The sequence below is a fragment of the Polyodon spathula genome, chromosome 23 (genome assembly GCF_017654505.1).
Source record: "Polyodon spathula isolate WHYD16114869_AA chromosome 23, ASM1765450v1, whole genome shotgun sequence".
NCBI lineage: Eukaryota > Metazoa > Chordata > Actinopteri > Acipenseriformes > Polyodontidae > Polyodon > Polyodon spathula.
Genome location: NC_054556.1, coordinates 9371654 through 9515832, shown reverse-complemented (window position 1 = coordinate 9515832; position 144179 = coordinate 9371654). Strand labels below are relative to the sequence as shown.

General features: G+C 37.5%; 5 protein-coding genes across 5 annotated transcripts; all 5 read left to right on the top strand.

Moving 5' to 3' along the window:
- Nucleotides 1-31364: 31364 nt before the first annotated feature.
- Nucleotides 31365-32597, top strand: LOC121298402 (actin-3-like). Its single transcript, XM_041225510.1, has one exon. The coding sequence runs from the start codon at nt 31365-31367 to the stop codon at nt 32595-32597; it is 1233 nt and encodes a 410-aa protein (XP_041081444.1).
- A 1147-nt stretch (nt 32598-33744) lies between these two features.
- Nucleotides 33745-74482, top strand: LOC121297803 (caM kinase-like vesicle-associated protein). Its single transcript, XM_041224309.1, has 11 exons — nt 33745-34117; nt 68689-68797; nt 69530-69661; nt 70035-70109; nt 70300-70447; nt 70821-70941; nt 71230-71305; nt 71473-71609; nt 71943-72021; nt 72328-72415; nt 72872-74482. The coding sequence occupies exons 2-11, from the start codon at nt 68703-68705 to the stop codon at nt 73274-73276; spliced, it is 1356 nt and encodes a 451-aa protein (XP_041080243.1). The 5' UTR covers nt 33745-34117; nt 68689-68702; the 3' UTR covers nt 73277-74482.
- Nucleotides 74483-78853: 4371 nt separating this feature from the next.
- On the top strand, nt 78854-86995 carry LOC121297765 (E3 ubiquitin-protein ligase TRAIP-like). Its single transcript, XM_041224260.1, has 16 exons — nt 78854-79074; nt 79770-79877; nt 80195-80252; nt 80907-80993; nt 81151-81190; nt 81566-81693; nt 81926-82020; nt 82267-82380; nt 82654-82741; nt 82988-83077; nt 83342-83430; nt 83684-83842; nt 84137-84179; nt 84359-84481; nt 85397-85447; nt 86271-86995. The coding sequence occupies exons 2-16, from the start codon at nt 79780-79782 to the stop codon at nt 86388-86390; spliced, it is 1383 nt and encodes a 460-aa protein (XP_041080194.1). The 5' UTR covers nt 78854-79074; nt 79770-79779; the 3' UTR covers nt 86391-86995.
- A 4864-nt stretch (nt 86996-91859) lies between these two features.
- LOC121298401 (ubiquitin-activating enzyme E1 Y-like) lies at nt 91860-99237 on the top strand. The gene is made up of 5 exons (XM_041225509.1): nt 91860-91935; nt 92149-92331; nt 92579-92607; nt 93854-93918; nt 99138-99237. The coding sequence occupies exons 1-5, from the start codon at nt 91860-91862 to the stop codon at nt 99235-99237; spliced, it is 453 nt and encodes a 150-aa protein (XP_041081443.1).
- Nucleotides 92162-143288, top strand: LOC121298400 (ubiquitin-like modifier-activating enzyme 1). Its single transcript, XM_041225508.1, has 6 exons — nt 92162-92331; nt 93854-93918; nt 102236-102425; nt 102541-102614; nt 141265-141366; nt 143160-143288. Exons 3-6 carry the CDS (start codon nt 102245-102247, stop codon nt 143286-143288), a joined length of 486 nt encoding a protein of 161 aa, XP_041081442.1. The 5' UTR covers nt 92162-92331; nt 93854-93918; nt 102236-102244.
- Nucleotides 143289-144179: the final 891 nt, after the last annotated feature.

The following is a 144179-nucleotide window of genomic DNA, read 5'->3' as shown; positions in this document are numbered from 1 at the left end:
GTTTCACTCTCCCTCGCTGTAAATGAAGACTCCTGCTCATCGGTGCTTAAGCACTTTAAGTTAACCCATGGTGCATACGTTGATTTATGCACAAGACCTCACTCCCAATGCTATAGTGGGTGAGTACTAATAAGGTATATCAAACCTGTGCACTTTTATGGTGCTACTGGTAGTGTATTTGTTGTCCATTTTTTTATGTTTTATGTTGTGTGTATGTATTGGCGCACGGAGTGTGGGCTATATAGCACAGGTGATTTAAAATGTATATTTGTATTTAGGCATGGGGATTGCATAACCACTTCACGCGTAGATTAAAGTGGGCATTTGTTTGAGGGCACAGGCAGTGCACAATTAGTGCACTTGACTGTGCCAAGATTCAAGTGAATTGATTAGAATTGATTAGTGAGTGCTTCACGCACACGGGGTTGGTGTGTTCAGGGAGAAAGAATGGGAGTGAGAAGGAGAAAAGTAATTAAATATAACAATCACTTCTCATCCGCACGTTTGTCTGTCTATTTATTTTGGCCAATGTACCGTTTTCTTTTGTGTGCAGTGTTGTGTTCTGTTTTGTTCAACTGTTTTATTTTTTATTTATTAAAGCAGCACATTCATTTCACTGGCAGTGTTTCTTCTGGGTCTGATGTCACTGCACAAGCCAGCTTGCCACAAACCCACAGTAACTTCATTTACCATTACCTGCACTCACTCCCTACCTCTGTATCCAGCTCTACACATTTGTATGTACCTCTGTATCTCTTTCTTTCACCTCCATATATACCACACTCCCTAGTAATGGACAGGACAGGGATTAAATTTCATGGTCCACAATTTTTTGAGCATGTCGGTTTAATCACTGCTCTGTATCTAACAGTCCTCTCTCTTGCTATGCATAATCTCCTCTTGCACTGAAGAGAATTGAATTATGCTGTTTATTTTTGTGATGCAGCAATCTTTTCCTCCTTTTTTTACAAGTCATCTGGTTCCCTTTAATGTACCACATAACTATATTTAATCTCATAATACAGAACATAGCTTCTTTCGTTTTTATTGTATGACTTCATCACAGAAACTGAAAATCTCAAAATCCCTTCCCATCTCAAGGAGAGCTTTATATAAATCAGTCTAAAGCTAGGTTGATATTTAATACCAAGAGTGGATTTTAATCTTGGGGAAAGAATCATACTCTGGTATTAAAAGGCTGCCTTTTGTTCAAATTCACATTCTTGCTTATTGTTTATGTTCCATTTCTATTTCAGATAACTCAAACAGGGGCAAGCTTTAAGAGTCTCTCTCTCTCTCTCTCTCTCTCTCTCTCTCTCTCTCTCTCTCTCTCTCTCTCTCTCTCTCTCTCTCGCTCTCATCGTACAGATGTCTAGGGGATTTGCATTTTTGTATTTGTCCTGCCTTTTATGTTAGAAATCAACTGACATTTGTTGTAAGAGCAGACTTCAGTGACAGTTCACCGAGGACACTGGAAACCAAAGCCCTCTACCTGACCTTATGGCTCTGTACAAAGGGCAGGTACATCGGTCGCTAGCTGCAGTCATGAATTTGGAACATTTGTGTTTGAAGTTTGTCTATAAAAGCTGTAAGACCAGCCAGAAACTGAGCAAAACAAGCAGATGCAAAGCAAGTGTAATCATTACAGTTTAATCCTGCTGGTTCCAGAGGGGATGATAAAAACACAAAGTAATGGGATTTATTTTTTAAATCTACAAATTAAATTACAACAGAAATTGTATTTGCAGTGCCAAGGACCAAAATAGCAATTTCGATAAATGAGTAAACTATTTGTGTCATTAATACAATTGGATTGGAGCAACTTCTGGGTGATCAATGTGAAACAAATTGTGTGTAATTAGGTTGGTTCTAAAGAATGCTGGCTAAATTCTGGGTAATTGCTCTAACTACAGGGTTGGGTCTCAAGGCAACAAAAACATTCTTCCTCCACACCTTGCTCTAGTTGAGTTTTCAATCCAAATGAATCTCAGAGCTGTAGTACATTTAAATGCACATCTACACTGTCTGGAATTAGCATTTAACGGTAGTAAAAGAAATTGAGAAAGCTATGAGAATAAATTATTTAGAATGAAGGACTCAGTTTAAGTTAGAGAACACAGTGTGGCTTTTACTGTGTATGCTTTTATTAAGCATGAGAGGGCATGGGTTGTGCTGGATAACGTTACTTTTTGGTGTGTTGTTCAGTCACAAGTTCCTGCAAATAACCAAGAAGTGATACTATCCAACATAACCCACACCTTCAAGTGCCTTATTGCTTTTATAAAACAGATTTATAAACGTTTTATAAAAAAAAATAGGACAAATCTATATAGTGTCTAAAGACTTATTAACATTTTGAAGTGTATATGATTTTTTCTTGTTTCATTAAATGCATTTTTTTTAAGTCTTTTAATTAACTATAAAAACCTTGCTTAGATGTGTTTCAGTTCATTTTTATGACTTTGAATAACTATAAAACAAACTTTGTTTAATTGTGTTTCAGTTCATTTGTCTTTCTGGACATTCATTTGAATGTTGCCACTAACTGCACAAATATTAAAGTAACTGTCAGTTGCTGCAGAAGGAGGCATTAAAATGCAGGAAGAGGTTGAATGACATAATTTCACTCGCTTGCGATCCAGCGTTGGAGAGTATATGTATTAAGGTATTGCAAGTGCTATATAATGCATATCTGTGAGGTGTCTGCCTTCCTGCTTATTCTAGTTAAAGTTGTTGCTAGGTAATTCACTCCCTTTGGCTCTAGTGTATACCAAACAGCACAGGAGTTTAAGGTGCTTTGTTTTGCTTTGTTGGGATGATTTTCTGAAAGTTTTAATAAGTACGTCTCCAGTGAAGCTATTGAGCACAAACGGTTTCTGGGCTCTTCAAATATGAATCTGCACCATAATATTATAATATTTTTGTCATATTTCTTTTTATCATAAATGTCTGCTTTGATATTGTTATTCGCAAAAATTCCCTTCAATCATTTTGTATTTTTATGGTAGCACTAGGGCAGCTAGGTCACAGTGGTAGCAGTTTCATATTTTCACATACCAATGGAATCACAAAGATATGAACAGTCACCGAAATGGTAATGTATTGCAGTATCATGTTACTATATCACTTAACCCATGTACCATGTGTTCTGCATCCAATGCATTAACATTGCAGCTGCTTCTGTGGTCTTAATTGTACTGTGGTCTTAATTGATCCGCTGTCAGTTTTGTGAGGGAACTTGTGAGTGAATTTACCTGTGAATGACACACATTAAAAATGATTTCTGAGTTCCTCAGCCTAGTCCATCAATTGTTTAAAAAGTCTTAGTTAAATCTGAAAATAAAATAAATAAATAAACACTCTGATTTAGATGAAATAAATAACAACAGCTTTTCTTTGCCAGGGGCCTAGTGTTGATAATAGCTTTCACAAACAGCTTAACCGTGGAGAAATCAGTGCTAAAGAAATCATGTTTACAGTGTTTTTACTGCAGCAGTTTATGATAATAGGATTTCAGATGGGCCCAATTCCTTCAGGCATTGCAAATATGGGTCATTAACAATAGGGAGTCTTCTAGGTAGGTGGAATTGAAAGGATGGGCATTGCTTTACAGTTGTGCTATTCTAAATTAAAAGAGTGGGTTTTTTTTAACAAAAAAGTGATTTAGTTTTCAGTGTTGTCAGTCACCCCAGACAAGCAGACAGACAGACATAGACAGACAAAGGGCTTCAGTCTCATGTGCTAGCATCATGGTGTATAGTGCTTTTCCACGTGCAAGCAAAGCTAATCAAAAGAAGAGAATTCACTCAGATGCTATTGTGTCACTGCCAACAATCAAGGTCTAAGGCAGCAATTCAGCCTCAACTCAACAGTACCATCCTGCTCAAGGTTACTAACAGAATTCATGTTTATTTCATCCAGCTTTAAAACACTAAACTGATACTGCCCATCTGTTCCTAGTTTTAAAATCCCAGCCTTTAATCCAAACTTCTTTCAGGGCAGTCTGCAGTTGGATAGTTATCATAGTAAATTGTTGTGTTTGGGCAAGGGAAATGTATTATAGCTGTAACATGTTGGAGTACATGAATAAATAACAGATGAATCATATATTACTTTATTACAACTGAAGCTCTTTTAGACTGCTATTTAGATCTGGATACACTACTGGCCGATGAACAGAAATGGGGTTAAGAACCAAACATATTCTTAATGCCATTGCCATAGAGCAAGCGGGACCTGTGAACTGCAGGTAGGCTTAATCTGCTCCAGGGCCCTTGTGTACAGTGCCTGCAAGTAGTTCAAGCGTAAAGTTGACTTGACAATTGTATATTTTGCTTGACTGTGATTTTCCACTCCTGAAGATTAATGGATCTGAAATCCTCTGTGGCTCCACTGGACAGGCGGAGGGCAGTTGAACATCTAAGGCTGCCAAGAGCATAACATCAGCACCTTAGTCACCAAAGGGGCTCTAGAAACACAGTATACTTTTCAAAAAGGCAAAGTAAGAATCGGTTTTAAATGGTTTTGCAACCTGAACTATGTCAATATAAAAATGGCTCCCTAAAATGGCAATGGAATAAGGTAAGGTAAGGTGGGTCTTAGCCAAGGACGGTTTACATGGCGCCATGACCAGGTGCTGCGATGTTTGGCCTTAGCATTGGTAGACAAGCGTAACCTGACCAATAAGTTGCCACCAGTTACCAAGCATTACACACAATGTCAAGGAGAGCAACCACCAAGAAAAGGTGTTAAAACAAAGCCTCGCCCAAGATTGGAAGCTGCTACAGACTGGAAGATGCTGGCAGATGTTGGTCAATGGCTTATTTTTCCACCTGAGATTGCCACCACCAGCCTTCGACCAGACAGTATCTTGTGGTCTGGATCAGCACGCCTTGTTCATCTGGTAGAGTTAACAATGCCATGGGAAGATGCTGTGGATGAGGCGTATGAGAGGAAGAAACTTTGGTATGCTCAACTAGCTGCTGAAGCGGAACAGCGAGGATGGAGAGTCCAAGATTACCCAGTGGAGGTGGGTTGTCGAGGATTTGTTGCACACTCTACAACCTGGTTTCTCAGAGACGTCGGGTTCAGTGGTCAAGAGTTGCGTTGCACAGTGAAGAACTTATCTGAAGCAGTAGTAAGCAGCAGCAACTGGCTGTCATTGAGACGGAAAGATTCTGGATGGGGATCTCAAGCACAATAGAAATAAAGCAACACTGATATACAGGTAAGTAAGCTGGGCTGAGCTGAGTGGGGGATGGAGGGGGGTGATGCTGGGACACCAGAATCATTGTTGAGCCCTCTTGAGGTGTCGTAGGCTAGTCAACGAAACACAGAGGATGGAAGGTGCACACTTGAAGACCCCAGAGATGTACCCTACTTAGCTCAACGGTTGTCATGCTGATGCGCTGGGGAGACCGCACTGGGTTGATCCCTGGAGCCAGCATCGCAGCCGTTGTGTGTGCTGATGCGCTGGGGAGGCAAAATGAGCTGATCCCTGGAGCCAGCATTACACTTCAGCAATCAACACCAGACAGAAGGATATCTACATCATCAGATGGAAAACAACACAAATAGATGGATCACATTAGTTAACTGCAAAACTACTTCTTAGTTGGTGCTTATCTTGGCGAGAGCCAAGTTCAAATCCGCATGAAGTTCAACATCTACTCTCATGTAATGGAAATCAAATAAATGTATAAAAATGCAATAAAGTTAGCAGAGAGACCAGCTTAATATCACCTTCCACTTCTTACCTTCAAAATTAAATCAAAATAGAATGGAAACAAGCACCTGATAATATCACTATCAAGAATAAGTTTTGTATGTTAAGTTTTCATCACATAATAAAAGAAACATATATTTTGTTTTATTATTGGCAGCAAGGTTATTGATAAACTCTTTTTATACAAACCCCTTTACACCTACACAGGGGTTTGTTGATGTGTAACATGATCGTAGGACAAACCTGGGTGGAGCAATCTACAGTATCTATGATAACATTTTAAGAACTGAAAGGGTTGTTTTCATCAACCTATACCCGCATGGATAAACCACAGCTCAATTTTACTAGAGTATTTAGAATACCTCATAATCTTATCGAGAAAGCTAATTTCCATGGCGATTCCACAAGACAGCATTAGCTGAGAGTGCGGTGAATCCTAACTGCTTTCCAATTTTCACTGTTTCATTGTGGAATTTATTACACTGAAACTCTTAGAAAATGCAATACATTTGGAGGAGTATTGCTTAGCAGACATCATTAAGAGATCCATAACTTAGTGTAATGGGACAAGCCCAATAACAGGCTGACTCCCATTTTTCACAAATGGTCCATTATGTAATCTTGATTCGATCATGGAAGTGTTTTCTCATTTCTGCATGCTGTGTGTCGGCTTCTTACCTGGCAGAGGCAGAACATTGTCTCTGTAGGGTAGAAAACACTTCACTTGGCATAACATCTTCTGAATGTCTGTTTCAGATTATGATTATGATTTGATTTAATTTTAGTGTATGGAGGCTGGCTATTGAGGACTCAGTGATGGGCAATGTTGTAATAATTCAGAGCTGTTTTGTAATCAGTGGGGTCAGCAGTTGTAGATGGATTCAGTATTCTTTAGCTTCAACCACATTTACACTAAGTTGATTTTATTGCAGTTCATCCATCCGTTACTATAAAACACACAAATATAAAATATGTATCAATACAATTCCCCAATTTTTTTAAATGTTTTTTTGCAAGATAATTATCCATTCAAATTCTAAAATGAATTTAGAAATAACTCATGAACACCTATTTTTTTTTTATTTTTTATTGACTGGTATCATTTACTGACACATTAACGTCTAGTAAAATACCATAGTCTGTGTGTAACTTAATAGAAATATCTAAACAACTATGTAGTTATAACTATGTAATATAGCTTTTGTAGCAATATAATATAGTGTTATACTGCAATGAAAACACAGACAGAGGTAGGCATGTCTTTTAGCCACCTCTCATTCTGTCACGTCTACATAATAATAAAAATATGCCTGTTCATATATGTCTGTTCATCTGTAATAAGTGTTGTACCCGTTGAACTAATACTGCATGTTTGATGTAGTACTGCATCTTTGCAGCTTTACCAGGACAGGACAATAATACTGTAATGTTTTTGTAAGATAGTCATTCAAACACAGTGCCTGCGTTTGCACTTCTCCATCCTCTGCATGTAGGGATAGAAAATTAGCACGCCCGTGCAAAGGGGTGACACATAATGTATGTCTTGTCAGTAACGGCAAGGCAAACCAAAAAAAAATGTACATTTAAAAGAATTGATCTATTCCATTTAAACCTCTCAATGACAGTTGGGTTTCCATGACAACCTCTATTCATTCGAAGCACCAGATGCAACTGCATAGATTCCTTATTATATTTTTTTTACACAAAAAATTTGAATATATGTCAGTCATTTTGTTAGTCGGTGAGATTTAGCTAAAGTGGTTCAATGCCTACTTCCCATTATTTTTATAAACAAAGCTCTTTCTGCCTTAACTGCAGGAATTATGCAGAAGATATTGCCTAACACAGTGTAATGTTGTTGAAACAGGCGAAATCAGAGCTGCAACAAACATATACAGATACAAATTCAGACAGCCTTGAACATGGACTTCATGCCAAAATAATCATAAGCTTGCATTACACATTTAAGACTGAAATGCAGTAAACTAGAAAGCTTGAAAGAGTTTATCTACATGATGTAGCACTAGTGAAAACCTGGGACTGGCCACTGGCCCGAATTCGAGAGAGGGCTGAACTAGATGAAGCAGGTTGGTGTTAAAATAGATTAAAATAAAATGGCACACTGAAAAGCAATGAATCCTCTAAATTATAATAAATTATACTAAACAACAAGTGGACAGTTGTTGGTAAACAGTTAAAACAATCATGCAGGTTTAAGAACTGAAATATAAACCTCTTCACTGTGTTTTCTGCAGTCTTTCTGGTTGTAAAAAGCTCAAGGCTACAAAATGTAGATAATGACTAAAGACAAGCAAGGATTTGACTAATTTTATTTGCAAATGCAAATTTGCAAATAAAATGATGTACACTTAAAAAGCTCAATAGTATTGATAACATTAACTGCAAAGGAGTAGACTCAATTCACACAGTATAAATATAACTTTGAGTCTGCAGGCTATCCTAAACTAAAATTGGTATTGGCTTCCTGGCATCCTGGCAAGAATATTTGAACAAATGCAAACATAATAGTGTGTTCATGAAAGAAAATTAGCTGCAAGGCAATTGAAATAATAATAAAAACATGTACATAATAAATAATAAAATAGTAATGCAAAAAGATATTAAAAAAAAAAACTATCTTTAAAAAATAAATTAGAATAAAGCCTTTATAAGATGATAAGGGCTATGTGTTTTTATTTATGATTATGCTCAGAAATATTGTGGCATTTTCAACAGCCCAAGGTAATTCTTTGAAAATGCCTCTTTTCAGGATCTTTATGTGCATCAATATTCAGCAGAATTGCTGTTTTCAAGAGATATGGGCCTGCATTATATTATGCATATTTGAAGGATGTACAGTGTGCCTTTTGGTCTATAGAATTTACAACAATACTTTTTAAATACTCAAAAATCCACTGAAAAGATTTACAGGACCATTTCAAAAGCTAATCGTACAATATTATGTACAAAATACAGTTAATCAAATATATATAAATCATTTAAATATTGAAATATTATATAAATCCACATTATTAGGACCTGTCTAACCAATTGAATTTTCCCTGAATTAGATATGCAAATTAGGTTTAGCATGTGATGAGATATGTGAGTCCTGCATTATTATCTCCAGTGAAGAGGTTATAGTGGAGGTGGTCAAGGCTGTAATAAGATCAAACAGTGGTCCAATCTAATATTAGGTCCATGTCCTAATAAAGTGGACAGACAGTATATATATATACACACACACACACACACACACACATCATTAATTTTAATATGCATTACACATGTTAATTGGTCTTGCATATATACTTCTCCAGGTTAAGGATGATGATTTGGTAAAATATTATTATTATGAAGTTGATGGTGATGATGATGGGTCTGTAGCTATGGCCAAATCTTTTGCATCACCCTATACAATTAACTAATTTTGCTTCATAAAGTCTAATGAAACCTGATGAATAACGCTATGTTAGCATACTGAATTGTGTACTGGTTTGTAGTTTTCCACATACTTAACAAAAAGCCGACAAAATCTGACATTTTTAAATCTAACATGAAATATTGTACTATTATGGCTTCCAATAGACCTTTATGAAATCATTGTTTAGTTTCTTTGATGACATTATGTTAAATAAATAGATCTAAATGATGTTCATATGTTTTACCATTTTATTATTATTATTATTATTATTATTATTATTATTTATTATTATTATTATTATTATTATTATTATTATTATTATTATGTCTCAATCCTAAAATTCTAGGTGATGCTAAACTTTTGGCCATAGCTGTAGAGCACTAAACGAATCTATCCATGGGTGCTGATATTCCATCAACATATTTCTAATAATGTTCAGAATTCATGTTCCAAAAAGCTGATTTTGAGACACTGTCTGTGCTGCCTCTCAAATTCAGTCTGACTGCTGACCTCTCATTGCAAGGAGGAAAATGAGCTGGAGGTTTCAGGCACAGACCTCAAAGAGAGGTAGGGTTGAGAGTCCTTAGGCCTCAATATTAGTTGCCATTGATTGAAGGTTGACATGAAAGGGGGAATTAACTGTAGCTCATTCTCTTCTTTATAAGCTCCACACTTCATATGGTCTTATTTGCAATTTCCTGAAACTCTACTGGTTTGCCACTGTGGGTCAAGTTTCCTTTGGTTATGCTGGCAATACACTGCTTTATACAAGATGGGGCTGGCATTTCTATAAAGACACTCTAACCTACGAAACGTATATCTATGGAAGACAACTAGAACTAAAGTACCACCTATTGAAATCTTTCAAAGTAAAAACATTAATGTGAAGCTACTTACCAAATGTTCTGTGGTTGTTACGAACACACCTGAAAGATCTGGAATTTTAAGATGAAATTATTAAGTAGAGCAAAGGAGGGTTAAAAAGCCATTCCTTGAATATGTAAGTGAGAACCCTGCCTTTTTAACTGAAGGATTGCTTTACAAGTTAATCTGACAGGTGTTTCTCATGACATTGCTAAACAATAATAGTGAATATTTTATTTAAGTAAAATGACTAAAATATGTTAAAGTTAGGAAAGATCAGAGAAACACAATCTTGATCAGAAAATATTAGGGGCTGGGGTTGTTCTCAACAAAAGAAAGAAAAAATGGTCTGTTTACTGTATTGTATTGATTTATAAATAAATAAATAAATAAATGAATTGAAGTAATAGAAACCAGTGGTAATGGGATTAAAGTAAACTAAAATAAATATTTATCCTGGCATTATTTTTTTTTATTATTATTTCATATGTTCTTATGCCTACACAATTTACACTATGCAGTCTTTAAATGTAATAATGTTGAAATGTGTAGCTCTATAGCATAGATCTATATGATTTGTTTGGTCGTAGAGAAAATAAACAGAAGCAAGACACATCATGATTAAAAATAAATGCACAAACTCCGTCTTTTCATGGAAAATACTTAAAACAACAAGAAACATTTCAAGATAAGAAAGAAATAGATGAAATCTTGCTTTGAAATCAGTCAGCACACGGTACTTGAAAAGAGTCAACGACACTTAGATCTTTTATTCTTATATCACATCTTTATTCATGTCCTCTTCAAACAATATTTCCGCTTTTTTTTTTCAGTCTGCGATCTTACTGTCAAAAAAACATTCAGTATATATTTTTGGTCTGCTAGTTTTGTGGCTTTTATAGTTTTACAAACCTTGAACTTCCAATGACCAGAGGCAGTGGATCATTGACATTGCTATTAAATTCTCCTGGCCCTTATACCTCCACTAAATCAATGTAGATCAATAATTTCACTTAATTGTAATATTCTGCCAATCACCCATGGCCTACCACAGTGTGAAATCCCTTTACAATGAATATTCTGCAACAGCAAAAGTCCAAGAATAGGGCTGAATTAGATTCTCAACAATTGCATGGCCCTCTTGCTTAAATTGGCATCTTAATAGCCACACAGCGTTAATCAATAACTCTAGCCTCCAATGTAATTGAAAGTGTTTCTCTGCATTGCACACCCCTCAGAAGATTCTGCTAATAAAATATAGAACACACCTTCTGTTTTGAAGAACTATTTTCTTATCTTACATTACATCTGCTAATTATTACTGTTTCCACCCTTCTAAGATATGTATATTTTTTAATAACACTTCATTATCCAACACAGCAGCATGTCTTATTACATCACTATGCACATTGACAGTAAGCCCAAGCCAAAGGCAAGACCACTTAATTATATAAAAGGTAATATCACTGCTATCAATGCTATTATTAAAACTGCTTGAAATCTCCTAGAGGGTACCTTCCATATGATAATGACTGCACAACTTAGAGCCTGATTGTCTATAATGTTTATTAAGCAATAACTAAAGGGTGTGTCCAGTGTACGAGGAGATAATAGTCCTCAGAGTCAAGGATTTTATACAAGCTTTGGAGACTGTTGTTTCCAAGTAAACTGGACTTGTCAGTAAATTTACCTACAGTGCTCTCCTTTTATAATGCAATCTTTGGGAGCCCTTGGTAAGAAACTGTACTATTTTTGTTCCGCCTAATAACGAGAATACAAGTGCTAATGGAATGGAATTATGGTGCAAATGAAAGCCACTGGTTCTGCAGAATAAAGGGCAGCTATATATTGCGGGTGCACTATATTGGTGTTTTGGTCTCTTGTTTTTGAATTCCTGGATTTTATTTTTAAAAAGTGATGTGGTGTGTCATGACCGACTTCAACTGCCTCAGGATACATTAATAGACAGTCTAAACTCTAATTAAAGACTCCATATCTATGAATACGTATATGGATGGTTTATGTAACACTGCAATTTGCCTAGTTGAGTAATCCTGTTGAAGGGCTGTTGAGGTGACGGAACGGAATGACAGAGTACACTTGACACCCCTAGCTACACTGCACAAGCAGATCAACCCTTCACTGCTGCCTACTCCCCACCCCCGTGCTCGAGCACAATGGCTGCCTAATGGAGATCGAGGCCTATGGTTCACCAGCGATCCTGCTGACCTCCACACGTCAGCAGTTTCCATGGCAAACCCATTCTTAGCGGCCTTCACTCCATTCGATGGCAGACCCAACTCACTGCCATTACAGAATGAGGGCTGCCACCACCAGACACTAATGCTTCACAAGTGCCCATTGTGGCTCTTGCTGAGCGATGTTTTTGATTAAACCTGGAGCCAGATTAGGGCTCTCGTTGGCTGCTGGATAACCTCAATGCCTTCCCTCTTTTGTGTGTTCCTCTCACAGAAACAAGGGCTGTTGAGCAGTCAATGCAGGTACACAGGGAGACAGGTACAGTACCATAGCTTCATACTATCTGCTCACCACACAAACTTATTTCATCCACCTAGGTTGCCCCTGGCTGAAGCAGGAATGCTTTGCGATAATACTGCCTTCTTTTGTGACTGTACCAATGAGAGAAAATGTTTAATCTTGGACTACAAATTTACATTTTGAATTGTATTAAAGTTAGCTGACAGCCTTCAATTGTGCATTGGTAAAAAAAAAATAAAATAAAATAACATTTTAACAACAATTTTAACTTCTCTTAGTTGTACCATGTATAAGTGGGACTAGTAAAATATGTTAAACCTTTCTGAACCTAAAAAACTTTGACCTACATACCAAACAGCAAACTGTCCAATGCAACACAACAGATTATTATTATTTTTTTTATTATTATTGTGTTTTTTTTTCACAGTGGTACCATCTCTATGGCAACTCAGCACAATAACAGTAACCTGCCCCCTTTTTTTTTAAAGATACAAAATCTTTCTGACAGCTGTCATTTACAAGGGATAAATTGGACTGACTGAAGGCATCCCACCTGACTCTTTACCTCCTTCTCTTTTTTCTTTTTTACAAATTTAAATTAACTTTTTCTTCAGTAAATTTACACAAATGAAAACACATTTGGCATAGCCCAAAAATGTGTGTCTTGGATGCTTTAACTACAATATAAAACCTATGCATCTTGGCTGACCACAAGGCTTTCATGTGGTCTTTGGTCTTAGGAAACACACAGATATAACAATGAAGGTTATTTTACTGCTTCCAGTTTTCCCTCTAAAGATAGGTCTTCTGATGGTGGGGTGCCTAGCCTGAGCAAATGTTACCATGCTTGGTTAGTTTGCTGACATCTGTTAGATAATCTGCAGTTATTTTATTCTATGAGACATCTTTTCCCTAATTACTGGCGGACTCTTGGCATCTGCTGCTTGCTCCCTTGTTTCTGATTGCAGTCAACTGAGAGGAAAGGTAGCCAGCCTCCAGTGATGATAGCTGCAGCGCCATAAAATTTGCTGGCACCTGTACTGCTGTCAGAAATCTTTTGGCAGACCTGACATGCCCAACAAAGTTTACGAGAGAGTGCAAGCATATTTTCTTCTCAATAATCATTTTCCTGTCAATGCTGGATCTAGTACTAGTTGTACTTTATTGGTCTGCGATTTCAGAACCCTGTCTGAAAAAAGTACATACTGTCATAAATGTTAAATTCCCCCTGTACAGCCAAAGTCACCATTCTCCAAGCACTGTACATTGAATTAAACATGAAATAAGTTTAACACACAATTAGAAGATATCCAGTGGTACTAATTTTTAAATATCCTTGTCTTATTATCTTTTAGTACAACTGAACTGCATACGTACTGTAAGAATAAATATGCTTCAGACTTTTACCTTGTTGGCTGCTGTACAGTTTTTCCACAAGCTCTCAAATGTGTATTCTCTATGAGTATAGCTGGTACACCAGAGTGTAACCTTTAACCTTGCAGCACTCCAAGTAGATAGAAGAAAAAAATCAGTAAGGTATAGCACTTAGAACATGTTTGAATAGTATGAATTAATCGAGTGTTATAAAGTTAGTTAAGAAGAAGAAGAAGGAGTAACCTGGTATTCTGGAACCAGTCATTAGCAGTAAAGGTAATAAGCATGTGATTTTTTTATAAAAAGCAGAAAAAATGGCTAAATGAGTAATAAAATTGGTGTAATAAATGGCATCTAATACAGGAGGACTTTCTTCACAGCCTGACCATTTTAAAACAATACTGAACACTGTTCATTACATTTACTAATCGTTGCTATCTTCTGCACTGTTAGCATTCCAGTATAATGTTATTTTTAATTTAATTGAAATTGGTTTTATATTTGTATTCACTGGGTCTGGGGCATTAATCTAATGCAAATTCTGACAAATGCATTCCATACAGTCTATCAACAAGAGTTCAGAATTACAGGGATATGTTTGTTAGCTGATTGTCTCACCAGCAGTGTATCCAAATAAAAGCTCCACCACAAAACACAGTGTGCTTATTTTAGTGATCTCAGTCTTGAATACCCCAGACAGTTCTCAGCCTAATAACTGCAGGTCATTTTAAAAATGTTAGTGAGCAACTGAAAACTGTTTCAAGTATGTCTTTAGAATAGTTTTTATTTCTGATATGTTTACAGAGCCACTAAGCCTGTTTCTGTGTCTTACATTGAATCCATTCTCGTTTACATGCCTGTTGTCTAAACGAAGAATGAAATAAATCGATAGAGCATCAAAACACATATGGTTACAGAATATCAAACCTAAACAACAGTAGATTTATTACACTGATAACACCTTTTGTTGAACTCAACCATTTTAAAAACCTTTCAGTTCAAAAGGGTTAACAATAATACTGTAGGCAGCTAAAAAGCGTGGCTTTCTTTACATAGATCAGTGCATTTCCCTTCTTGGAAAATGCTCTTGTAAAATTGTATAAAGAATCAAATTTGTCAGTAAATGTGCTATGGAAATTTAATCCACTGCAATGAAAACGCAAAGGTTATGTAATAAGGGACATTGATGGCACATAGGTACTTAGAACAGCATGAAAATCTAGCAGACAGGAATCATTTTCTCATCACATCAGGACAAATCCAATCCAGGATGCAATTTAACTCATCCAAGGGGCCATATGTGGCTGAATAGAAAATATGTAAAGACAAATAACTGTTCCTTTAAAAAGAAAAAATAATGTTGTGAAAGAGAAGAGGCTGTTAGTCCACCAGGATTTCTTCATTGCTGGCATATCTTTAGCCACAGGGTATCATCTCATTGCTTTAATTTGGGTGAAAACCAAAAAATGCTTCCTATCAAGTTTTAAGCTTGTTTTTCCTCGACCCTGACAGCACTTTAAAGCTACAAGGAGCTTTAAGACACATAGCCTTCCCTTATACCCTGGAAGCCTTCTTCCATTCTAGAAACTAAAGTATAGAGTATGTCATAACACCCAACTGTAGCTGAGGGAAGAAAAACAAAAATTATAATACTAAGACCTATCAGGGATACTTTAACCATAGGACAGATTAGTCATGATTGCTTTTATGTTAAAAATCATTTAAAAACTAGATAAATTAGAAAAATACCATTGATTTTTAATTGTGTTGAGAAGCAATTAAAAAATAGACATTAATGCCCTACAAGCTGTCATTGATAATATATGAATAACTAACATTTCTACAAAACGTTTTACTTGGTTTAATTGTGTAAAGCAATATCCCTGCTCACTAAACCTGGAATCTTGTTTCAGCTGTGCATGCACAGCATCAGAGATAGAAAGTAAAGAAACACTCCTGACAGTGATGTTAGAATTGATCTATTATACAGTTAGAGGTCCTACAACAAGTTAGATCCACAGTGACACAACACCTCAATCAATACCAGGACTGTATTGTAGATATTCCTGGAGGTTCAGGAAGTTTTCCAATAAACCCTTTAAGTCTAAAAGTGGTTTAAAGGAATGCAAATAAAATGTGTTGCTGTTGTAAAAACATTCAGTACCTAGAGCAGTGGCAAAGTGAGAGCTTACTCTTAATCAATAACTAGATGCTAGACAAGTGATCACACTTACAGGCATACCTTTTTGGAAGGACTCTGTTTCACACAATTTGACTGCTATTCCTTAGTTGCAGTTTTCGTATTACCCCCCCCCCCCCACAAACTGCACTTGGACTGATTTGAGATCTAACTGAAAACTGTTTGGTTTCATCACTTGCAAATCAGAATACAAACCAATCTAAGTAGGTTTGCCCCAATGCCAAACACTACCTGTCAAACCTTCAGATAGACATGAAAGCTTGATTTTCAAAAAATCATTTGTTTAATATCCAGTTGTAGATTGGAATGAAAACTGTAGAAGAGAACAGCAACAGATCCAGCGGAAGTAGATGAAATACAAGATTTCAGCTCAGTTTCATGGGGAAGATGAAAACAGACATGTAGCTGTGTTTTCTGTGTAGGAGTGATGCCTTTTATTGTAGCCATTACTGATTGACTGTCTCTCATGTTACCATGTGCTGTGCCATTCTAAATAAGTAAATATATTAAATGTTATTCGAAGCTGTAATTTCTTATACGTTGTGTAAGGAAAATGTAAATGCTGTGCAATGTAATCCATTGATAGTAGATCGCTAGTTAGATAAATCTAAATGCACCAGAAGCCAAAACATTGTGGATTTATACTCTAGTGGATTAATCTGTCCATTGAGTACTAAATGGACTTGTTGCAGTGGCAAAATAAATAGGGAGTTTTGGCCATTTTTGTCGATGTATTTGAACACTAGCTTTCCCTGCTGTGCTGATGAAGATGCACACAGTAGACAAGTCAGTGGATAAGAGGAGTCCGTGTTGCAGGACTGATCCTCCTGTGCTTCACACCCCATAGAGAAAGTGTACGCCTCTTGCGTCGCTTCCTCCATGCTCCAGTGGTTTGTTGTGTTTATGGCTTGGCTTAATAAAAGTGCCCTGTAGTGGCATACACTGAGCTGGTCAGTACAACTACAGCCTTTATATATTGATAACCCATTCACCTCCACTTGAATGAGCAGGACATCATAAAAAGAAAAGAGGGAGCCCTATTTAACCTGACAATGGACTGCCAATGTGTTACAATATTGTACATGATTGAGATATATATATATATATATATATATATATATATAGATATATATATAGAGATAGATAGATAGATAGATAGATAGATAGATAGATAGATAGATAGATATAGATATATATATATATATATATATATATATATATATATAGATAGATAGATAGATAGATAGATAGATAGATAGATAGATAGATAGATAGATAGATAGATAGATAGATAGATAGATAGATAGATAGATAGATGAATCAGTGATTGGAAATCCTGGCCTGTGATTGGTTAAAAACTCATCATAGGAGGAAAAATAAATTACACTATTGCCCTAACATCCTTACACCACTGGTCAATAGTCTCCATCTGTCATGTGATTGATTCACATATACTGCACATATACTGCCTTTCTCCGCTGCACTCGTCACAAGAAAAAATGGCTCTGTAAGTTAACAGAAAATGAATTAAGTAAGCCACTGCAAAAGAAAGATGCCCCAAACACTAAAACGGTGATTAAAACGTCACAGCCCATTGATCAGCACTATTATTGAAACGTAAGTGTCGTTAATATCCATTGCTTGCTTCCTCTGGAGAAATATAATTCCAGAATTATATTTCTACTAAACCACTTAATATATTCTTTTTCTACCTGGGTTTCAGCTGTGGTTTGTCGCTTTCTTTTTAGAATTTTGTGATTAGAGACCTACAGTATTATTGTTTGTTACCTTGCATTTTGTACCCTTTATGCTGATATATCAAGAAAAAACATTGATCTATCTGCCTTGGGCTAGACACCATCCTTATCTTACATGGTAATGCAGTAGCAGCACTACAAATAAAATGTAATGGTTCTCTACAGAACCATATAATGGTGTTGCAGAGTAGTTCTGCAGTGGTACCATTTTCATATTTTGATGTACCAGTGGCATTGACCAATTAAAACTGGTAATACATTGCAGTACCACAGTACCATATGTGTATTACTTAAAACAAGTTATTCCTTTATTGTTGTTGGAGGATACATAGGGTTCTCCTGAATGAAACAAAGCGGTTGACAGCAAAACATAATGCGAGCTGGTGGGATTGTTGTTATGCTAATGAGAAGTAAGAAAGTCTTTTTTAAAGTCCTGGGTCTTAAAAAATATCAAAGACGGTGGTTGTTACAGGTGTACTTGCTAACATTTTAAAAGTGATTTTCTATCTTTCATTAGCTTTTGTAACTTTTTTAATTTCCGTCTTGACATTTGTATTTTAATAAATGTCAATGTGTTTCAATAACTGTATGGGTTGTGTGTGTGTGTGTGTGTGTGTGTGTGTGTGTGTGTGTGTGTGTGTGTGTGTGTGTGTGTGTGTGTGTGTGTGTGTGTGCGTGCGTGTGTGTATGTGCGTGTGTGTGTGTGCGCAACAGGTATAGGAGCCTCCAAGGTATTTTTAATGATCTAACTTGATTACATTTTGCTGCCCTTTATCTCTATATTATTCTTAATTATGTTTTCCTCAAGGCAATTTACTGTATTGACTCCTTATTAACACCACTAAACAGGATACAAATGCAGTGGAAAGAAGTTCATGTTAAAGCAACGAGGCTCACATACTCGCTCACTGACTGCAGTGGCATTTATATGAGTAATAAAAAAAAACTCCATAGTGGTGGGGGGAGAAGGAGATTAATGAATGAAGGGTTGGAAATTGGCTTTTAAAAAGATAGCTTCGGGTTGAGCCTGAACAGGAATTTAATTTGTTTTCAAAATAAATATTACAAATAATTTCTGTTCTTTCTATTAACACTACTTAATTGGGAATCCATCTTAGCTTCACCAGTGTAGGACCCAAAGGGCCCAAGATTCTGAGAGAGAGACGATTATCTATTCAGGGATACAAAAAATGAGAGCACACATTTACTGTTTTTTTTTCTGGTTAGTTATCAGTCTGGTTTATAAAAATAAGCACCTTTTTAAATTAAAGTGTACTTTAATAATAAACGTCACAGTGGAAAATAAGTTGACTGACATTTAACAATGAAAGAAAGGGACGTTAAATATATAGATTTTCCTTGAACCTTGTTAGCTCTTGAGCCAAATTCACCATCTTGTGAGCTAGTACATCTGGAAAAAAAAGGAATATTGGCAGAAGTGGTCGCTTTTAGTGGTTCTTTTGTTGTGAATATCAATCTTCTTTTCTCTCTCCCCCATTCTCTCCCCTATCCTCTCACTCTCCTCTCCTCTTCCTCCTCCATCTCTCTCTTTCTCTGACTTTTTTCTCCCATGATTTCTGTCTCTCCCTCCTCACTCACACATCATTTATCATCCTCCTTTCTTTCCCCTCTCTACCTCATCCATACCCCCTCCTCTCTATCTCTCAATCTCATCTCCTCTCTCTGTTCCTGATGCTTATTTACAGCAGCTGAGCAGTGTTAAGTTCACAGTGTACAGTGTATGGGTTTACACATCTGCTTGTGCGTGTCTCCCCTGCTGCAGGGAGATATGCCAATGCAGCCAAGTGGCTAACTATGCTATAAGCTTCAGTAGGCTTGTATTGCTAACAGCGCCAGTCTTACTAATGCTTGTTATTATTTGGCACTAAGGGCCCAATTAAATTAGCATTTTAGCAGTGCAAAAAAACATTTGGGGACATTATGAGCTAATGCCATTTTTACTGTTGTAGACAAGGTGCTGGTCAGTTATCCCATGGTCCCCAAGCAAGAGACTTACAAAAAGATCTGTATGAGCTAGCAGCTGTGGAGCGAATTTCTAGATATCTTGTCATGTTCTCTCTCCAGTAGTATTTGTAACAGAAACGTCATCACCAGTTTCTTAATTATCATTAGCAACATCTTGCATGGTCCTATTAATGTTGCGTTAAATAACTTTTTGTTCTTGGCTGGTTTTTCAAATGTCATAGATTCATTGCTTGGTACCTTATCATTTTCCAGTACTGTAGGTTAGCATTGCTTCCATGGTCCCAGCATCACTTAGTTATTAGAGTTATTTAGGCCAGTATGGGAATGAGGATTATCTACTCCACAGAAAGCATCTAAATGTATTTGAAAAATAGTCAGCAAAGGATACAAATATTGTCAGAAAAATTATGTGGGGACCACTGATAATGTTTCTAATACTGCAAGACAAACAGATTTGAAATCTTTGCTTTTCACTGTCATACAAAAATGATGACACATCATTAATCTATATTGAAAGACTGGTACCATGTGCGAATTGCACACCAAACCGTATATAGAAAGGCTAAAGAGTCATCCATAGCCAAAATTAAACTTCTTAATATAGAGAGATAAATATATAATTCATATGTGTGGTTGTTAACTCACTGAGAAACATTGGCAAGCAGGTTATGTGAGGGAAAGAGGGAGTATGACACAGAAGCCACCTTTGGAGAATGTAAACAAATCAAATGAAATTATTTGAGTGATATTTTTAATTAAGTGCTAGTTTATCCTTTGGCTATAGCCTTAGAAGGAACATAATGTACAGTTCTTGATAAAACAAAGGATAATTGTTTGAAACTGAATTAATTAAAAGCAGCTGAAAGAAGCAGCAATGGGCGGAGGGTGTTGCAAAGCGTGACTTAATTTATTAATATAAGATCGGTGCCCTCTGTAATGTCTTCCCTGCTTTGTTATCCATGACAGTCCTATACATCAGCTCTGCATTTAAGTGTGAAATTACAGGTTGCTGTCTCTGTGGTGTAGCAGAGGCTGGTGAGATGTTAAAAGCCCCCTTGGTGCTCTATGCGTGGCTTCTGTTAGAGATGCATGGTCTTTCCAAGGCAGAGGCGAATTCATGGGCTAGAATAGTAAAGTGTTTTTCTACTTTTCCTGAAGCTCTGACAGTATAGTCTCTCAAACCTTCTTAAAGAGCTGAAAGAGTATGAATACCAGTTTCAAGTGCAAATTGGATGCAGTGTCTTTGCCTTTGAAAAAACAAATAATTCCCTCCATAATGCAACTTCATTAAAAAAGGGAAAGGATAAGGCATTGACAAACAGAAAATGGTTATTTTGTACCGTGAAAGGTCAGCCGCTTTTCCTTTGCACCTAATGCCAGTCCCTCAGTGGCTGCAGAAGGGGGAAGTTATTTGAGTGAAGCCACAAGGGACAGCAGTCTCTAATTACACAGTGAACACTGGCATGTGACACACCATTCTTACCCTTTCATTATTTCTTAAATAACAGAGCAAGACTGTTTAAGGAAAAGAACCCTCTAGTTTAATGCTAGAAGGTGACAGTTTAATCTGCATGTAAGGCTTAATTATCAACTTTAAAAAAAGAATGATATTCAGGTCACTGGCAAGACAGGAGCATTGCTGGAAAAATAATTAAAGGAATTTACTGTGGTGTCTTCCTACAGCATCTATCTACTACCACGTGCAGATTTGTTAAAGAAGATGTATAAATAATATACAGATAGTTAGAAAACCATTGCTTTGCTCATATTGTATGTAAAAATGTGCAGACATACTGCACTTAGATGACTCAGTTTAATATGGAATGTGACCTCTTGGAAGTGTTAGTCTTTCAAAACTGCACATTTCAGACTTATTTACCAAACGGAAGTGCAAAACAGATCTCCCTTACCAAAAGATTTTAAGCAGCAATTACAATGCAATGGTTTTGTACAAAGGGGAAATGGTAGCACATGTGTAGTTATCTAAGTAGAATTGTGCCATAGTGGTACCATTTCCATATTTTGACAATGTATCACAAGCATGAATCAATACACACTAGTAATCCACTGCAGAAGCATTGTGGTTCCCAAGGGAGCATTTAACATATGGTCGTTGCATTTTCCTCCACATATTCCAGCATCTAATGACATGCTCCATAATTAGCTACACCGGAATTTGTGTAACTGTGTAACTACATGTGTAAACACAATTGCCAGGTCATGGAATGATTAGGGAAATTAATATATATCCATCTGTCTGCCTATTTTAGTGAAAGTCTCTTCTTCTGTGGGTGCAGCCAGTTCGGTCTGTTATAGAGGTTACAGTGATGTGTGAAATATGTCATGCTAAGAACATAGTGGCTGCCGTGTTATATGTACCCAGGGCACAGTTGCTGCCAGTTTTTCAATGGGTTGACCTGCTCAGTCAGCCCACATTTGCATTTAGTGCCGTGTTTAGGCTTTTAATTATTTACCAACCTTAATTTGATTTGAATGCCTGTCAGCTTGACCCTTGACCTGACATAGAGAGAGACAGCTAAAACAAAGCTTGTTTAGCTTGCTGTTAATGGACATGCTGTGAATTATGGACTCCTTCTTTACTTGTAATTAAGGTGTAATTAGCTAGTGGTTGTTAGCAAGGGAAAGGTCGCTTTTTTTCAGTGTGGTCATAGGTGCTTGTTAAAAGTGCCTGGTTGATTGTAGGACTTATTTCTTTTCATGAACCAACCAGCAGCTCCTCCAGTTGACTGAAGTGCTTTCATTCAGTAACATGCTTTGACCCAGCAGACATAGCTGAGGTGAAATGACCCAGGAAGAAATAAAGCATTATTGCCCACTGCCTGTGGCTTTTTCAACCCTCTGGGCATTAGCTTTCCCCTATAAGAATCAACTGCAGTATACTGTACTATAGGAAACATTAGTATTTTTGGATGGTGAAGGAAAAAATAACCTTAAGAAATATAGCTAATATGAATTGAACTGCAAATGTATTTTATTATATCTTAGATACAGTAAGCATGTGATGTATGGCTCTCCTAAAACCTTCCCAAGACATGCTACAGGTGATTGTGACAGGTGAATACGTGCTAAATATTTGAGTAGCTTATCATCAATACAATTGGTAGGGTATTTGTAATACAATAACATGTGGAATGACTTTTGATACTTGGAATACATTACTTTAAAGATCCAAACGAATAAATAATTTAGTGATTTTAATAAAACTAATCATGCTATTTGTCCTTACACTTTTATGTGTTAAATGCTTTATTAGCATTTTAAATGGTGCACTGCTCAACATGACAGTGAACCCAGCAGTGCTAGATAATATCTCAAAACATAAATCTAAGACCAAACCCAAAGGAGGTCTGGTGAAAACTATGACAGCAAACTGGTGTTTTTAGCGTCAATTCAAGAGCAAGTGGTTCTGAGTTCCAATATTGAATCATTATCATTTTTCTCTAAATCTATCTTTACATGGCTTTCAACATACTTTGAACTTGTCTGGACAATTCTATCTCCCTAGCAGATTTCAGACTTCCATTCCATTCAAACCATGGGTCAATATGACCTTTCAAACCTATTGCCCTTGCATAGTATACATATAAGGAGAGGTCTGAGTTGGTATGACCAGGCAAGTTGAAAGGTCACATTGTTACTTGATTTGAAATGAATGAGGAAGTCTGTTCAATGTTAGGCAGGTCGAATATTCCAGATACGCTCGCCGACAGATAAAGGCAGATATAGAAAAAATGCTAATAACTCAATATTGGATCAACAGAACTCAGAACCACTCAGCATAATTGCAAAGATCTTGAAAGGGTAAAAAAGGTGAAAAAATAAGTAAATGACATTTGAAGGCACTTGCTCTTTAATAAAAATGAATATGGAGTCGCCAGCACCTCCTGTTCCAACCAAGTGGAAAAGATTGCAGATACTGTTCCAGAAACCAGATACACCATAAATCACCTGGAAAATATGTACATTTAGTGTACCTCATTGGATATTAATTCAAGCAGGATCTGGGATAATGTCTACAACACCTAAACAGGGTTTCATAGGATCTATGAATGAGTTTGCTTTAGTTGATTTCAATGTAGATTGGGCTTACATTTCAGTACGGTATTGCAGTGCAGTTATTTGGGGCATTGTGTTGGAGGAGTAGTTGCACAGAGCAATACCCCAGCACAGTGTAAGAGGTCTCTGCAATCAGAGGTGTGGTCTTCAGGGTGACTCGGGTTTATAGTGTTTTAAAATGTCTCCCGTCTAAACTACAACCATTATCATGTGGTTAAAATGTTCCCTTGCTATTGCAAATTCAGTGTTAAACACCTTCAACTTTCCACCCCACCCCCCCACCCCCTTTACACTGAGGACAAGATGAGATGGTGGATGGCAGTGGATCGATATCGCCTAATGAACATCTTCAAATCAATAAATTAATTAGTTCCATTTGGGAATTGACCAGAAAGGAGGAAAAAGAAGGAAAATCAACACATTTTACACAAGGAGTAAATCACTTCAAATAATTGCATGTGTAATGAACCTTCTTAGATAGTTCTGCTCCTTATATGGAACTGGGCTCATTTAACCCACAGATCACAGCATGCTCATCTCTGAACCTGGATATCAGGGTTCCATCCTCAATCACTTTTGCCTGTGTTGTGTACAGGATGCTAACTTACTCTCCCAGCAGTTTTCTACACAGTGGTGGTGAAATGAAAATCAAAGAGAGGGATTACGCAGTAAGACTTTTAATTTTACAGTACATAAACGTAATAAATCATGATTTTCCTTTTACACTTTTTTTACAAAAAGTATTTACAAACCTACATTTTTAGTTATGTAATTAAAGCCAGCAGGCTAGGTTCCATAATTATAATTTTGAATAATAGGGATCTTTAAAACAGGTCTGATAAAACCATGCCTCAACTGACTGCCAAGTCTTTAATTTTATCATTCTAAAATTTCATGAGATACACTCACCTTTTAACTCACTGCACTGGTGGTGTTCCAGAAGTAAAGTGGTTTGGGTAATTTCGCTGCAATTTTATCTGTATAAAGTCAAAATCCTTTTCAAGATGTGAAGGAAGGTAAACTCACTTTAATAATTACGTCTTTAACAAACAGCAAGCTAGACTTACTTCTGTCCTGAACTGTGGTCTTTTCTTTTTTTTTATTTGTGTCTCAGACTATTAGATGTGCAACCTCAGGGAAAGTGTTATTTTAAAGCCACATGCTGAGAAATGACAAGCGACGTCTCTCTCTCTCTCTCTCTCTCTCTCTCTCTCTCTCTCTCTCTCTCTCGCTTTTACTCTGAACTGGAATCAAAATCAGCGGTCCGCATTTTTTTTTATTCAAACGGCCAATAAGATGCTTTTCATATTTGTATTCTTTTGACGTTGAAAATGTATTCAAAGGAAAATACATTTGAAAATGAGCCACACTTACAAGAATCAGGAAGATTTTTGTTTGTTTGTTTATGGTTATCATATAATGCCCTGCTGAAGCTCTATGTATTATACAGTATATGCTAGAATAGGTTGCTACATGTATGTATTTATGCAACAAGCAAGATATTTTAGATTGAAAGCTGTAAGAAATGTACTATTTACTCTGCCTCTCTCACACTCACTTTTTATCTTTCTCTTTCACTCTTTTCTGCTTCTCTCGCTGAACTGGAATTAACAGTAAAGTATGCATGAAGGTACATTAAATGACAGTGAAACATGCCTGCAGGCTGAGCTCTTAATGACTGTGGTGTCCCTTGTTTCCTGACAAACCTGAATAGAATTATCCAGAAATATTGTTTAATGTGTAACCTTAAAACAACAGACTGAAATAATGTCTTTTAAAAAACATGACCTTCAAAATATTTAGAAGAGAAACGGAGGAACGTTAAAAATCAGTCTCTCTCACTGGTAAATCCATCTCAGTTACATATGTGAGCAGGAGGATGAAGGGAAATGTAGTTCTGAGAGGTCCATGCGGGTACATGTGAAGCCATCTTGAGGCAGGGAATGCAATTTAATTTAAAAAGTGGTCAAAATGTAAAAATACAATACACACACCTTACATAAACAGTTGTAGCAACACATGGGAAAACAATAAAATAGAAAGGTCCCTATGTACCCTTTAAACAGCACAAAGTAAACGTTTGTAGGCTTCAATTAACACAATTAATTAAAGTTCACTGGCTTTCAGAGAATGCAATCAGAGAATACAATTGTGCTCTAGTATCGAGCTACTTATAAATGACAATGTTCCCTGAAGGCCTTGAGCAGACATTTTTCTCTTCTCATGTATTCACATTTTATTGTTTCTTTAGCAGCTGACAAAATAGAATACTTCACAGTGCAGTCTCCATTAAAACACAACCTACTTGATGAAGCCATCTGTTTATTTACTACACAGTGTTTCAAGTACCAACCTGCCAACTGTCATGTTTACCTTATGGGCCCAGTTTTCGAAACTGCTTAGCCTTTTAGCCCCAAGTGAGTCAAGGTTTTTCATGTTTGTCCAGGAACCACAGTACAGTATGTCTCCAAGCATTCCTTTAAAGTTTTTCAGACTTTGTGAAGACAATTTATCCTGGCACCCAATACATTTACTTCCTGTACATCATAGCTTTACATGTACAGTCTTGTCAGTTCCTAATTACACCAAGAAGAATTTGCCCACTTTTTTGGCACTTGACTATAGTTTTACCTTAGACTTTACATCAACTACCAATTTATTTTCTTTTAAAAGATATCACAAAAACACTTTTTTGTACAATATCAGGTAATATATATATAATATATTTAATTTCTGCAAGTGCCTTTCGGTCGAGACTAACGTGTTTTTACATGTATTTCTAACGAATATCATCCCACTAAACTTGGGGTCCAGGGGAGTGTCCTCCATTTTTTTCCCACTCTTAAGTAGACAAGTACTACAGTATATGTTTAGTAATTTATCAACAAAGCCCAGCACAATCCTTAATTGACACGAAAGACCAGTGAACTGCCCCACTACACCATCTAGCCAGCCACAACTATTTTGGATGTTATTGATGAATCCACATATCACATAATTGAAGTGCTACAGAACTATGGGGAAAATACAGTCAATTAGATCAGTCATTGATCTGTTAAAATCTGCCTATATTTTTTTTTCCTGAAGTCCAAATTATGCAGCTCTCTTTGACGTCCTCATTTACATGCCTCTAAACATGCTTGAGGTCATTGAATTTGTTGGAAATGTATACTTCCATTCATTGCCAATGAGTTAGTGTGCCATCTGTTAGTTTTCTCCCATAATATATGTGTAAACGGGCTGTCCTATATACAACTGATTAACATATTATGCAAATGACAGCTGTGACCTTCCATTATATACAGTAAAAAGCAGGCAGTTTCAGCTGAGAATGAGAAAGACAGCAGATCAGACAGACTTTGATAGAGGGCTGATAGGAAGTGATCAGTTGGCATGTGCTTCTATATCGCAAACTGGCCGAATTGTTTCTGTTGAAGAACTAATTGTGCCGATCGTGATGACTCTATGGATTGTTCTGACGATGACAGATTCACAATGACAGATTTCAAAGAGGGATAATAGTTGGTGCTTGGAACAAATGTGATTACTAGGCCAAAGACAGCAGCAGATTTCCATCCCCAACTTCCCTGAAGGAATGTAGGAATGGTTATGTGATTCTCCAGAATTGACCAAAGTATTGATTATGTTAAATTGATTCTACATTAAGCAATAACATCGAAGCCTCTTTAACTTAACATCCAGTATTACACATTTTTCATGTCAAGGTTAAAGACTGTATGGGTTTTAAATATCACTGATAGCTTCTTGTTGTTTAGATTTACTTTGTATACTGTTTTTTAATTCCATCACACCTGGTGACTTTTCAATGGTTTGATGGACCCCTGTGGGGGTTATGGCTAGCTATCCACATGCTTCATATTCACAGGAATTTACTGCCGTTCTTGTCATTTGAGATATTTGTTGTGGAAATGAATATGTATTATAACCGAAAAGGATTGTATAAGGAGAACCACACACAAGATTGCAAATGAAAAGTCATGGTGCACTGTGTCATAAATCTTCAAGGAATGCCACAGTCCCAAAAGACAACTGACTGGTAATCTATAGGCAAAGTAAAGGCTTTAGAGGACTGTGACATCTGAAAGGTTCAAATCAATACATTCAATAACCCAAACGCCTAATGCACCAAGTGAGCTGCTCATGAAGGTGTGACCACAGCCAATGGTGAAAAACTGAGACATGCATTGAGTGGGAAATAACTCATTTCCAGTAAATTGTGGACTCATTTTACAAAGTCCTGATTTGAGACATGTAGCTTACTGTAACTGTAAACTTACAGGTACTGTAACGTTAAGTCAATATTGCTCTCTCTTTAAAATATAACATTTTATAATTGGCTACATATAAATAAATATTTCAATTATTACCTGCTTGTCTTTTCTAGTTGTATAACATACTCCAACAATGGCAATTTAAATATTCTCTATGCACTTTGTAACCACAAGTCAAATTATGCTAAATGTTGTTTTTTTAATAGCCTTTCATTAATCTAAATTGGTTTTAGATGAGGATCATTAAAAGTTAGCCTTTTACTGTCAGAATAAGCCTCCAGCTCACAGCAAGCCTCTTTGCCACAGCTATTGAACACAGAGAACCTGTAGTCTGCTTCCCTTTGAAAAAAAATGAAGTTATATATTGTAAAATATTGGGATCTTTGTATGCCTCTACATATGCCATCCCTGATATTTGTTCTGCAATATATAAATGTAGCATTGGCCAGTGCTTCTCTATCCAAAAGTGATAGCTTTATGGCCCATTGTAGAATTGGTAGAACAGACTGCAAATTTCTAGCCCTGAATTCCATGGAGGCTTTAAAATAACAGTCTTTAAATTGAGTTTAAGTTTGATTTTAAAATTTGAAATATGACCTACATTCTCGTTGAGTTACCTATGTCATTCCATATAAGCAATGTGTATTTGTATTATTAATTTGCACACAAACCTGAATATTTCTTTTAAAAACAGTGTTGTTAAAAACAAAACAAGATAGAAATGATAATACCACTAAATGTATTTTCCATTGGTAGCAAGAAATGGGAATAAGATATGCTGCTTCAGTGTTGCCTTTTCTCATTGTGAAAATTGCAATAATATATGTTTTAGTTGTTATTACTTCACAGAAAAAACACACAGAGACATTAACCAATCAAAATCTATAAAGCTGAAATTAATAAAACTGAAATAGAAATCAGAGCTGAAAAAAAAGTGCCTGAACCCCTCTGGTGTTCACCACAGCTGGAATTGTACTCGCTAGTAAATCCACCAGGATTGTAGCAACCACTTATTTTTAGGGGTAATCCCAGGTTAACCAGGTATTGATGCAATCTAGGGTGATGTTTCAGTGTTGTAAAATGCTTTGAACAAAACCAGTTTTGGATTATCCAGCTGTTGTATAGCTGGATCAAATCAACCAATTATGCAGAAATGGTTGTAACTGTTATTAAAGTAGATCCTATATTCTCAGACTTGAACTTTCAACTGGAATGAAAAAATAAAAAATATGTACTTCACGACCACACTTCCCATTCCAGTCTCTCCTTCTTGCAACAGGTGGTGCATCCAGGTAGGTAGGTAAGTTGTCAGCTTGGAGTAGTGTTGATGACTGTACGTGAATGGAGATTTCTGTTTCTCAGAATGGAAGTTTTGGAATGATATTTTCTTAAGTAAAACATTGGACAATCTGCTGTAACAGTTCCCATTTTAATGAATTTACATTGGTAAGTCTGTTATTTCAATTCACTTTGCTATGTTTGCCAGTGTGAAATAGGTCATGATCTTCCCCAGATTTTGCCACACTTTTGTCCTCATCACCCTCATTAAATGTCACCTACCATTAAATATACTAACCGAATATAGTGTATTATGTATTCCTCTTCTTAAATTATGTATGTCTGTGCTCAAATTGTCAAACTGCATCTGTCAAATTTGCCTTTTAATGGACTAAAATTACATAAATAAATAAATAAATAAATAAATAAACGAATCTTGAAATGCAGTGCTGTTTGTAATGCAAAAGAGAAGGTATGGTGCTGAGTGCTGGTCAATAGGGGGACAGAAACTCTTCACAAAGAGCAGATGAGGGTGACGCTCCATTGCTATAACTCCAGTACCAGAAAAAGTAAATCATGTGTTAAGGAAAATAAGGGTCAGTTTTAAACATAACACCAATTTGTGTTGCTGCCTCACGGTGAAGAAAATTATTGGGCCATGGACGATAAGTTGATTTGAGTAGATTGAGTCATTTGAATGCATGGCCATTATTTTAACGCTTTGTGAAAGATAGAGAAAAAGAGACAAAAAAAACAGGAAAATGCTGGAAAGCAACAGATATAAATAGAATGAGAATCTAACTAAATTGATAAAGAAAAACTTGGGGTGATACTGTTTTCAAAACTAATACTAAAATATTACAGTTTTAGAGAGGGGCTGTAAATTTAAAATAGGTAAAGAAATCTGAAGAAACTTTACTCTAGGAGAAAAATGTTACAAATGCTGAAAAAAAGACTTTGTACAACCTTTTGTAAAATCTTATTTAATTTCATTCAGATTATATGATTGAGCATTTGCGGTGGTAGAACCTAAAATACTGTATTGACAGTAACAGATTGCACAAGACCGCTAACACATCAGTGTAAGAGGAGGAATGGAGTCGGTCAATAAATAATGTGGCTTGAAGTCATTCAAGTAATTTGTTGGAATCCAGAGGGGTCAGAGAGATAGAGTGTACACTTTCTCAATTTGGGGGAGGTAGTTAGGGTCAAAAGCAATTAGAGCACTGAAACAAGTAAATCAATGAAAACGAGAAGGTACAGACACAGATTGTGACAAATGAGTTATAATTGTCTTAGTTATAGATATAGCTATACACCACAAAAAAATACTTTGAGAAACAAAAACGAAGATGATAAACAAGAAATATTTTTAATAGTAGATTGTAGATTGACTAGTGTTTAAAATACAATAAAGAAGTTCAATATCATTTAAACGCTGTATAAGATTAAAGATTATTCAGTCGAAAATACATGTAGGTTACAATAGGCCTGGCGACAAATTATTGTAAACAGTGCTATCATGCTTGTTTTCATTCTTGACCAACATATATTTTTATGTTTTCATTTTCTAAATATGTTCATATATATATATATATATATATATATATATATATATATATATATATATATAGATATATATATAATATATATTATTATATATATCAGTGTATGTATTAGAAAACACTTTTGTGAAATCATCTGTTGTCACAGTTGTTCCTCATCTTAATCTACTCTATTCATGACAACTGCTTCATGGCTACATTATGATAACACAGGTTGTCATGGCAACTAATATAAATCCAGTGTATTTGCAACAAGTACAGATCAGTTGTGTTTGAAGAGAGAAAAGAAAGAAAACAGAAGGTTAGCATATTTAGAACTAATTATGGATAAGCAACATTTGCCAAAGTCGAGGAACCCAGCAGGTAGATCTTCTACCCCAGTTCCACCTAGGACAGTATCTAGTGGTCCAGCAATATATCCCAAAAATGCTCCTAAAGAGACTTTTAAACAGACCGTCGCTATTATAGTGGACTCAGGTTCTGGAATCACCAAAGCTGGGTTCTCTGGAGATGAGCAGCCCCGCGTAGTACTTAAAAGTTCTGTGGGGATCATCCCTCAGAAAAGCCGGTCCACAAAAGAAGGGCCAGAGTACTTCATCGGATACAACATTCCAAAAGAGAGGGTGGACGTGGTCAAAAAGAAGCCAATCACCCACGGCATTGTGACGGACTGGGATGCCCTAGAGAAGCTATGGCACCACATGTTTTACCAGGAGCTGCGCATCTGCCCAGAAGAGCATGGCATTTTGGTGACAGATGCCCCACTTTCACCAACTACAAACCGGGAGAAAATGACTGAACTTCTCTTTGAAGAGTTTTGTGTGCCAGCAATGTATGTGGCTCACCAGTCCCTGCTGTCTCTCTACTCCTATGGACGGACCACCGGCTTGGTAGTGGAATCCGGCTCGGGAGCTACCTATGTCTCCCCCATCCACAACGGATACTCCATGCCCCACGCCACTTTCCGCCTAGATCTGGCTGGCCGTGCTTTAACTGAATACCTCGGCAAGCTGATGGCAGACGCGGGCAACCGTTTCAGCTCCCAGGAGAAACCTCTGGTGCGTGAGATCAAGAAACAATGCTGCTATATCTCTCAGGACTACGAAGTTGAGCTGAGGTCTGAAGAGAGGGGCTACCTCATGGATTATGTGCTTCCGGATGGGCATGCTATCACACTGGGTAGTGAGAGATTCCGCTGCCCTGAAATCCTATTTTGCCCTTCCACTCTGGGGGTGTCGGAGGCTGGGATCCATGTCATGACCATGAATAGCCTCCAAAAGTGTCCGACAGAGCAACATGAGCAGATGATGGACGGTATACTGGTATGTGGTGGCTCGTCTCTGCTGCGTGGCTTCCCTGAGCGCCTCAAGAAGGAGATGATCAAACTGGCCCCCCGAGGAGCCAAGGTAAATGTCATTGCCGGACCCCACCGTGAGTTCTCTGCCTGGGTTGGAGGCTCGATCATGGCTTGTCTCAACAGCTTCCAGCCCATGTGGGTCTCAAGTCAGGATTACAATGAAAGAGGGCCTTTCATGGTTCACCACAAGTGCTATTAAAGACAATTGGGTGGTTTAGGAATTGTCTCTTTATCATGTCAATAAATGATTAAAAATCCAAAGTGGTCTGGTGTTTTGTGAAGATAGCTGAATTCACAGCATTACAAAAGAATGTGTTATTTTTCAAAATAAACACAGCATTTGCTTTTATTTCCTTGTGCATTCTAGTTTATTATGGTAAACAGTTTTAAAATAAAGTTTATTAGATATGAGTGATTTGTTTTAAAATTGACAAAAAAATAGTTTTGTATTTGAGAAATATGTTCTAAACTGCCCAGCCTAAGTTTTCTTAATGCATGTTGTTATTGATTACTATTAAAGAACCATATTTTTAATGTTTGCTTGCATTGTTATAAAAACAAATAGCTGAACACAATTAAAATCAAATAATGATTCAGTTTGTGGCATACATACCCTATCCATGAACCCATGAACATAAAATATGCATCACTGTCAAGGCATTATGATGTCATTTAATCTCATTCATAGCAGTGGCATGTATTCACTAATGCATTCCTTTTTTAGACTTTTTTAGACATATATATTATATATATATATATATATATATATATATATATATATATATATATATATATATATATATATATATATATATATAATATATTTTTTTGTAGAAATGAAACAGTAATGGGGGGTGTCCTGGAAACCTTGATAATCCCCGTTTTCATTTTTGTTATCCTATCCTTGCTACCTATTACAAACACAATATCATTTTCTGTAGACTCAAATGTGTGTAGGTTATTAAATTATCCACCCCATCATTTTTAATTTAGAAATTCTGTTTTTTTTTTCATAATTTTAAGCAACATGAGTTGATTCGTTGGGCACCCAGCAGGTAGGCTATTTAAAAGTTGCAATCAGAACTTCAATTTGTAGGGATTGACCTTTATGTTATTGAACCAGTTCAACAACCAGCACCAAGTCTCTTGAACCTGTACAACCAGCTGAAAACCAGTAAACCAGATCCGGGCAGCATACAGGAGCATCTGTCCCCCGCCCTGGGTGCTGTCAGTATCAGCACCTGACTTGCAGATACAGGCACACAATGTGTCTCCTACAGAAACCAAAATAAGCAAATATTAACCAGCTCCTGCACTGTGCAGAGATACACGGACACTCGTTATTACATAGTTTACAACATTTTCTTTGATAAATAGTAGCCACACCTCTTGCTGGCTTGTCAGTTTAACTCGCTGTTACTCACTCCACTCTTGCTCGCTCGCTCGCTCGCTCCCTCCGTCCCTCCCTTGCACGCTCCCCCACCCATCTCTCTAACTGAGCGTTTCTTCTCACAATCCCCATCCAACTCCGGCTGTCAGAAAGCGCACGGTGGATGGACCAGGAGCACTGGAATTTACCCCTCTCTTTTAGAAAACTAACCAAAGAAAGAAACGCTGCTCTGCACACTAGTCAGGACATCTCCAACAACATAGGTTCTTCTTTTGGTCAGAAAAAGCAAAGAAACGACTGTGGACCTTTAAATCCATCAAGGATCTAAGGTAGGTGCATGGAGCGGTGGGGGTTTAATTCTACCGCAGATATCACACTTCTTTGAATAAAAATGTGCAATACAAAACGCTGTTTTTAAAAATACGCTTTAAAGTGTTGTTTTTTTTTTTTTTTTTTGTTTTTTTTTTTTTTAGAGGCAGGCTGAGCTTTATTATTCTGCCGTTGTTTTTCTTTTTTTATTAATATTATTATTTATTTATGTATGTATTTATTTTGTTGACTAATTCCCACAGTGCTTCACACCTGTGCAAAGGTCGGCGTGTAAGAATGCGCGCTGTGACATTTGCTCTTCGCTGTGCTCCAAAGCTGCGGTTTTTTAGCAATGGAGTTGATTATTTAAGAAGTGTAATACGCATTCATATGTAAATACTAAGATTTTTTTTAACTGTCTGTCTATTAGTCGAACAGTAAAATCTGATTAATATAATTGTATTAGTCGCAGTAGTAGATCGTAGTAGCTGTTGTAGATGACGTATGGTTGTATATTTATTGATGTATGTGTGTTATTCGTTTTTGTATATGTAAATATGTATTTACAGGTACAGGTGTATTATAAAAACGTATATTGTACATGAATAAAAACTGCCTGCATTTCAGTCTATCTCTATCTCTGTGTGTATAGTGTATTAGATAATTCTCATACTTTTTGTCTTTGATCTAAGAAGCGGAGAAGTTCACAGTGCTTATACTGTGTCTGCTATGTTCAGGGAGCTCGCTGATTTCACATGGAGAGCACTCTGTCTGTGACCAGCTTGAGGAAACCTGTGGTTTCCGATTGGAAAATAATCCATCTGTCTCATTTAAACCCATTGGAAAATAATCCATCTGTCTCATTTAAACCCAGGCAAAGTGTGCACTTTTAGGAATATTAAGTGTACAGTGAGGTATGCAATGTGTTACATTAGAATTATATTGAATAAATAAAAAAATTTAAAAAAAACCCTGCTGTTCCTTTATAAAGTGATAATAAAAATAACTCCTGAGATTTAAAACCAAAAATACTGAACATACTCCCTCTGGAAGCATCAATTATCACTTTTTCAAATGTGCATTTGTTTCTAATAGGGCACACTGATCACTTTGTGACCCTAATAACTAATGGATTCCAGCATTAATCTTTACAGAAGCAGTAGGTATATATGCACAAGCATTTGCTTGATGACATTTCGCTGCTGGTACTGGAAAAGTCTTGTCAAAAAGGGTTGGAGATTGAGCAGTAATATGAAAAGCACCTGTCCCAGTGATGGGATTTTAATTTCCTGTTCAGCTTGGGGAGAGTTGAGTCTGTCTTTTACCATTAGTGGCGACACTTTACAATGGGTGCTCATTCTTATGAACAAGAGTTGGAAAAAGTCTGTTCATATTAATACATGTGGACTTTTCTTTGGAGTCAAGCACAAAATAATAGTTAAATTCATATATAATTATATTTGAGTCGCCACTTAGCATTTTAATATCGTAGCTCATTGTACCACATACAAATTCAGATTAAACAAAACAACAGAATTTGGCAGTATTGTAAAACAGCAGAAGCCATTAATTCATCGGAAAGCAGTTTTGCAGGCTGTTGATGGAATTTGATAAAGGGGAATAATATAAGAATATTGATTCAACTTTGCTCAGCAGGTAACATCCAGTTATTAAATAAAGATGTGCGCAGGGCTTTGCAGATACACTATATGAATGTGTTTCAAATGCTGTGTTAGTAATCTCTGCATGTGGGCCATGGGGTATTGAACAGTTTCACAAAAAAACATACAGCGTGAAAAATAAGTAAATGTTACTGTGGAAAGCAGTGTCCCGACTGACAGGTGGTTAATCAAGTTGAATACTTCAGCAAGGATGCGCTGAAGTTCATTGTTATTCTCCCTATGGTTTAAAATACTGTATAATTACATGTGAAATTAAATAACTTTCCTGTCATTCTACTGCTCTGCTTTTATGAGCCTTCTTCATTTATCACACAGTGTAATGGCCTTGTTTTGTGGATAGAGGACAGAGGGCTGGTTAGACATCAGAGATGTACTGTACAAATAGGAAAGGTATTGTACCCATTACAGTAGTTTACAATCAGTTGGTGTAAATGGCATGGCCTTGTCAGACTTTGATCACAATAACAGATTTCTGGTAGCAATAGTATTGAGTCAAGATGAGATCGGCATTGATTAACTCAATCATAGTTAATGGATGACACTTTTGGATATTTATTTTTATGGTTAAGGCAGGGAGACATACTTAGCAAGCACTGAATATGGGCATTGAATATGGACATTTTAAGCAATATGTGTTTGAATAAAATAGCTGAATATTTGCCCCTGCAGTACAATAAAACAATCATATACATTTCATATACATATAGACAATGTACCTTGTATTATTCATATAACATTGTCCAATATTTCCAGCACATAATTCTATATACAGCAGGGTCTGTGATCTCTTTCTCTTGTACTACAGTGAATGGACTGGTATGTAAAAATCATGTCTGACAGGGAGTACTAGAGATTTTTTCAGTGTTTCTTAAACAATAGTATCTATTATTTATTGATTACATTTGGCTTTCATGTGATACATTGGATTTCACATTGATATGTGTAGTTCTATGTAATGAAATGTCATTAGGATATATACTGATGTGTGCTATTTAATATCTTATGTGAGTTTTGTATAATTTGGTTAGACATGATTTACCATGCTAACAAACTAAAGTCCCTATTCAACCATGGGGATGCTTCTGAAAAGACTCCTAAAACCACATTGCTAAATAAAACAATAATAATAGTAGAAACATTTAGATGATATTAATGTAAAGTATTCATCATATTTGAGGTTGCTTGCACATCACTGTGTACTGAAAAGAAAAAGAGCCAATTTTACAGTCCGCATTTCTCAGCTGTCAGATTATTTTCTCTGTGTCAAAATTAATCTTGTGTGTTGCTATCTGAATATTCTGAATAGCTCACAGTGGAGGGGAACACAGTGGAAATAATTACATAATCAAATTATAGACAGACAGGCAAGGAAGGTTAGGGAGAGAGGTGGATTGATACAATTGATGACAAGACATGCAAAGAGATTTCATTTGTGAGACAGCCATATTAACAAACATAAGTCTAAATTGATTCCAGCTTGGTCTCTATTTTATTCAGACAATTACATCCTAATAACGAGTTCTCTGATATCTCTATATTGACTATTCCAGCAATGAGTTTTTGTAATGAATTTGCTAGTTCTCATATTCACAGTCCTTGTTGCACTGTATGGAATTCTCTCTCGTTTGACTTGCATATGACCAGTGCTATTTAAAAAATAACTGTCAATGGGTTCACCTCTGCTTGTGTATTTGCTGGAATCAGTCTATATAAGTAACTCATTAGCAGAGCCACAGAAATGAATATACCATTAATCGCAATGCATCAAAATTACAGTAAACGTAAACAGATAGACGCTACCCCTGACTCTGGCAATTAAAGACTCATTAACACAACCATGTGATTAATATTTAATCACAACTTGAAATTTCAGATTCAGTGAGTGTCCTCTATAACAAGCTGACATGACTATACAGCACATGAACACCAGGGTCTTTACGGTAAAGGCACATTTAAATTCAATCTTTAGGCTAATTGTCTGTTTTGGTAATTTCAATTACACAGGGTTCCATAATGGCTTACCCAATGAAAGCACTGCCGTGTGAGTTACACAAGCATCGTTTGATTACTGTTTGTGGGCTGGGAATCCACAGGGTAAAGTGATTGGCTTTACAGCAGGAACTGAGGTCATACATTTACCTTCAGTCCTCCTATCTGGTAAGGGTTTTTCAGCATTGAGGTAGAAAAACAGATGAAATCGATACAAATTAATGCAAAAAAAAAAATCTAAAACGTATTTCAATAAAGGAATTCTTCTTTCAAAAAAGTCCATTTTGATTGGGAAATGACCAACTGTAAAGTGAATGTATTATGAATACAAAACCTAGATTTATATTTGGAGCAGATTAATCTCTGCTTACTGGCTGTTGTAATGACCACATCCGAATATCAATGTAATTCATCAACATCAACATATTTGGTTCAATTCTAAGCGCTCAGAATACTTAGTTCTCAGAAAATGTGTAGTGAATCAGAAATGAGAAAGTTCTAGTGAAAAGAGTCCATTGGGTCCAATTTGTGCTATGTTGATTAAATTAATAAAAATGTTGCAGCTGGTGTCCCAAATCCCTATTAGCTCTAATCTTGTACAACCTTGCCTATGGTAACTTTAGAAGTATGTCCAAATGGTTTCTTACTAGATTTATAATTTTAACAGTTTCTCTAACAGAAATGGATTTTCCTTTAACGTTGATACATTTGGCCCATTGTAGTTAAAACTTCTTTCTCCTTCAGGTGTTATAGTGTCTATTTAATTTTTAATCAATACTCAACGCCACTTGGTTGAACATTGTTTCAATCTGGGTACCTATTCGGCTACAGCTAAGGCAACACAATTTGCTTTGTCCTTCTACTGCTACAAGATTGAGGTGGCTGAGATCAAAGTCGGAGCCTTGAAACAACGGGGCTTCTTATCATACGGTACCAAATGCATTGGAAGTAGGTGTAGTGCATTTACATGCTAATAGTACAAGGCACTAGCATTGTACTTAGCAGATATTTTTTTAGGTGCATGTAATTATCACATTTTTTAACTAAAGCACACTGCTACTGCTTTTTTTAATGGTCTTAGATCTTCTCAAGATCCGTAGCTCTTCAGATTTTCAAGATTCGTTTAGAATGGTCTTGGTAGTATATTATTGACAGGACAAAGTGTTTTGTACCCTTCTAAAGGTTTACTTTGATATAGCTCTATAAAAGCATACAGTAGCACATGGTAAAGCATTGAGAAAGAATGATATGCACACGTAAGCATTGTATAGGATGAACAAGTGCACTACATCGTGGGGAAAGATGTTAACACTTTGTATGGTAAATATATTGTATAGGCATGACAAGGCCTGGTATTCGGTATACATGTACAATACATTTTAGATGGATAATAAAATTAGCTTGAATGGTTTATTTTTGTTCTGTTTTTCTCTCAATACATGATAATTATCTAGCATGTTTATTAAAATGACTATTAGAATCAAAGGTAACCAATTATACAGTTAAGGGAGTGGCGATATTCCTTTTTTTCACTGTTATCTATTTTCCCCCTTGTTTATAGTAGAGAGTTTGAATACCAGTTAATAAGATAGCCTTTTAGAGTGACGATAAAGAGTATGAAAGTCTACTTCAGTCTAACTAATTATTCTGTTGTTGATTTCACTGAGAGACTGCCTGCAATGGTACCGATTACTGCAAATTGGGATGGTGCTTTTAATTATTAAGAGTAAAGTGCAGTTTTGCTTGTAAGGTGCAGTGATTTCTTCTGAACATTATGGTGTTATGTCAAGCAAATTGTGCTACAAATGAAAACGATTCACCCAGTGATGCATTAGAATAAACTTGCTCACCTCACTTAGGTGATTGTTTTAAATGATATTCATATGATAGGTAACAATACAGGTATGTTGAGGCTGAACACTCATTATTGAGGATGTGGGTGACAGCGCTGGAGAGCTGGGTTTTGCTTTTTGTTATTTCAGTGCAGTTTGACAGTGTTGGGGACTGTGTGAAGGCAGTGTTTGGACTAGTGTGCATTATTAATGGGCAGGGTGACAGTGATTGATGGCTAAGACTTTATAATAAAGTGTTTTATATTGCCTTACACATGCGGATGTTCCAGGGGAGTTTATTTTTCATAAAAATACAATGTGCTGAAACCTGGCATGCTCTAGCATCTATATGCACGAAAGCAGTGATGATTAACAATGATTTGAGAGTTCTCATGAGTGCCTCTGTCTTCATGAATGAACATTGTTCCACACCTGAATATTTCTGTGGACGGCACTAGTCCGTCTTGTATTTTACAAAGAGGATAGAAGATTTAGTACAATAATGCCATGTTTATAAGAACAGATCTCTGTAATCCACTTCTCCTGCTCTACATGAGTCAGACATGCAACGTTCTTAATCTAAAAGACGTAATCTACATTTAACTTCTTACTCCTGGCTCATTGATTTTCCTCAGTTGCACCGAGATTGAAAGTCCCCATGGGCTGTACGGGCTGTAATTCCAATGAACTGTCATGTTAGTATCATTCATTTCAAAGGTTACCAAATACCCCTTAAAACGCAACTTCTTGGTCATGGTATGTAATAACTTCTAAAAATCTACCTGTCCCCTTGCAAGCCCCGGCCCTGTGGATATGAGAAATACCACATGTGTTTGATGTGCTCTTTCTTATTAATTTCCACTTGGGTCAGAGTGTGACACAGGGACTGTGTAATGGTTACACTCTGGTGTACCAGCTCAGCTTGGTAAATGTCAATGCAGTGTTTGAATATTAACCATCTGGAGTGTAGACTAGTGATTTATATTGAGATGATGTTTTCTGGCTGATGAATTAACTTTGGCACACTGTTTTTTGAGGTTATGAAAAGCAACGTAGATTGCAGCATTACGGTTTACCTGCAAAACAAAATTGGCAACATTACAGCTGAGTCATGCACGGCCACTGAGACATGGAGAAAGCAGCATTTCTACATCCAGTTTCCAATGAAAAGGGTTATAGATGACACAAGTAGGCATCAAAGAGTTTGCTCTGACTGGATAGTATCTACAGGTAACAATTTAAATGAGAATTTGAAATGAAAATGGATTAATATTTTACCTCTTGTTGATTCATGCTGCCAGCATAGTCTTATAAGAAAGCAAGGCAGTGCTCCAGGGGATCTGCCATCACCTAATTTGCCACAGACACAGCCAGATTGTGTGAGTGTGTGTATATATATATATATATATATATATATATATATATATATATATATATATATATATATATATATATATATATATATATATATGTTTTTCTTATAGAAATGAAACAGTAATGGGAGGTGTCCTGGAAACCTTGATAACCCCCATTTTCATTTCCGTTTTCCTATCCTTGCTACCTATTACAAACACAATACCATTTTCTGTAAACTCAAATGTTTGTAGGTTATTAAATTATCCACCCCATCTTTTTTAATTTAGAAATACGTTTTTTTCAGTTTTTTTTTTCTCGTAAATTTAAGCAACATGAGTTGATTCATTGGGCACCCAGCAGGTAGGCTATATAAAAGTTGCAATCAGAACTTCAATTTGTAGGGATTGACCTATATGTTATTGAACCAGTTCAACAACCAACACCAAGTCTCTTGAACCAGTACAACCAGCTGAAAACCAGTAAACCAGGTCCGGGCAGCATACACGAGCATCTCTCCCCTGTGTTGGGTGCTGTCAGTATCAGCACCTGACTTGCAGATACAGGCACACAATGTGTCTCCTACAGAAACCAAAACAAGCAAATATTAACCAGCTCTTGCACTGCGCAGAGATACATGAATACATGTTCCAAGTGGAGATATTATATCCCTGGCAATTAACATGTTATCTGGTGTTTCCCATCCCAATCCAAACGTTTTCAGTTATTGACATAGTAATTGGAACTAATAACAGGACATTGATTAAATAAAAAGATATTGTAAGGTATTGTATTGTACAAATCCCTAATCAAATAAATGATGGGATCAACTGAGAACAGGTTAGTGGTGTGTGAACAGGATGGCTTTGCAGGGCTGACACCAGAGCAGAAACTGAAACCAAAACAAGGTATGGTGGGGCAAAACTGGGACGCTCCGGCGCTCAGCTCATAAAGGCATGTTAGCCAAACAAACAAACAATAAACAATAACAAGTATCCTGCTGGTTTATTAACCAGCACGTTCAGCAGTTGACATTTCTATGTTTTTACTTGATTACCTCATCTCCACACATGTTCTCCACCCTGAGCCCCTTCACACAGTGCAGCCAAACTGCAGACCTTTTATAATTTGTGACTGAAGAACTAACTAACTATCAATTATTATATTATCCCTCGGGCACATGCTGCACGGATTTGCAAAGTCTGCATGACTGTCAGCTAGTCAAACAATCAGTAGCTGGCTGTCAAGTGTTCTCACAAGGTATTTAAAACACTAAAGCAATAACATGTCGGACGGCACCTCTCTCGACCTTACTAAACAATAAATCAAAAACACAGCTTTTCACAATCATATATAATATAAATCATAATAAAAATACAAAATAATACAATAAATCATAAAATCAGTGCACAAATATACATAGGGGCAGGATCCTGTATTAGGAGACCTGTATTATATACAATAAAAAACCTTAATAGCTCTGGCTCAATTTTTCCATGAAAATCAAATTTGGCATGGTCTTGCTTCACGTCACCATGGTGATTTTGTTCAACATTTAATTCATGGTACAGGGAACTAAATCTTTTTTAGGCCAACACACACACACAAGGATGTTGCACACTTGTCATGTCTTTCAGTTATGTGGATATTGGTAGTTTGGTGAATTTTCTGGTTTTGAGAGCACATTTTCTGTTTTAACCTAGCTGTTGGCATCAAATGGCTGTGAGGAAAACCAAACATTTTCAGTAAAAAAAAAGTTCTAGAATCACTTTTTACACACACTTTGTATTGTTTCAGGGCCACTACCAGTCATCAAAACCTGGATTCTGCTCCAGGTTAGATTTTTTTACCAGTTTATTCCTATTGAGATTTGAGCTGATGACCAAAGTGTTTTGTTTCTGCTTGTGTTTTTATATTCTATTAGTTGTTAACTGTGGTTTAATTGTGGAATTCATTGGAATGTGATCGATTCAGACTACTTGCATGTGGTGTTATGTTCATTATCCCATTGTCGGATTGTGTAATAAACAGAACAGAATGAACAAAATCAAGCATACTTTTACAAATTGTATTATTTACATTTTCATATGAGTAATATTACTTATTTTAAATGGCAGTTTATGTCTGAAAGGGGGTCTTAGAAATTCCAGTTATCAGCCTTCTTTATCGCTCATTAATTTTGTTATCTGCTGTTTAGGAATGGAAGGAAAAGAAGCTTAAACTTTATGAATTGTTTTCAGTATGTAAAATGATTAGCGGATGAAGGTTCAGAAAGTCCAGGGGGGCACTAAGGTATTGAGATTTTGTAGGCAAATTGATCTGTGTTGTTCAAATATCTAAATGTTACTAAAAATATGTAAAATAAAAGCTGATGGAATCACACAGAAAAGAGAATAAACATTCACCTTATTAATCACATTTAACCATATACCAAAGATAATGGGGGCTAATGTTGTTACTGCACAAGCCTGCCCACGCAAACAATTATTAGAAGAGCTTGGGAATTTAAAACATATACAGTAAGTCAACACTGCATTCCTAATTCTGAATGTATCAGATAATTTCAGTCCATTTCAGTCATTAGACTTGTTACCTTTAAGGACCAAAATGAACGGTCTGATAAGGTTTTTTTGTTTGTTTGGTTTTTTTTTAGTGTCTGTATTGCAAACGCTGAGAAATTGGTTCTGATTTAACCCTTTTGTGTGAACAATCGTATTCATTTTAAACAAACAGGCAGACTTGATTTAGCATTGTGACAAAGTGGCTGAGTGTGGACAGGTGCAGGAGTGGTGCGGTGCAGCAATTAAACAGACAGAGGCTTGTAATCCAGTTTGAAAAGTGTTCTTTATTTTTATTCCAAGTCTGGTGACCAAAACAATAATCCCCCGGCAATACACAACAATGTGTACTGCACAGGGTAAATAATAACGGGATTGCAGTCCCAACTAATAATAAAATATCTGACCCACAATAATACATACACAGCCACCAGTCCTGGGTGTGTGCAGTAGTGCTCCTGGTGGGTGATACAGGTTATTTGGTGAAGTGCAGTTCCGGCTTAGCGCTGGCCCCTGGCAAAAGCTCCGGAACTGTGTTAGCTGTCTGGTAATGTGAAAGACAAGACAAGACAATTACAAGAATGAACTAGGAACGGGGTATCTCACAGTCCTTCTCAGATTATTTACACACACCAAAGCGAAGGAACAGAGTACAATTCTCCGTCCCCTTTTTATTCTGTCCCACATGACCCCTTGGTAAACGAGTGCAACTGCCTCTCCAATCTGAGGCTGCCACGTCGTTTCCCTTCCGGGTCAACAGGAAAGAACTGTCAGACCAGCCCGTCCAAAGAACTGTGTTCTCGCTGCTTAGCTTCCTCACTAGTCGGGAGGGAGATTTACAACTAAGAATCATTGTATTTCTGTCACAAGCATTTATAGTTGTGTTTGTATTTTACTTTTTGTATATCTTTCAAATATTCCATTTATTTTTAGATTAATTATTTAAACATTGGTTTATAGTATCAAGATACTATAAATGATGAAACTTAAAAATAAAAAAAAAAATTACAAAATTGCCCCATTCATATTCAAAGTCAATTAAAAAAAAAAAAAAAAAAAATTGGAAGACACTTATAGAAACCAAACAACTGGAAAAGTTTCATGACTATCTAATGATGGAGTCAGTGATGGAAGGATGAATGGTTGCAAGTTGATGAGATTAAATGAAGAGAGACTGAAATGGGTGAATTGAGACACACTGAAGGACGCATTCTGAACACGTTTCCTATTAGCTGAACTAGTAAGCATGAACACAAGTTCACAGGGAGTGAGCTGGGGGGTAGGGATAGGGCAGAAGAAGCAGAAGGGAGCGGTAAGTAGGACAGAGAGCCGGCTAGAAAGGACCGGACCTAGGATAGAAGAGCAGGCGAGGTCCACCCTAGGAGCAGACCAGAGAAACTGGACATGGAAGCTAGGATAGAAGTCACTGACTGAGAGCGGTGATGCCGACACAAGCCCAGGGGCGAAGGACCCAGCAACTGAAACCGGATAAGTCACTGACTGAGAGCGGCGATGCCGACACGACCCAGGGCCGAAGGACCCAGCAACCGAAAACACATATAAGGGTTATGACTCTGGGAGCCGCCCCTCCAGAGGAAGACGGTCCCGGAAGACCAGGACATGAAACGAAATAGAAAGGGAGAGGTACCCAGCGTCTGAGACTTCTGTAAAGGGGCGCTCGTTAGACCCCCAATTGGTCGAGACTTCACGCTGCCTGGGACCTGAGATAAGAACAAGGCATAGAGGGTTAGTTTGGGACTCGAGCATGAGTAGCCACGTTCCGAACTGAGACAGAGTATAGAACAGAGCCTTGAGTGAAGCAAGATAAGTGCAGGAGCTGCAAAAGAACAGAGTGTGGCCGGGGGTCCACTCTGACTCACATGGTGAGAACCCCCCTGAAGGTCAAGGGAGGCTGAAGCCTGCCCTGAGGTCGGGGAAGTGAGATCACCTGCCCTCCAAAAGGATGGACCCCCGGCTTCTCACCAAATCTCCCACATTGTGAGACAAACATAAGACAGCACATGCCAGCGCATAACAAACAAAAGACTAGAAGGACAAATGGGACAAACAGGAGGATGGTTAGTAATTTAGTGGGATATGACTATGTGTATACCTGCTGCTCAGTGGAGAGGAAAAAAACCCTTGAGGCTGAATAGGGGGAAACCTCTAGTGGCCCCGACAGACAGGTAGCCCCCACTAGCATTTTTAGAAGGAGCAGCAACTATATCAGGGAAGGATGAATGAATGTAGGAATCCACTGCGGAGGAGGACCAGCTCCCCCACATTCGTGATCAGGCTGGGGGGAAGGGAGGGGGGGTTTGGGAGTCGAGGAGGGAGGCCTGCTCTGGAGGTAAGGGTGGAGGAATGTAGGGAGCTCTGCTCGAAGGCGAGGTGAGTGATGTTAGGAGTGAGAGGAATCAATGAACAGATGGTCTGAGGAGGGTGGGGGGGAGGGGGGGTTCCTGCTGTGGAGATACCTTGAAAAGGGAGATAGGGGACTTGATACTTGACGGGTGAGTGGACCGACCGCGCTGAATTGATCCGTCTTGAGGTATGCAGCCAAGTGATGGAGTAAGCATGGAAGGTGGCTGAGAGGCAGCTGATCTCCATGGGCAAATCATTGTAGGGGGAGAAGCGGCTTTTCTGAAGAGTGGAAATGGAGAATATATGTTGATATAGACAGACAGGAAGGTGAGGCAGGGGGAAAGCGCTTAAGAATCCCACAGAGGGTCAGGCGGAATGCTGATATAGAGAGACTGGAGGGAGTTGGAGAGAATCCCTAGCACGGACCATGAGAGCCAGGTTTTGATTGAAGGGCTATGATTATTCGAATCTGGGCGCAGAGGATTGAAGACACTGAGCAGACAGTAGAATAGGAGCTCTTGAACAAGGTGGAGGGCTGCAGACATGTAATTCTGCACAGATTGAAGGAGGTTACTGAGATTAGGATTCAGTCAAATAGCATCTGGAGAAGCTGAGGATTCTGGATGGGGGTTGTGGAAGTAAATGGGTCCAACTGACTGAACTTGGATACCAAAAGTAGAGGCAGAAGGAGAGCTGGAACTGAGGGCTGAGGTGGCAGCTGGATGAATCGGCTACTGGGGAAGCAGGGCTCCTTTGCGTCCCATATTCTAGAAATGAGGGCAGAGATGAGATGCCGCCTTTCTATGTGTTAGTTAATACAGGATCGATCAGCAGTTTGCTACTATCATGTCTGCTTGAAATGGAAAAGTTAAACTCACATTCAGAGATTTGGGTTTCACAACACCAGTTATTCTCTTAATAGTGGAAATCCTTAGCTCATAATCAAGACAGATTTCCAGTCTCGTACCACATCTCAAACCAAGTATTAATGATGAGTGGTGATATGAATAGGATTGCTGAGGAAGTGCCCCATATTTTGATTAGATGGGGATTAGCGATAGCCTTGATTGTGGGAATGCTGCCACGATCTGCATATTGGAGGAAGGCTGGAGCATTGTAGCCTCTGGAGAAGTGCAGCTGCAGATTTAAACAGTAAATTAGAGCGACTTTTGCTGCTGCAGTAGTGAGCTGATCTGAAGAGGGAGTGGAGATCTGCTGTAGTGAGGAGCGATTAACAGCAGAGAGCGGGATCTTCTGAACAGAGCAGAGGTCTGAGGAAGAAAACAATGGAGTGCTGTCAGTAGTGTGCAGAGGTCCAGCTGTGAGATATTGGTCTTTCAGTGTTAAGGCAGATTTAGATGGAGCCAGAGATGGGGCTGCTTTTGGGCAGAGATGAAGATTGCAGAGATCTGAGACCGCTGCAGAACCAGAGAGGATGAAGAATATGTTGCTCCGAGGCATCTGCAAAGCCTATTGATTGGTCGGGAGCAGTTTATTGTCTATTGGAATGTTGATAATTCGTAGGACATGGTTTCATGACTGACTACCGGCTCGCATTGATGAAATGATGACTTTGATGAAGCTGGTCGGATTAGAGGAGCAGCGCCAGATGAGGAAACACGAATCTGGGAACAGGAATAAGTCACAGGAATGGATGCGTGATGCAGGGAAGCACGACATTACTATGATTGTAGATACTGAGCATCTCAAAAACAGCTGAGTAGGGTTGCTTCATGACCAGGTCCTTGAAGAGGGGAAGAGTTGAAATTGGAGAACGTCAGTTGCTACAGAAGGTTGAGGAGGAGGGGGACTCCTGCGAATCCCTCGCAGTTTCAACAAACTGCAGGAATGTATAGAAAAGCTGGAGCGTGCGAGCTTCACAGTGATAGCAAACCAGCTTAGAGACTGTGTAAAATGTGTGGAGTTATACTGCCATCTAGCGGTTATGATTAGAGTGAAGCCGGGTAGAATATATTTGGTTATTGTGATTAAAATCCTTGTCGGTGTAGAACAACAATTGCGTATTCTTTTAGATTTGAATATCTTCGTTGCATATTTTAGGACAGTTAGTTATGTATATAAATACGTAACACAGTATTTAGATGTCACAATTCGGCGAGTTGAATGAGCCCTCGCAGATTGTGAAAGCGCAGCAGCAGCAAGCCAGAAGATTGTAGTACTGAGGCACGGAGCTCTCAGTGCGGATGAAGCTGCCTGGTCACCAGGGCGACTTACCACTCCCCGCAGTCACGCAATGAGGGCGTTGCCGTGGTAGCCACGGAATGAGAGGAGCCGGTGGAAAAGTTTCAGAACAGCAGTGTTGTTGGAGCATGTTGTGACCAGTCGAAAGCACGAGCCACCACACATTGAAATGGAGCATGAAATTGACTGGATAGGTCTTTAAAACATTGAACGTAGCTAATAGAAATCCAGGGCAGGATCTTATGAAGGAACGGTAATTTGTGCTGGCTCTGGGAGCGGAGGAGGGGCGCTTGATTGCAAGCGAAGAGTAAAGGAATGTTCAGCTGACAGATCTTTGTGGTGGATTAAAAAGAGGAATTATGCCAAGGTAAAGGCTGACGACGGGAATGCCGATGTCCTGTTGAAGGAGCTTTAGAGGTTTTAGTGGAGGGCCAGTCTCTCTAATAAAGACGCGGACGAGTTGAGAAATGAAGCTGCGGTTTCGACGGTGCTGTTGCTGGGCTGGAGGCTGGAAAGAACAGGAAAGACTAACGCTGGAGCTCCTGCAGCCGAGTGGAGAAGCTGAATGATGAGAAGCAGCACCGGAGCAGGTAGGAAAATATTTGATAATATCGTGAGAGCGCTGCGCAGAGAATTGACCTCCAGTGAAAGACTTCGAAGTGTAGATTAACGGTGAAGCACGAAAAGACAGCGTTTTAGCTTTTGCTACAAAAACGAAACGCTAGAGTGAAGGTGCAAGTGATCAGAACTTAAATAGAAAATAGGTACTAATTGACAGGAAATTGGAAGCTCCCTGCTGCACACCCCCTGAATTACGCAGGCTAACATAACAAAACACTACTTCAGTAATGCTTGGCAGGTGTATAAAAATGAGTCCACAGCCCAATAGACCATTTGAAGTGAAGTTGCTATAACAGCACACTTCATTGCAGCAGGTCCAGTGGAACATAACCAAGCACTCTGCTGTATACCTTTGTTAAGATAATACCAAAAAAAAAAAAAAAAAAAAAGATTCATATTCATAATCTGCTTCTTAAACTGTTTTTTAGAGGGTACATTACACTTTAAAAAAAAAAAGCAATTGTTGTTTATGTGATAGTACATAAAAAAAATGTATTGTGAATATGGGGTCATTATTATAATTGATATGTTTAGATTGTCATTGCCATATAACAGTTTATTATAAAAAATAAAAACAATCTAAAGAAATCTCTTATTGGCAACAGTAAAAAAGGACGTTTTCTGTGTCAAGAAAGATGGTAACCAAGGCAACAAATAACATCAGGACAGAATCACCAGATTACCTAGTGAGGCTTGAAGAAGCAGCAGAACGAGATTGCTGGAACTTAAGCTTGGGGCTGTAGCGACAGGGAGCCGAGATTGGAAGAGCAGTTCATCCTCCTTTGTGTCTGCTTTTATTCTTCAGATCTAAGGCTTTCATACTGAGATGCACCTGGGCTATGGAATGCTTTGTAAAACAATGCACAGTCTAGGGTTTTGGAGCTTCACCTGTTCTGGTTGGCTCTTTGAAGTCCCCATTGGGCTTGAACTGGGATTGCTGTTTATGGAGGGATCTATGAGGAGGACAGTTGAATTAAGACCAGGTCCACCACTTATTGAGTTCATTTATACCTGACATTAAACCTACATGTGCCTGGTGCATGATATAAAACTGTTCCCTCCTGAACTAGGCTTTCTTCTCCGTTCCCTAAACGTTTCCCATTCCTTGATGGTGAGGGACAGATTGTAACAATAACGTCAAATTATGGGAAGTAAATGCGCAGTATACGTGGAACCTATAATTTTTTGTTATTAGTTATTCTAATCCTTATTCAAACGTCAAATATTTTAAAGTATGTCCACTAAAACCTGTATTATATGAAAACTACGTCTCTGATTTTACATTTACTCTTGCAAATTCTGTACTAAGGAGCACTGGTAGCAAAAGGGACGCTTAAAAGTTTTGTGCCTCTGGTAGGACTTATCAAATTAGTAACATTTTAATATTTTGACATACTAATAATATGTACCATGCTGATCCAAAGCAGTCCCTGGTACCACATCATTAAAAGTGTGCTGGTGTATCAGTCTCAATCATTTATGCTGCCATTGCTGGTGGTGCAGTGTTCTGCAAGTGGTGCTCTTTGAGTTTCTCCAGGGAACACTGGTGTTGTATTTTGCATCACAATAACATTTTTATGTAAGGCTTAATATTTTCCTAGATCTACCAATTATTGTACAGTGTTTAGTACATGAAGCTGAGAGTACAGTAGGCAAAAACCTGAAAAAGGTTATTTATGAACTGAGGGATGGGAAATATCAATTGGAAATGTTGTCCTGTGGTAAGTAAGCACACTGTAGATTGAGAAAGGACCCCAAGCGCAGAGGAATATAACCTCCAGATTTGTGTAGGTGCAAGTTATTGATCTTTTTTTTAATGATTTTAAAAAATAGCCTTTTCAATATATTGATAGACAACTGGGATCAATTATTTTCTATACTGATTTGGATGAAAAAAAGCTGAATTTTGGTCACTGGTGTTTGGTTCTGGTTCATTTCCAGAGCACTAAATGCATCAGAAACTTTCAACTAAAACTTTAAAGACAAGCTTTCTTGCTACTTGGCTGAGAATATTGCTATCTGCCCCTTTTTTCAAGCCTAGGGATGAGAGCTGTGGGATAAGGGGCCCACACTACAATCTCAGAAGAGTAGACGTCGTTGCCACAGCCTTATTAGCCTCTTTTTCAGTTTTAAAAATCTTGCAAGAGAGTGGCCGATGGGAATCAGTAAACTGCTGGTTTCAGTTCCTGCTTCTTCTGTGGAAGAAGAGGCCTACACTGAAGAAGCAGCGACTGTCCCAGCTCTGTTAACCAGGACGTCAAGTCAGCTTGACTTCTCAGGTAGTCGTAGCAGGTGGGATGCAATTCAAGGCAGACTTGCTGCCGACTGGTCATTTTCAAAACCTTCTGCATCTTTGTTTTGCCCTCCAAGCCCAATTACTGGACCTTCGAGGTCAGAACTATATAATATGTGCTCTTTAGTTCTCCCAATAGGTTTCTATTTTCCACCAAAGTCATGTTAACTGTTTTTTGAAAGACATGTGAGATAAACTGGCCATCTGGTACAGTAAAAAAAAATTGAGCCTTCTGCTTCATTGAGTCACAGGCCCTAATCTTAGTACCGTCTGCTGTGAAGATCTTAGTTATGCGAATATGTGTTCCTTCAGCTCGGCAGTAAGAAGCTCAGTTCCAAGTTCAGTTATCCCTGCCGGCATTCATACTGTATTGCCAACATAATATCAAAACCTTTTTTTTTTTACTAGAAAAGTACACATTTTTTTTAAATGTTTTGCTCTTACAAAATGTAAAAAGGAAGTTACAAGTTACAAATTACAAATAGAATCTGTGCAAATAAAAAAAATCGAGGAAGCTAACCTATTGTAAACTAAAACACAAACAAGTATCATGAGCAAACTGTAATAAGAATCTTTTGCCTGCTTTAACACAATTACATGGAATATGCTCTCTAATTCAAGTTTACCGGCACTGAAATGTACAAACTTAATGATGAATTACTGCAGCCAGGCTTTACAGAAGCCTCAGGAGAACGAGAAAAATTACTGCTGCAGCATTTATTGAGCAAAGATGAAAAAAAGGCACAAATCTCAATTCCCCTGGCTGCAGATACTGTCTATATAAAAGTCTACATTTAACCCTTCACGGCCACCAGTAAATATATTGTGTCATCTATCAGGAATTTACTATGCCTTCTAATCAGAGCAAATGCTTTCTACCTGTTGGTTCAGATAGCTCACATTTATCATTGTTTCTACAAAGTATAAAACGACAACGTGGGAACCAATATTCAAATTTATATTTTAAGATCAAATCTTGGGAGAATACAAATATATTAAATAAGTTGTTTTTTTGTTATTAAAAAAAAAAAAAAAAAAAAAAAAATAATAAATTTACAAAAATATGACTAGCAGCAAGAATTAAGTGAACCCTGGTGGCTCAGACAAATGATAGCGAAAACTTTGTGACTCCTGCCTTCATGACTCCTGACTTTGCCTGACATCACTATTACCAGTACTTTTAAAATGACATTGCGTTATGTATTAAATCTTGCATCATGATCTACCATGTACCATTGCGAAATTCTAAACATTGAAGAAATGCATGATCTTGATAACACTTCCAACAAAAATCCTAAAACACAAGAGCAGCAGGCTAAACGCTCTGGGATTATGCCTGCAGATCAACATGGAGAATAGGGCTGCTGTTGAACAGTACCATTAGAAATGTCTAGAAATTACAATTGAACAGTTAAACTAAATTGGATCCGTGACAAGAATACTGGTGCAAATTAAGGGTAAGATCTTTGCTCTGGCTGACCATAGCCATAAGAGGTCAATTAAATGTAATGCCCTTCTGCTTGTGGGTAGGTTTGGTGTTATAGACAAGGAGGCACTGTATATTTACAAGCTCTGGTCTGCATTGCTCTCTCAAACTGTGCACAATTGAAGATCTGTTTTAATTGCTGTATCACTGGGATATCTTAAGTAAAAAAATTCACAATAATAAACTGTTCTCCTAGTGGTACCCAAAGCTTTAAGTACTGTACCACACCATAGCTTAATATTTTTAATATTTTAGCTGTAGGGTTTCAAACACAACACATTATTTACCCTAGTTTCCTGCATTGTTGTACGTATTCATGCAATATCTTTTTCAACATCATTGCGATTGTTTTGATATTTTTATTAACATATCACTGGTCATAAGTCAGTTTTGATCAGATAATTTAGTTTTATGTCAGTTATGCACCTGGTCTTCCCGTCAAAATTTCTTGTGAATTCACAACATCAGCGGCTTCAATCCAGCCTGTTCAATCAGAAACTTTTCACTGGTTCCCGACTCTACTCACAAAGTTCAGCATTTTGATTGGTTCACCTGTCCTACCTGCTCATTCCGGCACAGGTTCCGAGGGATAGGAAAAGGTTTTAGGCATGACAAGTCCTGTATAATCACAACATCTGCTTTTCAGAGCCCTGCCCGGTTAGAGAGAAGATGCAAGATGTACAGGGGGTGTATCTCCAGCCATATCAGTATTTATGTTTGTACTCAAAATGTGCTTAAGACATTGTCACACAGAACACTTTATAACCTAGGCAACCTGTTATGTTGCTTAGTATATAGAGTTCTCGATTAAGGTTTTACTACTGGTTCTTAGACAACCCTAACTCACCAAAATATATTATTTATTTATTTATGGCCATTATAAAACCTTTTCCCCTTTAAGACGTTTAAACTACTGTTTCATTGAACTGCATCACTTCTTGTGCTGAAGGTCAATTGCAGATCAGCTGCCCTGCCCCCACTCTGGTAAACCATGGGAGGGGTTGTGTGATACAGGAAATGATGTGTGCTACTTAAAAAATATGGTTACTCCAAAAGAACCCAGCAGAGAATAGAATAATGAGTAGACCAATGTTGCCAATACTACATTTAATTAGAAGCACTTGAAACAACAGATAGAAAAACTATTGAATTGTAGAAATTAAGGAATCTGGGTTTTTTGGGGGGGGGGTTTTTGCATGCATGCAGTGGGGGTAATTAAATTAAACAAGTCAGTCGCAAACTCTGGTTCCATCTGTTACTCCTCTCCCAAAAGCAGCAAGACTCTCCCTGAATCTGCTTGTCTGAAGCCTGTTCCTGCAGCTCCTCATCAATTTACCTTCACTGCGACTCACAGACCCTTGAAAAGCAAAGCCTTTGAAGTATTGCAGCAAATTGCGTCATGCCTGCAAAAATAAAAAAAAACCTTACCAAATGAAACTGTGAGCAGAAGTACAAAAATATGTATTTCTTATTCATAAATGTGTAGTTGTAGGTGCTTCATCTTTAATTCTTTATGAATCTCACAGTATTGTAAAATTGCGTTACGGGGCTCAGATGAAAAGGTTGAGAGGACTCAAAAAATGTTAATGTTTCAAAACTAGAAAGGAACCACATTATTAATGCAGCACCTGTAGTGTATTATAGTGGCAACAGGAGGCTACAGCATGAACAATCTTGGAAAAAAAAAAAAAAAACACTGAGTTTGATGTGACTTTACCTGACAAGTATTTAGCAAAAGATTTTGCCAATAACAACTTGAAGTAAAAAAACATTGTGTTTTATGATTGCTATTTATGGTGATTAGCGAGTAATTAAAGTTGGAGAAAAACATTTATAATGCTAAATTGGGTAAATTAAATGAATAATTAAAATGCATGGTTTTACTGTATTTCATATTGTGACAGAGATCGAATGACGCCTGGTGTTAGATCTCCCTCCCGACCTGAGAGGATACTAGATAAAGGGAGCAGTGTACCCTGGACTAAAAGGCATGACACTTTATCCCATGGGAATCTACTCACCACTTTGCCACACATATATAAATATATGGAAGTCTGAGTTTAAAGGCTGACTACAGTATATATGTTATTGCCACCAAAGTATTACTTGTGTATTTTATAAATATAATCTTGCACTAGGAGGTGATGTACTGAACTAAAGAAGTGTCAGCTTCTGCTAAGGGAGACAGTTCCTTCAACGTCTCTGACAGCGTGCTGGCTCCATAAGCCGCTTTGGTTTCGACATCTTTTTTGTTGCCAAGGAAAAATGCGATTTGTATTTCTGTCGGAACAAACCAAACAGGTTCTGGAATGCGCTTCCTTTATCCAGCTTTTGTTACACTGGGATAAGCGGGGGTGAGAGCAAGCGGTTTGTGGGTTTAGCGGCTGTGGACTTAGGAATATAAAAAACAATCTGGCACTCCTGCTCAGCTCCTTGAAACACTCTCTGTCTATCCACAGGGCAGGTGCAGCACTGGGACGGATTGGGTTGACAAACTGACCCAATTAGATCAAACTAATACATTCTAAGCTAATCTAAACTTTTGTAATGACTACTAATGCACCCCTTTCTCACCTCTCCAGTACCATCACTCAGGACCCTAATTATGAGCACAAGAACAGACCATTCACTTCTCTCAAGCACTGTCACCCAGCACTGTAATAATGAGTACTCATACACAAAATGCAGAAAGAATAAAAAAAAAAAATGAAAAAAGCAGTGTAAATAAAAAAATACTGATCTGGTTTTTGAAAGAGAAATACAAATGAAAACTGGCAGGCCGTCTTCTATTTAATTGAGTAATTGGGACATCACACTTTGATATCTTTGAAGGAAAAGGCTAACAAGCCTTTAATTAAGATCAATTGAGAAGGATGAAAGAGATCCTATTACTAGGAATCTCCACATCCACACTGCTGCTTGTTACCCCAGCAGGGGGCGCCTATATTTACTTGCAAGGGAGCATCTGCAAAATATACAGAAACAATTCTACAAATAAGGTCAGCTGCCAGCTGGCGTCCATTCCTATTTACAGCCTGAGAAAATACACAGACTGAAAACAGATCACTCAATCGGTTTGATTTGTTTTCAGTCTGTGTAGAGAATTAGAGAAAATTAGAGAATTACAAAAAATAAATAAATATGATGTAGAAATTAAAATAAAAATATAAAAAAAACCTAAAATAAAGATAAATTATCAAAAATAATTCAAATACTGTTGTAATTAAAAGTGATGCAAGTAATGTAACAATCTGTCAGTATTATACAAATGATTGCCTGGAACTCGAATTCTGATGGAACTCATTTAAGAAATCAGCATCTGTGCTACATGAAGTTGCAAAAACAACAAAAATAAATCAAATAAAGTGAACCCTTACAGGAAAAGTGTCAGGCTAACACATAGTCCACAATATCGGAACAATTCTTACTTAAACCACATAGTGAAAACTGCTTAAAACGTCTCCAGTAATTAGCCACTTGAAAAACGGGCAGAAAAAACTTGCCTGAAAGTCTGCTGGTGTGAATGGGCTTTAAAAGTTTTAGACATTTAGGAAATTCAGGGATGAAATAAGATTCCTTTTGCATAGCAGTTTCATCCTTTCCAGACTTTATTATGTGCCTGATTAGTGGATTGAGAGAGCATGTTACTGTGGCACTGCAACTGTGAGATTGAAGGAGGATGGAAATTTAAAAATGTATGAAGTCCAGTTCACTTCAAAAGGTTTAAAGTAAAACCTACAGTACCCTATCAAAATGCAAAAGACAGCTGTGGATTTGTAAGAGTGATACATTGTCTTAAAAGAGGTTTTACAGTACATCGGCAAAAGCCATTGATATTTCAGATAACATCTGTTCCTCATTGATTTTTATATTTATCCATTTGCAGTGGTATTTGTGCATAGCACACATGTGCCAGCAGTAGCCAAATGTTGACGTTGCATCAATGGTCTTTTAACCATCTGTTGTAATTACTGTGTACCTTTTAGTTAACTGACATAGCCTGTGTGTGACGTGTTATTTGTGTGCGTGTGTGAACCCATGTATATCAGTTAGGTCCTTTAAAATTATCCCATCTCCCCCAAATTGCTTTAAGTATTAATTTGGTCTTCTGCAAATTGTGACTGCTGTATTTCGAACCTTTCTCTAAATTCCTGGTTTACTATGTATGTAATAGTCTCCAAAGCTCTGGCAAACACACTTAAGGAGCTCATTTAAAGCCTAAAAGAGAGAGAGGCAGGAGGAGAAAGAGAAAGGGTGAGAGAGAGAGAGAAGAGATACTGTGTGATTAGGGGGAGGTAGGTGTAACTTTCAGCCCTTTAAAGTCTTGCCTTATTATGATTGTTGTCGACTGACTTGTTGAAAAGAAGAAGTAAGAATGAGGTGAATACAAGCTCTGGCAGAGAATAAACTGAGACTAGATATAACTTGACACTTGCATTGCAGGTAACACTGTTAATGATCTGATTCTTCATTGTATTCCCATTCAGAAACTTGCTTCTGGTTTTATTGTTGCAGTTTGACTGTGTCAGGACTAAGTTATAACTAGTCTACACTACTAAGTTATTATCATTATTTATTTTTTTATTTATTCATTTGGCAGATGCCTTTTTCCAAGGTGGCTTACATGTAGTATAGGGCAGTACAGGGTTACAATGTAAGATTCATATTTAAATATAGTTTACAGTAAGTGTAATAATACTACTAAAGTAGGATGGAGCAATTTAGGATTACAAGTTATAACTACAATGGCATAGTAGTGAATAATACATTAGTTGAGGATACAATAACATGGTGCTTAGGTCAGACAAGTCCAGTGCATAGTAGGAGGGCCAGATCAAGAGACCTGTAAGTTACAATATTTCTACAATGTTAATGTATCTTAGCAGCTTGAGGAACTGGGTTTGTTTAAAAGTTGCATCCAAACAAATACAGTATCAACAAACCATGACATATTTTGTCTGTGTTTGAGTAGAAGGGCATGTTCTAAGTTCAGCTGGTTATAAGATTACATGTTTTGTGGGGGGGTTACTTCTTGGTCTTTGGACACCAAAAGGCACGTTACAGACACACACATGTCTTCCACTTTGATAAGAGTGTGCTTGACTAGCAGGCTGGAGAGTAGGTGCAGATGGCTACTGAGCAGAGTCAGTGGTGCATCAACAGGCAAACTTCCCTGGGAGTTACCAAGAGAAACTGGGCCATTTCATATAGAAACGGGCAGGCTTGCAAAACCAGACTGTCACATCAAACACAGGATGGCTGCAAGCACTGTGCGTGATTTTAATAGAGATGAGTAACAGAGGGAATGAGAGAGAGAGAGAGAGAGAGAGAGAGAGAGAGAGAGAGAGAGAGAGAGAGAGACACATCTCCCATTCTCAAATTACATTAATTAGGATTCCGAATCTATCAGGATATTTTCAGACAACTCCATCTGTCTTCAGAAAATTCAGCAGCTTGAAGCTCGTAAATAATCCTGAGAGTTCTGTTTCCCTAAATACTGCCCTCTTAAGACAATAACTAAACAAATAAATATACAACCGAATGTGTCCAATTTACAGATATCTTCATTAATTAAATATATAACTGGAACTTGTCTAGATTTTTGTACAATGTTTCCCCTACAGTGCTCCCCCTTTATAATGTTATAACCATAGTTACAAGAACATGCTGTTTATGTTCCACTGTACAACTAGAATGAAAGTGCCAGTGTAATGGCATTATTGGGCAAATGGGAGCCACAACCATGCCACCATATAACTGGTTCCGTGGCATAACGAGACACCTTAACTGTTCTGCACCAATTATGGGAAAGCAGAAGGATCTTCCTTGATAGTTGGTTCCTGTACAACTGAGAACCCAGTCGTCTCTGGAGTGACACCAGAAAGCACAACTCTGATTGAAAGAGTGTTGTGAAGCGAGCCCTGTATTGTGACAAGCAGAATAAACATCTCAGAAACCCATAAGACAGAAAGCACCTATTTTAACTCAAACAATGTGCTTATAGCTATGCTTTGTGGGCTTTGGTAGGTGGTCACTAATGTTTTAGTCAATAAATATTGTGAGTGATGCTCAGTATCAACTCTGTTTATTTAATTATTGACAACCAATTACTATTTGCAGTTTTTTGGGGAATCACTAAAGCACAGAAAGTGGACAGGTAGAGGCAGTACGGTTCTAGTGACATCAAAATGCATAGCTGTGTTTTTGTGTTGATTTCTTAATATAGGCACTGCTTGTCTCCAGAACAAAATAACATCAAAGGGACGCACTAGTCTTGTTGGTGAATACAGTAACATCCTTTATTTTAAAACAACAAAGCTGCAATAAACGGAACTATAATAAAGTGGGTCTTCACCCAATAAAGAGGTAACTCACCCACTACTGCACTGTGGGAATAACCAGTCAGCATTTTAGCCAGATCTTCAATTATCAGTAAGCAAAATTATAACCATCTCTAATTATTTATCACCACTTTGAAATCTGAAAAGCGGTGCAGAAAGAAATATTTTATGTTGTGTCAATTTTGTGTTAGGAGAGGAGCAGCAACTGCAGAAATGCAGCGTTGTGCAATGTGCCTTTCTGTCGAGGATAAAAACAATTATCATATTTCATTTGCATAGCCAAGTCACGATGCCTTGTAGCTGAGATATCAAACCAACCATAAGAAAACATTTCAGCATTAGTATTAGGAAGTGGAACTGTTTAGCTCAGTAGAACACTGGCTATCCGTTTGTATAGTCCGTTGTCATTTCTTCATCAGGTTGTAGTGTTTTAAAATATTTCTTTAAATATTTAAGTAAAGGTAAAGGTAACATTTATAACAGAGTGTGCCAAGCAGGTTTAAAAGGGAAAGTCTTATTCAAATTGTATTTATCTTACCTGAATTCTGCTCTCCTGATTAATCATGCATCTGTTTTTTAAGATTGACAAACCCCTCTTGTTTTCGGTTTGTATAAATGTATGTTCTGCCTCAAATGAAGCAATACAGAAAGCATAAAACGAACAGTTCAGAAAATAACAAAGCAATTTTATAATATACTGAATACATTTCGTTACTGATTTGTTTGAGTTTATTGAAACTTTGAATGAATGGCTGTGTACGTGCCTTTAAACGTGACCCCCCCCCCCCCCCCCCCCCCCCCCCCCCCCCCCCCCCCCCCCCCCCCACCACCTCCTCAAGCTAAAACTGTATTAGAATATGCTATTGTAAAATTCACCATGGTTTGTGGACATTGCTGTTTTAGAAGAAGAAAGTTGTCACATCTTAACAAAGTCATTCAAAAAACCTCTGTAATGTCATCTTTCCATCTGAAGGGCTGCTAAGATAAAAATCCAAACCATAGTAACAGTGTCCCTCAACTGCAAGAGCACAGTAACCACGCACAGCGTACTGCAGGAGAGCCTATCCCCATGCTAATACACAATATATCCCTAAGCAGCAGAGCTGCACAGATGTCAGAGTTAATGTTAAGCTTGCTGGTGCTGTGCTCGTCTCTTTTTCTCTTTGCCTCTCTGATTCAAAGTCCCCTCTAGTTCTGTCAATACACTTTTTTTTTTGCTCTTCACATGTTTCAAATGAGGCAAACATGATGTAGAGAAATCAAGCTGTTTGGCCACATAAGTTTTGCTTTTGTAACAGTAACCAGGCTCCCTTAATTATTAATCATCACATTGTTAATTTATTATTTCCTATGCCCTACATCCATATTTTATCCCCATTTGAGCTTTTCTCATACCTGGGCTGTTTTTACTTTGTTCCAGGTTTCAAGTATTTGTAAATGTTATTACCACTTTTTCAAATGTTTTCTATACTGCCCAATTCATATAAATCAGTAATATATAAAAGCTGCATCTCCCTTGTTGTTTCAGACAGGATGGGCAACAGAACAGCTCTGACTTTGATAGGGCTGATAGTTGGTGTTTTTAGGCAGGTGCTTCCATTTCAAAATTACTGCTGTATAAAAGTTGATGACTTTCGGGGCAGTTCTGGAGAATAGACTGAGCTATATACAAGATTTAGACCTAACTGTAGACATGTCCACCACAAACTTCACTGAATAATTAAACATAACTGGATCATGTTGTGCTGCCCTGTGTGCAATGAACAAGAAAGCATATAGAGCATTACTGCAAGGGTGTCTAATAAGAATTTTGATTTAAAATAAATAATCTACACTGACATTATTTGTTTTTGTTCATGTGAAAGTAATCCAGTAATATTAAGGGTTTTCCAACAAAACCTTCATGCATTATGTGCCTGCCCAATATTGTGGAAGCAATGAGCTCCACTGAGGTGATCCTTTGGGAACATGTTTAACATGAAAAGGAATCAATTTAATTTGGATTTTAAAAATATGCTATCAAAGTGAAATGCTCAAACTCACAACGGAGATTGCATAAGTGCCGTAGAAGGGGATAATGATTTATTTTTTTCATTTTCCAAAGTATAAACCGTTCAAAGATACCTCCAGTAACTCATGCATTCCTTGCATTTATTGCATTTATTGTAGTTATGGGTACTGTGAAGGTTCCTTTATAAGTACAGTTTGTTGATTTCCTAATTAAATATAACTAAACATGATTCGTGTTTTCAGCAGTTTAGACCACTTTTAGCTTTTTTTTTTTAAATGTTTATGTGATTCCAATTAACATAACTTTATTGTGTAACTCAAAACTCTTCTTCAATAGCTGCAAAAATATATAAGGAGTATATTGTGACAGAAGAATGATATTATTAAAACTAGTGCAAACATTGTTAGACAGCAGCAATACTGGCATATAGAACTAGAGACAAATATGAAGATGGAAAGATGGCAGGGAGACAGTTATATGGCATTAGCAGACAGACAGAAGATGACTGTGGCTGGAAGATTGAAAGGGAGAGTTGACAAACTTTGGGAGAACTCTTTTGGATGAGATTCAAAGGTTCAATAAACTGGAGATCAGATAAACTGTCAGCTGGCACTGCAAGTCAAAAATAATTGATTTTGATATCTTTTTTTCTGTTCATTATTTTGTTCTTGCTCTGTGTCCTTTGATACAGTGCAGGCTGAGAGAGGGAGAGGTTTGTTTTGAAGGCTCTGATGATTAGACACAAACAACGTTGGGCGAGCTGTCGCGTTGGCTGCCGTCTGTCGCTTGTGTCAGCCCTCTTCACTCCAGAGTGCAGTGCCACAAACAGGGAAGCATTGAAAGACCAATGCCCCAGGATTCAAAAGATTTAAACTCTTAGATTATTCCTTCCGAAATCTGTTGAGAAGAGTTCGTCATAAAAAATCACAGAGGAGTGACAGCTTTGAAGACAACTTAATTAATAGTAAACACCACAAGACCGTATTGGTGCTGACAGAGATGAATACAGACACATGCTAGTAAAAAGGAGACTAATTGATGCAGCAAGCTAAATCACGAGTTTTAGGATATTATTTATTAGAATTTATATGATAGTAACAGAAAGCTCTACTTTAGTATTAATAGCCACGGTGGTGGATGTATCTTGCTGGCATACCGGTTCAAGCATTTTACAATCGAGTAACTTGTTTATATGATCGAAAAGAAAACTCTTCAATTTACACATTTCAATTTTCATCATCTGTATGAATACAGCCCGTGCAGGCTGACAAATCAGGCTTCATAAGGAAATCAGACTGTGACAGTTTGAAGTCAAACCCTCAGGAGCTGTACTTGCATGTGCAGAAGAAAAGTAATGAAATTCACTACTCTGGTGGCAATTTCTGGGTTCTTTGTTTCATTTTCAGTCTAACTGTTCCCGCTAAACACCCTAGCAGTTCCCATTACTGCAGGATCCTTTACATGATGAGGCTGTAGGTCCATTCTTCTGCCAGGTTCATCCAGCAGACCTTGCCTTCAAGGGACAAGTGTACTTAAAAATGTCAGAGAATGTTAGCCCTTTAATGGTAACAACATTCTGACTCATTAATGTTGGTTCCATATATATATATATAATATATATATCTATATATATATATATATATATATATATATATATATATATATATATATATATATATATATCTATCTATCTATACGTCTTATATAAGCTGCATCACGAAATCCATGTGAGGGAGACTATTTGCTATTTTCTATCCAGTGCTTTAATTTTTTTTGTATTTTTAAATCCTAACATTTTAATGAACAGCTTTGTTCTGGCAGGGGGTTGGTAATACCAGTGTTTTGAGTCAAAGAGGAGACAGGCACCCCACATAGTAGAAGCTATTTAAAATGCAGGTGAAAAAAAAAAATAAATAAATAACTGACAAAATTCCACTTTCATTCAGGGAAAAAAAAACAAATAAAACTAAACAGTATTTTTTTTTTTAATACTATCCCTCTGTTGATAATAATATTTAGCAGCAAAGTGACAGCTCCAGGCAGCCTTTGAACTAACCTGCTATAACTCATGGCAGCTTTAAGTTATTCAATCCTATCAAATCGTTTTGTTTTTCCATTGCATTCGAAAAGGCAGAAAACTATATGAGTCTTTTGGGAAACAGTGTTATTTTATTTCACCCTTACTGCATCGATGTTCAGACAGTGGCCAATTTTTTGTATGAATTCCCTTATCATATATTTGTCCAGTTGTAACTCCTGGACTGTCATTTTCTAATGTTCAAGGTGATCCAATGCTTTTCAATAGGCGGGATCACTCCTGGGTGAGCCATTACTTTCTCATCTCGCTGTGGATGAGATCGTTTAGTTTATCGGGTACTGAAAGACTGGAATACCTTGCCGTTTGTATTTTGTATCCCTCATATGAGATTTTATTCGGCAATGGGATATTTGTTTTATATAAATTACTTTTGCATGACTAGACCCCCTTGTGGCATGGGTTGGGTGACACCCTATCTAGCCATTTGTTTTTACTTTAATCACAAATGTCATTGGTAGTTTTGTCATCCTATCTACATTATGATTAATGTCTTCTTACCATGCTGAAGAGTCCCCAGAAATGATCTTGCAGAACATTAAATGCAGACAGAGAAATAGTAAAAGGCACACCATGACTAATGTACTGGTTTATCTGCGGTTCAGTAACATAGAGAATAGGAAATGTAAGTGCCCAAAAATGTATCTACTATGTGCAATAGGGTTCCATTACCCTCTATTTGCAACAAACCTATTTGCCAAACAGCTACAGGGGAAAAGTAATTGTCTTGTCAATATTTTAAAGCAGGAAGCTTTGATAGCATACCATATCTACTGCAGTCTCTGTATACTGTAGGTCTATTTTGATAAAAGCAGTTATATGAACAGAACACTTGAGATTCATATAAGTCTAAAGTGCCTTTGTCACAGAAAAATATTCAAAGAGTTTCTAGCAGAGTGCAACCGACACATTTTTATATACTATCCTGCAATCTGAAACTTTCCACTTGGCGGCGCTAAAGACTCACAAAGGCAAAGGAAAAGTAGGCAATGCCTATTTATTTATTTATTTATTTATTTTAAATTAAAAGTATTTACTTTTAGGATTTTGAATAGCAATGTACACATTTCTCTTGGACAGAAAAGGGTACCCTGAACAACAACAAAAAAAAGGTTTATTGCCATCCCAAATGTAATTAAGGATTATTGGACTCAACAATGTTTTAATTGCATAGTCAATTATATTAATTAGGTTTAGCACATAAAGCTTACTGAGTAGTTAAATATTAAATAATGGGCATGGAAAATTAGCATCTTTGCAAAACATTGAGCAAGTATGAACCTTGAACTGTTAATGAAAAGTGAAAATGAAAGACGTCAATCCCACTTTTCATCTGCTGATGTCTTTCTGTCCCTATAGATCAAAACCAAGCTCACATGTGGTTTTACAATGTACCAGCGCACCTCTAAACCTCCCAATCAATACACTATCGGGGGCTTAAAGGGTGGCTGTCATCTGTACAATTTGGGTATACCAAATACTAAAAGAAACTTAATAAATGCAAAGACAGACGTTTGGAGTCTTTATCAGTGTCTTCAATAATTGAAACATCTGTCATTAATTGTATTAATTCTCTTAGTATTTCTAAATTTAGCACCGTTGAGTGCTCAGTGATGGCTATGGATGATGGATATATTGCTTCCCAGCATTTTTTGATATGACAGCTATGTCATGGAAGGTAAGGGATAAATAATGTCTATTAGTCACTTTTCCCATTAGCAAAACCCTTTTCTGTTTGGAGAGGTTCATGTGCTTCTTACCAGGAAGTGTTTCTAAACCCTGGTCTGGATTGTAGCAGTATACCGTGGTAGAGTTTATTGATAGCATGGTAGAGTTGGGTCAGGCACGGTAAAACACACATAACTATAGTAGTGCAAGGTAAGAAACTTGGTGAACGCAAAGTGTGCACATGGGAAAAGCATGGGACACTATAAACTAATCACTTTTACATGAGTGACCTCACAGACCTCCAAGGATGCTATCATGATTTAAATTGTTAATAAAAATATATCAAATGGAAAATAAGATTGGTATCTGCATTGTACTATAAAGAATATTCATCTAAAAGGGAGTTTGCCTGACCCACAAATCGTAGGGATGTGTGCTTGCAAACGATTACCTGTGGGTGGGTGTTTTGAGTGCTTTGAGGGGAGCACTTTGTTATCTGCAAATGTGTGCGTTCCGTTTCCCTATGAAGGCGTATACAGATGTTCAAATCAGTCCAACAAGTCATTCACAAGCTGTAAGAGTCAGAAAAATTTGATCAAAACGAACACCCAGACATCCAAAGAAGAAAATATATAAAAACAGCCTGTCTGCTGCAAGCACTTGCATACATAATGGTTCAGTTACAAAGAATTAAGAGTATATCTGTAACAGAAGTTTACAAAAATGAAAAAGGACTCTGCATATAACCGTGCAGGTTTATAAAACCTTTTGGCATTATTACAAACGTCCTTACTTATGCAATAGAGCCCTGATTAGTGGGAATGCGATCTGCTTGTTGAACGTGTCGCGAAGGAAAGAGGAGAGGGCTCTACCGTAAAGACAAGGTCAACTACCAAGATAATGCCCAATCCATTAGGGTTTTATTGTGATAGAAACCGATAAACAATACTTTTTTTTTTTTCTTATTGTACATTTAAACATTTCATATCAGTAGATTCGTTTATCTTTTCCTTCTGTTTTTTTTTTTTGGTTTTGTTTTTTTTTAAAGCTTGACATTCCATCTGAATGTTTCGCAGCTTCCTGATTGGTGGATGAAAGTCTTGAAATGTCTAAGTGGCTTCATAGCATGACATCAAGCTTTCCGGTACCAGTCTTTAAAAGTCAATTTTGATAAACTGTTTGATTAATAATTGTCAAGATTTTAATAACAATATTATGGATTTACTAAATACACTTAACCTGTGCTATTATAGAAATAAAGCAACTAACTGCTGAATACAAACCGTTTAACATTGTCAGTTTGTTAATGGTTTTCCAAAATACAAAATTATATTTTTTTCCGATATCAGTAGCAGATACATTTCCCCAAAAGAATAAAATTGAAAATTAATCATTTCTATAATGGGAGAAATTAGTTACAGCATAATTATATCCAGGCACCTCATATATCTGTAGCCTGGGCAAATTGCTATGTAATCCCCAGCTACTGGAATATTATTAGTACATAAGGGGAGAAGCAATTTCAAATCACAAAGCTTTCTTTTGTTAGTTGCTTTATTAATGCATAGGTCTTTATTTGTGTCCCTTCCTTTTGTTCAACACTTTATTTGCCTTCACTGTTAACATTTGGTGACAAACACTCTCCTTTGGAAATACTGCTGGAACTAAGATTTTTTTCTACTTTGATTTTTTTTTTTTTTTTTTGGTTTGATTTTGTATAATATTCTACATTGATCATGGATGCAGACAAATAAAGATAATTGTACTATGCACCTATTTGCCTGAAGCAGGATTTATAGAGGTAATTATTATGAATGGGGTAATCAGCGGTCATCATTCTTGTTTATTAAAATCGTAAATACTTTTTTTTTATTAAACAACAGCTCTGACAGCCACTGTGTAATGGGAGACTGAGGGAATGTTATGTGTGTCCCTGGAGATGAGTGTGAGGCTTTGAACAATTTGCAAAAAGAAATAAAAAAAGAGCTGACCCAGATTTTTTTCAGCAGCTCTTCTTAAAGGGGTGGTATATAAATCGGATTATTGGGAGAACAAAAGGTAAGACGAAAGTTTTGCAGTTTCCTTGCTGGATTTTTTTGACTGCTTACTGACAGCACAGCTATTTCATACTATATTGTTTCTCCCCACCAGGGGTCATTTATTAACTCTCTTATAGATGCTTGATTAGAGCAAGTTTCTGACAATAAAACTATTTTAACTCGCAAGGAATTTCCCAGAATGATTGTGTACCTGTTCTGTAATCAATGCTAGTTTTAAACCTCTAACATATTTTTTTTTTTGTTCCTTTCAGAAAATGCACCATTGTTCAAATTAAATTACATTTAAAACAGTCATCTTAATAGGATGTTATATGATAGCAAGGTAAAAGAATATTAAAGCTGTGTAACTGCAGTGAAAGGATAGCAAAAACATAGAGAACCGTGCTGAAGTACGGTAAAGCATCGTATAACAGACAGGGCTGCATGATAGAAAAGAAATCCACGATTAAGGCAAGATACACCCTGAAATGTTTTAGTAAAATAGCTGTATAATATAGTGTGTGCTTTATTGGTTTCTTGCCTTGATGTAAACAGGCTTGTTGCTGCACTTCAGATACATATGATGCATATTTAAGACCGAGGGCTCTCAGGGTCTCGTGTGCAAACACAGATCTTTTCAATTATTCATAATGCATTGCTTTCATGTTACAGCTTTGGGCTAGACACTTACAGCAGCTATGTGTATGATCCACACAACATAACTGTGTTATTATCATAAGGACTAGTTCTTCCAGCAAGGTTGTACATAACTAAGCTGTAACTTTAATGAGGGTTTCTGATGACACCCACAACAGTGAAGCTTTCATATCACCAAAGATAGCATTATTATTATTGTTATTATATGATACATTTCTCTGGAAACTGTTCTTCTTTTAATAATATACAAACCTCCATACAATACACTTCACTATCCAATCTTTAAGTCATTGTTTGGTTTGCTCAGACCAGTTTTAAACCAGTAGCCATTCATTCTTAATGGATAGTTCAACATGCTTTACCTACTTGCTTTTACATTCCAAGATGTAAAAGCTTTGACATTTCTTTAATGAGAGGAGATTTACACTACTTGACATTTTTACACATTTTCATGTTCTCTAAAAATGACTTGACTGTTGCTATTTGACAGAAAATCATCTAACCCACTTACTAACCATGAGATACAGTACTTGTTCGTTATAAGCTCCCTTTTATCTCTACTCTGTAGTGTCTTGTGACAGTCATACAATTACCCTGGACAATAAGTACCTGAAAACTCAAAAGGTTTCAGCACTAAAAAACCTGAATTTAGCGACTGTCTCCGGGCAGCTTCCAGCTGGCATGATGGCAGCATTCTGTCACCCTGCGCTTGCTTTGCTGTTACAGACTGCAAAACACATTTTGTGAATTTTGTCTCTCAGTGCTTTTACCTGCACAGACAATCTTAAATATTACACAGTTATGAATTGCTCAGTTCAACCGATTTGGAAGGTCTGACGTGCTTTGTGGTGTTCTCTGGTGACAGGTAATTGCTGTATTACCCATAAATGATGTCCAGTACTATATATATTGCTGTTAGACATAGGCATGTGAGTCCTATTACTTATGCAATGGCATGAGGTCAAAGAAATAATATATATAATATGTGACAGTCATACATCACATGTCTAACGTATAGTTTTTATGTTAAAGTGGTTAAAATCTGAAGCTTAGTAAATTTGAATTAACCTTTAGTTATCCTTCTGTCCACTTGTATATATAAAATGTAAGAAGTCCTGTTTAATTTCCAGTTTACAGGAACTGTTGTTGTCTGATGTTGATCTGCTCACTCTAAAGGTCTTGAACAGTATTATGACTTGGTTTTGGTTTGTCTAGATATGAGTTGTAAATCGCATCAACAACACACGTAGATCATATGAACAGGGTCTACAGAATTATTTTTTTTTCCTATTACCTGAAGCATTAGCAAATACAGGTTGAGTAAAAAATCTATTTCTTCTGCTGTACTTGCAGTCCTCTTCTGTTCTCGTGCTGACCCACTGGCTTTGTTTTGTGGGCAGGGCAGGAGAAGGCCATGCCATTTGGCTGTCTAACGCTGGGGGAGAAGAAGGATTATAACAATCCTTCTGAGGTGACGGAAAAGTATGACTTGGGACAGATTATTAAAACGTGAGTATGAATCTCTGTACTTCGCATGTACCCTGTATTTTATTTTATTTATTTATTTATTTATTTTTACTTCATAATATCACACCCTCAGTGTCACATTTCATGAAAATGTACAGTTGTTCCTTCAACATACAGTACAATTAATTGTTATGTTATTCTGCTTCACTTGTGATGCCTGTTTCATAGAGATTTTAAGTAGGTTACACAAAAACAGTGAGTGGTGGTATTGGTTATATGTGTTCTCAAGCACAGATTTTTTTTGTGTTAGCCATGCAGAACCACATTTTCTGTTCTACCTAAAATTAATCCATTTGTCTTTTTTTGAAAAGATTTTATTTTCTGCATAAATTTGAGCATTTACAGCAAAGACACCAACTGACATGCTGTAATTTTTTCATTCGATTTGCCCGAACTGTGCAAAAGTCCATTAGATAATGTGATGTTCTCCTTACAAGCAGGACATTGATTCATGGAAAATAATTTAGATTTGAAACAGCAACATAACAGGATAGTATCAATTATGAATTGCTCTGGGAGTATGAGATGTAAAACACTTGCTTACACATACAACTGCAAGAACCCGCATAGTAATCTCACAGTCCTCACAAAGCAACGACGCTTTACAAAGAGAGCACTGAACAACTCAAACACTGCAAACCTGAACAATCCTGCTTTAAAGAAGGTTTCTTTGAGGGGACCCATCAGTCGATTCCCTTGATTTCCTCACCACAGGGAGGAGTTTTGCGAAATTTTCCGGGCCAAAGACAAAGCGACCTTGAAAATGACCACCTGCAAGAAGTTCCTGAAGAAGGATGGGAGGAAAGTCCGAAAAGCTGCCAAAAACGAGATCACCATCCTGAAGATGTAAGTTTCCTCCAGCTTGTTTTTAGCCTGATAAGGAAAAATGATATATCATCAAGCTTAAAAACTGAAGAAAAAAGCAAGTGTGTCATAACCCTGTATGGCTGTAAAAACTACATGTGAGCTATCAGTGACATTAAAATGACCTCCCCATGACTGACAGCCCTCGTTACGTACAGACAGACATCACAGCATGCCCCTAGATTATGATATTATCAATAAATTATGCGAAAGAATTGACTAAGCAGTTTTCTAGATGTATGTACAAAATATATTATGGATGAAAAAGTGCAATCTTAGTGAATTGATTTGCAGTTTGTAAGCTACTGTCTCTCTTTCCTAACCTTTCCATCCCCTCTCTCTGTTTCTCCGGCAGGGTGAAGCATCCCAACATACTTCAGCTGGTGGACGTCTTTGAAACCAGAAAAGAGTATTTCATATTTCTCGAACTGTAAGTGCCCCTGTGTTGACAAATGATGACCATGAGGCAATGTCTGTTTTAATAATAACTGTATGATTAGACACACGTAGCCACACCAGGCTCAAATATTGTTGTAATGTTAATAATAAAGGTGGTCCCACATGCGTTGGATGGTACAGAGCATGGCCTCCCTACACATACTTTGCCTTTCCCTCCATAGTGCCACAGGCAGGGAGGTGTTTGACTGGATCCTGGACCAGGGTTACTATTCCGAGCGAGACACCAGCAACGTCATTAGGCAGGTGATGGAGGCTGTTGCATACCTTCACTCCCTGCACATTGTCCACAGGCCTTGGACTTCCATTGTGGTCACACTGTCAGTGGAGAGTGGTGGGGGGTGTGGGGGGGGGGGGGGGGGGGGGTGGGGGGTAAAATGTTATAACAACACATTATTTTCAGTGTCGGTTTACAGCATTATACCAGCCTTCCGTGCATTCGTTATCATTTTGAACTGTTTTTCAATTCTTGTTAACAGTCCAGATTATTTACATTCCCCAAAAGTAGTTTTAGCTAAGTGATGCAAGCTTCCAACCTCATCCTGCTAGAGAAAGCGGATGTAAATGTGTACCGATAACCTTTTATAGGAAGCACTTACAAAAAACGGAACCCCTTCTCACATAGTGAAGGGAATAAAATAGATTTTAAGGTGAAAATCGAGTATTTTATTCCCTCTTATCTCAGCTGGAGAACTTGGTCTACTACAATCGTTTAAAGAATTCAAAAATCGTCATCAGTGATTTCCATCTGGCCAAGCTGACGAATGGGCTCATCAAGGACCCCTGTGGCACCCCGGAATACCTGGGTAAGAGTCAGGCATCAGGAAAGGCTTTTTGGAGGGGAGTGGGTGTCCCATTGGTATCTTAAAATGTGTGCTGTAGGTCTGGACAGCAGGTGGGAAATGGATACAAAAGCTGTCAATATGGGCTTTGCTTTATAATTTATTTATTAAATTAAACAGTCATATAAATACTTAAATTAGCGCAGAAAATGAGAAACTAAAATTAGGAATGTTAATACTAGAATCAAAGGTAACAATAACAATTATTTTTTTGCTGATGATAACTCCTGATGATAATGTCTTCGCCCTCAGCTCCAGAAGTAGTTGCCAGGCAGAGATATGGAAGGCCAGTTGACTGCTGGGCTATTGGAGTCATCATGTACATACTGTAAGTATTCCCTTACCATTATTAACAAATGTTACCTTAGGAAAGTTAACCCAATCTTAAGTGCTTATCAGGATCTGTGAAACCAACTAAAAGTGAAATTTAGATTATGAAGAAACTAGTGTATAGAAGTCTAGTCTACTGAAATTAAATGTTTTTGATGTCCATAGGCTATCAGGTAATCCACCGTTCTATGATGAAACTGACGATGAAGATTACGAGAATCACGACAAGAACTTGTTTCGTAAAATCCTGGCAGGAGACTATGAGTTTGATTCCCCATATTGGGATGATATTTCTGATTCAGGTAAAAAAAAAATTAAAAAATCTAACCCCACGATCTAGTTATTCTTTTCATAGTCTGTTTTTTATTAATAAAATACAGTTTAATATTCCTGAAACTGTTGTTGACTGCTCAAAGCCACAGATTCTGTTAACTTCAATTATAGTGAACATACGGTACTAATAAACATAAAGGGCAATATTGATTATCTGTATCTGTAAATGTTTATGGACCAGGGTGCTTTATTGGACTTGAATGCAAATAAGTGTAAGTAGACCCTTTCTAACTGAACTGCTTTAGTCCAGACTGTGAAATGATGATTGCTTTGTTCACAGTGTCTTCTTTCATTGTTTGCAGCCAAGGGGCTGGTGAACCGGTTGATGGACGTGGACCAAGACCAGAGACTGACAACACAGGAAGCCATCAATCATGAGTGGTAAATTAAACTGTTTAAAAGTAAAGGTACATTACATATTTACTTAATATGATATCATTAGCAGGAGCATTTACAAATTACCTGCAACACGATTTAGTGCCTTGTTTTACTTTATTGTGAATAATTTAAAAAGCATTGAAATGGTCATGGGAATATATTTGCGTTGGGTTAACCATTCCCAATGTTTTAGCATTATTCCAACCATTTTTTCTTGCTATGTTTTTTTTTTTTTTTTTTTTTTTTCAGAGATTTGTGCATAATGTATTATTTGTATTGTTGATGAACCACTAAAAACTGTTTCTGCAGGATTTCAGGGAATGCTGCATCAGACAAAAACATAAAAGACGGTGTCTGCGCACAGATTGAAAAGAACTTCGCCAAAGCAAAGTGGAAGGTGATAAACACTTCATAGAAATATTCATTCTTTTGGTATACAATAACTGGAGAGCAGTTTTTTCAGTGGGCTGATACAGTAAACATGTGCTCATTAACACCAACAACAGAGCGTGACCCCAGTGTGAGCTGTCAAACTGAAAGGAATTCCAACCGTACCTCACACTATTGCTGTCTTCTCTCCCTCGCTGCACAGCCAGCATAAAAAAAAAAATTGCTCACCAGAAATTATAAAAATATTGCGTGTGTGATAAATGAGAATTTAATGCTGACCCTCTTGTGGGGTACTTGGATAAATTCCACTTATTTACACACTACCCCATGCATTATTCTCTATTTACCAAATATGTATGGCTATATACAATTAGAAAATACAGACAATTTGATGAGCATTTGAGAATATTAAAATGTGCTGACGCGCAGCACCCTGTTCATCTCTTTCCTGTGTGCCCCACAGAAAGCGGTGCGGGTGACCACAATCATGAAGCGACTGCGGGCACCTGAACAGAGTGCGTCAGCAGCCACTGCTCCAGCGGCTACATCAGCCCCAGCTTCCCCGGCAGACCCAGAGGCACCAGCGGCATCAGCAGACCTGGCTGCACCAGCCTCCAGTGATACTCCCACAGCCACAGAGTCAGAGAGCAGCCCGGGCAGCAGTGAAGCCCCAACGCCATCAGAGCCCCAGAGCTCCGAGCCAGAGAACAAACCAGCCAGCCCAGAGGAGGACAGCCCCGCCCAGCCTGACAGCTCTGCCCAAGTGGGTGTGGTGGAAGAGGAAGAGGCAGCGTCTTCACGATGTAACGGGGAAACACCCGTCCCTCTGGAGCCTGCTGTGGAAGCCTGTGACGAGCAGAACGGCTAAAGCTCCTCACACCCCCACTCTCCTTTGTAATATAGGCGCTGGCATGGTGACGCTGAATCCGCTAAACTCTCTCACGCAGCAGAATTAGTATAGAGCTTAAAGAAGCAGTGTCCCATCTTTCTGGGAGGATGCCTAATGGATAGTGTTTTTTTTTCTTTTCTTTGATTCCTTTAAGAGCTTTTTTTTCTGATCCAGAATAACCGCCTATTTTTGCAGGCTGCTTTGTGAAACAGCTAAGTGAAAACTGTTGCTACTGCTTCCACTAAGTGTAGTCTTAAGAGGGAGTACATAGCTTCATGTTTCTTCATGCTTTATCTTTGTTGTACTTTCAATCATTCAGACTGGTTTTGAGTTCCATTGCACCACAAATTAGATACTCAGCTATATCCACTGCTGGCTATTCATTTCTAACAGCCTGTCATGTTCTTCTCTGACTTTTCTGTCAGCTTAATATATAATATATAGTTTAGTGTAGAGAAGGTTTGGTTAGGGTTAGGACTGCTGTTTACACATTGGCGCTACAGACTTAACATCTCTGATTGAATGTAAATACTTTTTTTTTTTTTTTTTAATTGGCATTTTTATTGATGCAGTGAAGATGTTTTTATTTTATTTTATTTTAAAACGTTTATTTGAAACCCTTTTTGTTTTAAACCCATCGGGGGCCTGACAAACTGAACTAACCATGGGCCCATCATAATAAAACTGCAGAGACTCTGCTAAAAAATAAAAAATGAGCAAAGGGGAGAGAGATCCTATTTGACCACCAATATCACTTCTAAAAATGCAGCTTTTAATTCTTTTAATGGAGGTGTCACGTTTTAGTATTAGATTGCCACTGAGATTAGATTTTTGTATTCTATTCACTGTAATGTTTTGGGTTAAAACCCATTGAAAATAAGTTGGAGTCAACTGAATTACTTGCACGATTGACACTGAAGTTTTGAATTCAGACCTTTGTATTGCAATCATATTGCCTCTGACACAGGGGAACGTGTTTGCATTTCTAGGCTGCAGTTTTACGCAGGCATCCGGCAGATTGGGGACACTGCTCTTAACTTGCTGCTGTAAACAAAACTCTGTAGAAGTAGCCAAACTGGAATGCATTTTGAAATTTCTTATACATTTCATGTTGTTTGTAGGCAATTGATGAATAAAGATTTGGTATAAGCCTCAGCCATGTAAATAAACATAAATATGTAAGTATATCACACACATAATAGTATATTATATATATATATATATATATATATATATATATATATATATTATATATATATATATATAAGGGAGGTTTGAAGGTATAAATACTATATATACGCATTCCCCTCCAAATTCCATGCCTTTCGTGATAAAATGAACAACAACTGGTCTTAAATTGCAAAGAGAGATAGATAGACTGACCATGTAAATGGATATAGTTACATGGTCAGTGTAGATAGATAGATAGAAGTCACTGTGAGCAGCCTGTTACAGAAATAATTTAGAAATATATTTAAGTATTGATGAACATACAGTACAGTCGTCCATAAAACTCCAGTGCATGCACATATGAAAATGCACATGCAAATGTTCACATGCATTAAATATAAAACACATAAAAAAATCACAAGTAGAAGTGCAGGAAAGTATGGTATATAAGTGTGCAATGGTACTGATTTAAATGAAGACATGTCCATAAAATGTAGTCATAATGATGACTCGACTGTAACTCCTTAAATAACTAATTCACAAAAATCATTGACACTGTACTACTGGGTGTATGGGAGCCAAAGGTATTGCTGTATCTATAGTATTGCTTTTATTTTCAGTAGGCAATGCTACACGTTCTACCAGGTGCGGATTGGTAAACCATTTCAACTTATTTTATGATTTATCTTATTGGTTTTATCATTTTCAATTATTTATTGAAGTACTGTAGTAACGTAGCAGTACATCTTATTAAGGGACATTTATTATAAAGCATGATACATACAGACATGTATACACATACATAGGCACAAACGCACTCGCCCATTTTCATATTATACAGTATGCACATAATTCTGTGCAATACAGAACTAAACTAAAATACCTTTATGTTTCTGTCTCCCAAGTCCAACAAATCTCTGTCCATCAGATGTCAGCCTTTCTCTTCTGGACATACAACTGGGTCTCTTTTCTTTTGTGTTTCTTCTTTTTGAGGTTCTTTTAGCCTGTCCTTCATCACCCTTTCGGTACAACGGCAGAGCCCTGCTTGTTTGTAGGCCAGGTCTTTCACTCGCAAGTAATCGGCTGCTTTTTTAATCCCTCTAAACAACAACAACATAATATATACTTAAAAAACATATACTTAAACTTTGCTCTTGGACACAAGCTTACTATCTTGTTAATTTTAACAAAAAAGCTACTGTGCCTCTTTTATTTGTTTCAATTTTGGTTGAGAAAAAAATTGAAACAAATAATAATAATAATAATAATAATAATAATAATAATAATAATAATAATAATAAAAGATTTAAACCATGGGCAGGGAATGGCAGCGGGCTGGTGGAGAGGGCTTTCTGGATCTGCAGGACATAGTGTGTCAGTAGCCACTGCTCCAGCAGCTCCAGCATCTCACTGCATCTTAACTCAAAGGGTATGGGGAAAAACAAGACCTACTCGAAAAGGGGATCTCCTTCTACTGGGTGGCCTTTTTGTTTTGTGTTACAAAAAGCAGTATATCCTGCATTTCCAAAGCAATGTCGAAACGACATTATAGACAGTGATATCTATACATCGGAAGCAGCCACATATCTATGTATAATGGTAGTGGTACAGGTAAAAGTGGTCAATCATTAGAACAGGTGACGGCCTAATTTCCAAAATTCTCTTTGAGTCTTAATCCGACCTTTCCTGTGAGTAAGACATGGATGTAGGTCATGATGATAGGATACTGTGGATAAAAGTCATGATGTTCTGTCCTAATTTTGTATTTAGAGTCGTGGCAGGATATGTGTTACTAACAGATTTGTACCATTTTGATTTTTATTTAGATTTATGGGAATTTACTCTTAAATCCCTTTCATTCATACGGCATTCAATTTAAATCATTTCTCAATATTCCTTTATATAAATATTTTACACGACTGAAATGGCTGCTAATTGCTTAGTTTTGTATATTAAGCAATATAGCACGGTTCATCACTAAGATTCATGACATCTAACTTTGTGTTTCTTGAAAAATGCTTGAAAAAGTAGGTAGAGAATAGAAAGCAAGTTACAGTATTTGATTATAATTTGTGTCAGCTTTTTAATACAGTACTTTTCTGTTGCATAACCTAGACATCATGTTGGGCAATATTCTGTTTTCTGAATGTATTTGTTTATTTATTTATTGGAATGAATATGAATTGAACGATGAACTGGTGACTCATGTTTCTTATTTAAAAGCCCTCTGTGTCCCCTGTTCTAGCCAATATTTATTAGAATATCATTTGATGGTAATAAAGATTTCTTCATTGGACTCTTGCTGTTGTTTCTTCTGTCAGGGTTTTTTTTATTTTTTTTTCTCTTGTGTTGTTAAAGTTGTAAGACCCCATAAGATATAATAAAAACATCATGCTGCATATTTTCAGAAATCCTGTCTGTAAGTTATAAAGAAGGGTGCTTAAGAGACCCTGAATAAGTTATATTATTTTTTATTTTTTTTAAATAGCAGTTAAATCATTCAACCTGCACTAGTTTTGTTTCCTGTGCTTTAAAACTACAATTAATTTAATTTGATGTAATTAATGTGGGTTTTCTGATGAAGTAACTTATAGAACAATGCAGCTAACCCACACACCAAGGAATTGTATTTTAGCAGAGCAAGTAACATCAATGTAAGAAACTGCACCTTTTCAGAGTGTTGCCTCTAACAACATAGGTATGTACTTGTGAACTTTGAACTTTCCTACAGTAAGAAACCTGAAGCGCTGAATAGCCTTGAAAAACAATTATACTCCCACGTCCTTTGATGGATTTCTCAAGACAGGCCTTTTTGTGGAGGAGGATGAAGTTCTTCGATAAACTGCACCCCTCACCACTCATGAAAGGAAACGTTTTGCTCGATCCGCCTTTAAGTGTGTGTGTGTGTGTGTGTGTATATATATATCTTTTTGTATTTGTAGTACAGTACATCATCATTTCTATAAAAACACTTTAAGAGAATTTAAAAGAAACATAATAATAATAATAATAATAATAATAATAATAATAATAATAATAATAATAATTGGGAACAATCGATGCAATTTGTTCCAAGCCTTTCACATATGTATTAATGCAAACAGTGATAAAGCTGGTAAAGATGGGAAGAGGAAGATTCGGTAGTGTCAGAAAGTTGTACAAGGAAGCTACTAGAGCTCTTCTTGAAAAGCTCACAATGAAGAATGACATTTTACAGTGTTTGTCTGTAGCTTTCAGGAAGAGAAGCAGACATGAGTTGTCTAGTGAAGCTACTGAACACCTTTCCAGTATTTCCCATAAAAGAAATGGACAGCCTCAGCAATGAATTGATTACCAGCGATCAAGCAAGTTTGACTTTGAAACTGAATCAATGCTAGTGGATGTCTTTTGGAACAAGAAGAGTTAACTGAAAAGTACAGTGTCTTGGAGACCAATTTCCACTGCTTTCCAAAGCCATGAAAAATTATTTAGTGTTTCCTCATAGCAATGCTGGCTGTGATGATTTTCTGCATGTGAACAAAAATTTGCACCAAGCAAAGAAATGTAATCAAAACTCTGGGGTATAGTGCCACCAAAGTGAATCTGTTTTGCAAACAGATCTGTTACCAGCTCAGTCAGAGCAAGGATGTGCTACACAACTAAGTACTACCTTAAATTTACTTCAGATCATTTTAGGGTAAATACATGCTTATATGTTACAGCAAAGTCGTATCAGAAAGGGCAATTCTAATCTGATAAGCTTTAGCATATTAAGAACCACCACAAATCTCACTGAAACTAATTTGAAAATGCTGGTCAACATATGAATGGCAGATTCAACAGCTGGCAGTCAACAAAATGTTCCAAAATGAAGTACAGAACACTAATGGTGAGTTCCTCCAATGCCTTTACAAGAAAGCTACATCCATTAAAAAAAAAAAAGAAAAAAGATATGCAAAATGATAATGCAGTAATAGCATATTAGTTTATTCTGAAATGTATGAGCAAGTTGCTTGATCAGTTATTTCAAAATATTAGTACAACAAGATGCTTGGAAAGATTCCACAAAAATAGTTTGAAATTATATGTTATTAAATGCTTAGTAATAGTATTAAAAATACTATGAAATGACTGTTATTAGTCATATGTTTACATACAATGTATTATCCTCTTTTGTAAATGTGCTGGTCCAACAGCAGTAACCTGGGCAGCCTGGTATTGTTTTAATTCTTGTTTGAGGGTGTTTCTGCCTCACAGGTGTCATCGTATTGAATAACCAACCAACCAACAGACAGCCGGAGAGTCAGCCTACAGCGGAAATGTGTAACGTGTTTGGCCTAAATTTGAACTGAGCGCGGGCACAATGAAAAAAGAGCGGAAGTAAACGACCAACAACACATTTCGTAAACTACGCATTAGACGTAAAGCCACCGAGCTGAACAGAGACAATAAATCGGTTATGTAAAAGTGAAATGCGTATAGTTTCTGAGAATGAGAAGTTCTGTAGGCGGTTATAAGCAGTGGAGTCCCAGGTCGTAATTTGTTTAACATGAATGTGTATATATAAATATTTTTTAAGGTTTATTGATTTAATTCCGTTTTCATTTATGCCCAAGGGATACAAATCTGTAAGTATGTCGCGTGTCGTTGTGTGTATGTTTTGGTTTGTTTATGTTTTCTCCTGTTGTGTTTGGGTAGTGCAGTGCTGTACCTATTCTAATCGCACTCACTAATTGTAATATTTAAATAATGGAGCATGGCACGTTTCAGTGCGCTGTGTATGGCCTTTGCGTATTCAATTTACAACAATAATCTAGAATCTCTCTTAGTACAGTACATTTAAGTAGACTATATTCACTTAGGCGTCTGTTTTTTCTTGTTTTAGACTACTATAAGTGGGCCTATTTAAAAAAAAGAAAATGGAACAAACAAACAAAAACAGTAGAGTAACCGTATGGAATATCTAAGGAGACGTTGGTAGGAAGACCATTCTGCAGTGTAATGTCATTAATACAAGATAGACGTGTACATCATTTTACAATTAGGTGATTTCAGTGTTTTGCTCCTATCTTTACATATTACAAGGTTTGAGAAGCCTATATACCTGGCTTGCTGATGCTACCAAAGTCAAGCGTGAGCCTATAAAACGATTATGGATACATTATTGTATACAGTAATGTAATAATGTCTATTTTAGAAATAACTTAAATTGCTAACAATAGCAATAGTGAAACAGTTAGTGTGTGTGTGTGTGGGTATATATATTATTTATATATATATATATATATATATATATATATCTTTTTTGTCTTTCTCCCCATAGGCTGTGAAGAATGCCGATTCGTGCATACTGCACCATCTGCTCAGATTATTTCGATAACTCAAAAGATGTGGCTGCTATACTGTGCGGGCACACCTTTCATTATGAATGGTAAGTGAGACACATCTGGTGTGCGCAAGAAGCAAGCCAAGTTATAATTACTTTATTTATTTTTTTCTATAGGAACTTTATATTGCGAATGTTTCCAGAAGCTTTTTGTTTATTACACATAATCCAAGACAGCCGCTCACTTTGTTTCACTTTTTATATGTAAGGTATTAGGCCTAATACGTCATCATAACTCAATGCAGGTTACTAAGGAATATTTTGCACTTTTCTTGAGGATGTTTTTATTTTATTTTTGTGAAATGTTGACATGCTCTAATAGATTTAATATATTATTTATAATCTTCCTATTTGCTTTACAGTCTTCTTCAGTGGTTCCAGACAGCTCCCTCCAAAACCTGTCCACAGTGCAGGAAACAGGTATCTCCCAGATCTATCTTGCACCTTTTAATATTTGATGTAACCATTTTAGTTTCACTTCTCTAGTTGTATATTTTAACCTTCTTTACAACAGTTTTTATTTGTCTCGGGCAATGTGCTAATTCTTGACCACTCAATTAGGTTACGTATGTTCACAAACATGGTCCAAACTGCCACACAAGTCTGATTTCTATCTCTGCAGTAAGAGCAGAATGTTCCTTTTTTTTCAAATTCTGTAATTCACCAAATAGTACTGCCATTTCAACAACAAAACTAATCTAAACTATAAATAGAAAAATGCACATTGTCAGCACTGCCGTTTTTAAAAGGCTATTTAATAAAACAAGAGTGTTCCCATGTGGCACAATAATGGTGTATATTACATGACACTGTTCATAAACTGTTATCATAACCTAATTCGGAGTTAGTAATGCCAAAGATGGCATTACCACCCTCAAATGCTGTGCAATATTGACTCTTCATCCTTGGTTAAAATGTTTTTTATACATTCTTTTTAATAAAAAAAAAAAAATAATGTTTACATTTAGTCAGGAAGCATCTAATTCAATGTTGTCAAAGGTGAAGTTAGCTTAAAATCCTATGTTGGTATGAAATCTCTTACAAGAGTCTTCTGTTCCCCTCCCTGTCCATCAGGTCAGCCCTAGACACATCATAAGCAAGCTGTTTTTCGATCAAGTGTTGGAAGAGGGGGCCCCTACTCTGGATCCTGAGAGCTTACAGGTATGACTCCTTCAAATTTGAGTAGGCTGGAAAGACTACACATTTTAATTGCCTGTATTGTCAGCAGATCTAATTATGTTGGTGTAGTAATATATTTTTTTCCACTGTGGTGTATGTTAAAGTAATTGGTCACACTAATTATTCAAATATGTTTCAGAATGAATTGGGCAGGATCCGGGTGCTGCTGAGCACAAAAGGTAGATAGAGCTTTTATTTATTTATTTAAGTGACCGACATCTTGGAGACTGTGGGCAGTCAAAAAATTTGATTTATTTTGGTTAGAAATAAGTAGTGAACCATAACTCATGGAAATTCTTAATCAGTACAAATTAAGATAATTGTATTTTGTATCATGAAAGTAGGACTATGTATAGTACTGTAGTTTCGATCACACTAGGTTTTTTTTTTTTGGGGGGAGGTGGAGGTTTGTATTATTGTCCCCCAGCAATAGTCTGGGATATAATGGAGGCATTATGTCACACTTGTATTTTTATCTGGAGAACAGGTCATCCAAAACTGATGAATCTGTGGACATTCATGAGCCAGGTATTAATATAGCTCTTGGCTTGCAGAATCAGAGTGGAGGGAAAGCCAGAAGATTATTGACTCTTTGCGAGAGACTGTTAATCAACGCAACACCACCTTAGAGTCCCTGAAGAGGAGTCTAGAGGAGAAGGAAATGTTGTGCTCCACTCTTAGGGTAAAGGGGGTGGGAGTTTCATGTTTTCCCATATGATTGTCTGGTTAATTATAATTTTATTGTCTATTCCAAACTTCTAAATGAACATGTTGTCCTTGTTCAAGGAATGTAGCAACAGGAGGCTAAGTATACTAGCCTCTTCCACCTTTCAAGAACTTTGGGATAATAAGCAGTTTTATTTTGGAATGTGAGTGCAAAAAGACGTCTGACCCGCTTTTCCTCCACCCCTTAGAAACAGATGAAGTACCTGGAGAACCAGCAAAATGAGATCAAGTCTGCAAAAGAGGAAACACGACGTCTGAGGACCAAGATGAAAACATTCGAGAGGTACACTCCCTCCTTCTAGTCTTCATTTTCATAGTACTCGTTACACAAAGATATCGTTTTTAGTTTCAGTAAGCACTGGCAGTACAATTTCTTCCTCTGCCCTTTCTGTACTACCTAAAAATGCACGTTTGGTAGTACAAGAATATACAGAAGACTCAAGACTCATCTTAATGAAATAAGTATTGTTTGCATTACTTTTCAGCCCATGCTAACCAGAGTGTTTGTGTGTTTTTTCCCCCCTTACAGTCTTGACCTTCTTCTCCAGGGCCAGCGTGGGGAGGTGGAGGCCATGATCCGGGATATGGGAGTGGGCCAGGGTGCTGTCGAGCAGCTCTCCATCTACTGCGTCTCTCTCAAGAAGTAAAAGCGACATCAGATTTGCAGCCCAGCTATAATAAATAGTGATATTAAATGACTTGCTAATGATTTGAATTACATTTTACTTCCCTTATTGAGCCTTTGTTTTATTTGTTACTTTTTCCTATGGGGTGACGTTTATTTGTGAAATGTTAATGGCAATTATTTGTTTACATAATCTGTAGTATGAACATTCATTTTAATGCATAACGTTTTGTTGGTTAATAGTGGCTGTAAGAAATTGTGAAGATTCTTTTTTAATCCCCTCATGACCAGAGAATATGAAAACCTGAAAACAAACCACAGAACCGCAAATGAGATGACTGAAAAACTCAAGAGAGAACTGTTTTCATCAAACAGCAAGGTAAACCAACTAAAGTGGCAAATTCCTTGGTTAGGATAGGACTAGGAGTACTGTTGTAGCATATGAAACATGTTAGAAATGTTCTTTATTGCCTAGATTTAAAAATGTGAAGGAGTGTGCCACCCTCTCATACATAGGCATATGATTTCTCTGGTTCTCACTGATAGTGGTAACAGCACCATCACACAACAACATTGCAATAACAAACACATGGTCAATGACCTGCACTACATGCTTACTCTGCAGTTTGATAAGGCTATATTGGAGCTGAATCGAACAAAAGAAGACTTGAAAGCAGCCCAGCAGGAACTGGTGAATACTGACAAGCAAATCACGGTGAGTTTCTTTATAATTCATCTTCTTTAAGTGCATGCACAATATATCCAAGTGAAGGAGACTTGGGGAATTAACAATTTGCAACTTAAAAAGGCTTGCATGAATTGAATAGTTTCCATGGATATTTATTTCAAAACATTATTTCACTTGTAAACTGTAAATGCATTTTTAAGGTACTAACTTTGGTCGGTTGAGCCATGAAAGGCTATATTGTTGAAGCACTTGTCATATTTTAATTAAAGGATGCATATGTGTTTGTGTCAGAGTTTGAAGAAGAAAGTGGAGTTCCTACAGAAGACACTGAGCACACCGTCTCGTACCAATGAAGCCATCAGCCGGCTGGTGTTTGAGAGGTCAGTGATTGCAATACTGAGAAATAGTCAGTGGCGAAAGGATACAAATGGTGAAATGCATCAGATTAAATTGAACATCAAATCTTAACTGCCTTTTATGGCTTTCTGGAATTAGAGCCTTAAAGACAATGGGTAATTCCATAGTTCAGGGAAAATTGCACATTTCATATGTGTGGTGCAACAGAATTTGGGTAAGCACCAGTCCGTTTTTTTTTTTTCTTCTTCCCCCTCCCTCCCTCCCCCTTCTTGACAGTCCAGCACCCATCCAGTTGAAACAGCCCTGCCTGCGACGACCAATGAACAGCGAGGACATTGACCTTAACATGACCTTTGATGTATCCACCCCAGAGGACCTGAGCAAGAAACCTGTCATCACTACCCCCTCCAGAAAGATCAGACTGGAGGCCACTCAGTAAGGAGCAATTCTCACTGTGTAGCATCTCGCATTAACAGCTGTGCCAGAATTTTCCACAAGTGCATCTCATTGATAATTATCACAATTCATATTCTAAACCTTTTATTAGCCTGCTATCAATTTGTTTGCTAACATAAATGTCTGCTAATTGCACAATATACTGTATGCTACAATTCAACAGTTTCGCTGTCCTTTTGTCGCTGAAATGAATACAGTATATATTTTGTATTCCATGTGCACATTGCAGTGGTATAAATAAATAATACACCACCTTTTGTCTTTTATTCTTAGATCTGCCTCAAGCCAACATGCTAAGTACTCCGTAGAAAACAAGGTATAAATAAATAAATGGCTTGAAGTAACCCCAGGCTTAACTAATACAGGATATTGCAGTGAGTGTGTCAACTGGATGAGTGCGGGCTGATCTGGACTCTGGAAGGTGTATGAAGTGTATCATTTACTACCCAGGTTTACTTCATTTTTCTCATATCCAGCTACTGTTCCTTTCTTTAGAGCACCAAAGGCAAGGAAGCAGAGGAGGATATTGCTCTTGCTCCATTCCTTCGCAACTCTCTGCTCTTCAGAAAGAACACTTTTGGAAGTCTGCTAGATCCACAAAGAGGCAAAGGGGGTGCTGTAAGTGGGTTCCAATGTACAGTCCTGCCTAGCATTTTAACCACGGAGTTACTCAAACTCACTGTTTAACACACTGTCAGACCAGTTTTCCAACTAGTAAGCTTCTCAAATCCTCCACACAGCAGCCCAGCTGTCCAGATTTAAAATACATTTTCCGCTTGCCATAGCAAAAGTGTAATCTAGCAGGATCCACTACAAGCCCCAAGCAGCTGTTTAATGAATGTTTTAACCCACTAAGGAGAAAACTATAATAGCACATGGAAAATACATTCCTAATGTTGGATCATTTGTATTATAAAATCAAACTTGAAACAAGGCGGTCATCTATAGAATAAAACTGTAATTGTGTAAAAACCTGAAGTTTCAAATGGAAACATTTACAGTTTACTTAAATTATTTGATATAAATATCTAGTGATCTTTTAGTTTGGGGGCCCATGCCAGTACAACCAATTCAATGAATACCTTAAGCTTAAAGACGAATAATGATACTGGGACAATGTATGATTATTCTTATTATTATTACTTATATAGTGTTACATATTATGGCTTTAATTAAGTTTTGGAAGTTAATGAATATTCCAATACTTGTCTGACTTTTTTAAATGGATATTCAATAGCATGTCCTTCCTGGCATTAAAATTAAATAAAAACAAAGTTAATTTTAATCTCATTTTTTTGAGATAATGGCTATAAATGTAGTTACGGAAATGCACTCGTATAAATCTAGAACTAGAATCTTCCAACCAATTTATATATCCAAACCAACTCTAGAAGTCTTATTTCTTTCTTCCATTGTACAGCAAGTTTCACAGTGTTTTCAGTGTTATATTTGACATTGTAGCAAAGGATATTAAGAATGAAAGTATATTACTGAAAGACTAACATTTTCACTTTTTTTTAATTCCTCTTCTAGATAAGAACTGGTTTTGATGGACTTGGCGGAAGAACGAAGTTCATACAACCTGTATCCTAATCAATAAATTAGCTAGGATGGCTCTTCAAAGCTTGTACACACGTAACGTGGTGAATTGCTGCTACTTTCCCTTTCGCCATTAATGGTGCTACCTACACTATGCAGATTTTAGTAACTTTTTAGTTTAGTGGAAGCTCCCTGTGAGGTAATAAAATGTGACAAATAATTATTACACACAAACGGCTTTATTATATTATTTTTCAGCAGTGCCCTAAATGCAGTAATAAATCACTTGCCTTACTTGACAAAACCTGTGCAATAAGACTCAGAAATTAGAAACACTGTACAGCATGTTATTTAATAGTGATATAAAACATGTGTTTTGGCTCAAAGTACCCTACATGTTTGAGGTGTGTTTTTTTTTTTATATATATATATATATATATATATATATATATATATATATATATATATATATATATATATATATATATATATTCACCTCTTGATTTCCAAACTTTGCTTATGCCACCTGGTGGTCGAACTTGCATTGATTGACTTGGACGTAGGAATTGTGGTTTTCTTTTTAAGTGGTCTAAAGCAGGGGTGGCCAATCACGATCCTGAAGGGCCATTCCACTCCAGGTTTAAAAGATAAAATGAGTTAATGAATTACTTTAGGGTCTGAAGGTGTAATTGGTTCATTTAAACAATTTAGAACAGGGTTGGAAAAAAGACCAGGACTGGAATAGCCCTCCAGGACCTTGATTGGCCGCCTCTGGTCAGAAGGGTAAGTCCAGTCACCTGCACACCAATTTATCATTTGATGTGTTTTTTTTTTTTAACAGTTTTCTTTCCTTAACATGATTCCTCAGTCTCCTCTTGCAGATCTCTCTCCACCACTACGGAAGGTTAAGCGTAAGAAAGTAACAAGGCCACTGAATGGGATGCTTTCCGCCAACCTGCAAAAACTAGATGGCTTTCTACAGCTGTGACTGCTGGGGGCCAAGAAATCATCACAGACAGAGCTGCTCCTAACCTGCACTTCTTTCCAAATGTACCAGTGGGCCAAGTGTGATTGGATAATTTAAACACAGACAGTCTTGTGCTGACCGGATATAGTAACTGCTTGGATGTAGTGAGGTGTTCATACACTTAAATAAGGTTTCTTCTACTAGGCCTTCTGTTCTTGCATCATGAAAAATGGCAACAGTAAGATTGAAAGTGCTAGATGTGAGCACCATCTCCAGGCTTACTTCAGTGCACTGCATGCATTCTGAAACCACAGTTTAAACTCTTCTGTTGTTAGGATCAAACCGATGTGATGGTAAAGAAAGGGAACAGTCTACTTCAGATTTGCATTCATGGGTTAATTCTCAGGTGGTATTTTTATGCTTGTTTTGTATGTTGAATTTCGTATGCATGTTTCATAAATTAACTAAGTATGGGTGTATAAAGTGTATAGGTTATTCAATTCATGTTACCATATGTTTCTGCCATATGAAAACATTGTCTCAATTATGTTTGTGTGTATTATATAGAAAGTGATTGTCTTTTAAATTTGCCCACAAATAAACAGTTGCATTTTGTTACATTTCAATTACAGGTCATGCCTGTTTTTGTATTTATTTTTTTAATATGTGTTAAAACACAAACTTTAAAAAACTTGCAAGCTGTATTTTCTTGGTTTTTTTAGAATAATATAAATTAACATCACAGCCTTGTTCAGTAATAAAGAAAGCTTGTACAACAGTTTAAATGGCTGCAACCAAATATCTGGCTCCTAGCACTTTTATTGCATATGGGGCTTAAAACAAAGGGATCAGATCTGATCTACACATGCACAGGGTTATTTAGTTACATGGACCTCAGTTTGTCTGTGGCTTAATGGGACCCAATACTTCAATATGACACGTGGCAGAATTACTGGTGACGTCAAAACGCCCAGGTGTGAACGGGAGCAGCGGTTGGAATCCAACGTGTACTCTTGTCCATGGTACTGTTGCTTCTGTGTAGTGGTTTTACTTTGCGAGAGGGGACTGAGGAATCACGTTGTTTGTGTTTACAATCAGTGAAACAAAATACCGTTCAACTGCTTTGTTGTGTTTATTTATTTATTTATTTAAATTTAAGTACTGTCCTGTGTTTTCATATTTTAAATACACAAATTGAAACATGCATTGGTCAAAGTAAGTAATATTGATGTTAAATTGCCGTGTTTTTTTTTTTTTTTTTAAGGAAATTCAAGCAAGCAACCGTCTTAGCCTTTGACTGCGGTGCTAATATCTATACATGTTGCAATAAGCTTATTTCACAGCTGATTACTATTAATTAATTTGCCTAACTCAATATACGGCAGCTGGCAGTCTTATTGTTCGGAACACAAAATATTGAAGCGAGTTATGTGTTACTGTAGTGTACTGAAAGCTACACAAGAAAAGAAAGCATCTGTAATTTTGACTGGAATGTATGTGGAAGAGGGGGTTGCAGAACAAAACAAAATAATGGATATATTTTAAATTAATTCAGCAGGTGGGAATCAACGGCCAGTGTACAGTCTATTCTAGAGGTGCTATAATTTACTTGTTCTCTCGACACTGCACCAACTCTTAAGGAAATAAATATACAGTACATTACTGGAATCAAGAACAATGTCACGTACGCCACTGATCAGAGAAACAAAACTGAAATTCCTTGATAGTCGCGGTGCAAAAAGTGTTTTGCAAGCTAGTTTTTTTCGTATCTTTCATTCACTCCTGGAGAATAACCATCTCGTTCGTAGCAGACACGATACAGAATAACCAGCCTACACAAACAGGTGAGTGTTTGAAATACAAGTGCTCGTATGTAACGTGCTCAGTGAAAAAAAAAAGCGAGCTGTCCGTGGGAGTAATCGGGTTTGGTGACCCCATTAAGAATTTGGGGGAACATTTTTTTTTGGTAAGCTACTAGAAATACAATGACCGATATGCAGTAGCTTGGACTTGCTGTTATATGTGTCTGTTTATCTGGGACCAAATTAAACATAATTTTGCATTTTGGTAAAACAACTGTGCAGCGTTTCCAAAAACTGAACTGTACTGTAAATCCCTTAAGCAGTGTTTCTGCGTTTACGTTTGTGTGTGTGTGCATCGCAGCCTCACAGATCTAACACTAATATCTCTCTCTCTCTCTCTCGCTCGCTCGCTCTCTGCACGTTTTACACGCTAGAGGGCGCCAGCTGACTACAAACAGAGTAAGTGAGGTGCAGAATGCGTACATTTTCAACATTAGGTGCCCTCATTGTGTTTTGATGACCAAAGAAGACCATTGTTTAGAAATTGCGTACTCTGTAAATTAGGGGTGCTGGCGGTCTTAAATTAATAAGTTCTGGTTTATTCCGTCACTTTTTACCCTTAGGAATACATGTTGATTGTAATCTATTTAAACACAGTCATAAGAAGGGTATTGCTAGTCAATTAAAGTATTTAAATAAAATGCACACACTGGATTTTTTGACGCAAGCCTATTGCTGCATGTGTAGAAGTCATGGTAAGGCTTAATTTTGCGTGTTTTTCACTTCCAGCGGGAGGGCGAGGTGGGACAGAATCGGGCTGAGAGTTGTGAATCCCATGTAGCGGAGCTCAACGTCTATGTCGCGATGAACTGTTACACTGGGCCTGCAGCGAGGACATCCTGTCAGCATTCCAGGTATAGAATTAAATGCACGGCTGAACCAGCCATAATGTCTGTAGTAAATACAGTCCTGATAACCCGCTGTCCCCAAACTGGAGTTTATTGTTCTGTTTTTTTTTTGTTTTTTTGGTTGTTTTTTTTTGGGGGGGGGTTACATTTTATTTCAGATTTTACACCAGGAGGGTATTTACACCTCCTTTTTCCTCTGAGTGTATCACTTCCTATTGTCAAATTCCACATTCTGGCAAAAAAGACTCACTCTGGTGGACCCCGTGTGTGTGTCACAGGAAGTAATGTTGTAACAGGAAGAGCAAACACTTAAAGAACCTTTTAATGTGTAGTAGTACTGAATTTGGGCCCATACATGGTAATCCTCTACCTCCAGTCATTTATATGTCACAAGTGTATTGAAGAATGGTTCTTATTTCTGCATTAATGGCTGTCTGTGTTTCTTGCAGAGATGTTGTCATCTGGTGATGACAGATCACAGTGTTTGGCTTGGCTTTCCAAGAGAAGCTGGCTGGACTGAAGTACTTCATGGTAGGTGCACTTCCAACAAGCCACTACAAGAGGACTCTCTTTACAAATAAATGTCTGTTTTGTGACAGAAGCTCTGCAGTTGTATTTGTTGATGCGGTTACCCAGTTGACACCTGCAGGAAACCATTCTGATTCAGCTGGCATTTCCTGTTAGTTTGACAAACGGGTCACTCCGTGGGAAGTGCCTTGTTGGCGTGTGTAGAAGTATACTTTGTTACAATACTTTAAGAAATGTTCATTATTGAAAACATTTTGGAAAACGAGAATGAGACAGTCATTCCTTCACACTTAGCATAGTGGGGTGGTGTTTGCATCAAATAAATAAGACTCATCTGGGAAGGAAGATGAAAACAAGCCTATTATTGATATGACTACTATAACCAGGAAAGGCCCAATGTGTTCTAAATCTGCTCTCTAGCATGAGACCAAGGTTAAGTGATTTGGTTGACATACGCTTTTGAAGTGCCCCACCCCATTAGCATATTCTTTTTTATCATGATTGATAGCAGGTGCTCAGTAGTGTGCAGATATGTGAACAGGTTAGACAAAGGCAAAGGGGTTATCTGTTGGGCAGCTTGCAAAATCATGCTTTCTGTGTTTTTTACTGTGTATGCACTCTGGTTCAATTTGGAGACATTAAAAGGCTTAGAAGATGTTCTTTAAGCATTACCAAACACAGTATTGAGTTTATACAAACTCATTACTTGCCGCCACTGTCATCTGTGCTGTACCAGTCCTGCAATATCTTTTTCAAAATTCTTGTCTTTGCTTTGATGTTTATTGTTCACGTGCCCTCAGTCATCAATCAACTGTACTGTGCAATAATACCAAACAGATCCCCCTGCATTAGCTTGTAGAAACTGTGCTTAACCTAGAAAACTGTTCAGCTAAACATCATATCCTTGTGTTACATCTAAGAGCCTCCCCTGAACAACCTTGCTAGGGTATCCTTTTTTGTAGTTTCCCTTCTTAAGGGAGCTCCTTTTCAGTGTTGTGTCTTCAAAGATGGTTTGACTAAGTTAGACTAGACATGTTTGTTTCTGCTTGCAATGCTACAGTTCATCCATAACTTAGATCTTTAGTAATACTTGTAAAGGTTGGCATTGTGAAAATGTTTTGTAATTGTGTCGCATGGATCTTATGAGACTGATGGTAGTTCATCCATAACTTCAAATAGTAATTAAGATTTTCAGTAATTCTAAAGAACAGAATATATTAGGCTCCAGATCCAAGACCACTCAAATAGACATTGGACCTCAACTGCTCACAATCTGTCCAGGTTTACCTCCTTGAAAAAGTGGCAACCCAATATGCAACACAAAGACAAAAAACGTACCCCAGGTGTCGTTACCAGCCATCATCAAATTAGGGAATATGCAGTTGAAGTTCAGATACATCTGCCTCCATTGCCCTCTAGGCACTGACCATCTGCATGTGAAAACTATGCTCTCCAGTGCCTTCACAAGAAGTGTCAGTACAAAAGAATGAGGGATAGAAAAAGTGGTTTCTTATGAGTATATATGGTCAGAAATAGTTTTGCAGTGATTATTCTGACCTCCTAGAGCTTCTATTAAAACCCTTTGCACTAATATTGAACCCACTACATAGAGCCCTCTGTTTTTCAGTATTATTCTTTACAGAACCTAAAAAACAAAATAGGTTACAGAGAAAGACGAAAGGAACCTTATGTTTCTCTGTAGAATTAACATGATAAAGTAAGACCTGCTACTTTGTAAGACAACAGTGGTGTGATTAGGAGGTATAAGAAAAAACCCAGTTGCATTCCCCAAGCTGATAGTGTAAATCCACAGGCTTCCATAGTGTAGTCATGGGAGGTAAAAAAATTAAATGATCCAATTAATTAGATAAAAGCGGACAGGTGCTGAAAAGATTGATGGGGTTTGAATCCCTCTCATTCAGGGTTGTTTAGTTTGTTAAGTTTAAAATATCAGTTTTGTATCCAGGTCAGTTGAGTGTCCGGTGCTGTCTCAAGCTGATTTATTAAATGAGCTTTTTATTATTGCATAGGTTATCACATGCTAATGGAATCAACAATGTATTGCACCCCCAGAGCAGCCACGTTTATCAATGTGTATCTCTGTGTGTGGAGCAGGAGTATCTATGCTCTCATTGGCTGGCAGTGGTAACTGCTTACAGCAGCAGAGCCATCAGTAATCCTCAGAGCTGCTTTGTGGAATAGGCAAGTTATACTTGTAGGCTAATTTTTAAGTTGTCGGTAAGGATTGAGAAATGGTAGTGTCAAAGGTGGCTGATAATAAGGGGGAGAGGGATCACCTTTTCCTTTTCATCAACGGGCTCTCGCATGGCAAGCTGCAGTCATGGATTATCCACAGATGGTTCTTTTCTGAATGGTTACTGCATAATATTCCTCCACTGCAAGGCCCGATAATACAGAGAGGATGAGTGACAAAACAAGTTAGTTGAAAAATTCCACGTAGGGAATACAGCTGGGGCATACTGTTGCTAAACCCTATGTTGTGTTGGTTGTCTGTTGACATGTTTCTGTATTCCTCTTTAGGAATGTGCGTTGACAGGTGCTGTGTTCGCTACCAGAAGCCCCTGCTGGAGTCGGGCACTCAGGGCACCAAGGGGCACACACAGGTCAAAGTGCCCTTCTCGACTGAGTCTTACGGACAGGACCAGGGAGGAACACAGAATGCCTTCTCCATATGCACACTGAAGAACTTCCCACACCCTGCAGGTAAGAGACAACTCACAAGGTAAACATAGTGGTATTAAAACACTCCATTCAGCACTGTTCTTCAGCACTGTTATCCTGCATGTTAATAATGAGCACTAGTCTAAACACTCCGCTCTCAGCTCGCCAGCACTGTTACCACAAACACTGCAGTGATGTCTCTCTGTGTTTTGTCCGGTAGCGTCTAGGACCTGAACGGCTGCAGTTTCCCATGCCTCTCTGAACTCAGGGCTGATATTTGGTCTGTCAGGGCCAGGCAGGAAATGGGACCCAGCTGCTGTACAAGTGTTGGCTATTGACTGAAGGGGCTCAGGGCTGCTCTATGTCTGCCTGAGAGTAGCAGCAGAAAGAGGGGCTTCTCTTACAAAACATTCAAGTGATTTACTACCATAGCACTAATGTAAAAGAATTCTCTGCTTCTTTCAGTTTTCCTTAAAGTAGTTCTCAGAAAAATAGTTTTTAGAGCCAGTGCTTTTCACTCCTTGGAATATATATTATTATATAAATCACTGATAAATTGCAAGGAGTGTGTGTGTGTGTGTGTGTGTGTGTGTATTATATATATATATATATATATATATATATATATATATAATATATATATATATATATATATAATTATATATATATATAATACATTCTAACGATTTTATAATACAATGAAATAATTCAGAATTGCATGATATCTTAAAGAAATGTGATAGAAATCAGATGTTAATGTATTAAAAAAGTAGGGGGCACTCTTCCCTCTGTATCAGAGAACCGGTCTATCAAACATGTGTGTTTTTTTAAAAAAAAATGTAGGACTTAATTAAATACTAACCTATGGATGTTGGCTTTGGTAAGGTGTAGTCAAGAATAATGCCAGTAGGGGTCTGTGTCAATAGTGCAAACATAAAAAATAAAATAAATAACATAAGAATATGTAAGCGCTCTTCAATGCAATTCATTAGCTGATTAGGTATTGTCACTTTCGTAGGTGTGTTTCTCCTTTCACACATGTTTCTAATGGCACCATACATGGCTTTCTGAAATTCCCCCATTGTACTACTGTAATTTTTATTTTTCTTAGTCATGATTTAGTCATACATGCTGGTTTTTCCTCAGAGTGATATATCTGGGGCCCAAAATACTGTACAATAAAGTTTAAGAAGTGTTATAGGCCAGTAAAGCAGATGGAGCAATTTTTTTCAATTAAGAGTGGACTGGCAGCTTCAATGAAGATTGCTGCATTGGAGTTGCAGACACAATACCTAATCGTATGACATGACAGCTAGCACCATATATAGTAAATTACTGCTGGCAAGTCTTCCTGCAAATGGTTTGTTTAAGTTCAGTTGATAAGTGAACTCTGCATCGGGGTAGCTGATTTCTTTTTTAGTACACTAGCTCTTCAGTTATTATGACAACTTTAAATGGGTTGTTTTCCGATTTTATTCCGGTGCCAAAGGAGGTCTGTAATAGAGATGTTTAAAAAGAGAGACGAAGGTATTTTAAAATCGCTGTTTTTCTTGTGTTTCCTTAGTGGGCCAGAGACGAGTTTGAAGGGTTTTTCAAACAGACGGCTGAACATGTGAACCAGTACCAGCAGTAAGTCTTCTGAATCCCCCTTTTGTTCTTCTTTTTTAATAGTGGGTTTGGGTTTTCATGACAGGTGCTAGTTTAGCCTTACAAGAGACTGAATTTTCCTTTCAGTAATTAGGGATAGGGCCTTTTATGCATTCAATAAGCTCCATTGGTCTCAAATGTGCAGTTTTGACAGAAACACTTTAAAGTTCGTTTTTATTTTGCATGGCTTGCAAACTGCGATTTATAGAACTTGGTGTGGTACCAGATATTATGTTTTAAAATAACAATACATCTTTGCTATTGTATAACATGTGCTTCTTTAAAACTTTACATTTGAAACCTACAGGAATATAACTAATGGAAATGCACAACAGGTAGTGTCAGCTGCAATCACTTTAATAGACAGCTGTGTTTAGATTCAGCACTGTTTCGATCAATTGAGTAGACCCAAAAGAAACTACATTAGAGGGGTATGTTGTAAATCTGTATTAATTTAAAAATATCTGAGAAGATTGTTGGGAGTAATTGGGCTCAAGCCGACACATTAGACAACTAAGTTTTCAATTTTCAACCATTTCACAAAACAAATAATATTTCCATGTGCAGCTGCCTTGTGTAAATTCCTCTGAACCTACCCAAGTGTAACACGCAAACACCTCTCAATCACCAAAATATGGGACAAAACAACCGTAGAGCGGAGCTAAGGCTGCGGTCCAGTGAGTGTGGTCAGCCCCTCACTTACACAGGCCAATATCCATCCCTGTGCTGTACCTGCCCTGAGACAGACAGAAAGACATGCAGCTTCAGCCAGTCACCTTTAAAACTACGGGATAGCTAAATTGCTTGATTTAATAAAATACATACATGTAACAAAACAAATTAATGTATGCTTCAAATAAGATGCCTAGGACTTGATTAGAACCATACTGTTAATGACAAGCCTACAGGTTACACAGGAAATCCAATTCTGTGTATGCAATAAACCTGTGAGAAGTCATTAGGCCTGTCTCATTACAGGAACATCAATTATTTTAATATCATTATAATGGGGAGCGGACTAGGGCTAAACGAACAACCGTCCACCAACATCCAGTGAACTCCCCATGGACGCATTGTGAAACAGAGCTGGGGGGGCAGATTTAATAAAGTAGACATCCTGTGCTGCCTCTGCAGTACAGATCTTAGAAAAAAACAGCTTAAGCATGTGTTTTGGTACTTTACTATAAAAATGCTCAACAGTCAACAGTTTACACCCTGCGGTTTGAGCTTTGTCAGTATTCTATTTGGCTTTAGGTTATAGATCCTTTTTTTTTTATTGCAATACTATATATTTCAAAGGTTCAAATCCTATTTATTGGACCAAACGAAAAATCGGAGAGAATGTCCCATGAACTTGTTCAGTTTAATTTTGCATCAGCAATATGAAAAATACATTTGCAAAGACATTATACTTTTTTTTTTTCTATGTACTGCTGCTGAATATCTGATGGGGTATTTAAAGTTATATGACACCAGACTGCCTTCCTGTTCTGCAGATCAGCGTCACTCCCATGGTAGGGTTTGCTCATGTCTCCTTGCACACAGGATGTGATAATGTTATAGGAATAACCAAGTAAACCTTTTATATTTGCCTAAAATATGCTTATTCTTAATTGAAGTAATAAAAGATCTCATCATAACACAAAGAGTACTAGTGATAATGGTGCACATGGTCAAGACTGATTTTAAACCTTGGTTATAACTTTATTTAGTTGGTATGTTGTTGGGTTTTTTCAAACAGTATTTTTTGCCTAATTTATATTTCATAGGCAATTTTTTTTTCAGTAAACATGTATTTATAACACAAATACAGTGCACAACCTTTGCCTGTAACTTCCCTCGAACAAAGTATGTAATTATGTAATCCTAGAAGAAATAACAATGCCTTTGAAAACTGAGACTGTTCGAAGTTTATTTTCCACTTCTGCAGACACTGAAGCTTTTGAAATGATTGCTTTTAATTGTGTTTAATCGCATTATTTCATGGGCTCTGTTTTTAGCTAACCCTTTATGCCACTTAGCCCCAGATTTACCCTAAAAAACCTCTGTTCTTTACAATCAAACTCAACAATAATGCACTCCTAGAAGAAAGCGTTGCACTTTTTCAGCAGAAACACTTGCTGTATAATGAAAACAAGTAAAGCTATCGTAGCAGGGGACATATATTTTAATAGACTGAACCTGGGTTAGTATCGAGCCAAGGGCTTTATATCACAATCCCATATCCCATTACAACTCCACTGAGCCAAGGAGCACTCGATAGATAATCTCTATATATAGTTATATGAAGGTAGAATACTCCCCCATCCAGTCTCATTAAGGGCACAGAATTTGATGCATGGACCATAATTGTTTTCATAGACTCAATAAATCTTGACAAGATTTAACACGAACCCCTTGAAAGGCAAAAAAACGCACCGGGCAAATGAGGCTGCCAAGAAGTGAACAGGGATTAGAGCACATTAAACTCCAGACGCTTCCAGATAAATTTAATAGGCAAGCTTCCCCAAGTAAAAGACAAATAATATATTAAAAAATCAAAGCTGCATTTGCTTAGGGAGTTACTGTCTGTTGACTCTTTTGGAGTGCGCCCTTTGGTTTTCTGAAACAGTTCACATGTACTGTACATTATATAACTAAAACAAGAATCCAGTGCAGTCAGCCTGCCCTGTTGATAGACATGCATGCAAACAGACAGGTAGACATGTTCAGTCTTCAGTGCTGTCGGCCCATCAGCTTTCACTGGCAGTGAATGTATCCCTATGCTGTTCCTGCACTGTGGTTATAGCAGGCAGATGGCTTCAGTCTCCAACGCTTGTCATCTTTCAACGGTACTGAATTCAAGACAGAATATTGATGAAGAAGTAAGGAGACTAAATGAAAAAGTAGTCTGATTAAATTTGCTTCAGATGAAGGGGTCTATCTTTAGCCCCAGCAGGAGCAGAGCAGTTCAAGATCAGTAATATGTTACTATCCAGACGACAGGCAAAGCCGGTCTGCTTCCTGTTTAGGCCCCTGAGCGTAAACATCTGCAACTAATTTGGTTTTACTTTCCCTACCACTGTTTAAAGAAAAGCCTGTCTGTTTATAGAGAGCTGGTTTAGGAACTTGCAAGCTGGCTCGAGACCCCAGAAAGCATGTGAACTCAGAAGATAGAAGGAAGGAGTGTGGCCAGATTTCTAAGAGCTTCCTTAGGTTCTAGTGATTGATTAAAAAACAATTTCCCAGTTCCCATATGGTAGGCACAGAACAAAAATAAATTTTGCGCTTCGGAGGCCAAGAACACCATAACTTTTCCTACAAAACAACTTATATACAGTAATAGCTCTCTGTAGAATTTTGTGACACAAGTACAGTTCAGTTCCCACAGTGCACAGCCAGATTATTTCAATGTACTAATTTTTGTAGTTGTGGGCCACATATCTTCACTCTATGGTAATACAGTGTTTTTCTCAGGACTACCATAAATGAACCATCAAGGAAAACTCAATAGGTGCTGTATGAATTGCAAAAGTCATATAATAAAACTACTACATATATATTGACTACTATGTAAGGATGAGCCTCACCCAACTCAACATTCTGCTGCCGTGTCTGCTTCACCCTGGCCCTGCCTTGTACGTTAAATGCGAACCCCTTAAGAATTATTACATGTGTTTTTAGGAACTGGATGACATGTGGGGCATGTTGTCAGTATCTTCCTTTGTAAAAACTTGTGAAAAGTAATCATTTAATATATTTGCTATTTATTTTCTTCATCTACGATTTCGCCATTTGTATCTCTTAAACATTTAATCTCCTCTTTGAATGTTCGCTTGCTGTTGTAATATTGGAAAAACATTTTGGAATTGGTTTTAGCTCCCTTAGCAATGTTCATTTCTATTTCTCTCTTGGCCTCTAACTTCCTTTTTGACTTGCGTTTGCAGTTCTGTGTACTCTTTCTGCATACTTTCTTTTTGGTCCTTTTTTAATGCTCTATAAAGTGCCTTTTTTCGCTGAATATGTTTTTGAATTGATCTATTAAACCATTTTGGCAATTTAGTTTTACATTTAGATTTGTCTACTGTAGGGATGTAATTGTTTTGCGCCTCTAGTACTTCATTTTTGAAGAACAATCATCCTTCTTCTGTGGGTGTTTTCTTTATTTTACTCCAATCTACTTCTGTTAGTCTCTGTTTCATACCTTCATAGTTTGCTTTTCTAAAATTGTAAACCTTAGCTTTAGTCATTACTTTTGGGGATTTAAAAAGCACTTCAAATGAGACCATGTTGTGGTCTGAGTTTGCCAGTGGTTCTCTGACCTCTGTTTTAGTTATTCTATCTTCGTTATTTGAAAAGACTAAATCAAGGCATGCCTCCCCTCTAGTCGGTGCCTTGACAAATTGTGTTAGGAAGCAGTCATTTGTCATTTCCACCATTTCTATTTCATCCTTCGCGCTACCCACCAGGTTTTCCCATTTTATATGGTGAAGTTGAAATCCCCCATTAGTATGGCTTCTCCTTTGCTACACGCATTTCTAATGTCATTGTATAACAGATTATTGTGCTCACCGTCTGAATCTGGCGGTCTATAGCATGCTCCTATTATTATTCCCTGTGAATTTTTGTCCGTTATTCTGACCCATATTGATTTGGTTTTATTTTCTTTGTCCAGGTTTAACACCTGGGCTTCAAGACTGTTTCTTATGTATAGCGCTACCCCTTCTCCTCTTCTGTCCTGCCTGTCTTTCCTATACAATGTATACCCACAAATATTGTATTCGTCCCCATCACTCTCAGACAACCACGTTTCTGTAACAAATATCACATCATAGTTACCTGTTAGTGCAGTAGCTTCAAGTTCTAGAATTTTGTTTCTAATACTTCTAGCATTTAGATAAATACATTTAATGGTTGTCTTACCTGAGTTGTTGTTCTTGTTTTGATGCGGTCTCCCTTCTGTTTTTTTGTTGATTTCTCCCCCCTTCCTTTCTAGTTTAAATGCTTCTGAACCTACTCGAGGATCTTTTCTCTGAGTAGACTGGTTCCCTTGTTATTTAAATGCAGTCCATCCTGTCTATACAGATAGTCCTCCTTGTAAACCTGGCAGCACAGTCCAGAGTTAACACTACAAGTTTAGAGCAGGCAGGTATCCTGAGTGACTGTGTGACGGGGTGCCCAGAGTGTCATGTTAGTGCATCTGTGTGTGATCCTGCCACTAGGGACCCCCAGTTTGTGGAGTCGACGTTGAAGCTGAGGGGGGCAGAGTCCCTGGATATCCTGCAGGGAGTGTACAACAGCCTCGGAGCACCACGGCCGTGAGACTGGGCAGACTGTGTGAGCTGGGCCCGGTGCCACTGGGAGAGCCAATACAGAACCAGGTTTTAGCAGCTGCTGCTCTGCTTCCCATCTGACACATTACAGTACCTAGAGCTGGTTATGCTGCACAGAAAAATTCTAAGCCTCACTAAAAAACTTCAGTGTTTCTGTGCAAAATTACATTGCCTGTATAATTAAGAACAAAGTGATTTTAGCCAAAATGATTATTTTTTTTGTTTATAAAATGTGGGCCACAGCTTAGTAAAGCAGACATGCAGAAACATGAAATCTACCAATACTACCTTATTTGGCTCCTGCTAAAGTAGCGAATCACTGTCGATTACCAAACTCTGGTAAATTGTGACAAACTGATAGAATGGTAGTAAACTCTTGCTGTTTATATTTGCTAGTCATGAAAATGTTCCCCCTTTCTTGAAAGATTATTATAAAATGGGGATGATAAATAAAGGCAGAAGGACCTGCTTTGTCCTTGGTATTTTAATACTCAGACTTTAGTGGCGTGCCTCTGTCCTTTGTTTGCTGTTATTCCACAAGAGCTGTATGGAGAAGCTGTTAATTATTTATTTGTTGGGGGATCTTTTTTTGCCGAGAGCAGTAGTGTATGTATTATTTAAATTAACATTGCATCACCCCTCCAGCATGGAAAACAAACTAATTCCAGGGAACATTTTTCTAAACACTGGTTGTTATACTGTATCTTCTGTTAACTCGATTTAAAGATAATTCCTTTTGCCAGAGAACGTTTTTAGACTAGCTTTGTATGTAACGTTGTACATATTAATTTGTACCCCCTCAGTGTAAGCATCTGTTTATTATTTTTATTAAATAATGGACATAATTAATCAAGAAGCACTGTAAACTGGGAATAAAAACGACAATGGCTGAAAAGGTCAGCCAACATCCACCCAGGTGCCAGCACTGTAAAACACTGTCAGCACGAAGGTGGTCCTAATGACAAAATTGACTTTATTGCAGCTAGCAGACCAGCAGCTATCACTGGGGCCTCTTTATGTTATTTTGAAAACCTATATATTCTTCAACCCAAACTAGGAAGTGTATGATAACCTAAACATTGGGTCAGTAATGCAAAAAGACATGGCCTATTTAATTAATATGCCGGAGCACATGGTTTAATCACGATTTTGAGCACGCAGTAGATCATTTGAAAGCATTGTTAGTGACTCCCTTAAATGACTTCAGAGCATCATGTGCAAAGGGGTATTCATAAAAGACTACTGTTTGGGTATTTCTATAAGCATGAATGGTATGAACACATACTTTTGATAAGTCCACACACCTTATACCCTGTGTTGCCTGTTTATCCCACTCTTATAAAACCATCATTGGATTGGATTCCGAATAGCTGAATGTACACAATCATCCTGGATAGTTAGGTTAGGTCTTTATTTGTTCATTTGTGATTTGAAGGACATGTTATGTTAAATAGCAACATGGATTCAGGCATACAATAACATCAACAGAAATTGCATAAGAGACGCAACATTTTATACCAAACAATTGTATTAACAATGGATACACACAATGTAATAAAATTGATCTAATAATAATATGGGTTTAGTCTTTTCTTTGGTACAGATTTCAGTTAATCTTTCCCAGTGGTAGATACATCAGGAAACAATCCATGAAACACAGTTTTCACAGACCGGAATGACTAAATAAATACACACCTGCTTCTGAGTAAAGAGCAGCTAGTTCTAGGAATTCCCTGTACAGTACTTCCTTCCAAATAATACCTACAGACCTACCCTGTATCAAGTTGGTACCTGTCTATACGATTAAGCTGTTGTATGGTATTAATCCATTGGAATGCCACTGCTCATAATTCATCATCATTATAGAGTTATTTGAATTAAATGTGTTGATCAATGATCCAGTAGGTTAGCTCCAATGTTTATTTCTATTATCCCAGCAATGGGAATATACTAGGGAAGACACCCTTCAGCACAGTATACATTTTCACATAGGTCATTTGTAGTGACATATTGAAGCAATTAAAAACATTTTTAATGTTACATATTCAGCAAGAAACAACCATCTTTAAAATATCGCCTTAAAATATTGATGTTTTTTTTTTTTGTCCTCGGGAAAAAAAACAACAACTTTGCACTTGCGTCAAAACTGGCCATTACTTTTATTATATCTTGATAATTGTATTTTCTTAAAACTAATTCCACTTTTCAGATTATTAACTGAGCGATTTAAAGGATGCATATATCTTGGAAATCATTCGCCCAAACCTTAGACCACTTTCTTGTGTTCTATCGGTTCTATGACAGCAATGATGAGGAATAAGCACATAGCTTTGTAACATGAGCAGCTACTGCATGGTTTTAGCTTGTTTTATGTATTATTTATGAAAGACTACTGTTTATTCCCCTGCAGTATTCCTGTGTGTTGTCCAGAAAGACAGATCAAGAATTTTGTACAAACCGTAGACCCAGGCAACAGGCACAACATCAGATTACAGTATCAGTTGCAAAGTAAATGATTTAAATAGGAACAGTAAAGCAGGACCATACACCCAACTGCTTGGTTTGATTTAAATTACAAAAGATGTTTAGAAAATATTCTGCATAATGTACACAAGAGCATAGCGACCTACATTTTTTATGGTACTGACAACGTATTACTGTGTGTCTGGGGATTTGTTTGTTAATTACATATGTTTAGTACTTACATTACAACGCTTGTGTTGAATGATTAATTTTGCTGGCCCGTGATGTTACGTTCAAAAAACGAAGCAAGGTAGACAAAAGCTAATTGCCTGCGGCAGTGTTATTCCTCTCCAGCCCCCAGTACTGAGCTCCCTGTTTTGAATTTAAACAGATTGAGGCCAAAATTTGCCGATAAGAGGCCTGCTTTTAATATTATAAACACTCCTTGGTTTACTTACCAACTACAGTGGTGATAAGGGTTCTAAATGGTTTCTAGTAGTTTGCTTATTTGATGTGTTTTACAGACCACCCATATGGACTACATTGTAGCATCGGCTAACCTGTTTGCCCAGACCTACGATATCGAGAAGACCCGAGACTTAGGGGAAATCACCAGGACACTCCAAGCGGTCAGCGTGCCAGACTTCACCCCTCGGTCCAGCATGTGGATCCACACCACTGATGAGAAGATGCAGGATGACAAGGAAGGAGTGGGTGAGTGGAGCAACAACTTAATTGCCCGGTATTAAATGTGTTGGTAATGTCTCTGCATTGAATTTGTTGTCACTGTTTATGTGATTTTTTTTTTTTTTTTTTTTTTTTTTTCCAGACAACAACGAGCTGGAGGTCAAACTGGCATCTTCACAGAGCTTTGACGTGTCCAGTATGAACCCATTTGAAAAGGTAGGGATGTTTTTAATTTTTAATTTGTTAGACCATTGAGGTGATACATCATGTAGAATTCAGGACATATTGAATTGGGATTTAGCAGCTTTTCACATGTCGTGATGGCATTGTTTTATTACATTTACAATACTTTGAGGATTGGTTGGTATGCGAACGATGCTATTTTAAGCACATAATCTATGAAAATTTCCCATAAACAATATTCATGGTTGGGAATGTTGCCTACAGATATAAGAATGTACATGAGGGGCAATCCATTTACATATAAGTGTGTGCTTTAGGTGGCAGGTGTTGTCCAAGTTGTTCTTGTCTTATTTGGCCATGGTACCCTGATGAAACACTTTAAATACCAGGCCTATTGTGCCAGGTTCTGCCTCCATTGCTTTTGTCCAATGAAGTGGAACTGATCTTATTGCCATTGCCAAAAGAAGTGGAAATGTTTTTATTATTATAACTCAAAAGCTGAAGACGAAATAAATCCTGTATGTGGATTGAGGGAAATTGTCTAGATCAGATTTCAGTTCATTGTTGGTCGCCTTTACCTCTCCATCTACTCTGCAGCACACTGTCAGAATAATGACTGGGACATTTAGTGGATTGACTGACTGATTGATTGATTGATTGACTGAATCAGTAGAATGCACCCAGCTGATCTTCATGGCATCAGGTTCCTCTTGTAGCTTTTGTACCTGTAGGCTGCCTCAGGCTTTCAGAGATCAAGACCTGTTTAGATCTTTTTAAAAGCTTTAAGAGTTAGATTTTATAAAAGTGAGATTTAGGATAACATCCAGGTCTCCAAAATCTGCCCAATCAAGAACTGAAGCAGGTAGTGGGACTTAAAGCACAAGCAAAAATGTGCTTCATTTGTTTTGGTTTTTTTTTAATGGCTGTGTAATCAAGGATGTGTCACAGAACATTGTTGTCTGCTTACATTTAAATAACATACATTTATTTTGTGAAAGTAAGAGTTAAAGTGAGCTACGCTATATCACTTTGTGAAAGACATTATTGTGAGATAAAACTGTTTAATAATAAAATATTTGTTAACCTTTGTGGACATACAATAAATACTATTCAGTCGGAGAGGGTTTCAGTCTCCAGCACTATCAGCCCCCTCAACTTTCAAACCCATCCGCCGGACGTCGAAACATACAGTTCGTTTAAGACAGAGTGCTCCAGTCCTTTTACACCTCTCTATGTTTTACCTGGCCCCAGGATGCACAAAAAGGCTTTAACTGGATTGAGGTGGTCGGGCAGCTGTGGGGGAGGGTAGGGTGTGCTGTGGCGCACGTGGAGGGAAACCGCATTGAGATTTGGTTTCCTCCCTTCGCGTGCCAGACTGGATGCGGAGACATGATGGCAGGAAAGGACCTGCTCTCTCTTAGGCAGATCTCTTTGTGTGTCGTCTGGGCCGTGTCTGTCCGGGCTTGTCTGTGTGGAGCAGGCTTACAGCATTCCACAGCACGCTGCCTGCATAGGAGCCAGGTGCAAGTCTTACTCGGCTTGCAGCTTTGTTTTTTATTTTGTTTAAAAAAAGTAAAAGAAAATTCCAGGAGGGAAACCACTAAGCTACCCATTGTCTTCAGTGACATTAACACCTACAGACTGTCAAAGTCAAAAAGTTTGAATTAAATGGTCAATTCACCCAGTTTCTGCAGTTTTCAGCTTGCCCCACGAAGCCCCATGATTTCCAAGTTTCTAGGAATCATGGGAGCCATGTAATTATTTAACACTTATGTGTGATGATACAGCAATTGGAAGGCTGTTGTGAAATCTGTCTTGTGTCAACAAGTTGAAAGCAACACATCATTATATTAGGTGTGTTTTGTTTCATAGCCAGTGATCTGAGACATGCATACTGAATAGACTGCATTTAAGATTTACTAAATTTAATTACAAAAAGGATTGGCATAAGTTTATTACTTTGAGCATTAAACACAATTAAATTTATAGGCATGTTTGTTAAGGTACTGTAAACGTCTGACCCAAACGAAGGGGCTGTACATAACATAAAATTACATGTAACAATCAGACTGAATGCACCACAAAATTAAACCATTATTCATTTGAGAAAAGTGCTTATCGATGTTGATTTCACTGAGCTCTGCACCTGTAGTACCAGTTCTCTGCCTCGTTGCGATAGTATTTGAAGTTGCTCTTGGATTTTTTTTCCAAAAAAATAGAATAATGTCGGTGTCCTAAAAAAAAAAAACTGTGAAGAAATTACTTAGATGCACTTAAGCATTTATTGATGTCATGACTGGGGTTCATTTGTTGTTATTGAACAGACTTAGCCAGTGTATGTGTACGTGTGTCTGTGTCTCTACACAATGAGGGTAGGTGAGCAATTTGTTCTTAATATCTGTAAGTGTGTACTGCGTACGAGCGAATGTTCGCGTGCAGAGGGTCAGCTAGTGTATGTGACTGAGTGCTTGTTTCGAGAGTTAATGACTTCCCTTCCACCTGGGCACTTTATAAGAAAGTACTGTAATCATTAAACTTTTAAACTCCCTCTGTCTCTCCTGGCTGGCTTGCTGGCACAGGGCCACTTTCCCAGCTCCCCAGACAGGCTGCTGCGCTCGAGCTGTGCAACTGACCTCTCTCTGCCTCCAGAGCTCTGGCACCCATCAGCCACAGGAAACAGGCTCTGAGCTTTATATTAAACACAGATCAACTTTATAAACTCACCTCCTGGGAGGAGGGCCCCTGGGGAGGGGGAAACAGCTTCAACTTCTCCAAAAAAAAAAAAAAAAAAAAAAGACATCCCTTTAAACATGTTCACTAGTTACAGACAATTCTGTCTCCCACCCTCTTGAGCCCCCCCAGACCTTGCTAAAAGTGACACTCACTTATATAGTGGGTTAAGAGGCATTTTCCTACTCTGAAGTATAGTGCTGGTATTCACAAATCTGTAAATTCTCACTTGGGTTAGAGAGCAATTCAAAGCACCCAACTCTAAACCCTCTTAAGGAGAAACAACCAAGAAAGGCTTCAAATAAAGCATGAATGTGAAATGAGAATTTTTAATTGCATACGAAAGCAACAGCGAATCCAATAAAAGGACCCTGTGTATAGGGTGCTTCTGATTATTATTCGTCCAAACTGAAAGCTGATATTTGACAAATGATCTAGCAAAATGTATGGGAAAGACAGTAAACAAAACCATTATTAGAACACACATAAGCAGAGGATGAAATACAGCTAAAACCACAAAATTCCGTTTAACCTTCAGTCTAACTTATTGCCTTTTAGTGCCTTTGAAAAAATATTTTGTAAACTATTCTTGAGATATTTGCTTATTTTGTCAAAGTTTTAATGGAATATTTGACTGTGACACCTATCCATAGTTAGTGCCTCAAAGCTTAATTGCAACCTAAACTAATCAGCATTTACAATACACATTGTGTGGCTATCCATTTGTTTTTTTTTATGACTGTGATTGTCTTCAACCACTGTATTATGTGTCATGGTGATGCTTGAAATTATTGATTTATTCACAATTGTGCCATTGTATTCCTAGAGCAGTACATTTCCACAAAAATAAGGGCAGTTTTACACAAACGGCTTTCTCCATATGGTTTGTAAAATATGTTTTAAGAGGGTTGTTTCTTGTTGTCATTAAGGTGTGTACATGAGTAGGTTTCTAAGTGCACACTCTTTCTGGGCTGGAAAGAGAAAACGAAAATACTTACAAATTGAAAGTACAAAGCAAGCTGCTCTTACACAGATCAACCCTGAATGAATGCTTCCACCTAATAACTGTGTTTTATTAGTGAGAAAGAGTAATCCTATCATTTTAATTTTAAGCTGTTGTAGCTTGACCTAAGACAGTGTCAGTGTGGAGGACCTGTAGAGCACACTTTTGCTCTATGACCTGGGAGAGAGTACTTCTCAAAGGCACATTGAATTGTGTTACTGTGCTAGATCTGAGGTCAGAAGACTATATAGTCAGGTAGACTTCGTTCCATAAATTCTGTCATATAATCCAAGGAAAACCTGGTAAACCAACATTTTTATTGTACTCCACTTATAGAGCAGTTATCATGTCTACACAGGCAAACATCTGTGTGTGCGGTTTATCCAACAAGCCGATCTGACACAAAGCATTTCTTCTGACTTCAAATTCATTACCATAATTTAATAGATCTCACATTTTTCTACACCAGGTTTGATTAAAAAAAAAAAAAAAAACTCACAAGTGAAAATGTGAGAATTACAAAATGATGGAAATACATATTAGGTAAAATTTTGTAGAATTGTCTGTGCCGCCCAAGGGAAACTAGTTGGTGGTGTGGTAGGGTTCTGTAATACAGGAAGCCAAGAGTTTCCCTAATACCTCTAATTATCATAGGATGTCCTACATGGAAACGGTCCTTCCGTACAGTTTACCCGAAATGACCTCAGTCTCTCTTTTTATTTCAGAAGTTTTTTTTTTTCTCTAACATGTTACAATGTGAATGTGTTTTTTTTTTTTTTTTTTTTTTTTTTGCACAGGCTGGTGGTTAAGTTGAAAAGGAGTAAAAGCAATTTTGCCCTAGAGGTCTGATTCTCTGTATAGCTCCAAACTTCTTGAACACCCCTCATAAAATAAAAGTGTCCTGTACTTGCAAAACCAGGAGAGCTTTAGATTTTAAAAAAATTATTAAAAACGGTTCTGTGGTAGGTGTCCAATTCAGCAGCTTGGGTGCCAGCAAACTCTTGGGGGGAAAAAAACTATTAACTCCTACATTGAGAATGAAATATAGTTCTGGAGCTGCTGACAGGGCGAAATTCAAATCGGAGCTGAAAAGAACTTGATGGATTTCACACCGATCTGTGTGTCATCATCACCACACAAGACAAGCAGTGAATTTATTTCAGCTCCATCTGGCTTCCTTATGTCTCCCTCCTCTTGAGTAACTGAATCTGCTGCAAACATTGTGCTTTGAAGCCTGGATTGTATATGTCATTCATATGAATCTGTGTGTTTCATGTTACATAAGAAGGAGACAGGATGTTTAGAAAATAAGAATTTTTAAGGTGCTGGGTAGCAGAGGTGGAGAGCTGAGAATTGAGCGTTTTGACTCGTGCTCTTTATTAAGGTGCAAGGTGACAGTGCTGTCGTGTTTAAAGCTTCATACAGTGTATAGCCTGGCAGTCATGTAGAGTGTTACATAAAAGTTGCAGCAAACATTTTACAGTAACTTTCTAATGTACTGCAGGTTTTGGATAAAGAAACAAAATGCAATTGTCTACATTTTCCAAGTGTTGTTTTCAATTTGCATGGCACCACTGGTTTAGAAGCAACATAAACATTCCTGCAGTTCAATTTTCTTGCTTCAACCTTCTGGGAATGTTGACTTTTAAACCAGTCTGGAGGCACACTTTCTAAAGACTTAAGCCTGAGACACAGTCAGTGAAGGGAACAAGTGTCTGACAGTACCCAAGTTGTCTTACTGACAGGGCAGTGGGTCTTTACTAAGGTTAACAGGCGTGCAAGGGAAGCTGAAATGGGCAGTAAAGTGGTACCACAGTGGTAGCAATTTCATATTTTGACTTCAGTGTCAGTGTGCTACTATATTTAAAGCAATGGTTCATAAACCTGATCCACAGGGATTACTGACAGCCATGTTTTCTGTTCCAGTCTGGTAATTAATTACCATAGGCTCAAGTAAACTCTCAGAGGATCTGACCACAGTTTGATACTTGAAAGCAGTTATTTTAAAATTAAGACAAAACCTTCCAAACCTGCACTGTTACTGTTCCTGGAAGACTATAACTAGGGATTAAGGGATATAATTAGGGAATTAAAGTTGTCTATTAATAGAGGAGGCAATGTTACTACGGCAACCAAAGCTAACTTTAAGACATGGGGACAACCAGGTTAGTCTCCTCGGTCCATCTGAACGATGGCGTAGTATTTTTATGACATGTTGTCTTGTAATCATCATGTAACCCAATTCTCAGTGTTGCAGGTTTGCCATGCAGATTAGTCCCTTGGGGTGAAAGTGATCCCACTCCCTGACCCCTCACCCTCTCAATCTCTTTAGGAGTAGAGGGCTCCAGCCTGTCCAGAAGGCCCGTCTGTTTAGCATTACCTCTGACCCTGTTTAAACTGAGGCGCAGGGTCGCAGTTCTGGAAATGCGATTTCAATACCGTCATAAATGTTTATATTGAAATATGCTATTGCTAAAGTAAGAATGGTAGTGATTAACACAAATGATATTGGTAAACTGGGCTTTTCCATTTGCTTCAGAATGTGCATGCATGAACTGGTATATGTACCCCACCTGAAATTTTCTTTTGAAGCTAAACCGAGGTTATGTATGTACTTTAAGGCTCATGAAAAGTATTTCTACTGAAATAAAAAAAAAAAAAAAGCTTGTTACCGCAAAGACAGTTAACAGATAGACACTGAGGTCTACCTCATTAGTTCCCAAATTGAAGTCCCAGAGATAGTTTCAGCAAGCCCATAGCACATACAGAAATATTATCTCCTAAATGACCCAGTTCAGTTTATTTACATCGAACACTGCTGTTAGGTCTGGATTATTTTGAACAGTTCTATCGTACATTTATAATCTTTGTTTTCAGTGTGAACGATAACAGCATATACCCATTAAACAAGAAAAAGAGGTTATAGGAGGAGAACAAAATTTCACACTTTAAAGAAACCATTCAGAAAATGTGGGAACCCCTGGTCTACCTTGTAGTATACTGTCTTTTAGTTTTAATACAAATCTTAGAAGTGTTATAGTTTTGGGTGTAAATGTATCATAGTGTAAATCAGCTGATCAAATTGCATTTGATTAGTTGCCTGCACTCTGTTTCTAACACACATTTTGTGCTTCGTTTTCCTCTATCCTCTATCCATCCCTCTCTGGCAGATGATATTCTCAATATACAGCAGGATTAATGACCTCGTTGGTTGCTACGGACCTGAGTCAAGGACTCTGGCTAAATCTGTTTATCAGTGTGACGGCACAATCTTTCTTACTGCTTTTGAAAAGCACTAGAACCACATGGCTGATTTTAAAGTTATGCAAGAACTCATTTACTAAGCCTCTGTGATAGTACAACGTCTGCAATCACTTTTTGTTCTGTCAGGAAAACAAACTGCTAGTGTTGCAAAACAACTTCAATGCACGTAGGAGACCTGAAATTATCTTTCAATTATGTTTATTGCTAATTTTACACAAAGCTACCAGCTGTTACTAGTAACTAAACTAACGAGAAAGCATACAAAAGCTTTCTGAGCTGATTGTAGTTTTTCATTTTAGAAATAAATGTATTTTTTTCTTTGAGCTCAGTCACAAAAGCCGTACTGTCACACAAATCGGTCCCATGAATTGAACATCTTTCAATCTCCAGATATGTGAAGTGTCTTAACGGGGGTCCTTACAGATAATGCAGTGTTTGTTTGTTGTCGTTTTTTATTGTTAGATGCTACCCTTGTCCATCAGAATTTTCTTGTTACTTTTAATGACCATGTTTAATAACTTATTGTATGTTTTGTTACGTAACAAGGTCAATGGTTTATTTGGTAGAAATACTGTCTTTCTGTTTAGTTTGCTTTTGCAAATATCATAATAATGTCATATCAGTCTGCCAGCTCAGAAGCATACTACTAGCCGTGCGATACAAGCCCTCTGATGGCAGGGTTTCTTTGACATGTGTATCACTTTGGTATCGGTGAGATTTCAGTCGATATAAAATTCTTGCTATAGCTTGGTGAACATAACCCAAACCAAGAGGCTAGATTGACAGCACTCCTGTCAAAATTTTAAAAAAAATACTACACACCATACACTTGTTTAACTGTGAAATGATTGTCTTGTTCTTAACTTTTTCATGATACCATATCAAACATTGTATCTGTTAAAACTCTTTGTTTAAATGACATCTCCCTTGAACTCTTTTGAAATAGACCTGAGTTCAAGTTTACTGCACAACTTTAGTTTTGAAAGACTCCTGCTTACTGCACCTGGACATGGTGGCAATTACAGTACTGTATATGATACTGTGGTCCAATGGCAGTCAGTCCATATGGCAGGAAATCTGCCTATGTATTTAGTTGCTCTTGGTTTGTTTCCTGAGGTAAAGTGTAACCCTTTTATAGTTCCTCCTATATACCTCAGCAGATGTGCTGGTGATACACGTGTCTGTGCTGAAGAAGAAAGCAGCAGCACTGAATTTTGTGTGATGCAGCAGACATGACCTGTTAGGTAACTGACAAAAGTCAAGCGGAAGGTGTTATTGATAAAACTTTTATTTTATTATATTTAGGGCAACCAGTCGTCGTCGTCGACCCCATCCACCCAAAATGATAAAAGTACATACAAACAAACACCCCCCCAACACACACACACACAGTCAGCAGCCCATCTGGTAGTAAACCTGGGCATGTATTTAGTTACTTTTAGTGTCCTTGTAATCTTTTCTGTTTACCTGAACAGACTGATACAGCACTGTTTAGACAGATGGAGATGTAACATTAATCATAATCTTAAACACATGATTGGAACGGTCTGTAGAAATCACACAAATCAGTGTGCTCAGTTCTAGTGGTTTTGTAAGGGGTTGGGAGACCTGGGTTCATATCCAGTTGCTTGTACTAAGAACACCGGACCCTATTTTACACTGTGCAGTAATGGTAGGGGATAACTTTAATTTAGTAGTGTAATGATATTGCAATGTAATTACACTTTCTGTATTTGCACCTGTTTCATTAGGTTTTTATTTTGCGTGTACCTTGAAGTGGATGTCCATAGTAGGTGGATATTGTACAATATGACATTTTTAATGTAGTGCTTGTTGTGCTTATGAAGGATAATAGGGAATGATACTGACTACAGTTAGGCTTGGTGTCAGCAGGCACCATAAAAGCCCCCTCTCGCCACTATGTGAGCACACGCCCAGGTTAAAGGTTTGAGTAGCTCAGTCGTTAGAGTGCTGGGCTGCAGTGTGAAAGATACTGGGTTTGAATTGTTCAATGGTTAGAGTTCTGGGCTGCAATGTGGAAGGTAGTGCATTTGGCTGTGGTGTGACTGTGTAGTGTCTCACTTGCAAGATGTGCAGTGCTTCAAAAATATTTAAAAAATAATCCTCTTTGTTTTAGATTTGCCCCATCAACATATGAAGTCCTTTTTGTGCAATCAGTAAATAAGCCTAATGAGACAGAAAAGTCTGACAACGTGCCCAGCAAAGCAGCAATTAGAAAGATTGCGTTACAGATTTGCAACCCGATACAGGCAGGAAACTTTAAAGTCCCTGTGTTACCCAGTAAAGGCGCCACTTAATTTTATTAACTCCAGGGAATCGGCAGCGAAATTGTTTTGAGCCGTAACCTAGACACACTCCATTTACCATCATCCCAGCGTGATGTGTGAGGGAACTGTGTTTGCTGACATTCAGGCATAACTTGGACATACCACTTGGACCATCACCACTGGCATGGGAGGGAGGGGATAATCTGTGCATGCTCCTTCTACCAGCTGGATGTTCTGCCTGGCGCCAATCGATTTCTTCTGCCCACTGAAGGCTCAGCTTATTTACACTTGTGGAATTGTACGTCAGACTCAGCCCTCCTAAAAGGAGGGGGTAGCACAGTATCCCACTGCAACTCATGAGCACCCAGCAAATACAAAATAACCTTATTGTCCTGAAGTTGTGTAAGAAAATGCTGTTAAAGCTTATTTTTTCAACTTGAATGGAAACAGGTTCCCGGTCATAACAGAGCTGGCCTACACTTTCATAATTTGTCCCTTATTTCCGGACAGCACTACTGCAGTATCCGAAACAGCTGTTTCCCAAAATAGGAAGCTCCTAAGGTTTTTGGGTTTTTTTTGTTTGTTTTTTTCTCCGTAATGTACACATATGTAAATGTAAACATTCCCAGTAAAAATGACAAAGCACACAGCAGAACAACAAAACTCTTCAGTACTGGATTACAGAATGCAACGGTGAACTTGATATCATAGCAAGAATACTTTTCTCAAGTTGTAAATTCCAGCACTATTATTAAAACCATCCATTTACTGGACTCCAGCATGCTTTAATTGTACTCTATACTGTGTGTGTAACTAGTAATTGTAGGAAATATCATTTTATTGTAATGACATTTTCCAGGTTAACCTCTTTTTTGGCAAATGGATGCTGTAACTGTTTTAAGAGACCTGTTAAGGTTTGGCAGAAATGTAGTAATAATATATATGAAGCCTATCAAGGTTTATGATCACATCTCCATCATTTACTGTTTACTTCGTCTTTGTTTTTCTGTGCACCAGATGATTGTGAATCATTTTGCGTATACTTTTTTTTAATTAAATATGTGCTGTAGAAAGCAAGTATCAAAGTCTAATTATGATCAGATTGAAAATATCTTTAATAAAAAAATTTAAAAAGTACTTTGGATACCCAGTATGGTTATACAATACTATGCATAATGAATAAGAAATGTTTTTAAAATAGTACATTGAAAACTGAGAATAAACTTCTAACTTTATCTAAAGGAGTTGAAAAGGTGCACTGCCAACTTGATTTAATTCATCATAATGGTATTTCTAAACATTCTTTAAAATAGTCTTTATAGTTTTGTGAACAGAGCTTACAGGAATAACACAGCCTTGTATCAGTGAAATGAATATGAATATTCCAGTTATAGTAGTAACTTTAAAATAAAGCTTACAAATACATAATGAATTCCAGTGGCATATCATGGGAATAGCAGTTCTGAGTTGGCTTATTTTAAAATGTTCAAAGTTTTGCCAGGCTTTTGTCATAGTAAAGACATGCCGTAGTCTTTCTCTAATTGAATGCAGTACATCGGAGGGCAGCATCTGTGAGGGCTCCATCTCCTAATTGAATTAGCCTGAGCAGGACTCACTCATGAGCTCCCTAAAGTCACAGCCCAAGGCCGTGGATCACAGAGACGCTTTGTTGGAGTTTACAGAGTGAAGGCCATTTCCTGCTCTCACAGGAAACCGCATATTGGAACCAGATTTCCCTGCGAGTCCCTCTGATCTCTGCCTCTTGGTATCTAATAATTTACGGGCCAATAAAGAGGAAGAGCCCTTTGAAACTCATCCACCCTGCCTCCTTTTTTTATGATTACTTTTACAAAAAAAAAAAAAAAATCTTCCAAACATTCCTCATTTCTGTTTCTTCAGCTTGAAAATCACAGGGGTTCTCAGTTCTGTAACAACAATTGTAGGGGGGTGTGATGCATCGGGAGAATCAATGAAGTAGTGGGCAGACTAAAGAAAAGGTTTTTTTGAACACCAAGGTTTTTACAGTGGGGAAGTGTATAGCCCCTACTGTATTTGTACAGTGTAAGTTCTGTTTGAGGGGATTTTTTTTTCTTTTCATTCTGTCATGTTTTCTGAGTTCTAGCTGAGTTTAAAGATGTGATTTATAACTGCAGGAAGTAGCAAAAGTATGCCTGTTTCTCTCACAAATTGTAGCTGGCAAGCCTTTTTTTTGGGGGGGGGGGGGGGGGGGGGGTGAACGGGACGACAAGCACTTGTATCCCTTACAGCTAAGATTTGGTAAATGTAACCAGGTAGTAGTCAAAATGAATAATTTTAGGAAATATAAACTTAAACTGTAACCCTTTTGATACCAAGACACGTAGTATTATTTTTAAAAATATTCTGAAAACCTGCTAGTTTCAGTTATCTTTTCTAGGATTTTTTATGAATGATGCAAAAGGTCCTTATATATCTCCATTCATGTGGCTAATCTGTTGATATGATCTCATTTCTCCACATCCTGGTCACAAGCTAATAGCACAACCAATTAAACCACTTCAATAAAAATGGGCTCTGAATGTTTTGAAATGAAAACTCCCCCATAGCCTCACCAGATTTTGCTAGTCATCAAATGGCTAAATGTTCAGAAACCGGGCACTGTGGTTAAAAGATTGGCAGTGTGGTAATAACTGTATGTTGGCCGGAAATGTGGCCAAGTAAATATAGCTGGGGGAACAGAGTGAGTGATTTGAGCCAGTGTAGTCTAGCGGATATTGCTGAGGTACAGGTACATAGGCCAGCCCAGTAGTTAAAAGCTACTAGAAATATGTAAGAAAATCTTTTAGGTAAAAAAAAAAAAAAGCATTGGAACCAAGCCTCTTCAAGAAGACAGTGTGGCTGCTCCAGGTGTAAAGCAGTAACCTGTCCACTCCCCCAGGGATCTTCTCCTTGGATTATCACCGTGATAACCCTGAGGTCACCTGGAGTGTGCAGGAGATTAGAGATTGAAGACATTTAGCTACTGGTTTGAAAGCTTTCAACTTCAGCAAGGGGCACGGTCTTTTAAATTATGCATTTAAAGCCATTAGTTCATTAATTGCCAGCACTTTTTGATGGGGCATTAAGTACACAGTTAGCGTCAGATTTTGGAATCTTTTAACATAATGAATAAAGGTGAAGTTTCATTGAGATCTTGTTTATACTGCATGAGTTGTGCTCCTCTTGTTTACTATGCATGTTTTGATACCCCTCCTTGCATTTCAAATTAAATAAATGTATGCGCATTCCCTGATGAGGCCTAGTTTTCTGACACGAATAACAGACACTGCTTCTCCTTCCCAGAATCCTACTGGAAAATGACATTGTAGTGAGGTCAAAAGTTTGCCTATTTAATATGTGGATAACACATTCATAACCCCAAAACTGGAACCAACCAATCCAAATATAAGAGAGGGGTGCAACTGTAGATGAAAGGAGTTGGTTTAAACTATGTTTCTGCTCAACTAAGTCTTGCCCTAAAGGATATAATGGCCCATTGAAAAGTGTGGGTCCCTACACAGTTGTAGCGAAAACATTTAAAAGGTCTGACTTTGAAGCGAACAAAATAAGATTCGGTTTTTTCACTATTAAAGTGTTCACACAGGATTTTATGAACAAAAGAAAAATCTTGATTCTGGGTTTCCTATTCAGCCTTCCTGGTTTGTAGCACAGTACAGTCAGCTCTCACTAGATGGCAGCATCAAGCATCATTGCTCTCTCTAGTAGACTTGGAACAAGGAGTAGTGTGTACATTTCTGACTCTTAATACCTCTCGGTTTTTAACAAACGTTTAGCCCACAAACCTAAAATCTAACAAACATATTTATATATTGTTCTTTTCCACTGGCAAAAAAGATTACCAAACGTGTCACTTCGTATTTAAGCACTTTTCCCTTTTCGGACCATGTTTCAGGAGAAGCTTTTCCCAGTTCCACAGTAAGCAGTGTACTGCACTCAGTTGTTTAAAATCACATGCACTGTTTTTTTGGCAACATCTACAGGCTGCCATGAGACAAAAATCTTTTTCTTTGTTTATTTTTGGAGTTCCTTTCAGCTTGAATGTAAACGCAGACGACTCTGCAGGGTTCAGTGTTGTTTTTCAAATTTTCTCAGACTCAGAATGTGATTCTTTTGATTCTCACAAGTCACTCCACTCAAGTGACATGATTTCATTAAAGGTTGTTTATGTTGGCCCCACTAGCGACGATACCATTTTGATATAGTCTGTAAGCAGAGAAGGCTTGTGAAGGCTTCCCCCTGCTCTATATCGTTTCTCTCATGTTCAGAATATCTTTAGGTTTGTTGAAGATGGGTTACTTGCATTGTAGTAATTTCAGGCTTAACACTGAAAAAACATAAAAAATGGTCATACCACATGGAATGGGTTATATGCCACACTCAGCATGTGAAATGCAAACTTTTAAACACTGGGTGTGGGGTGAAATCACATGACGGTCATTGGTCGATCGGGTGTGTTCTCTTTTCTGTCCTGACTGCCTGATTTTCCTTGAAGTCAAAGCAGCATCACATGAACCATTGTCTACTCTCTTTTTCCATATTGATTGTGGCTTGTAAATATAATTAAGTCTATACATACTTCATTTTAATTAATTCTGAATTGAATTAATGCAGTTCCATGTGTTCCATAATGTTCATATATTTGCTTCCTAAGCCATTCAGAGCCTGAAGATGTCATTCCTGCTGATATTAGAAGGAGGAGCATTTGAAGAAGTTTCTATACATATGACTAAAACTACTTTTGTGGAGCAAACAAAACTGGTTATCAAGGTCTACTTTCTGAAAACAGAGAAGGCAGAAAAGTCCCAACTATGGAAGGTTGAAAGAACTGAACAACAGTGTAAAATTGAACATGAATATGAGAGAAATACAACTTTAACAAGTGCCTCTGCTTTTGATATATGGGTTCCTGTATATACACCATGGCCTTAGCATTTCTACACTTTACCATAACTACTGTCATTTTTTAATAAGTCAGTCTGGGTTCCTTTTAAGTACCTTTGAAACTTTAGTTAATCCCCAGGCTGTTTTCAGTACTGTGTAGTGCACTTGCTTCGTAAAGCTCTGCTTTCAGCTACTTGGTTTGCATCAACGCGTGTCACTGGAATTATAAGTTCAAAGGTATGGGCCTCCTGCTGGCTCCATTGAAGTGCTGAACTCACCTGTGCAGGTGTTTCAAACTGGGTGAGGATTCTGTAATCCACACAAGGTACTATAGTGGGGGCAAAATACAAAGAGGAAAGTGCTTTGAAATGCCATGGTGAAAAAAATGAAACCCTTTTTTTTCAGTAAAATTTTTTAAAATGCTGATCACTACAGTTCATAAAACATTTTTAAATGTAGTTACTATTTTCCTTTACTATATTTAACATAATCTATTAAGCAATTTTGTAGTCTAGTAGACAGGTATTTCAACAGTTGTGGGGTTTGTCAGTAAAAATGGGTGGTTAGCAAAGACTTGAAGAAAGCCCTCTTTCAAATTTCAGTATACAGGAAAATAAAACCACAAAAGTAATAAAACTAGTGAGAAACAGCTTTCATTCAAAGACTCTGAAGTGGAGTGGCTCACCTTGTAAAGGCACGGCAGTGTGGTGTGCAGGGGGAGTCATACAGTCAGGGGAGCGCTGGTTTGCATCCTAGCTGCGAGAGTTGCACTGGCCTAGGGCCCAATGAGTTTAAGCCAGACACCTAAAGGGCTGGCCCTTCTGGAAGCTTGCATTCACCATTGAGCTCCAAGTTATAAAAGAGCACTGGCTTGGTGGTGGGCTTCTGAAGTCCACCCAGGTAGTTTTGTGCTAGTTTTGTGACTGGTATATTGACCTTTCAGATAATTAGGGTCCATATGGGCAGATTTATCAAGGTATTTGCTTCAAAGGGCAATTTAAGTAACTGTAACAAGCAACTGGGAAGGTTGATTAAAGGAATCAGAAGTGTGCCTATTTGGTTTCCAGTTTTTCTAACATTAGTAGTTTCATTAGCCTCTCTCAGAACACTCGGAATATGGGGACCAAGGGTTGTAGTGTCTGTTAATTAGCAACAGTGTGTGTGTTATGTAATTGTCTATGTATATAATTCAACGCTGGAGTTGGAATGCATCATCAGGTCTCCCATGTTGCACTCTCCTCCTAATCAGGAGCCCTACTAAAATCAAGGGCACTTTGGTTTGGGCTGTCATGAAGTTCAAACTGAAAGTACCTCCTATTCTATTTGCAGTCTTGGATATACCCAGACTGTACATTACCTCTAAGCAAAAAGTTGCAAGCAATATACTAAAATGCTGTTTGGTTATTGGGCACCAACTTGACTCTGCATCAAACAAAGCCACAAGGGTGACTATTTTTAAATAAACCAGCTGAATGCTGTGCTTATGTATGGGAATGCTTTAAGTTGTAAGATTTGAAAGTGTTTCTGTAATACAGTGTATGTGGTTTGCCAGACTGAAATTAGTGGCTGAGTATTTCAAGCTCTGCTGTAGGTTATGGAATTAACATCTCTTATGGGGCAATCTGTAAAATTAGACATTGTATGTTTAGCATTTAAACAGTCACAGGAAGATCACATCATTTGTGACAAGCATGGAAATAGCACTATACTCAAGTAAATATTTACTTTATCAAGTTTTAATCTTTCTGTATTTGACAGTGATGTGTGCAAGGTATGGAAAACTCTCAATAAAAGTGCATTGGAATAATGCCAAGCTGAAGCTGGTCAGAATAACTTTATTCTTTAAACTGTTCGAATAAAGTCACATGAAAGACTAAAATCTTCATGTTTTCCAGTGTATTCCAAATAACTGCATAGTCCAGCATATACACATGTTATACACGCTCCATAATAATGCAGTCATCACCTATTTTAATGTTACATAGTGCACCCTGTGCTCATGTCATTTTTGAAGCTTAGTAGATCTTTGCCTTGCTTTTTTAAGGCAGCATGTGGGAGCTATTAGGTAGGCCTGAGGCCTGTAGTTAAGAGTTTTAATTGAAGCGAGTGTTCCCTCCAGCTGCTTTTAACACCTGAGTGTCAGGGAGGCAGCAGCAGATCCGGAGTCTAGTTCTGGACGCTCATTTCGGGGGATAATTAAGTTATTCGTAGACTGCTTTGAACTGCAGAGCACCCAACCCCTGCTGTTGTCAGCCAGAGAGAACGGTGCTGCGGGGTTCCTCAACGTCAGCCACATTGACATCCTCATAAAAGACAACTTTCTGGGGATTCTGATAATGAATTGCTTTTGGAAATGAACAACGTGTTCTGATTATAAAGAAGTCTTTAACACCTCGCTGTTGCTTTCGGAAACTAATTCTCTGTTGAAACTTGATATTTATATTTGTATGGGTCCTGGGGCCTAGAAGTCCTGCATTAGGTTGAGTATTATCAAATTATCAAATTCAGATACTCCCATGTAACTAAAAATGGGTTTCTGCTATTTCATAATGCTTCATGTGTTTGTTGTTATTTTTATTCTTGGGATCAACTGATATTTGAGAAAAGCCAGAGAAGTATTCTCTGACCCCTTTTTAAGTCCTGTGTGGCTCCTGTTCTGATAAAGTGAAAGGGGAAAATCTTCAGAGGGAACGGGTTATTGGAATAAACTAATGCCTACAGATTAGTTACCTAGACTGGGGTTCATTGACATTATTAAAGTATAACAGTTTTAAAGTAGCAATATGACAGAGATCATTAAGGGTTTCAGCAATCTTTGTATTTTATTTTGTTGTTTGAATCTAATAGAAAGCTACTAGCAAAAAAGAAAGAGACAAACTAGTGCTTCCATCGGTTTTATATTTTAGAATTCATGATCGATTGTTTTAAATTATGAATGAGTTTCATAATTTACAATAGTCTAATACGTTGTATTAGTTCTCCAGATGCATGTAAAATGTACTTGGAATATACTGTAAGCAGCTACATATAGTGTTATCTACAAATCTCCCTTAAACTTGCTCTCCCTCAACCATCCATCACATGTGGTGTTGGGTTCTTGGGTTATACTGTTCTGTTGAATAGGTTATTACAGAAGACACACCTTACTTTATATACTTACAGCTGTGACTGTAACATTTTACTCATGAAAGTATATACGACCCACTGAGTATACAAAATACTGTATGCGTTCCAGGCATGAATTTGACAGAGGCGTTGTGTTATCCTAAGGTTATACCAGGTCTATTATGACTTATTGCATTCAATTTACATTCAACATGCTGTATCTACAGAGCATTTAAAGCATTAATCCGAATATCATATAAATACATGACTGTACATAATGTTCAGTCTTCATACCCGCGCAATCCTTGGCCTCTTTGCCAGTAAAGCTCCCCAAGTATTAATGGCAGTTCTTGAAAATCTTTAAAGAAAAAAGGTCTTAGGGTGTTATTGGAGAATTTTCTCAGTCTTAAGTGGAATTCTCAAAGTTTTCTTGGGGTTCTCTGGACTTTTATTTTGTCTAGCCATGGTCTCTCTGTGCCAGTACCATTGGAATGTAAATATTTACTTCCTTGTCAAAAAATATTTACTTCCTTTGTCTTGTGCTTGAGTGCAGTTTGAAATGTAAACTGTGTTCATTTTAGCTGGAAACTTTTTAGTGTGTAACAACATACATACAGTAGGGAAATGAAAACTAGTTGGGTATTCTGCTACATACCTGTGTGATTTACCTGGTTACTTGACAAAGACAGACGTGGGAAGACCACAGACAAGTGAAACATTTGTATTGTGTCGTTATTGAGTAAATTACTAATTATGAATTTCACTTTTCTGTTTTATTAATGTCCATCAGTGTAGTCCTGTCATTGGGGAAGTTGTAGGGGTTCCCTCTCGGTGACAAACTTTTTAAAACCTGATGACTTGGGAGGGGAAAGACCAAGTGCACACTTAGTACACACCAGGTACGTCTATCCACTCCTTCAAATGTTGAGTAAGTGGTGGTCTGTTAGTGTCATTAGTCACTGTGATCTAATATATAAGTAGTAAAACACCTACAATATCTGCAATAATAATGTATTATGTAAAATACCTGGAAAATATAGTAATTCTGCTTCCAGCTAAAATCTAAAAAATATCCCTAAGAGTGTTGTTGATTTTCCTCATTGCACTGTCAGTCAGTGTTTGCACAAGCCTGCTACAGTCTGCAAATAGCAATAAAACAATTAATGCATTGTCAGAAGTGTATAGTAAGCCATCACTGATAGTATTTGTATGTACCAAAACAAACATGATAATGAAAAACACACAAGTTCATTTTTTTTGTTTTTTTTTAATCACGAGGGTGTCCTTAGATATGAGTTCCACTGTACTTCCAACAGAAAAAATAACAATTGACTCTGCGGAGACTCAAATGGCTGTATTTTATCTAGAAGGCCTGCCATTTTGTTTGTCTGCCATTCTCTCCCTCCCATATACATTGCTCCAAGCTGAGTTTTCACCAGTGTTCACAGCTGACAAAGTCCATCTCCCCTCCATCAGGAGACAAGTGGGTTTGAGTGGCCGACGTCGGTCAGCGTTTGTATTTTCTAACACAGTAGGGTTTACTGCCTACTGGACAGGTGGTCAGGCAAGTCCTACATACTGTATTTAAGATGTAAATAACATCTAGGACATACTTGATAATGGAGTCAAAGAATGCTAAAATGAAGCACGGAAAACTGAGAATGTAGTGTTTCACTGCTTATTATAAAGCTGCAGAGGCAGTGCTGAAGATATTGGAATGCAGTGTTTAGACTGGACTGGTGCTCATTATTAAGGTGCTGGTTGATCATGCTTGAGAGGTAAGATGATGTAGGTGCAGGGCTGACGGTGCTGGAGAGCTGAAAATGGAGTGTGTTTTCGAAAAGTTGCAATTTTGATGCAATGGTGAATACGCAAAAAAGTTTGGTCTAAAAATGAAAAACATTTAAATAAATAATTGACTTAGATTCCTCATCCTTTTTTCATTGTAAGGTTCTACAGAGATTCCATGTTGCCTAAAGCGAATAGATATACTTAATGTAAAAAACATTCTCCCAAATTTCTTGATTTACATGTGATTGAATTACTCATCACTTTATTCTAGTAAATGCATCATTAGATTCTAGTGACAACTTTCCAGGGGTATGCCTTTGAAAATGTTGTCTTTTCTCACTGAAGGTAGAATGAGGATTTAAAAAGCTCACTATAGGGAAGTAAAAAAAAAAAAATCCCCACAAGTCACAAACAAACATCTGTAAGAAAGACAAAACAGAGGGTTAATAAAACACTTTGTACAGGAACTCGCTCAAGACTCCATGGATATTAACTAATGAACAAATAGGCAATTACTGGAATGTGCTGGGTTTACTACCAGTTCACATTACACTGTGAGTTGCTGTAATGAACCAGAGTTGTACACCAAGCTGGCTTTGGTTCCTCTGATCCTCCTGCATTAGGAGTGTGAAGGAATCAAGATTAAAGTGTTTAGAAGGATAAACTGTGGTCTTCAGGTGCAAGGAGCTAATTGATACCTCTTGCATGTGAAAAGGGAGAAAGGGGAGAGGAGGGAACCATTTGGTAGCAATATCTGGTCTCTGGAAGAAGGTGGGGATGTTTTTTTTTTTAATAAACTTTTATTAACTAAGGCTTTCTAATGTAGTCATGTATTCAGAGATTAGATGCCAGGGGACAGCTGTCTGAAATCTAACGGAGCTCCACACACCTCAGTCTGCTAGACACCTATCCCTGCCTTGCACTGCCATGGCAGGTGTTGGGATAGTGAGCAAACTGTGGCGCTCATATAAAAAATATAGACACTGAAGAAACCTAAAAAGTGAATGCTTAAATCTACAGTACCACATACAAAAAGGGCACACCATGGCCAGCGTGAAGGACTAACAGAAAAAAAGTACCATGACTCAAATGATTACATTACATGTCATGTCTTTTGCGATGCTGATTGGGTTATTCCACACAAAAATCTAAACTTGTCACATGGGCTTTTTTGAGCAGAAGTACCTAAAGGTCGACTTTGTTTTTTGGTCTCTGAGTTTGGAATTTTCTATAGCTTGATAAACACTAAAATGATAACCTTGATAAAAGAACCCCATTAAAAGAGCCTGCAATCATGGAGTTCACTCTCTTCTCATTGAGGGAATAAAGTGTTTATTCACTCCTATTATATTGTGATGAGCAAATCCTGGCTCTGCCGAGGCTTAAACAAAGCCATGTTACAATTTATTATATAAGGTGACTCTGGTGTATTTAATGACAGGCAGAATCTCTTGTGATTAACCTTTAACTCACAATTCTGCACGACCACCACAACTGACATGTACATAATCTAAAGGCATCTCTGCCTATCATGAACACCAAAAAGGTTAGTTTAATATTTGATTTGCAGGCCTGAAAGGTGAAAAATAAAAACATGTCTCATCACTGTTTTTCCATACTTTTGGCCAGTTTAGAGGAATATTAATCACTGCTGTCAGGCAAAATAAAAGCATGAAACATAGCTCAGTGCCTTACTGCAATATCTTTCCTAAGGCTTGAATAAAACTTGGCATTCATCTGCCATATTTTCTTGCCCTTGCTTGTATCATAACATTTCAAATAAGAAAAAATGTAATCCCATTAACCCTTTAGCAGCCCTGTAACCTAAATGCTAGCTTTATCTTTGGTGGGCCAAGTAAAACTGACTCCAATAAATAATGTACTATATAATAATAATAACAATAATAATAATAATAATAATAATAATAATAATAATACTCAAATGGAAAGCATGTTAAAGGTAAGTTGTTTTCATTCAGACTAAAGGAACTATGTAAAACAGCGATATTATAGAATGTATCAATTTGAAATAATATTAATATTGGAATTCTAATAAGGAAATTATGAGGCACTTCATATGGCATTTTATTTTACTTGGCACGGTTAATGACACCTTCAACAACAAGCAGTATGTGTAGCAGAATGATACCGGTTTTTAGGATTTTTAATATTTTTGATATACTGTAGCGTGACAGTGCAGTAGACTAGATTCATTAAATATTGTGGGGAATTATGAGTTCATGCACTAAATATGAATATGGGAGTTCATTATTTGGCCAGAATTAGGACTGTGGTAATTACCGTAATGATTTCAGTAGTTTTTTTTTTTTTGTCTTTTAAGGTATGTGAAATTTCTCAAACTTTACAAAGGGACCCACAGTGGTTATTCTGTAAGGTCTTCCCTGTCAATGCAGTGTATAAGATTTGGACCCTCCATTTTCTGCAAGTGTTTGACCTTCCCAATTATCACATTTTCCTGCTCTATTCACTGATATAGGATGTTCAGTGGTCTTCAGTTAAGACTTAATTGATGACACTTAAACTTCCTAAATGGGTGAATAGAGCAGGGGGAACAGTGATAATTGGAGACAAAAACAAACTATTGCAGAAATGGGGGGGGGCATGTATTGCATGCAAGATGAGAACATCACTGTAGGTTATTTCTATTGATAAAGTGACTTACATTGCAAACTGCATTGAAACTGCATGCATGTTTATAAGGGAGAGATACTTTCTTAAACAGTATATTTAAAAACAAGAGAGACTCACATACTGTATAATGCCCTGCAGTGCGTCATGGCTTCGTTCTGCTGTGAATACTGCCACTGTTACTGCAGCCTGATTAAATGTTACCTTGCCTGTCAGCAGTATGATGTCACAGAGAGGGTCTTTCAGCCTTTTACGCAGGATTAGGTACGAATGCTCTGAGTGTGCAGAGTTTAAACAAACGTGAGTGTGCGGAAAGCTTTGTAGGCCGTGAAAGACATCTTTCATGAAGGACGTAGCCTCAACTGACTGTCCTGTTCTCCGAGGCACAAGGTAGGCATTGAGGGGGGTGAGGAGGCCTGCTGCTGCCGGAGAAGGCTGTCTTTGTGGGCAGCAGAGTTGGGAGAGCAGGGCTCCCCAGGTTGGCGTCACTGGCCTTCTCTGTCCTGACAGGGGAGTTCAGGAGAAATGTTGTTGCTGAGGTCATGAGAGGGCCTGTTTCCTGTGACATTTCAGAGCAATGAAAACACATCAGTGGCTGTTTGGGTTAGAGAATGGACTATGCACTAAATGTTTTTGGCGGGTATGTTGCTTTTACACATCTGGTTCAAGGACTCCTTGTTTAAAAAAATGGGTAAAAAAAACATTAAAAAGCACAAAAGTATACAATAGCCCTGTCAAAATATATTGTGCTGAAATGTCACATGTCTATCTATCCATCTGTCTATCTCTTGTTTATCTGTAATTAACTTTAACTATGTGTTTTTTTGGGGTGGGTTTAACTTTTTTTTTTAATAGATTTTATTCTTGCTATGGAAAGTTTTCAAAAAAGTTTGTTACCGTATTATTGATATATTGCCTGTAAATCTCCATATCAAAGAAACACAATGCAGTACCCTTTCCTATACTATTTACTGTAGTATACAGTCAGACACTGTAGTGTTTTTGGACTGCACTGTAGTATTTTTAAGTATGGGTCTTTAGTTGGTAGTCTGCATGTGATAATCCTTCCAAGGTTCTAATGGCATTCTCTTGAGATTAAGCACTTACATACTGACAGAAAAATACATACATGCATACATATGTGATTACGCATTGACCCATGCATTACACAGCATTATAAATACAAATAAATAATAAAACAAATTTTGACAGAAGGCTTATATATAAAGATATGTACAGTGTCTACTATATAAAACATACATTTTCAAACTGTATCTTTGCGTTCACTCTGTTAATTGAACTTATTATTGTTAACTTGCATTTGATTCAGGTCTTAAGTATTGTTAGCCTAAGTGTCAAAAAGCACCAAATCCTAAGAACTATTGAGGTTTTTGGTATCATCCTGCTAGTTTTGTTTAATTGATAGTCAGTGAAGGTGTCATGTTTAGCTGTGCTATGCTATTATCCAGGTTGTCTGTGAAACTTAAATGTTACAGTTCTATCACAGGTACACTGGCCTTCTCCTGGGGAGTTAATATCAAAATTTATCTTGAGTGTGCTGATCTTTAAAGTGTGAGAAGGGTAACTTTGGAGGTGCAAGAGCTAGGAGTCTGAGAATGAAGGATGGAGCGGGGACGGGTACGAGCTAGGGCCTGATCACATCCTATTTTCAGTTAACCTTTTGTAGGAGAGGGGCTTTTCACAGGTCAGCCCCCCTCTGCATGTTTACGTTTATTTACAATCTAGTGTTCCAGTTACACTTCTACATTTAAATAAATGTATAGTACCAAAAGTCTACATTAACACGTGCACACAAACAACCTTTCTTCAGTCCTTCCAAAACACTGTGAATGCGTATTGGTTTGTGTGCCAGTGTATCTGTGATCCTGTTAGTCAAAGCTTAAGCATTTCTGGTACAAAAGCATGGGACAGTTGTAGCATGGATTTTTCATGTTCGATTATGAATACTGAAATATCATTTTACTGTTAAATATCTGAAAAAAGTGTTGGAAATATCAATTCAATATAGTATAGGAATAAAATGAATCTCATTACCTCTCTCTGCTGTGCAGTGGGATTTGTTTGATTTGATTTGATCTGTCAATTCATGCACAAGCTTCTTTCATTATCCTAATACAGGGCTCTCCAACCCTGGTCATCTGTGGCTATAGATCTGGAACTCATGTTCATCTTGGCTAATTAAGCCAATACTTGGTTCAATTAAGTAACTGAGAGCTCAGCTGAAGCGAAAGCCAGAAGACCTTGTAGCTTTCGAGGACCAGGGTTGGAGACCCCTGTCCTAATATAGACACATCTGGTGAACATGAATATGGTCATATCGACCTCTGAAGTTTGCACCGTAATTTTGTAACATTTTCCTATTCCTTTGTGTGTTAATTTGCTTTACTACACTTCGCTGTGCTTTTACCTCAGAACACCACAGTAAATGTTTTTATAAGGTGGTTTGCAGTGCACAGGCAGTGGTAAAGTTATTGTAACTGTGCCTGACCTGTTCACAGATGCAATATAAATGAACATGTGGATTACTGGATATAAATATACCAAAAAAAAAATACTTCACACATTAAAACAACCATGGTCTCTTATCCACACAGCATTCCATAAACTGGAAACCATTTCCTGCCCATTAGGCTCATTTGGTTCTGTAATTGGATACCAATTAGCTCCCCCACTGTGGCTAGCTGGAAGAATTGTAATAGCCTGGAGTGATATGAAATGAGGGCTGCGCTGCTGTTCTCGTTCTCTCTCTCTCTCTCTCTCTCTCTCTCTCTCTCTCTCTCTCTCTCTCTCTCTCTCTCTCTCTCTCTCTCTCTCTCTCTCTCTCTCCCTCCTCCGTTTTACATCTCATCCAAAGGTGTGTTTGTGCTTGTATTTAAGAATGTGTGACTCTTAAGAAGGGTGTTCAAGTGTAAATGTGAGCCATGTGCAATGTATATAGTTTGTGTGTGTATGTGAGTGTCGGTGTTTATGGTGCACATCTGCAAGTGTTAATGTATAGTCACACTCATGCAGACACAAAGCACATAGTATTGCATGTGTAGTATTAGCATGTGAAAATGCAAAACTGTGGCACAGATTTACCATGGTACTCATCTCCAGTGGCTTCTGGGAAGAATAATGATATATACATATTGCCAGTGAACTCAAATGACTTCTAACGGAATACCATTGGAATGAAATGGAGTTCAGAAATTGTGTGTAGATTTTCTTGGCATACTGAAAATGCAGTGCAGCCACAAGTCAAATCCTTTGGACCAGTAATGGTATAAAAAGCTTTTTAATTGCATGGATTTGCAAGGTTTAAATATTACATGCAGTATGCTTTTCTTAATTGAGGAAAAGAAATGGCTAATAAAATTAAATACAATAAATAAATGGAACATTGTTTATTTACGCTAGTGCAGGTTTTACAAGGGAGAAAGAGAAAGGCTCTTCATGTTACTTGACACAAAGTAGACGTTAGCAGTGAAAGATGTACCTTAATGAATTACTCTACCAGCTTTGACATTAAGTGCCTCAGTTACCTAATAAGACTATGACCTGAGAAGAAACATATTCAGGTACACCAAGTCAATTTCAGGAGCATCCCAGGGGTCATAAGAGATAAAAGCTGGCGTGCAGATTCAAGCTGTTCTATACCTCTCAATGGTGACATACACAAGTACTTTTCACAGAACACAGCAGCTTATTCTTAAGAACCTAAGGCTAGTCGATGGTATTGGTATAATGATGTTAGGCAGTACATTTCAGCTGGAGTTACCCCAAAGGCAATTGCTAATTTGCTAACATTAGACTTATTAGAGGAACCCTCATGGTTTTCAAAAGAGTTTTTTTTTTTTTTTTTTAACATCTCCTGATGATTTATAATCCAGTTTAATATTTCTTTTCCACTTCTGAACTATTCACTTTGTTTGAATGTATTTCTGAAGTGTACTTGTTGTATGTACAGATGCTCTGTTTCTTTCTTGTTTAGAGAGTGAAGCTGTTTAAGATTAAATTAGTCCAGGGCAGTCAGGTTAACAGCCTTGTTGTTTGTCATTGAATGATAGGGCTTTTCCGTTCACTAGGTAGATATCTTTATAAGGATAGTATCTTAAACACATAGTAGCTCCTCAAGCCGTTGGTAGATAAGTATAACATATCAAATAGACGACAGGCTGTTAGATATGATTTTTATACACTGGTTGACTTAATAAGATTGGAGCAGGCTACCCAGTTCTTGATAACTCACAGTCTGTCTTTGTTATTTTAATGGTAGATGTATGGTAATGCTTCTCTACCACATGAAAACATTTTTTTTATCAGGTTACAGTGATTGTTTTATTAAAAGTTTAATTGTCTAAATAAAAATACAGTTTGTTTTAGAAAAAAGTGTGTGTGTGTTTTTGTTTTTTTTTTTTTTTTTTAATTTTGGATGCAAAACTGTTTGGCTTGGTGCTGTTTAACAAACAGATTATGAGATACGATTGAATAGATAAGATTGCAGATATCCACACACATTTCAGAGCAGCTGGTACAGTAGATGGTGTAGATGATAACCAGCATGCTGTGATGCAGATAGGTGGGCTCAGGCAACATCACGGCACCTCTGCACACCATGTAGGCAAAGGTAAAGCTGGTCCTGGATTTTTGCTACTGAGACCAAAAAAACTTTTTTTAAGACTCTAGTAGATAGTTGGGCATCCAAATCCCCTTATCTCTACGCTCAATCAGTGCAGTCAAGTCTTGTCCCAGGGTCCTAATTAACTCAGTTTTCCACTTCAGACTTCCCCCTTGCTAGGGGAGCTGTGGGAGGTAGGGGAATGGGGCAGCAGTGGCTAACTGACTCCTTGTGTATGCCAGACAGCCAGGGGGCAAGGGGTCAGGCTTCCTGAGGCTAATGCCATTACAGTGACAGAGAGGCATTTGTGTGGCTGTTACTCTGCCTGGGGTTCATGTACTGGTGTGATGGCCCTGGTAACAGACTTAAACACAGACTTCTAAGAGAAATATAGCTCATGTGAGTCCAGTGATGATAAAACATGTGCTTTTATCTTATCTTACTACTGAGAACCTAAGAATTCTGTGGCCAGTGGCCACTAGTTACTATATATCTATCAAATTATGTGTAGTCATTCGCAGAGGTATAGATGGTGAATTTTGTGGCCATTTATGTATGTCTCCCTATGTTTGGGCCTCTCAGCAACATTTTTTTTTATTGTATCGAACAGTGGGGGGTCAGCCTTCCTTCATGTCTTAAATGTAATCGTTAATCAATCTGGCATGTGGTGTCTAGTAGGTAATTCTGTCTGTCAGGAATGGTAGGAGGTGAGGCCCAAGGCTCTTAATGTGCTGCATGTAAAAGGCGTCTATAATTAGATTAAGTGGCTAATTAGTGGACTTTTTATCAATAGTTTTTCGTTTTTCTTAAAACAAAAATACAGATGTTCAAGAACCGTGCAGAAGCCCTCAGTTCCACTAAGATTTTGTTCTAGCTGGACAGAGAATTCAAATCTGTCAGGCAACAACCCTAGATCCTGACAGACTTTTTTTTTTTTTTTTTTTTTTTTTTTGTATAAATGTTAACATGGTGTACCCCAAATTTTAAGACTTCTTTGGTTATTCCAAAACCCTATTTCTGCTTTCCAAAGTGTGGCCCAGGTCCTTGTATTAGGCACAAGGTATAAATAATTGTGTACTAATATTTCTTGCTTAAGTTTGAGTGACGATTTTGCATCCAATATTTGTTTCCCACAGCTTAATGTAGCAATATGTATAACAAGTCAAACAGTTTGAACTTTCCTGTAAATTTTCCACCCTCCATTGTGCTGTGCGCTAGAGGGAAAGTGGGTTGTGGTTGTAACAGTTCAGTAGTGCTTTAAATTGGCATTAGTCACACTGTGAAATTAACATGTTAATACTTGTTGAGAAAGTTTGCTATAATATTATAATTACTTCCAGCATTTAATCACTGGAATACAATAGAGTGACACCGAGCATGACTTCCCATATACTGCATGACATAAATGGATGAGCTCCAGAGAAGCATGACTGTTCATCTTCAATGGTACCAGCCTGAATAATTTGGGCAGGCTTGGATACGGAATCACCTGCCAACCGAACATCCAAAATCTGTCATTGTGACTAAAACACGCTTGCGAAAGGGGAGAGGATAGCTTTAATACATTGCAGGATACATGTCTAGGATTTCATTTGTATAACAGTTTAAAGTGATGTCTTTTTATTACACTAATATTACAACTTTTTATATGTAAAAATCTTAATAGAACAATCACCATCACTAAACTGGTGTTTCTAAACAGGAAAAGTGTGACTTTAGTTTACTTTAATATTTTCTTAAAATCTAAACGTCATTGTCTTGTTGTTTTATGAGTGGTTAAGTCAAATATAGATATTTGTTTTAAATAAATAAATAACCTTATTAAATAACTTTGTTTAAGTAAAGACGTTATGAAGCAATCCTGTGTTGTTTTTCTAAAATGAGATATCTGATCAGTATTCGCAGGCGTTTAAGCTCTGAACTTGAAATACATGTTTTGCTGGCTAACTGATATTAAAAACAAATGTAACGTGACAGACACATGCCTCTGAAATGTTATGTGGTGTTTGTTTCATGTAAAATATAGCTGTAGTTCAGTAGTGTGCATGCATTATTTAAAACATTTTCCTACCTTTCATTAGATTTATCCAAGTGTCATTTTAAATCTTTCTCAGTCATTCAGTAGTTGTGAGACTGGAAAGCATAGGCATTAGCAAAATTTTCCTCGTTTGCATCCTGACAACTTTTTACACTCATAACTTTAAAGTCTGTTTCAAAGTTATTTTCAAAATGGCCTGTCAAGTGCACTGGGTTTAGAGATCTGTCCTCCAAATCACTGCAGGAAGAGCGAAAATAAATAAATAACATAACAACAAGTGCTCTGGCTTTTCTGTTTTGTTATTGCTGTGTTACCGTTTGACAATGTAGGCAGTAATCCTGAGACTATCACTGCACTAGAGCAAAATAGTTTTGAAACAGACTTTAAGTTACAAATGTAAAAGGTTGTCAGGATGTTAACAATGAAAAGAACAATTACAGGTACGTTATTTAAACAGTTGTAGAAGCACGTGGGGATGTGTAACGCTGTATTTTTCGGAACCCGCCACTTGCTCTTTAACTGTCCAGCAAATAAAGCATAGTGCAGTTTGACATTGAGGAAAAGCCCCTCTTCAGTGTTGTACAGTACCTTTAAAGGCTTTTAGAAGTGAAGACGCATTAGTACAATGTACTGAAGCTAATAAAACAGTTTTACTTATGCAAATAGTGATCTTAAGTGGTTGATAAAATGTGATTATAGCACAACTTTTATAGTTGTTTGAGTCGAGGTGGATTAAATTGGTATGTTCTTATATAAAGAAACATTGGAATTCTGTTAAAATATCAATAGAGCAGTTTCAATAGCTGACCACCAAGTGGTGCTGTGTAAAAATCTAATCAGAATCCAAGGCAAATGATACTAGCTGAAAGGGGAAGGGATTTTAGCTACAAATCACATCCCTTTAAATACTCTTGACTAATTCATAAATATGCCCTACTATATTAATTGTTTCAAACAGACCTTTATTTTCTGTGAGTACTGTATTGTGCTTAATTGACATAACACAGGAAGTTACAGTCTGCCAGTCTGTCACAAGGGGGGTGTCTAACAAGTCAATTGTTATCAGTGTTGTATCTTGCTAAACCATAGGCACTGAATCATATGAATATTTAACTATTTTTAAAAAACGGAACGCATTTGGGATAAAGCACCCAGCACAGTCTAACAGAAGCCAATAAGCATGTAGAAACATTTTGTTAATTAACATTGTGCTATACTGTAGGTCTATGAGAGCCAATCAATATACTGGACTTCTGGACCCAAACAACAGAAGCCAGGTAAGGCAACCTAACTAACTGAAATTACTGCAATTTCTGTTGATTTACGAGAGGTGCATTTTAAAAACGAAAACCAAACACTGGCCCGCCGAGCTAAGCTTTAATGTCAGTGTTTAACGTGTGCTTCCATTAGAGCAGGTGTTAACCTCTTAGTCATGAGTGCTTGATTACAGCTCGACAGGTTTGCTTAAAGTCAACACAATCCCCAAAAACTGATATCAAGTGCGGTTCCATTTCTTGCCATCTGCTGTTGTTTCATATTCTGTATAAACCATGAGATATAGAAAGACAGATGGTGTTGTAGCCATCCCCTGTAGGTGTTTTACCATACCTGATTAATATAGCCAGTGTTTGTTTGGAAGAAGGTTCCATTATCAACATTAATAATAGCAGAGTTCATCATTTTCACTAGAGCACACAACATTTCATGAGGGGTGGCAACCTTACGTTGCAAATTGGCCAATCTGCTTTATAAGCACTCTGAATATAATTTTATGAGTAGCAATTGAAATTAAATCTTTGGTTTATTTACAATGTAACAATAACAATAAAACAGACAGGGGTTAGTCTGTGATTCACGTCTTTAAAATGTAATTGCAGACAGTTGCACCAGAATGATTCACTGAGGTAAATGAAAGAGCTTAAAGATCTGCATTAACAAGATGAACTGTTAACAATGAGAATTAGGAAGGTGTGCTCACCGCCGCATACAACAAAATTCAGAGAAGATGAAGCCCCCCCAGCTGACTACCTTTACACAGCATGGGTTATTCTGTTTGGAAAGAGTTAGTCATATACATGTAATTAGTGCTAAAAGCCAGAATTGTCATATACCACACTGTTGTGGCATCCAGGTACTTTGTCTGTTCCTGTGCTGCTGCCTCACTCTTTTAGAGCATGGTACAGAATGCACATTCAAGGCCTGCTCGAAAAAACAAAGTGCCCTGAAATGACCCGCTAACCAGAATTTTGCACAGCTGTGCCTTGTATGGACTCAGACTTGACCACAGTCATGCATGACTTATGAACATATTACAAGGTTGTAATATTCATGGGATGACAAGGCAATTATAGCAGGCATCTATTGTAGGGCTCTAATGCGGCAGGGAGTCCTACTTACGTCAAAGCAGATCATCACGTTATCAAATCGATTGTGTGACTTGATTGTACAACACAGCAAATTAGCCTGCTATTGTATTTATAGTATGTTGCACATGTAGAATTTAGGAAAGAGGAAAGTGTTTGTTCAGGTTTTTTTGTACTTGCGTACAGATACACAGAACACCCTGAAGAGATTTAGGAACTTGGACATGTTATTGACTTTCTATAGGCAGTCTGTTCTCTCCAGTTACACATTGCAGGGTTACAGGCACATCACCAGGGCAAGGGCAGGAGGTCAACAAATTCCTGTTTTTGCATTCATTTAGTAAAATAAGTTTACATTTAAAAGGTGGATTTACATTATATTCTATTCTTCTTCAGTCTGCCAAAGCTGATGAATTATATTGTGTGTTTTAAATATTCAAGCCAAGACATGTATTTTCAATGTGACATGGCGGTATGTAAGTATGTTAACTTGGGTTAATTCAGTTCTTTACATTGTAACATGAGCGTGGAGTCTTTCGATATGAATAGGAAATCACATGTTCGTTCAGACATAATTACATTTAAATTACTGCCAGGTTTCTTCAGCATTACCGTTAAAGTTTGGGTTGCAGATAACTACAATAAAAAAAGAAGAAAACATCATTAGTCTGAAAGCCTTGCTTCCGCCCACTCCCCAGAGGCTTTATTTTTCCTGGCTCGGATTCCGTCTCATTCCAGCGAGGCAGGATCAGCAGGAATTGCACACTAGTGTCAGCCAGCCCGCTCAACTGAAAGTGAGGACTCAAGAGTTGAATGTGTTAATAAAGTTAAAAATGATGAGCACCATAATTTATACAAAGCAAATACTTCAGTTAAGCACTGAGCATGAAAAATACAGTTGGCGGAATGTGGGTGTGGTCGCTTTAGAATGAAACAGAAACATTCTAAAAGAGCCAAAAGATTAGATTTACACTTCATTTTCTTAGTTTTGTTCAACACGTCACATCATCAGCTGTTATGCAGTTCGTTGGCTGTAAAACAGTTAAGATTTCTAAGGGTTTGAAAGAGACAGTGGGTGCACCTCTGCTGTCCAGACTCCAGGTGAAAGTAAGGGATCGTTGTGTCGTCTGTGTTTAAGAAAAGCCAAAAGTCCTTCCAATTTGTAAATGAAATCCAATTCGTGACCTCATGGATATTGACAAGAGCAGACCTTCTATTTTCACAAGTCTTTACAGTGGACAGTCTCATTATTGCCTATTGCATAAACAACAGGGTAAGCCCTTGCTAATCTGTTTGTTGTGTGACACTGTTAGAGCAGCTTTTTGACATTAGTACATGCACAGTGCAGATGATTTAATGCACATCAGCTGGGGAGACTGTAAAAAAAAAAAAAAAAAAAAAAAAAAAAGAGGTGAACTAAGAAAACATCTTTACACCCACCTTAAGCTGATGTTTCAGCTTCAGCTGCTGAGTGCAAATGGAGCTTTAGAAAAGTCTCCACAGGAGCTAATTGAAACTGGGAAAACAAACATATGAGACAAGGCTGGCTGGTGGTATAGCTGCAATAAAATAAAATGAAAAATAAACAAGCAAATGGTCCAGCCAAACATTAGAGGTTGATACACTGAACAATTACGAACAAAGTTTTAATCTAGTTCAACTATTGCTGTTTGTTGAAGAGAGAAAGAAAGAAGAAAGGGACCCCTGAGGAGTGTAAGTGGCAATGTCGCTTAAAAAAGAATAGAGGCCTTACATTTGAATAAATGCTTAATTTATTCTCATTCTTTCCAGCTATTAAATGCTATAAAAATGCATCCATTATAGTAAGTTGGCTGGGGACCATTCTGTAACTGCTGGGGGATTGTTGTGTGAAATCGCCATTTTGTGGTATATAACAGGAAGGGGGCTTATCAGGACTAGAATTTATTCTGACTCTGCTTCCTGCTTTGGGAGAATGGTTCATTGTGTAAAAGGGCAAATTGTAGTCTTACATCATAAGGGTTACAGTTTAAGTTTGAATCCTGACCACAATAACTGCTGAACAGTTGCACATTGCGGTCTTAGCTCTGTTTTTGGGCTGTTTAGCATCATGAACCATTACAAACTCTTTAGTGGCACAACAGTGACAGTCAAATGGCTAACTTCTCTACAAAGAGAAATGGTTTCATTTCTGAATTAAATGTGTACTGTTGTATAAATTGTACTTTTATGGCGCTTCAATTATTAAAACTATTCTCTCTTGTAGGTAAACCAACACGAGGCTTTTATCTGGGCTTGCTGGGCTTGCTTTTTAGACCTATCTAAAACATAATGAAGTTAAAGAAAATTCAAATTGTGGTGATATATAGAACAATGTATGGTGTGCTTCAGTTGGTTTGGTAGGGGTGCTGACATGGCCCTTCTGACTGGTTTGGTTTTTTTTATGTTTTGGCCGTTCATTTTAATATCCTCCTGAATACAGTTTAAATACAAGTGGTTTGAAAGAACACCTGTATAATGTCCATAGCAAATCCCAGCGTGTAGATTTGCTATGTTAGACCACCTGCCTCTGAAGAGTACTTATTGATCTGTATGATCAGTATATTGGATTATTTATTTCTACTCTGTTTGTACTGGGCCTGGGAGAACTTCTTCACAATGTAATGTAAATGAATAATTAATTGGTGAGAATTCAATTTTGCACATTAACACCGTCAACTGTAAAAAGTACTATAAAAAAAAAAAAAAAAAAAAACACAACTCATTTCATAAGTACGGGGTTTGCAGTTTGCAGATACCACTGTGCCTGAATCTCTCTCTTTGTTAGGGTTTCTAAGTGTAATTATTCAAACAAAAACTGCCACCCTTCTTGTGGTTTTGAAAGGGAAATTGTCCTGTTTTCTTTGTTATCCAGTGTCCGGCTGTGACGGTGTGTATTGAAAAGGGTGTGATGGTCCTCAAGGAGGACCATTCTCCTACTGCACCCCACCCCCGCCCCCCATGCTGTGACAGACCCCCCTGGCTCCTCAGGAAGCCCCCCTGAGCATCTCAGATTAGTTGCACTCCTTCCTGCCTTTTTACTGCAAGCCCACATTCTGCTGGCACTGGATATCCTGTACAAGGAGTCTCTGTTTTCTGCTCTCTGACCTCCCAGTAACTCAATCTGGATTCAGTGCATGGCTAATGCAGCTCAAGTCAGATTCCATCTCTTACTGTACAATAACCTTCCAAATCGCATTTGAATTACCAGAAGAATATGTACATTACAGAAACAGTCAATAAATCGGTAATATTAATTTAACAATCTTTTTTCTGTTTTTTTTTTGGTGCATCCTGTGTCACGCTGGATCCTACAACGATGCTGCAGAAGTAACTTTACAAACCAGAGAAGTTTATAATAAACATAAAGTACTTGTTGTATTGCAGGTCTACTGAATGACACACTTCTTTGCATACAGCTGTGGCTAATGGATAATGACTATACAAACAAATTGACAGTGATATTGATCAACAGATAGACATTATGTGCATGTGGTTTAACATAGGGAATATTCATACAAGCCGATTCATATGAGAAGTCATTATAGACAGGTGGACTTTCTTTTTTGGTGGTCCCGTCATGCAATTTTTGCAATGTATAAACATGTAAAATAACAAGCCTTTTGCTATTATCTCAAGTTAAAACTCCAAGTTTGGCTGACACAGATCTGTTGAGTGCCTGTGCATGTCATGTGAATTTACAGCACTAGATTTCTTCCTTTAGGAAGTCCTAAAACATCACAAGTTCGATTTGTGTCCAAGCCTCGAAGCACTGATGGTTGGAAAGAACACATTGTAGCACTTGCTTTCTATGACCTCCAGCCAGAGCTCCCTTGTAAATGTTTACCATGGTCATTTCGCATGGTAATTTAGCAGTTTTTCATGCTTTTCCCAGGTCTACACAAGGCATATTATTATTTAATATAATCATATAATATATAATACAATTCATATATAATGAAGCCTTATCACTGTGTGAACTTTAGATGGAGACATCCATTGGTATTTGTATCTGCATAATTAAGTGTCTTTTGAAGTATGTAAGAAGTTACAGCAAGTGAAGTAACACTATTCTATCGCATGGATCTGATGATGGATTATTTTGAGTTAAAGAACCACGGTATTCACATCTGATCCTGTTTAGATCATTAAACAGCCCCCCCTGTCTTACGTTATGTGTGAATGTATTCGCAATATGCCCTATGCGAGAGATGAGTTATCTGTTTGTTTCCATATCATTGTCTTCAGAGTTTGTTTGGAAATCCTTTTCAGGATGTTTTTTGTCTTAAATGGCCAAGGAAGAGCTGAGATTCTAGGCTGAGCCCACCTAACAAGCTTTCCAAACAAGCTCTGGTATTTAAACAGCTCTTGTATTTAAAGAAATGGGATTTGGAGCGTCGTTGAACTTGTGCCAAAGAATTCCAGAACACAAGCAAATCGCCTTGAGGAGGAACGAAGAGCAACGACGTGCTTGACACATTCTGCAGATTGAAGACCCAAATTAAAAAGCTGTAAAAGTCAGAAGAAACATGTTGTATGTAACATAGAAGTCAGCGTTAAGCCAATGGCAGTGCTGCAGGGCTGGAGTCCTGGTTGAGTGGTTTGTGTTTTTACAGTTACAAGCTGGCACACAGCAAGCAGAGCAGACTGCTTGTGCTGTTCAGCAGGGAGGATAAGCCAGGGTGACAACTGAAGAGGCAGGAGCCGTTCACTGCGCTGTCATCCAGTAGGAAAGGGTCAAACTTTTAGTGAACTTTTTTTACACTGCAGTATTAAGAACCTCTTTGTGGAGGTAAGAAATGTATAATTTGCAAATACCTCGTATAACAAATCCACTAGAAAACAGTGTTGCAGGGGGACAAGTTACTGGTTACACTTTGGTGTACCAGCTGAACTTAGAGATAAGATATATTTCTAAGAGCTCCATTGAGACCACTATTCTTTAAAACATTTAAAAAGTCACCAGGGTATGATGACATATAAAAAGCTTATAAACATCATTAGGTAAGACAACCGTGATATTTCATAACCAAACCAAATTGCTCTTTAAGTCACAACATAAAATGTAATTCACCCAGAAATGAAAGAAAATGTGTTTTTATATTTTAAATGTATTTTTTTTTTTTTTTTTGGTGAATTAAGTCCTGAATAAGAATAAAATAATACAAATGTTCATTATCGGATAATAGTTTTTAAATTCTGTATTTAAATCTTATTTTTGGACTGAAAAAAAAACATGACACTGGGAAACAAGAAAAATCAATGTTTTGATGCAGTTTGTGGCTGTAGTTGATTACAAGACCGTGATTTAGATTACAAGAGTTTGCCTCTGTTGTCTATAATTTGGGAACCTGTGGTGACCTTGTCTCAGTTCCAGCTGCATTGTGCTCACTCGGGCATGGCTCACAAGTTCAGTCAGGCCCTTCCTGACACAGAGAGAGGGGAGAGGGGCTGGAATAAAGTATTTCAGGACCTGCATCTGAGAGCGGAGGGGGCAATCCCAGCTTCCAATCGCATGGCTCACACACAACATCCCAGTGTGGGGAACTCCACATATAAAACATGCAACAATGGGGGGAGAGTGGAGCCTAAAAACATTTAGAAAGTCTGGTTTAGTGGTAAAACTAGTGGGTTTACAATTACAGTCTGGGTCAGTGTTTGAACAAGGACCCAATATTCATTATAAAACTGCTCTACATTCCAGTGCATTAAAAAAACTGCACTTTCAAACAGCACTCTGCTTATTCAATCCCTCACTCTCATTGTAGAGCAAGTTGTAAACTGTAGTAACAACATTTACAAAAGATTAGTAATGTCTGAAAGATGGAGGTGAAAAACATTTCAACACAGCAGGACAGTAGCCTGTTACCCAACCATTTTCAGCTACTGACTCTTAATCAGTGGGTCTTATATACTTTTCTTTGTTAAAATGCAAAATCCCATTTTGTTTATTTTTTATAAAATGATTCTCCTTCATTCAGTGTATTGTTTTTTTTTTCATATACAGGTAGTCTATATAAAACAACCGTATGATACGCTTTGTTAAAATATGCAAGTGGCATGGTGGTGTCATTCTAATTGAATGTTAACGTGTGTGAATTAAAATTATGTTTTTAAGTTTTTAAGTTAAAAAAGTTTACTTTTTAAGTTGTATCCGGTAAGAATTGTAGTGCCAGAAACCGCTTTTGATGAGAATACTGAGAATTTCTGTCAGTAAATTGTTGTTCATGCATAAGAAGAATCTATGACAAAAGAAGATGTTTAAGGAATCTTAAGGGATCTGTGCAAGCCACTGCTGTTCAGAGTGAAACAAGGTTGCGTGGGAACGAATCAATGCAGAACTTCAAATCTGGGACGCTCCTCCTAGTTTGGGTGGTTGGGAAGGTCCAGCTTTGAGAGGGAAGGAGGTGTGGATGAATGATGGTGATGCATAAATAATACAGACATACACCCTTTCCAAATCAAAATAAACTAAGGAGGAAGTAGATGCAATGATAGCTCATCAAAAGCATGGGAACGAAGTAGTTATTCAGGTGTGTCACTATTACAAATTAAAACTTTTTAATCAATATTAATCAAGTGTGAGAATATAATCAAACATTATCATTATTATTATTATTATTATTATTATTATTATTATTACATGCATGTAAATAAACTCAAAATAATATGCAACAATTCCCTTGAGTTCGTTGATGTGTAGTACTTGCTCAGTGGACAGACAGACAGACATATATACAGACAGACTGCTTCATCCCCCAGTGCTGGCAGTTATTTGTTTTTAACAAGCACTAATTTCTTTCTGTTTATTTTTATTTTATTTTATAGTAGCTGGGAAAACAGCCAACACTTAGACATAAAAAGGCAATAAATTTTAAAGCTCAAGACTATTAAAGCGTATACAAACATGTTATCTACAGATCAAATATATTTGATCTCAGAATTGGCAAGGTTTAAATTAAAAAAATAAATACAATAAAATAAAAGTAATACAAAGTTAATATCCATCTGCAGCAACATGAATGAAAAAAGCAGGGGGGGCTCCCCATCTGTAAAGATGTATAATCATCAGATGGGTTCTGTCATAAAGGGGCATTGCTAACCAAAGAATCTTTAATAAAGTAGACCTGACATCAATACTAATAGCCTGGCATGTTAGACAACCCCCTACACACACACACACACACACACACACACAAATTGCACATCAGCAGATAGAAGCTCTTCATTGAAAAAATCACTCAATAAAAGAACGTCATCACACTGAAGCATGCACTGAACAGAGTAAATGGGCTAGTTGGCTAGGACTTGAGGGCACACATGGAAGTTAAAGTTCAGAACAGAAGGTGGAACGCTCTTTTGACACCCTTGAGAATTATGATGGCTATACTTCAACATGTATCAGGCAGCATCAGGATATGGCTTACCTTGTGAGGGTAATTCAAGAAACAATTGTGATCTCTGTTTCAATGCAATACAAATATTTAAATGACACATTTGCTGTATATATCCTGTATTTACTAACGCAATATGGCCCTAGACATGCCTTCAACCTACACGGTTAGAGCACAGGCCGTGCATGGGTGATAATAGTTAAACAGTTCTTGGTCTGACAGCTCGGACAGGTTTGGTACTGCATGGAGTGGTATGACACATGCACCTTCAGTTCTAGGACTATGATCACAGGAGTTGAATAACTGCAATAAAGATGACAAGTTCTGGCACCAATTGCTTCAATTCTTAGGAAGGTTCGAAGGTGAGTTGAATGGCACAACATTCCAACAGCACTGGACTTCCGTTTGATCCAAGGATGAAGTTTTTTAAACAAGCCTTGTCTGGCTAGAACAGTATCAAATAGCAGTGTCAGATTCTTTGTTTTATCTCTCACCCCAGGTCTCAGAGCTGGAGTATACTCTTTGGCATCATTTCCCCATCCAGGGCTTTAAGCCTGATGGAGAGGAGATGACTGTAACTGACCTCCTGGATCACTTCAAGGTAACTCCACCACCTGACTTCTTGAGCAGCTTTCTCATGCGGAAAAATAATGTTTTATCATTTCAAACAGCTAGGCCACAGCCTCCTATTCCTCTCCATTGGTCACTAGGCCTTGCTGCATTTTGTTCCATGGAATTAACCACAACACACATGTGTTTACTCTTATGCTTCAGTGTATAGCGCAGCACTAATATGCTTCCCCACAATCTTTTCAGAAGCAAGCAGTATTTAGTAAACATGGCAAATAGTAATTATGCAGAAACAGCAATAGAAAACCATAGAGAAAACAGATAATAGATTATTCACTCAACACAGTTTAGTGTAACAAAAATACCTTCACTCAACACCTAAGCCCAGTTAAATGGTCCTGGTTTTGGGTATGCCCCTATATTTTTTAACTATTTCATATAAAAAAACTGAGACAGTTAAATTAGTGTAGTCTTTTTAATCTGTCCTGTTTCCTGAAACGAAACTTATAGAGGGTTCCTGGTGATTTATTTAATTCAATGAAACTGCATGGCCCAATGTGTGAAGAGAAGTTTTGCTGAAGGGCTGAGATATGGTTATGTGTAGTCACTATACCTGCTCAGAGATTAGAGGTGAGGCACAGCGCGTCCGTACAAGTTCAGTATTGCTCTATTCATCTGCTTTCAATTAGAGAGAAGAGATGCAGAGGCTTTCTACTTGTGCCAGGCCTTTTATTTGCAATTAACACCAGATCATCTTTAATCATGTCTGCTTGTTCTTTTCTGTGTATCACAAAAAATAGTTTAAAAGAACCCCCTTTGATTAAAATAATCTTTCTTGCTAATACTTTACATATTATGCTTTTGTAATAAGTTCATATGTTCAGTTGACCCGATCTTGAAAAGTATAGGAGAGTTAATTCCAGATTACCTTAATATAAAGCTGCAGTTTATTACAATGTTCAGCAATACATAAAATATGATTCCTTGGTGAATGTTTATTAAATGCTTTGGGTGTTCTTGCTTTGGTGGGAAATTAAAAACTATATAATGTTGACCTACCAGTTTGTTTACATTACATATAGTTTTAGCTGTAGGCACACAAGCTTCCTTCCTGCTTGAAGCTCACTGACAGCTGTCACTCTGTGAACTAAACTGCCACCCCCTGCTTTTGGGTTATGAATGTAGAAGTATGTTCTTATTTTCAGGTTAGATTTTGAATTTTAAAAAAGTGTTTAATTGTACTTTCATTCTAAACTTTCAATAAGGTTAAAATGGAGTCCTTTTCTTAATCGTAACAAATGTCAAACGCTTTGCTTAAGAAAGTACCTTTGCTTTATTGTAGCTACACAACCTTAATAAAAGAATCAATCAATTACTTTAATGACTACTTTTGTTTTACACCATTTTGAGATGAAATCAGGTTTAACACAATTTTTTCACAACCCCTTGATATATGTAAGCTTTGTTTTAAACTATTTAAAATTACGTATTAAAAGACCTAAAATAAGTGTCTTAGATTAATGAATTGGAACCTTTATTGACTGTGTTACTTCTTTCTGAATAATTACACTAGAACCAATGTTTTTTTTTTTTTTATATATATATATATATATATATATATATATATATATATATATACACACACATACACACACACACACACACACACACACACACACACACACACACACACTAATTGAACTTGTGAGCTTTTTCTGAACCTTAAGAAATTTGATTCAGGCAGCTTGAAGGTTGAAAGAGATAACAAAAGTTTAAAAGACTGCCATTGACAGTCTCTATAGGCTCCTGTAATGCTTTTGTCAGATTGCGGGTTTTACAGAAGCATTTGGGACAAGTCTCTACACGTGCTACCAGCATCTCGGCTACCAGCATTTCTGTAATTTGACCCCCTTTACCATAGCAAACCAGGAGCTTTCTAAGTGTCGCTCCTGAAAACTGCCCCAGGTATAAGACGACCATCCATTGCACCATCACTGGGAACACTGGGCCTCTGAGATTGTTTGTTTATTGAAATATACCCCTGTTTATCTGTGTTGAGATGGCAATGGTTGCATTTTGTAGATCTTGCACCTCCACATGAACAAAAATAACAAAAAGTCAGACTCATTTTGTATGTTTCTCTCCCAGATCACACACAGCCTGAAGATAACCCAAACTGTTTTATGGAGAGTCTGTGCATCTGAGAAGAAACGCACTAAGAGGCTGAAACAAAGGTACTCAACAGTCCATTGGCACCCTACAAACAATGACTAGATGTTAATATACATCTTGTTCTCTCAATAAGCTTTAATTCTAGATGATTGTAACAGGTAACCATGTGTGAAAGCCCTCCTCTGCTGAGTGATTGTTACAAGCTTGGGTGTGTCTAAACCTGGAATTGTTCAATCTGCTATGCAATGGAAATCCTATTTCCAACCAACATACCTTCCACTCTGCGACCCAGCACTCACTGAACTATTCATTACCTCCAGAGCTCATTTATCATAGTCGCACTGCAGCCTAGCTTCCACAAACCTGTCTATAGCCTCATTTACACAATCGTGGAAGACAAACACGAAAAATCTCTGGGTGACGCATTATACCTTCATTTGTGTCATCCTTAATTATCCTTTAAGTCACCCTGTGAAAACTATCAATTACTATCTTACTTCAGTTAACGAGCTGTTTGTTTGTTCGGGGGGTCCCAGTGGGTCTCGTTCAGCAGCTCTCAACAAAGAAGATCTTCTCGGCCTGACCGCTCGCTCCCCTCTCTCGCTGCAAAAACAACCGTCATTCTGAAGAGACGATTGACTCCCAAAACCTGGCTGTAAATCTCACGTTGAA

Coding starts and splice junctions, on each gene's coding strand:
- LOC121298402 (XM_041225510.1), top strand. CDS start 31,365: ATGGATAAGCAACATTTGCCAAAGTCGAGGAACCCAGCAGGTAGATCT.
- LOC121297803 (XM_041224309.1), top strand. CDS start 68,703: ATGCCATTTGGCTGTCTAACGCTGGGGGAGAAGAAGGATTATAACAAT. Junction 69,662..70,034: donor GAGATCACCATCCTGAAGAT/GTAAGTTTCCTC, acceptor TTTCTCCGGCAG/GGTGAAGCATCCCAACATAC. Junction 71,610..71,942: donor GGATGATATTTCTGATTCAG/GTAAAAAAAAAA, acceptor CATTGTTTGCAG/CCAAGGGGCTGGTGAACCGG.
- LOC121297765 (XM_041224260.1), top strand. CDS start 79,780: ATGCCGATTCGTGCATACTGCACCATCTGCTCAGATTATTTCGATAAC. Junction 79,878..80,194: donor CACACCTTTCATTATGAATG/GTAAGTGAGACA, acceptor TTTGCTTTACAG/TCTTCTTCAGTGGTTCCAGA. Junction 81,191..81,565: donor GGTGCTGCTGAGCACAAAAG/GTAGATAGAGCT, acceptor CTTGGCTTGCAG/AATCAGAGTGGAGGGAAAGC.
- LOC121298401 (XM_041225509.1), top strand. CDS start 91,860: ATGGTAGTGTCAAAGGTGGCTGATAATAAGGGGGAGAGGGATCACCTT. Junction 91,936..92,148: donor CATCAACGGGCTCTCGCATG/GCAAGCTGCAGT, acceptor ATTCCTCTTTAG/GAATGTGCGTTGACAGGTGC. Junction 92,332..92,578: donor GAACTTCCCACACCCTGCAG/GTAAGAGACAAC, acceptor TTGGTCTGTCAG/GGCCAGGCAGGAAATGGGAC.
- LOC121298400 (XM_041225508.1), top strand. CDS start 102,245: ATGGACTACATTGTAGCATCGGCTAACCTGTTTGCCCAGACCTACGAT. Junction 102,615..141,264: donor GTATGAACCCATTTGAAAAG/GTAGGGATGTTT, acceptor CTCTCACCCCAG/GTCTCAGAGCTGGAGTATAC. Junction 141,367..143,159: donor ACCTCCTGGATCACTTCAAG/GTAACTCCACCA, acceptor TGCTTTTGTCAG/ATTGCGGGTTTTACAGAAGC.